This window comes from Periplaneta americana, chromosome 5 (assembly GCF_040183065.1).
Source record: "Periplaneta americana isolate PAMFEO1 chromosome 5, P.americana_PAMFEO1_priV1, whole genome shotgun sequence".
In the NCBI taxonomy this organism is placed as follows: domain Eukaryota; kingdom Metazoa; phylum Arthropoda; class Insecta; order Blattodea; family Blattidae; genus Periplaneta; species Periplaneta americana.
Window position 1 is genome coordinate 117,842,229 of NC_091121.1, and position 121,896 is coordinate 117,964,124.

The window sequence follows — 121,896 nt, forward strand, 5'->3', positions numbered from 1 at the left end:
GAAGCCACACTATGCCACTGTTGAGTACACATTACCGTGGTATACTGGAACTGTTCCCTTAATTTTCTAGGTTGTCGGAGTGATTTTACAAAGCGCTATGAAATGGCATTCCTATACAGAGTGTTTAAAAAATACGGGGCATAATTTCAGGTATGTATTTCCCACATGTAGACAATCAAAATAGTTCATTACAACATGTGTCCGGAAATGCTTCATTTCCGAGTTATGGCCTTCACAACATTGAAATTCACCGGAACGTTTTTCTTTCCTCAGGTCGTTGTCATTACAGAAGATGTTCAAAATGTCCACCTCCTGCTTGAATACAGACCTCACATCGATGTCTCATTGACCTGCGAACACGATCCCAAAATCCAGGAGTATTGCGTATGTCCTCAAAACATGCCACAATTCGATTCCGAAGGGATTCCAAATCAAGCACCGGAGACGAATAAACCAATGATTTTAAATGGCCCCACAAGTAGAAATCGAGAGGGTTCAGATAAGGTGAGCGTGGAGGCCAAGCAATTGGGCCACCTCTACCTATCCATCGATCAGGAAACCTTTGATCCAAGTACCGGCGAGCAGTACGACTGAAGTGTACAGGAGCGCCATCATGCAAGAAGTGAATGTGTTGACGATTGATCAGTGGAGTGTCTTCTAAAACATGAGGTATGGTGTTTTCCAGGAAGTTTGTGTACGCCTGCCCTGTAAGTCTGTTTACAAGTGCATGGGGTCCAACTAATCGATCACCAATGATACCGCCCCACATGTTGAGGGAGAACAGCACCTGGTGATGAGATGGAACAGTTGCACGTGGGTTTTCATATGCCCATACATGCTGATTGTGGAAATTTGTTATGCCATCTCGTGTGAACTGTGCTTCATCTGTGAATAATACTAAGGCAGGAAAGTTCGGATTTACACCACACTGCTGCAAGAACCACTGACAAAACCTAACTCGTGCAGGGTAATCTGCTGGTGACAGGGCCTGTACACGTTGCAAATTATAAGGATACAATTGATACTCTTTCAACAGTCTCCAGACAGTCGTATGAGGAACATTGACTTGCAACGCTACCCTTCGTGTGCTGATAGAAGGAGTCATGTTCACAGCCTCCAGAATCTCTTCCTGTACTTCTGGAGTTGTAGATCTTGGTCGTCCCCTTCCCAAACCAGGAGAGTTAAATTTTCCATACTCGCACAGACGGTAATGGAGACGTACAAATGTCTTCCGATCTGGACGTTGTCACTGTGGGTACCTCTCCTGGTACAAACGATGAGCCAGCGCAGCATTGCCGTCCGCCTTATCGTACATGAAGTGTATCTCTGCCAGCTCTTGATTTGATTACATGTCACACAGTGTAACGCCTACACAACACTGAATGTAACCTTCGCCTCGGAATGAACTGTCAGAGTGCCCTCTTAATGTCTCCTTTGACGGCAACGACCTGCAGAAAGAAAAACGTTCCGGTGAATTTCAATGTTGTGAAGGCCATAACTCGGAAATAAAGCATTTCCGGACACATGTTGTAATGAACTATTTTGATTGTCTACATGTGGGAAATACATACCTGAAATTATGCCCCGTATTTTTTAAACACCCTGTATTTATCACTTCTTCTCTCTGAAGCATGTCCTCTTCATGGTTGGTTTTCCTGCATATGCAACATGATTTCATGTCTTTGTTATTTATTTTATACTTATTAGCTTTCCAAGCTGGTAGGTAACCAGGGTTCGAATCTTGGTAGGTCCAACTGGAATCTGTAGTTGACAAAGACGGTGTTTTGTGACAGATTTTTGTGGGGTACCTACTGCCGTTTTCATCTACAATGTTTACCAATTATGCCACAGAAACGTAGGAATATTTCATCCGACACATTTCCAAATGTAACGCTATGCCACATGCAGGTTCAATCAGTGATGTACTGGCCCAAAAAATATTCCATGACATTAGTCATTATTAATATTTTTGTTAAAATTTTAAAAAGAATAAGCTATCATGATTTTAATAATAACAAAGAGTAGATGTATGAATGCCAAGAGACATAGAGCTCTCAAGGATTGCAAGAAGTGGCTGCACACTTGAAAAGAACATTATTACCTATTTTGACTCATCACTATAGCACAGTCTACTACAGTGAAACCTGTTCAAGGCGTAAGTGACATGGTCCTAATTTTTTTTCTGTTGTGGACAGGTTTCCGTGTTATTCAGGTGTGAAGTTAAAATGGAATATTTTATCATTTGCATAAATGGAAAACAAAATGGCATGCCGCAAATTGTAGGAATTACAAAATATTCCGTTTAACACTACTGACATTAAATCAGCTTCCTGTCACTTATTCAATTGGTGAATGATCTTGATGAAAATCTCATTTCGTGTATAAATTCTATCGTAACTCACTCATTAAAAAACTGTAAAGTTTATTAATTACACTAAATTTAATATCTAACACTATAATATAATACTGTACTGTATATCACAGCACATTATTTAATTGGACTAAGAGCCTGGAAGCCTTGAATTCTGGATTATTTAATTTCTTTGCCAGTTCAAGGGTATTCTTTGCAGAATAGGTCCAGAAATTTGCGTGATCTTTGAAAGGGCAAGAACAATCCACTCCCACAACAGTTCATTTATTTCTATGTAACCAGTTGTTTTCTCTTTCTTTTTATGTCACCATTATTGACCGCAAGCCACTCACTCATGATATGGCCTTTATTTTTGAAAGTGTTAAGTTACATCTGAGTTTTCCATTCATAAATTTCAACATTATTTTCCATACTCGTCATTTCTCATTTTCCTCGATAACTTTTACTTCATCAATTAATGATAATGCAACATTTTTACGCAACTTTTTTTATCACGAAATCGCTAATACACTTGCGTTCTACCCAGCTACGACAGTATACAGGGGTGAAGCATTGAACATCTTTGAAGGGACTCGTCTGCCTAGTCAATAGGGTAATAAAATTCATGCCACCAGGCCAACACATCCTCGCACCCTCAAAAATTTTACAAAGAAAACTTGTTTTTATTTTAGTGACCTATTAGTATTTCGTACATTACTTGAAAGCACATACTGTTTCAAAATATAGTTTACATTAAAGTAGTATGTCCAAAATATTATTTCCGTTTTGAACAGTAGCAGACAGTTTCCGTTTCCGTGTTGGACAGTTTCCATTTTATTCAGGAAAAATTACACATAACACATATGAATTTCGCCAGGACCAATAAATTGTTCCGAAATAGACAGGATTCCGGATTATTCAGGTTCCGATTTGAACAGGTTTCACTGTATATACAGTCACGAAGCTTGAGTTTTGAGGGTGCTAGAAACAATAGACTGTGACGGTACTATTTTGCATTGCCTGCAATGAGGCGATATTAGCGATCTTAGTGGTGAGCAACTATCTAATGTTTGCATATTTACTACATATTGAGCTTCGTGACTGTATATACTAGACTGTGACTATAGTCTGTGCATTTGAAACTGGCGGCTCAAGGTCAAGCACTTGCCACGCATGCTTACCTCCACTCCTGGACCGTTCTCCTCAAGAAAAGTCAGCTGGACCAGTGGCGTGGAATATTAGAGGGGAAGGGGGAACCAGAGCTTAGGAGAATGGGTACAGTGTGGAGAAATGCACAGATATAGTCAGAATAGTAATATTAAAACTGTCTTGAGCATGTTGAAGTTGGTTCAGAGTACTGACATAAAAGCACAAGTAACTGACACCTGCATACAGCTACCTTCCGAATGACTCAGACTTTGGTGCCACAGAGAATAAAAAGGAATAAATCTGGAAACATTTGCCAAAAAACTGGTATTATGTCATGCGTAGTAGCAAATCAAAGAATCCACTTTTGTTTACTAAAATGAAGCATTGTTATTATTTTCTGTAATATGTTAGTATTTTGTTCTTTCACGTTTTGTTAAATTTCACTGCTTGTGTACTTTGTGACCTGGAAGAGTGTAAGAGAAGGCCCTATGGTCTTAACTCTGCCAGAATGAATGAATGAATGAATGAATGAATGAATGAATGAATGAATGAATGAATGAATGAATGAATGAATGAATGAATGAATGAATGAATGAATGAATGAATAAATAAATAAATAAATAAATAAATAAATAAATAAATAAATAAATAAATAAAGGGCTTGGGGCAACATAGTGTTAAGCCACACTCAAATTTTACAGGAAAACAATTCTTAAGGATTTAAGATTTAAGAATCGTTTTCCTTTAAAATTTAAGTGTAGCTTATAAGTGTGTTGCCCCAAGCCCTTCAAATAAATTAATTAAAAAGCATGAAGAATTTTACTTTATCAACAAAACTTCTGGAAGATGCTGTTATGAACAGGATGGTGCAGAAGTCAATTGGCTCGAAATGTGTTGGATTCGACTTGAATGACAGAAACCTTATGTAATCCAGTATAAGACATAATTTTCGGATGAATTCACATTCTTCAAATTAAACATGAAGAAAACTACATGTGGTTGGCCACCAGCATTCAACACTATAGAGCAGAATGCTCTATACACAAATGTTCACCCCCATCACCAGTGCAAAGAAGCTTGCCTGATGAGTTTGCTAAAGTATATTCCTTCAGTGAATTATAACTATTACAAGAAACTAGTTGTGATGTATGAAGTGAACAATGGACATTAATCTGACTGCAATAACATTTTTTACAGTGACGATGTTTAAAACTAGCATGTTACAAGACATTAGTGTGTTTAAAATAAATAAAAATTGTGATTAGATTATTATTATTATTATTATTATTATTATTATTATTATTATTATTACTGTTGGCCTCAGTAGCGTAGTTGGTATAGCACTGGCCTTCTATGCTCGAGGTTGCGGATTCCATCCCAGCTCAGGTCGATGGCATTTAAGTGTATTTAAATGCAACAGACTCATGTCAGTAGATTTACTGGCATGTAAAAGAACTCCTGCAGGACAAAATTCCGGCACACCGGTGACGCTGATATAATCTCTGCAGTTTCGAGCATCGTTAAATAAACAATAATTTTATTATTTTTATTATTATTATTATTATTATTATTATTATTATTATTATTATTATTATTATTACTCGTATTAATATTATTACACAATTCTTATAAAATTTTTCTAATTGTGACAAACTGTTATTATCTTGGAACATTACAAAAAATATTTTCAGTTACCAAATTACTGACTGCAACAAAATTCATTTTCAATTTTGATATCTCAGGAAAAAATTTTCCAAAGTTGTATGAAGAATTGATATCAATACCACTAAATATAAAACGTCTGGGCTGACCACTGAAATATTATTCTCCAAACTTTCAATAAACCTAAATTTTCTGCATACAGTTAATTTTGCACTTTATTTTCTCAGTTTCATAAACTATGGAGTTAGGTGGTTTGGCTTCTTCTTCTTCTTCTTCTTCTTCTTCTTCTTCTTCTTCTTCTTCTTCTTCTTCTTCTTCTTCTTCTTCAGTAAGGTGTACACTGCTGCTAAAATACTTAGGCACGAATGGCCTATTGTGCACCCCATAAACTGCAAATCAACCCAGGAGAATGTAGTGGGTAACCAATTTCGTGATGCTGCTGGGTTTTATTCCCTGAAATTCTTCACGAGACAACATGTGTTTTTCGAGGTATCAATGCCTGATGTGACTTGTATATGTAGATGCTTATTCACATGGCAGTGCCCAGTCAGAAGTTTGGTTACCCATCTTAAGCTTCTCCTTTCCAGAGCTAAGATTCGTCCAGTTAAGTTAGGTATTGGTTCTCCAATGGAATGGAACTTGTACTGCAGTATATTCATCAATATCATGACAACTAGCTTCACCATGTCAAGTGTATGCCTAGAACAAGGATTCTTCGAGCGATCTTGAACTACAGACCAACAGGGAAAAGATCATTGGGTCGTCCTGTGAAGAGAACTTTCGTAAAGCGGAACAGCCCTTCTAGGACTATCACCTGTTCAGAAGATAATGATGATTGGTTCTCCAATAAGGAGTTTGGCACAACTCATGGCTGGTGTAGATCTCCAGGCTCCTAGTGAACCCTTCATCAGAGCATGTTTGAGTATACAATTAGCTTCTGAATGGCACACAATTAATACTGCTTCAAATGGTTTGTCAAATTCAAATGCTTGTATTATTTAGTCAGACATCAGCTTCGACATCTGCCTTCCCTTTTACATCCTGTAGGATCTTAAGGTGGCCCAGTGTATCACCTGGTCTGAAATTAATTATCCCATCCAGCCTAAGTGTACATGACAGACTTGACTTGCAGATGCAGGAGGAACAAGTTCATCATTGTCTCCATTGCTGCTGTGGACAGGTGTGCATGACACCTGTAGTGTGTAAACATGCAAGCCATTGTATTTTCTGTAATATAACTTGTACTGCTTTCCAGGCTGGTACAGGTGACAATGGATCTGACCATCATCAGATAGGACCAGTATGTCATTTTCAGCTGAGTGATTGAAGTACAGTTATTCAAAATAATTAATCCTATTTCAAATAACTATATTAAGTTTACAAATGCAAAGCTATTAGTGATACATCAACTAAGGGAAACACTACCCAAGTTTTGTCTCATCTTTTAAATGCCCTATGCAAATTCTCATAGTTATACAAGGACAATATTCTAAATTTCTCTCATACTTGCTGCAGCATGTCCACTATCACCGACTTCACAGCTAACAGAATACAACTCAACCAGAAGATGTCAACAATGAGAAGAATCAAATTTATGGTCCAACTGTTCCTTATTATTTTACATATGTATAAGTTACAAACTATTGAAATTATTGGGTTGTTAGTGGGTGCAGAGGCACGATTACAAAAAAATTTATTAATTTCTGCAAAGAGTTCATTCTTGAATCCTCTTTGGCCAAGACTGTTTCTTTGATAGCTCTAAAATATTCAATCTATCTTCTGAGAAATCACATATATAAAGTAAATTAATAACACAATAATAATAATAATAATAATAATAATAATAATAATAATAATAATAATAATAATAATATTTCTCACGAAAACATTTTCATAAAATTGTACGTATTTACTAATACTTGTATATTTGGTATACTTTGTCCTTCAGGACAACCCCTATTTTAGGGGAATTAATTAATATCGAACTCATCTAAGGTTATGGACAATGATGACATATACACAGAATCCCTAAAATAACAAAACACATAGTATAAGACCTAAGGGACCACTGCAGCTAATTCAACTGCAAAGAAGAACTTCGTTGAACAAATGGTGAATAATGAGATGGGTTCCAGCTTGCTGAAAATGTAGTAAAAGAACCTTCGTTCAATTGGGAAAATAGTTCTGCACCATATCCAGATTAGAATGACAAAGTTTCCATAAAAACTCAAAGATCATAAATCTTTTTCCAGATGTCATTAACTTTAGGCGAGTTGTTTCATGTTAGAGTGTTGCATGTGAGTTTCCCATGCCCACATGTAAAAGTTCCATTATTCATCTTTCCACTTAATAAAAGTTGATTTATTACTCAATACCATACAGGAGCAAACTCGTTCTTCTTAGCTTCCTGCTTGAGACAACAGAAGTTTCATTGCTTTAATTTGTCTCCTGGCCTTACAGCATAAAAAAATGCAACCTGTATGACTTCATAATCAAGTACCATCTCAAAACATGCCAAGAGTCATACGAGAATTTCCAGCTTTTCTGACTGCCATGATTGGTTAATTTCGAGCTACACTAAAAATTCTTTCTGATTCTTTGCACAATGTTCTCAGATATATGCAGTCATCCTATGTTATTGATTTTACACAAATAATATTCGTCTTCTCACATGTCAATACCACTGACATGCTCTACGTATGTGGTGGATCAAATATATAATGTCGATGAAACCTGCACTGTGACTACAAATTCACACCTCGAAAACAGCAACAAACAAAAAGTCTTCTGTTATGTGCTGTCAATTTCTCACAAACCTGTTTGTCGCAGGTGCACAGATTGTGAAGCCATTTTATGATGACCTTCTACAACTCAAGAGATTTTTTCTTCATTAGGTTGGTATATGCCAAGTTAATACATGGTTAAGTAATATGGAAATATTCCCATTTTGAATTTCAATTAATCATTTTGAATAACTGGGTGGCCACGTTGGTTTACATACAAACAATAGGTGCAGTGAAGCATCAAGTGAAATTCTTCTTCAATATCTACTGCATACAATGCTCTAGGCAGAGAGATCAAACTCTCCTGGACAGAAACATCAGTTCCTAACGCACTGGTTTTCTGGTAATTCTTTTATGCATGTAATATATCTGTATGTGTGTGAGAAAAAAACACGCATGCACACACACACACAAAAATATAACTTAGAGAAAAAGTCTGCCACCTTTTCGTACTATTACAATATACCTGTTATTAAGGAAACAGAATGACAGTAAGCACTTGCTTTGCTATTTTGTAAATGTTTCGGGGTTAACACAATTATTACAACTTTTTCCTGTAAGATTCAAGTTTTAATACCTCTGTCTTTATTGAAAATTAGATTCATATTCACACTAATCATCTTACTTGAAAGAATACACTCATTAAACTCCTGAAGTGTCAATGTAACCTATATTAAATTTAAGATAAAGATCATAAATCATGATCATTTATACCTCCATATTTAAATGAAAATGCTTACGAATTAATTACAAAGGTAGAAGAGGAATGTCATATGATACTCTCTGAACACAATACTCTTCACAATCTTAAAATAGCACCAGAAATAGTTAAGAACAACAGTAATATACACTGATCTCAATTATATTAAACCAGTTGCAGAAAATACATTTACTGTAAAGTATGTAAGCATGTATATGATGCAAATTAAACTAAAGTAAAGTAAAGTAAAGTAAAGTAAACCAAGCACTCTTTTGGACTGATAAAACGTACAACTCATTACATGAGAGAACGATCAAATGACCTCTGTTCTTAAATGTAGGCACCTCATTCGTTGATAGCCATAATGTTCTGAATAATGAATATGGAATGCAATAAAAATATTTGTCCTAAAATAGCTAGAACCCTAATAGTCAGTTACAACTTACACATATCTATTCGTAAATTTTAAGGTCATGTTTGGAACAAAAATATGGCCTCTAATGATGTCAGATTTGACATAAAAACTCCTTGGGCTGATGACAATTGCAAGAATTCTTGAGGTGTGAACATATGTAAAGCGAAATTAATTATTCTGATAGACGAGTATGAGGGCCAGTAGTGTCGAATTTTGCCTGCAACCATCTTATTCAGTGATAGGAGACTCTTACACATCACAAACGTAAGACAGATCTCTCCCAGTAAGCTTACATCTCTTCCTGTATCACTCTTGATCAAACTCGAATTGTGAACTCTGTATCTTATGGTAAGCATAATCATTCTAATATAAAAAATAACTACAAAGCTTATTAATTTCATTCCTGTGAAAATGTGACAGGTGCACGAATCGATAAGAAACATCATATACAAAAGTGAGAAACAATGGTGGAATACTCCAAGTCATCTTTCGAATATTATTACTGTAAAACCCTAAAATCTCATATGTAAAAGTGGCAAGGTAGTGATTTTATTAAATCCACTCAACAAGTAATTGTTAATTTTATCACTCAGTATTCCAATAACAGCTTTTCTCTTTATTTTGTACAGTAAAATCCCTTATATCCGGCACCCAAGTAACCAGCAATATCAAAACAACTGCACTTTTGGCTAGACCAAAAAAAAAAAAAGTCATTCATGCAAAATGGAAGAGTCGAAGATGTGAGTGGTTCTTGTGGATCGCACATGCCACATATTGTTTACTCTTTACATTTTTCACACCTGAAAACATAGACAGAAAATCCCGTTATGTCCCTGGAGATCGGTAAGCTGTCACTTGGGCCTAGCAAACAATTTGCAGAGACAATATCTTTAAATTTACCACTTCAACTCGCCCATTTAACCCATTAATGCCCAGCGTGTGATTAAAAATACGGGGTAAAAATATTTTTTCATTCATTTCCCTTTGACTTCAAGTTAACAATTTTTTTAATGTAGGCAGTATATGGATGTGGTTTAAGATTCAGGCATTGTTGAATGCTCTGTGATCTTTTCTCTTGTTGGTATGAGGTTTAGAGTTTGGATCTTAAATAACAGAAAACATTGATTGGAATAAAGGTACTTATTTTCAATATAAATTATATCATGAATTATGAAACTAGTGCTAATATTACTTTTTATGTATTCGTGAACAATTCAGGCCATTTGGTGTACTTGTATCTTTGTATAGAAGCATAGCAATTTCGGTTTCTAAATATGGTATGATATATCATACGCTGAGCAGTAACGATATCATTTTCTGTATATTCTGTTAGATGAATTCTCCTTGGAGCATGTGTGAAATGTACGGCAAAAAACCTACAAACTATAAGCCTAGAGCGGAGGTATTCAAAAGTAGAGTTTTAATTCCAACCCCTGGAAAGAGGTGAAAGGGATATACTACGGAATACTGACGTATTATCCCTTCCGCGCAGGGTGAGTGAGTAGGCTACTCGAGACAGTGGTGGCATTTAGCTTACTGTTGTTCATTACTCACACAATTCGAGAAACTGTAAAATACGCCGTAATGAAAGATTATCCATATATCACAGGATCTATGGAAGATATGTATCCATACCTTGGCATTTTACTTTTGTCCGGATATCTCTAATTGCCTTCGCGAAGAATGTACTGAGACACTCGTCCTATAGCCATAACATTCTAGTTGCAAACTGTATCACCAGAAACAAATTTGAAACAATTCATCATTTCCTTCATTTCAGTCACAATAACATAATTGACAAGAATAATAAAATATAGGCCTACAAACTTAGGCCCCTCTTCAATCGTCTAAATGAAATGTTCCGGAACATGGTTGACATTGTTCCAAATTCATATTCAGTTGACGAAGCAATGGAACCATATTTTTGTCATAGTATCAAGAAATTCATACGATGAAAAACAATCAGATTTGGGTATAAGCCTTCGTGCTTGACGACGCCTGCAGGGTACCCTATAAAGTTCGAACCGTATACAGGGAGAGTCGAACGAGCACCAGGGTTGACTCTAGGAAATGGTATTACATAGATGCTTTGTGTTGGATTGCTACCTGATGACAGTAAACTGTTTATAGACAATTATTTCACTTCTTTTGGGTTATTGTAAAAATTTTCAGCAGTAAATATCACGTGCTTTGAAATTATAACAGCTGATGGAATTGAAAAGACGCCTGCAAAGGATCTGAAAAAAAATCCGTTAGAGGTACTTGCCATCCCATCAAAGACACATCTAGTAATCTGATGATGGAATGGCAATGCTCAGGTCACTATAGCAACAAATGCAGCAACACTAGATGTAGTTTCTTTCGGCTCATGCTCATAGTGGAGAACTAAGGATAAGAGAAAAATCATTGTTCAACAACCGGAAGTTATAAAATGTATAATGCATGTATGGGTGGTGTGGATTTGTTTAGCAAATTGAGAGGACTCTATCGACTTCGACTATGGTCCAAGAAATGGTACTGGCCACTTATCAGATTTTATATCAACAGATCAATAGTCAGCTTGTAGATGCTATACAGACAATATTAGAAGGCAATATCTTTGCTGGAATTCACAAGACAAATTGTAAAGTCATTGCATACAACACCACTAATGGGCATTTCTAAGACTGTAACACCTAAAGGAAGAAACCAAGTTCTCAATTAAACACGTTATTATAGACTTGATCACCTAGTTGTCTGGTAAAGCACTCGGCGCAGATGTGCTTACCGTGGGAAATGTGCTAAATTTTGCAAATCTAGTCTTGAATAATTTCATGCGAAAAATTGTTCCGGGGCCGGGTATCGATCCCGGGACCTCTGGTTGAACGTACCAGCGCTCTTTTCAACTGAGCTACCCGTCAAATGTAATGTTGATCTTCATCTTGATACTTGTTTTCTAAAATATCATATAAAATGAAGAAAACCGAAGAAAATGTTGTTGAAGTATCTAAAATAATAATTAAAGTGATTAGACATGGATATATTGCTCAAATATTAGTTCTAAATTCCGTTCTTACATTGTAGGGGCCTATTAAGTATTTGTATGAAACTGATACTGTAACTGCCCAGCGTATGTTATATCATACAGGTCATATCTAATATACCGGAAGAGAAAAAATTGTAATTTTTGTGTATTTGTACTCAGTAAGGTGTAACAATTATAATATTATAAAATTATATAATTGTGAATTCCTTTTTTTTATCTGGGCATTAATGGGTTAAAGGGGTGTTGAACGAGTCTAAATAGGAAAGTGTGAAATTCTCTGTTCCTACAATGCATAAAAGTCTCATTCAAGTGATAGATAGTATATACAAACAAGCAGACATTAGTGATATGTTAAAGAGGTTCAAATTATCAAGTGCTACTTCATCTTCACAGTTGCAATGTTGGCTACACTGCTCTTCATGTCACATGGCCGCTATTTAAAACTGGCATAAGGTTACGAAAAGTAATATGCGTTACAAGAGCGCTATGTTGACGTTTTCATGTTCGAGGAAAAGATTGAAAAAGTGAAACGTAGTTGAGTTAATTATTTTTTACGCTATTATGTATTACTATATTACAATAATTATGAACTGATGACTGTACATTACCATATTCAATACTAAAAATAAACATTGTATGTATTTCAAAACTTTATTTTTAAATATCTATATGAAAATTACTAAATTTCAACATGGAAAAAAATGTTTGTGCAGTACAGTGTGTCTTTACATAACCTATAAATATATTTTTCAATTATCCGACAAACTCAGCTATCCGGCACTGGCTTAGTCCCATAGTTGCTGGATACGAGGAATTCTACTGTAGTAATTCTAATTGGTTATACAGTGAGTTAAAAAAAGTATTCCAAGTTTTGAGAGAAGATAGTATGCACCAAAAGAAGAACAAAAAAATCTAACAAACATGAGTCCTAAAACTCATACCTTATGAGCTATAAGCACTTGTTCAACATCGCTATACAAGGTGCTCAATCTGATGTCCATTCATAGTAATGCATTCTTCTGCCCTACGATTTAAGGAATCACACACTCTTTGAAACACTCCTGGTTGGTCTCAGATGTGCTGTCAGGCATTGATGACGAGCTCCTGTAGTGCTTGTACATTATCGATGGGAGTTGCATACACCAAAGCCTTCAAGTGTCCCCACAACCAAAAATCCAAGGGTTAAGTCAAGGGAACGAGCAGGCCAAAGTACTGGACCCCCTTGACCAATCCATGGCCCATTAAATGTCTGTGTGTTAGATGTTCTCGGACACTTCAGTGAAAATGGGCTAGTGCTCCATCATGCTTGAACCACATCTCTATTCTTTGAAGGTATGGCACTTCCTCCAGCAAGACAGGCAATTCGCCTGCTATGAAATAATGATAAATTGCACTGTTCAATCTGTTTGGTAGTATGTAGGATCCTATTAGTCTATCACCAATAATTCCTGTCCATACATTAATTGAAAATCGATGCTGATGCCTTGGTTCTTCATTTGCGAGAGAATTTTCATCAGCCCGCACATGTTTATTATGGAAATTAACAATCCCATCTCTCGTGAAACTAGCTTCATCTGTAAACATCTTTGCTGTGAAAAGTGGATCTTCAGCACATCTTTGTAAGAGCCATCGGCAGAACTCCAATCTGGCTAAAGGACTTGGACTCACTGAATATGGTAGGGGTATAGCAACTGTTTATGAAGGACTGCCCGGATGACTAACACCTACAGCTGTTGCAATTCTCTGTCCACTTGTTTCAGAATCTTCTTCCACTCGCTGCAATACTCGCTCCTTCATATTGAGTGTACAAATGGTGTGAGGTATCATCATTTCATAGCAAACGAATTGCTGTCTTGCTGGAGGAAGGCTAGAGATGTGGTTCATGTGTGAGGGACATCCCAAAAGTAAGTTTACAAGACATATTTTTTAATATTCATATCTTATTTTGCATATAAACCACTGCACATTGTGCTGTATGCTCAACACTTTATTTTTCGACATAGTCTCCATGGCGATTAAGGCATTTGTCTGTTAGACGAGCTTATCGATGCCACTCTCATAAAATGTGGTGTCCTTTGTGTCGAGCCAGCGTTTCACTGTTGTTTTGATGTCTTCATCACTTTGGAATCTGTGCCCTCCAAGATGTTCTTTCAAGGCCGGGAAGAGATGATAATTACGGTACTTGGTGCGAGATCAGGGCTGTATGGTGGATGTTCCAAAGTCTCCCACCGAAAATGTCGCAACAGTTCTTGAGTGGCATTGGCAGTGTGTGGCCGAGCATTATCGTTGAAGAGTAGCACATACTTTGAGAGCAGTCCAGGACGTTTAAGTCTAATGGCAGCTCATAAATGTTCCGTGTACATTTAATGGCAGCTCGTAAATGTTCTGATGTTGCACCATATACAGCTGCATTTATTGTTGCTCCCTTCTCCAAGAAATTGACTAGCAACACAACTTTCTGATCCCAGACAGACATTTAATTGGTGATTCATTGGTCGGAGAGGTCCAGTACATTGGCCTGCTTGTTCCCCTGAACTTAATCCCTTGGATTTTTGGTTGTGAGGACACTTGAAGATTGGTGTATGCAACTCCCATCAATGATGTACAAGCACTACAGGAACTCGTCATCAATGACTGCCAGCACATCCGAGACCAACAAGGAATGTTTCAAAGAGTGCATGATTCCCTAAGACGTAGGGCAGAAGGATGCATTACTATGAATGGTCATCACATTGAGCACTTCCTATAGTAATGGTGAACAAATACTCATAGCTTGTAAAGTATGAGTTTTAGGACTCATGTTTGTTATACTTTCTTGTTCTTGTTTTGGTGCATACTATCTCTTCTCAAAATATGGAACACTTTTTTGTAACACCCTGTATTTGCTATAGAACATTTTCTTTACACAATGCACATATGTTTGTGTGCTGAGACAATCATGTGATATCAACATGGCAGAGAATTACACATGTCTTGATAAAGTTTACATGAAGATTGAACTAAAATTAAATCTTAACTACAATAATCATATGTCAATTCATCTTTACAATATAATTTATTACATATAAAGATATGTTTCAGCAGAGCCTACACCAATTCTACAATCCTCAGTAAGGTTTACTTCGTACAGTTTACTCTCAACAATGTTTTGTGTAAAAGACTACTATATAAAACAAATAACTCAAATATATCTACAGAGGTGGGCAAAATACTTACATCCCAGCATTTTAAATACAAATATAAAATATTTAAAAACAATTCAAAACAATACATATTTTGCATTTCAGTAGGCCTAATCAAAATATAGTTCTGTATTTCAAATACTCGATAAGATGTATCAAGATATAGTTATGAACACTTACAGTAGTTTCAGAGCTCAAATATTTCCATTATAACTTATTAACAGAAATTTCACAACATTATTCAATGGTCATCAAACAATATTGTGATTTAGATGTTTCATGTTTGAAATAGTGAAAACTACCATCATGATTTATATTTTTTTTATAAATATTGTCAATTAAAACTATGAATTAGATATATATTACTATGGTACAATTTATGCAGTAATCTAGAACAGATAAAATAAAATGTTTGAAGTTCCTATGAGACAATATTGATTTTTATACAGTTACTGAAAATCTATTATCATAAAAGGTATACCCACTGGGGGGAGGGGGGGGGGGAAATGAGTAAAATATTTTTTTGCTAATAAGTTTCTTAATGTTTAATCTAAACAGAGTGCCTCGACATTCTTCCTTTTTCTAATTAGCAATTGAATTATCCTAAACCTGACATTACCATTCCCTTTCAAAAGCCAATTTCTCAAAAAAGTTAATCAGATACAGGTCCTCTTCCTGCAAAAGAGAACACTCTTTCTACAGGCGCAGAGGAACACAAACTTGTATTATACTTAATAAAGGCGTGTTTCACTATGGATAATTGTCTAGAGTTTGGTTAGGGTTTTCCCTTTGTCATTAAGGAATTGTATGAGCTCACAATCCACAGTAGATATTTTTTTTTTCTTCAACGTCTGTTGTACTTGTGGTTGAGCTGAAACTGAAAACATGGAAATTGCTTTTGTCTTCATCATCAAAACTGATCAAAGGTGCACCACAGCGAACTGAAAGCTGATTTTACACATATTATATTCTGTATCCAACTTTTGTAGACAAAGTGAGAAACTTTAAATTGCACAGAGGGAGGAAAAAAGGATTTATTTTAAATACAAAATACATCAATTTTACGAAAGAAATATGAAATACTTTCGAAACTCCTTTTAAATTACAAAATACAAATGTATTTCAAATATTTATTTTAAATACACGTATTTCATATACTTCCCAGCCCTACATACAATAAATAAATAAATAAATATATATATATTACATTTATTTTCTTAGTCATTGAAAGTACTGTATATCATTACACTTAACTCTCTTTACACTTGCCTAAAGCCAAAGTCTCTGTCAAAAGATAGAGTAACCATAATTCCAATCTTACATTTCCCAAATGTTTTATATCATATCAGTTGTTTGGTTCACAAAGAATTATTCCACCTTGCAGTGCCCGCTAAGTATATCCGTTGTGCCATGGAGTCACTTTAAATCCACGATTTCCAGTTATCTCAAGCATTCCACTTAGCCAACTCTATTTATAACATTTTCTTTTTTGTCATTCTGTGACCTTTTTCTATGCTCTTCACAATACAGTGAAACATCTCTTACACAGACACTAGAGGGGAATTATTTTTTGTCTGTTATGGAGAAGTGTCCGTACTGCAGAGGGAAAGTACGTATATGTATTGAAAATTGAAATCTATGTCTTTACAGTGCTGTATTACAGTATTTAAAAAAATAGTGAATTTTTTCTGCCATCTATTTTTATTAATTTAGAACATTATTGTATTTATTGAAAGCTTAATATAGCTAGATAAATTATTATTAATCATACTGTACAGTACAATAACCTGTGATATTTTCTTCCACACCCATCTTGCATTTTTATTGGCTGCTTACAAAAAATTTATTTTATATTTGTTTGCACGTATCACTACACAAAACACTTTCTGAGTGTTATTTTAGTTTAGACATCAAATTAAATGTTGCAGTCTTTTTTAGACAAATAAAAGTGTTCTAATGTCTGTAATGCATGCATTGCTCCTATATAATTTGTCATTTCAGAGTCTTCCTTCTTTTCTTCCACAATCATCTCCATTTTCTCATCATCGTCAGAGTTTTTTTCTTCCAAATACTTTATCATCATCTTGACATCAATGTCTTCACTCTCTGTTGTCTACATCACCATAATCGCCTGCCTTACTTCGGACATTCTGCAGACTGCAGCTGTTGTACAATGTCATGGTCATTTGTTGTTTCAACTTGAACATTCGTATATTATCACCAAATAAAAATCCAGCTTTCTGGAAGCAGTTCATAATTGATTGAGATTGTACATCAACCCATGCTGCATCAAACCAAGAAATTGCCTGTAGGACATCAATTTGTTTGGCTAGAGAGTTTGCTATTTTCTCTACTTCCAAATTTTCAAGCAAGTGCTTAACCCTGGAAAGGATACATAAACTTCACATTCAGTAATGGATTCATGGGGTATTCGGTTACTCCAAAAGAAATGTTAAGATGCATGATTGTCAGAAAGCAATATATTTTATTTTGACAATTTATTTGTTGACATCAGTTTACAGTTATGTTTCCTTGCACATATGGCACACATCCAATTGATGATCTTACATACAGGCCTATTACATTTGAAACACACAATTTTTGTTTTTCTGCCTTTTGCTCTTAGGCAGAGGTGATATCTGGCACTCCTGTTGATTTTTTTCGGCAGTTCTGGCTCATTCTGATCTTCTTCAGTGTGTAATATTCCTTGGATATTTGAGCGAAAATCTGTAGGCAAGGTTAGAGTAAGAAATAATACATAGTTTTATACAGGGGTAAATAATGACCTCAATATACCTGATTCTCAGTAGAACTACGATGAAATCATATGATACCACCAGCAACAATCTCAGCACAACCTAAAATGAGTATCAGATTTGCCAACATTAAGAAGCAAAAACAGTATAAAAATAAAAAATTGTACTGGGTAATAGATTACCTCTGTAACTATTCCATTGTCTGTATTTAATTTTGAAGTTCTTGGAAACACCTTGGTCAAGAGCTGCGAAACTGATGTCACATTCAGAGAGAAGCATACTAGCTTCACATTTTTCAATTCCAGATCTGGATGTGATGCTGCATTATCCAAGGAGAGCAGGACTTTTCTCTTTTCTCGAACCATTTTTTTATTCAGCTTACTCAGCCATTCAACCATTATAGTTCATGCCTTATTATTGAACTCCCATTCCACTGGCAATTCATTCATCAAATTAAGGCCTTTCAAACACCTAAGTTTAGCTGCTTTTTCTATCACAAAAGGGTTTTCTTTTACACCCATCACACTGGAGCAGAGAAGAATAGTAAGTCTTTCTTTAGAGATTTTTCCGCCAGCACAGGTCTCTTCTTTTAGGCACATTTTTCCTCGGGTAGAACTCGAAAAAATAAGCCAGCTTCGTCTGCATTTAAAATATTTTCCGGACTGTAGCCTGCTATAATTGACGACAATTTATCATTCCAATCATTCACTGTATTCATATCTACATCTCCAGATCCACCACAAACGGCCTTTGGAGCTGTCTAAATTTTTCCAGCCAACCACTAGAAGCTTTGAACTCGTTGAAATCTACTTCTTTGGCCACTCTAAAGTTTTGATTTGTATCATGTATCCTGACACTGGAATTTTCTTGCTGTGTACTCTGCAGAACTATTCAAAGACACAGTTGTCTACTTGTGCACCTTTGGTGTCACTTGACAAAGACCGACACTGATTATCATTGTCATTTTAGCCATGTTTTCATTAATTCTTCTTTCTTCTTTAAAATATCGGCAGCATGATTTTTTCCAATTCCAAAATGACCCACTATTTTACGAATGTCATATTTTTCTTTCTGCAAATATTCCAAAACTCCTACTTTTTCTTTCATTTTCAAAGTCTTTTGTGGCATAGTTAATGCTCCTCCAATAATAACGCACTTTTAAACACAGACTCACACCACACTGCAGATTCAGTCAAACTGTAACTGTAGAGATTTCCCTTTCTCATTCACAATAAGGATGAGAAATGTTAACAGTACCTTATTTACGCAACAAAATAAGATCTCCAAGCTATGCCCATTTTCTCTTTTCATTTTAAGAGTCATAAAATGATTAGAGAGAGAGAGAGAGAGAGAGAGAAATACACGGAGCTATGGTCTAAACCAGGCCTGCAGAACTCGCAAGTAGAGGAACTATGACGTCAGGCTCACTCCACTTCTATTGGGGATGATCGACTTCCACCACGAGAATGAATGTTGATGCAGCCGAGCGTAACTAGACCGCTGTGACCGCACAGGTAGAAAAGGTGGGTGGGGTAAGAAAGGGGAGGAAAGAAGTCGCTCTCAGGAGCTACAGTTCTGCAGGTCTGATCTAAACTGTTCCTGTTGAAACATAATGAAACACCCTCATCTCAAACAGCCTTCAGAGATAAGATACTGTCTGCCCTTTCTTTTTAATACTGCACATTATAGTGCAGAAGTGCCAAAAAGTGGTTGCAGACTTTTTTTTTCCATTGAATTTTCCACTTAATTAAAGGAAATGTCCGTAACTGGGAGGTAAATTTACATCCAGGGGAAACGAAATCAGTGTCTGTGTCTGTTCAACAGTGTGTCCATTTTACAGAACTAGTTTTATATGGTATTCCATATCCTAGTTGACGAGGATTATATATCACTGTCCATTAACAGAGATGTCTGAAACCAGAGGTTTCACTCTATTCAGATTGTTTGTTGTAACTGTAATTTTGCGTGTATCCTATCACTCAGTACTACCGGTATTTTATTTAATAGAAATATTTCTACCCATCTTCTGATGTTCTCAGATTTTATGTATATATATGCAGTTTCCTTAAAGCTCAAAATCGAATTATTAATTTTATTAATCCGAAATTCTAACTATTTATGGAAATCTGAGAGTACAAGAGAAATGCCAAACTAATGCTAGTGTTGCATAGTATACAATAAAATTCCGATATAAATTACAAAATGTTTTCCCCAAGATACGTTGTTAAAACGCTACAGTTCAATCATATCAGTTCACTTAAATCTTCAAGATCGTATTCATGTTCCTCCAACAATTTTAGACATATATTCCAATAGAATATGAACAAAGTATCGAAGATGATGTACTCAAAGAAGATGTCTATGAAGTTTTCGTGTGTAATGGTATGACATTACTTTGTGTTCCTAAATTAACATTTTTCAATAGAACATCATTCCTAAAAGCTTTCTTATTATTACTGTACTGTAACTTTACTTAATGTTACTTTACATTGAGATGAATGTCTGTGTAAGTTGCAATATAGGCAATGACATTTTTTATCTTCATTGTTGCATACACACTTTTAACACTAACATAATCACTGATTAACTCTACAACTTCTATACTGTGTTAACATTAGAAAATTACCCGGTTGACTAGTTTCGAAGTGGTATTCTTCATTGTTCAATGAATACCACAACTAGTCAGCCAGATAATTTTCTAATGTTAACAAAGTAAAGAAGTTATAAAGTTAATCAGTGACATTTTTTAACGACAGCAGATGTCTCTCCTGTATAATAAAATATTATCAGTTCAAAATTAAGTTTGAATAATAAATTACCGGTAATCATTTACCAACTATACTTATTGTAAGCATATAAAGAGTTCTTCCAGTGTGTGATGATAAAGTAATATACAAATCCATTTGAAGAGCAACTAGATTCTGATATCATGAAATGTTTAGTATACAAGGCTAATAGAATGCTACTGAAATAATTAAAAATGTAGACACATTAACAGGAATTCAATTGAAAAGTAAATGAAATTTTATGTATAAGCAGTACGAATATAGTTTGGAGGATAAAACATTTATTTAACAAATATTCAAAAATATTCCAAACAAGTATGAATTTTTCGTAAGGAAGTTCTATTATAATACAGTACCGGTACTAGATATCTTAAGATATGGTCACATGTCGCTACTTTTGCAGCGATGCAATACAAAAAACTGTGCAACTCTCGTACTGCGACATGTGAATAACAGTGCAACCCGAAAAGTAGCGGCTGTTGAACTTGCTGCCCGCTACTTTTTCATGCTGCACGCAGCTTAAAAGTAGCGACTTGTGAACAGGGTTCTCAGGGATGCAGCCACAGCATTTTTGATATCGGTTTTGTTGAAACTTTAGGAGTGGTCGCGACCAGTGTTGCCACCCAAATGTACCAATGATGCTTTTATTGTTTGGATATATTTTAATGTTAGATATGATGAAAATAAATGATTTGTAACAGTTACTAAATGTACAACACAGTCAGAGTATATTTGCTGATGATGTAATTCATTTTTTGTAATTTTCCGTAGCACAGTTTCAAACAGGAGGGTTGCCAACATTGATTATGTGAATATGCTGTTGGTTATCATTTAAGTATATAGGCGCTTTTTAATAGCTTTATAGTAAAAATAATGCCAATTTCTGAATACTAGTTAGGACAGAAAACCAAATAATAGATAAGTAAGCTATCGCATGAGTTTCATAATCCAAAACTCTAATGTGAACATAACCACAAAATGTATACTGAAAAGTCAACATGGAGATGGAAAGCTGCAGCTAGACTGTGGCTGCAAAAGTAGCGCCTTGTGTGTAAACAGACTCGCAACCTCCAGTTGCAACTTTGCAGCACTTGGGTTGCGCAGCACGAAAAGTAGCATGCAGAGCACTACTTTTGGCTTACGTGTGAACACGACATGCAACTTTTGCAGCTGCAGTACAAAAGTTGCACAGCAAAACTAGTGACATGTGACCGTACCTTTATACTGTAGCCAATAAATGTAATTATTTCTTTCAACAATACAGGTTAGTTGGATTTAGTTTTCAACTTCAAAACAATAATTCATTATATTTAAGTGGTGGCATAATAGCTTTAATTATTTTCAGGTCGAAAGTACTTGGTGTTTGACAATCTTAACAGTACTATAATATTTGTAGAAAAAGATACTCGATTCAATATCTACAAATCTATAAAAATATCACTTCTGGCAAATGAAAGTAAGGTACTATCTAAGTATTATAAATGTGAATAGGAATGATCATATAATAGGGGGTGAGATATATTCGAAGAACAGCCAGTTATTCATATGTGAATTACAAAAAAGAATTATATTTCAAAATTGTGCAAAATGAATATTATGAATAATAACAGACTTTCAAAACAACTTGTAATAACTGAGAAATTTAGAATAACTGAAAAAGCAATTAACTGTGATCTTCAAAGACCAAATGGCCTGAGAAGTACAAAAATGATAACGATCATGATATAATGTTACAAGGATGATGTAGTAGACTTACATTACTGATACTTGGGACACAAGAAAAATAAAGTCGATTCTTTATAGCATGATCATAATCAAATCGCAATCAATCATCATCAGTAAGAGTACCATTAATACAAAATTCCTATTTAATGACTGATATTTCTGTATGTGTATAGATATCAATATAGTGGAACCTCATTGCATCATTCTATTGTCGTTTTCCCGTCTTTTTCGTCTGCTTTCTTTTCTAGTCCCGGAAATAGTGCCATATAAATAACACTATTTCTTTACAGCTCCATATTTTCCCACTACAGCACAGACGCCTATCTCTGCAGTGATAAGAGCCTCTGTTCACTGTTTATGTTCAGTATATGTTCATATGATTAAGCATGTACAGGAGGGATATTTTTATAGGATTATTAAAGAGCAACACAAGTGTCGGCATTGTTTTCATGTGATAAATTATTTAGACTTAAAAATTGTGAATCAGTACAACAGTATGGGATAACGGAAGTCACCTTACTTGTAAACAGAGTATTAATTTCATGAGAATGGATCTGTGGTAATCCATCTCTGCATTCTGAATATATAACGAAGCTCGGTTCATGATTTTAATATAGGTACTGTACTTCACTTGTAGAGAAAGAAGATTTCTTGGTGCAAAAGTATTGGAGTGCAAGAAGGCTAATGGCTTTGTTGCCAAATGTCTAGGCATTGGATATGCACACTTCTGTCCAAATTATCAGCAATGATCAACATCTCGTAAGGAATTTCTAGGGTGTACATCAATACTAGCCAACAGGAGAATATGCATGACTTGTATGATAGTGTGAGAGATGGTAAAATTCGACTCTTCTGTTTGCCTCAGGATTGTGCTTATCTAGAATTAAAGCATAATATGTGCACGAAACAAGTCAATCTCCGACTTTTTCGGCAAGAAATAGTGTACACAGTATTCTAATAAAGGTGCATTCAGTGTAACTAATAATCATTCAGTTGTTCATTTTATACCGTATTTAAGCATATAATAGACTCTCCTTATCGCAAATTTGCGACTTCGACAGATATTGTGAATGATCAATACGGTTCGATAATATATAGGGTAGACAATTTAAGTTGATACTGTACAATATCTCCAAAGCTAAGCGTTGTAGAGAGGAATGTCTTGAATAAAAGTTGCTTTATATTATGGGGGAAAGTAAATGCCATTTGTAGTGTTTTATTTGGAGAATGTTTGGATGGTCATTTGAGGGTCAAGGTATGTTTTTTTAAATGGGAACCAACATTTTTTATTTTGTTTCCTTATTCCTCATCACATAATAAACAGCTTTCGTAAAACCATTTTCTAATACATAGTTCTTTCACTGGTGTAAACAATTAAATATTTATGAAAGGTAAGTACACAGAGTATCACCACTGTACGGGTATTGTACAGTATTATTTCATAAGCATTAAAGGTTCAAAATGATGCCCTTCTACCTCAATGCATTTTCCAACTCTATGAATGAACGATTTATGTGTATGTAAAAGCATGTCTCTTCCAATACGGGCACAAGCATTTCATATGTGCGGCTTCATGTTGTCCGAAGTCATTGGTATGTCACAATACACTTTTTCTTTAAGGTAACCCATAAGAAAAAGTCTGGTGATGTAAGGTCATTAGATCGAGCTGGCCAATTGATGGGACCTGCGCATCCTATCCAACGATCATGGTAATTGTTATTTAAAACATCCCTAGCAGTATGTGCATAGTGAGCAGGGCTTCTGTCGTGCTGATATCACATTTACGACCTGGTTTTTAATGGTACATCTTCCAACAATAACGGCAACTCCTCTGTTAAAAAGTTTCTGTACATTGCACCTGTTAAGGTGCCATCAATGAAGTACGGTCCAATTATCTTATCACCCAAAATTCCACACCACACATTAATAGACCAGGGTCTCTGATGCTCCACTTCTCGTAACCAACGTGGATTTTTCCGAGCCCAATAGTGCACATTATGTCGATTTACTTCACCATAATTTGTGAATGTACATTTGTCACTAAACAATACTAACTGAAAAATGTTATTTATTATTCCGCAGTCTGTCTTGTGCCCACCTACAGAACATTAGTCTATTCACAAAATCATCACCATGTAGTTGTTGATGTAATGACACATGGTAGGGATGGAATTTATGTCTTTTCAATATTCTGAGGACACTGCTTTTGGACATTCCCGCATTGGTAGCTAATTCGCGAGAACTTACATGGGGGTCGTAATTCACTGCAGCTACTAGCACTGCAACTTCCCTATCTTCGTCCGTAGCAATACTTCTGCACCTCCATTTCTTTGGCTGGACTGCCTTCTCGGAGAATTGTTTTATCACACGATAAAATCAAGCTCTTGATGGAAATCTTCTATATGCGTACACAAGAATAGTCTGTTTCACATCTCTCCTAGATTCCCCATAAATGAGAACCATTTCCACTTTTTCTTGTTAAGAAAGTTGGTCCAGTTCAACCCACAGAAAACTGAGTACGCTTCAAATGTTAAACGACTTGCATGGAACTGATGGTTGTTACTAGGTAATCGCTAATTGTAGGTATGTACTACCAGTGGATCCACCTGGACTCGAAGGCAGCTGCAAGTACACTAATGACAGATACAAGGAAACCGTCCTACCATGGAAAGTAAACAAAACAATGGACACAATGTCTCATTGCCTCCTTGCCTATTGTTATGCTAGACTGTTTAGAATGGATCCAACCATTCACTGCGCTCTTTGTACACAGCCATTCATAATTTTTGTTGTTATTTATATTGGTGTAAGAACAATTGCAAAGTGCTTTATACAAAAGTTGTTTATTTTTTATGAGGAATGAGAAAATAACACGAAAAATGTAGGTTCCCATTTAAAAAAATTAAATTGACCCTAAAATGACCATCACAACGTCCTCCAAATAAAACACGACAAATGGCATTTACTTTCCCCCATAATTTCAAGCAACTTTTATTCAAGACATATTTTTGTACAACGCTTACTTTTAAAGATATTGTACTGTATCAACTATATATATATATATATATATATATATATATATATAGTCCACACCTGTAGAGTAACGGTTAGCGCGTCTAGCTGCGAAACCAAGTGGCCCGGGTTCGATTCCTGGTCGGAGCAAGTTACCTGGTTGAGGTTTTTTCTGGGATTTTCCCTCAACCCAATATGAGCAAATGCTGGGTAACTTTCAGTGTTGGACCTTGGACTCATTTCACCGGCATTATCACCTTCATCTCATTCAGACGCTAAATAACCTAAGATGTTGATAAAGTGTCTTAAAATAACCTTATTTATATATATATATATATATATATATATATATTAATAAAGCCATCAGCATAGCTCAGTTGGCTGAGGTGCATGCCTGCCAATTCAGAATTGCGCTCGGGCATGGATTCAATTTCTGCTTGGACCAAGTATCTGGTTGGGAGGAGGGGTTTCCGAGGTTTTCCCCAACCATAAGGCAAATGTCGGGTAATGTATGGCGAATCCTCGGCCTCATCTCGCCAAATACCGTCTTGCTCTCATCCATCTCATCGACGCTAAATAATCCAATAGTTGATACAGCATCGTTAAATAACCAACTACAAAAAAACAGTAGGAAACTTAGTCATTTTTCCTGCAAGACAGACAAGCGTGCACATACAGCTAGCAATTCAAGTGGCAGATAAGTAACACTAATGGAAAAGTTAGCTGTTGCTGTTATACGTTATGGTGATGATACAGAAGCAGATTTATTACAAGAATGAGGGTTTCGAGAGGACCTTACTGCTTAACTGCAAATTGTAGCAACAACAAGGGATGAAACCCAGAATTTAATTTTTTCACTTTCTCCAGAAAAATTCATACATTTAGTGTAGACCTACTGACTTATACTTGGCATGTGTTCTTAACGTGGTCAAGTTTAATTTGTATGTTAAATTCTGTTGTAATGATTTCAGATATAAAAAAGGGTAATAAATAGTTGATTAGAGGCCAAACTAAAAAAAAAATAGATACAAAATATTTGAGTAAAAATTGCAGTCTTTGCATGGAACACTTAGAGAACAGCCAGTTTCTGGATTCCAATAAGAATGCATTAATTAAAACTGCAATAACCGAGTGAGGTGGCTCAAATGGTAATGTATTCAGGAAGTTTTGGGTTCAAACTCTGTAGTTGGCCAATCTGATTGGTTTTTCATGGTTTTCCTCAGTCACAAATGCAAATGCTGGATTGAAAATTTACATATCATGATTCATCACCACCTTAATCACCAATATCATAAACATTAAAACAAAATCTAAAATCAGTTGGGCCTTCATGAACATAAGTCATCTATAACACATGACAATAGAAACAGAATCTCAATAATACTCAACAGCCTACAGGTACTGTACACCCAAAGATCCTATACACACAATATGATGATAGTTGGTGAAGAGTGTATAAATCAATGCTTATAAAAATAACTGCTGTACTGATGGTATTATTGAAAGGCTGTATTTCCTGTTTCTGCATTCTGTACAGATTCCCAAACGTTTCTGTTAAAAAATTTTCTTCCTAATGACCAAATTTGCTAAAACTAATCTTCTCTGAACTTATTTTCCCAACAATGCTTTCTAATAAGCTTAGTTTACAATTTTTTTCTTTCATAAATTTTATTTCCTAATACAGGGCTCCTACAAAAGGCCTTTCCGGTTTTGAACACATGTAATTTACGTTCTATGAATCTGAGGTGCATGAAAATAGTACCAATGGAAAGAGAAACTCAAAAAGTTTAGTTCCTTACCTTAAAGATGTTCAGTGTGTCCCTCCTTGGTAACATGGCACACATCAAGCCTATAGTCAAGTTCCACGTAGGTATGAGGATTTTCTGATCCCCACATTCTGAGGTTATGTCTGTTAACCTTACCAGAAAGATGAAAAGTGGCTACTTCACAAAACACCACGGAGCAAATAAATTCATCATGATTTTCAATTAAAGGCTGTATACTTATGCAGAAATTTCTTCGTAGCACTTTGTGCTCTGGTTTTAGAGCTTGCAGCAACTGTAGTCGGTATGGATGAAATCGCAACTGCTCGTGAAGAATCTTACCTTAAAATCAGTGTATCATTTATGGATTGTAGGCCAAATGCATGGATCTGCACCAAACTTTGTTCAGTAATGCTGTTGAACATTAATAATCAACTGGTTCACATGAAAATCAAGCTTTTTTGTCCTCTCTAGCAGCCATTTCGCCTCAACAATGAACAAATTTGTTTATATGTGCTTTTATGAGGCAGTGTCACCAACTAGGAAAACAATGTTGCCACAACTAAACTTTTTGAATTTCTTTTTCCATTGGTGATATTTTCATGCATCTCGGATTCATAGAACGTAAATTACATGTGTTTGAAACCGGAAAGGTCTTTTGTAGGAGTCCTGTATTATGTTGTTAAAGATATAAATTCATGTTTAAAATTATAGTGTTAGATTAAAACAAAATTGAATGGAGGTAGATAATTATCCTGTCTTCCTCTTTATAAATTGTGTCTTGTGTGGAATCATACTGATTCCAAATATCACATGGATAGCGAGGTGGCAACATCCTTCATCCCCTCCACCCAATGATATATATGTCTCCTTAAAATAGGTAAAGACCCCGATTAATTTGTTTATATAATCTCGGAGTTTTTCGAAAGATGTTGGGACATCTGGTATTGAGACAAATGCCAATGCTAAAAGCATGTAAGTTGATATCTTAAAATATATGCCTGCTTTGTTGTTGTAATCTTGCTGAAATCCTTCTGACTGAATTCTCTGTCCCAAATGGAGTAGGCAACATGATATTTGTGATTCAGGCAGCATGTTTCTTCAACTGTTTATAATTGCTTTTTCAAATCATATACTATTCTTGTCGAAAAGGTAATCTCGATACCAAGCTCACATGCTCTAGCCAAGACTTGTCGCAGAACTTCACTGTATTGTGCTTCTTCTTTGGAAGTATGAAATTTATGAATGGGAGTCTTACTGGAGTCTTTGAGATTACATCCACCCCAACTCACAATATCTATGATCATAAATACTCGAGTGAAGATGTTCGGACAAACCTTCAAGTTTCCATCAGGAAACCATGTTGCACTTTTCGTAAGAAGTTCTAGGTTCTGCCTTGATCCAAAAAGCAGAATCCTGTCTTCTACTCCTCTTTCATAATACGCATCATATAGAAGGAACATCTCTCCATTCAGCATCCTTTGGTACCTATCCAGTAATTCCTCCAGATCCAAGTGACATACGATTCCCAGGTTGTTCTCTGCATCCTTCCAATCTCAAAGTTTTCTTCAAATTTTCTCTGTCAGGAAGAAGGGCTAGAACTCTGGATAGTATTCAATCTGCAATATCTGTGCAGGAGCCATTTCTGACTGATTTTGCACCACACGTTTCAAATTCCTCTTTATTTTCTCTGTAGCAGACTTCTCTCAGTGAGGTGGGTGTAAAAGGAGACTGATTGGGACTTTTGAGAATATTCATCAATTTATATATATATATATATATATATATATCTTCACATTTCCCAATTGAAGAATTGAATACTAGGCTTTTAGGAGTTCTTAAGAATCCTAAACTTGTACTTGTCTTTAAAATTCCAAAGTTCTCAGAAGTCGTTAAAACTGTGAATTATAGGTTTTATCAATTGGTAACATCACAGTATAGATGTTTACCCATTTTGTGTTGATCTCTGAATTGATTTTATGGTATATTAATGATATTTTTATTCTACTGATGTATCATTTTCTTCTTTTTAATAATAACTTTTCAATGAATAATTTTGGAGTTAATAAACTTATAATAATAGGGCTTGCAGTAATATAATTATAAGTTAGGTGACATTTGAAGTTAGTGCCAGTTCTCAAGTAAAATTTCGTACTTTCCATATTCTTCCTTTCTTTAAATTTATTAAAACTGAAGATGTTAGACATGTAATAATGTGCATCTTCCTTTTATTTAATATTACATATTTTGTGATGTGTTTATTTATTTTCACAAGTTAATAGAATTGGTGAGCATATAGTTACAGTTATTTATCACCAGAGGCACTAGTGATGCTCAGTAACAGGTTGTCAGAACACTATTAACACACACTTTCCTTACTGTATTAATACTGTGCTTGCTTTTTTGCACGCACACACACACACATAATCAAAATAAAGCAAAGATAGCATGCAGCATAACTTAAAATGCAAACAAAAATAAAACATTACGAAGCATGTCCAGTATGATTTTACATTATTTAAGATAACTGTTAAAATTTAAATGGATCAATTATATGGGTATTTCTCCCTTAAATGTTGTAGGGAACAATGGGATGCATCCATAATGCTGTGGTGTCTATTATATGTATTGTAAATTTTATTAGTAACAACAATGTAATTTATTGGTCACAACAATAATTCCTTTCTACAATTCGCCTTAAACGCTCTCGTCAACAATTGGATTTTCACTCAACACAATATTCGTTATAAAACTCCACCGACGACAATGACAATTTACTTGGACTAGTACGAACAACAATGAACTGTTAATCTTAACTAATATTTACAAAGCACTATTTACAAATCAGAACTATCAGTTCTCAGTTCACAGTTCTTCTAGCTCAGTCACTCGAGTTCACTGTACTCTAACTCAGGTCCCTCCAACTGCGGTCCACTGCACTCGAACTCAGGTCCCTCCATCTGCGGTCCACTGCACTCGAACTCAGGCCTTCGGATGCTGACGCAGATGCGGACGCACACTCGAGTCGAACTCCGGCACACAAGTCTGGCTTCCTTGCTCTGGCTTACTCACTGACTGAATAACTGAAAACTACTGTCGTTCCTTCGCGTCCTTAATTTATAACCACAGCGACGTAGCCTCGAAAGTTCCACGCGTCTCTAGAGATGGCACTCCAGAAAAATCCAGAGCCCTCTCCTCTCTACCAGCACCAGATGCACGCGCACTCTCTCTCCACTCTCTCGCCGCGTTGGCCCTTTCCCCTCTCTGCCGCGCGCCATCCCAAAGTGCTCCGCGCGAGCTTCTCTCTTGCGGGACGCTGGTCGTGAGTTCGAATCTCACGTCGCTGTCACAGTATAAATACGGTAATTTTTAATGGTTTCCCAGTATTACTATTTTCCTATAATTATCACTTTTTTCCCATTCTCCTAAAAACGATGGGTAGAGGTTTTTCCCTGTATTTAGTACAGTATTTAAAAAGTCCAAATATATTCTATACTTCTCATGATGTAAAAGCAAAATAAATATCAAGAAGTGAACTTCAAAGCTCTAATCAATAACATTTTTTATATTTCTCCTACACCATTTTGATTCAATTGTATATCAAAAATATTTGAGCTTTTACTATGCATATGCGCTTATGTGTGTATGAGTCTGAGTTGAAGTAAAAGCAGTTTGTGAATAATTTTATTCTGTGAGTACAGTCAATTTCCAAAGGAGCTTAATTTGTTAAAAAAATAATAAACAAAAATAGAAAAAAAATATTTTCTGCTTATGTGCTATACTGTATTAACATTTTGCAGTCCAATTAAATAACATAGTAAGTGATATCCAATGGCACTGAACTGCAAACGTTTGTGTGATCTTTCTTGTAAGTTACAAAGAATAAAACAACTATCATACACAAATAGTATATAGTATAGTACTGATAGCTGTTAATTTGTTGAGGAAACAAACCTCTTATAGTCAATGCACAATATTTTACATATTCCTACTGTTTCCCAGCATAGCACAAGTATCTATCTCTTATTTCAAGAAATATTCTCAGTTCCAAATTAGATAATAATACATATTTAAAATGTACAAACACAATTTAAAATCAGATGCCCATTTTTACACAACTTATTCAGTTATATAAGAGAGCTTTGAATACATGAAATGATATCGGAAGGAAAAAAAATTATTATCCTCTCAATATAATATTCTATGAGATCTTTCATTACTTTAAGAGGAATAGAAATCTCATGTGTTCAGGCAGTTCAAGATTGCTCGTTGATCGAACTTGAAATTAAGCCATGATGGAGCACTGAAATGCAGGAAGTCAGGATGATTCTTTTCATGGTATGTTCCATTACTTCCAGAAGAACTACTGGCAGAATGATGCTGGTATCGACTCCTTGGTTTCTCCTCTTCTCCTGAAAGTAAACAATATACAGACACCATACAACTATAATTAAGTTACATGCTAAGGGTTAGACACTCATATTCTGTAACATAAAGTGATGAAGCCAGGAGAGATGAAGAGGAACTCATAAAATTATTCTAGGTTGAATCAACACCGAAAATTTTGAAATTAAGCAATTTAGGAGGAATCACGTAATTTACAGTCAGGGTCACAATGCTGATCTGCAAAAAGCAACTATCATACACACTTGATACTATGCCTTCAAGGTGAACTCATGTTTAATTTAAGACCTGCACTATTTGTGTGTTAGACATGACTAAATACTCTGTGATAGAAATCAAATAACTAACTTCTTCCTAAGACAGTGGCAGCAGGGGGAAGGTTTATAAAATTTGTGTCCTGGCTAGCATCGATTTTAGGCTCTACCATTATTATTATTAACAAATATTTTAGAAAGGATTAATGAATTCAATTATCTTGGTTTCAAGCTTTCCTTTCTACCTCATCTAGATATCTCACAAAAAAATTTTAAATTCAATAAATCTGCAGGCATTATCAACAGTATAATGAAACCTTCTTTAGTCCAGAAACATACCCGCAACAAAGGCGGAGAGAGAATTGTTTCCTTGGGGAGGGGGGGGGGCAAAGCAAAACCATAGAATCCCCATATAACGGGGTTATGGGGAGATCACTTACCTCCTCCCCCCGTTATAGCTTGACCATGGTATAGTATAATATATCAGAATATGATCATTTAATAAAGGTATTTTCAGGGGGCATGTTTGTTACAGTGTTACATCCATATCCACGATGTTTCAGACCGAATTGTACAGGGCTTGAACTGTAGATCTACTACAAATTATAATATGACATGATTTAAAACAATCCCTCTCTTTTTCTCTCTCGTACAGAATAGCTTAATTAATTTATATTACATGCCTAAGAAAAATATGTGTAGACAAGGTCAGACAAGCCAAGAATAAATAAAGAGACTGTATGATCAAAAAATTCGTCAATGCATATACTGTACATCAATAAAACTATGTAACAGTGCTAACAGAAACTTTTTTATATTAAGCTTTCCTGAAGATATCATATGAAATGTGAACTCTAATTATTTTATTTAATCTCGTCTTTAAGTTTACACATTATACTGGGATCACTTTTCTTTTTTCTACATTGATGTGCAGTATTATTCATATTTCTCCAAGTGGTGGCCTGAATACCTGCAGACTTCTAACACATGAGTACAGGCTGATACAAAAGAAACATTACAGTCTTTCCATTCTTCAAATGAGGTATAGAAATTCTTATACATTCAGAAATTTAAAATAAATATTATAGTCAGACACATGATCTGAAGATATTAATTCGTCAATTTAAGCAGAGAAACTTAATCATAAACAAAAGCAAAAAGGATCTTTTGAATTCAATGTTTTCTAATGTTAATAAAATAAGAGTTCAGACAAGTTTGGGGGGGCAGTGCCCCACATAACTCCGCCTATGCTTAGCAAGACCTGTCCTTTGTTACAGCAGCAAAGCTTGGACCTTACGAAAAAGCGATGAAAATAGAATTACTCCCAGTGAGATGACGTTTATGCGCCGAACAGCAGGATACACTAAATGGGATCATAAAAGAAATGAAGACATCCTACAAGAACTGGGAATGGAGCCTGTACTGCAGTATATTCATCAATATCAAGACAACTGGTTTCACCATGTCAAGCGTATGTCTAAACAAGGATTCCTTGAGCTATCTTGAAGTACAGACCAACAGGGAAAAGATCACTGGGTCGTCTTGTGAAGAGATGGCACGAAAACTTTGTAGACCGGAACAATCCTTCTAGGACTATCACTTGTTAGGAAGATGATGATGATTAACAAACTTCTGTATTATAATGATACTTCACTCCCAATAATTGCACAGATAAATTGCTCTGTATAAATACTACTTGTAAACTATAAAATACAGACACATCTCGTTAAAAATAAGGCACTGAGCTTCAATAAAATGATACATTTTCACCTGCGAGAAAGCTCAACTGAGAGATAATTTGTTAGGAAGCACTTTTCATCATTGTCACTATATTTTATTTTGAAGCTTCAGCTAATATGATACAGACTCAATAACAAATAGCCTACACACATTTCCTGAAAATGTTACCTGAAGATAACAGTCAGTTGCTGTCATAACTAAGCAGGGTCTCTACTGATTTCCAATGGATCAAATTCATGACTTTTCCATTACCTCTTTAGTTAAATTCATGTGTATGGGCACAATGACAAGCGTTTTTTTTTAAATGAACTCCTATCTGAAAGCCAGTTGAGATGAAAGCTGGATGTAACTTTTATGTCACTAAAATCTTGTCAACATGAATAATGTAATTATGTATGACTTGCCGCTCATCAAATTGTGTTTAAAGAAATTAAAACATTCAACTCTTATCTAGAATGGGGGAGGTGGCTATTTTTAGATATATTTATCATTACATCTATTAAGATACAAATTCTTTTAACATAGTAATATTGTAAACACAAGTTTCATTAAGGCAATATAAAAACTATGAAAGTACAAAATTTATGAAAAATGTTAAATTTCACAGTAAAAGACTCAGTGCTTAACTATCTTAGTTAAACTTGAAATCTCAACATCTATAACTTCAGCTTCTTTTTTTGCCTCTTCTATAGGCTTTCTTTCTTATCTTTGAGTTTTTTTTTAATTAGGAACATGTATTATATATCTTTCACGTATTAAATATTACAGTACCCGGTTAACTAATTTCAGCTTGTTATGGGCCATCCTCAGAACTGGTTGATGCTGGTCTTGGCGCTTTTTGTTTGTTTTTCCTGTGGCAGTGTGTTTGTGTAGTGTAATGTGGAGTCAAAGAGTGTGTGTGTTCTGAGACTGAATTGTGTGTTGAGAATTTCATTTGGATGTATTTTTGTGTGTCTATATATTTCGTATTGTACGTATGTATTTATTCACACTGCAATGGGTATATACCCGGTGGCAGTGGTAACTAATTACACTCAATAATGACAATAATAAACTTGTTAATTAAAAATACACTTAATAATAATACCAATAATTAATACTAACAATAATTTATAATAATAATAATAATAATAATAATAATAATAATAATAATAATAATAATAATAATAATAATAATAATAGGGAATATCCTAAATTGAATGAAGCACTATCACTTAAAATAACATTTAAAATAAATCTAATTTGTATCTTAAATCTGAGTTCAAACTAAAACTCACGAGTATGATATGTTCATATCTGCACGAGTACCTTTCCACATTACACTCATTTCGCTGTCAACTCACTCACTGCACTGGAACTACGACACATTTCACTGATTCTATCCTGATTTCAGTAACACTTCAAAAACATTTCACTGTTCAAATACTTTGCGCTGCCACTATAAACTATAAAGCTTTCCTGACAGGAACACGTTTCACTGACACAACACACTTCACTGACACAACATAATTCTTCATTGATACAACACTTCAATAACAAAATATCATTTACATCCTTTACATACTGTGTATAATTATCGTCTATTAGTAAAGTCCTTAAGCCTATTTTTAAATACTTTTTGGTTGTTGGTAAAGCCTTTAGTAAGTCTGCAGGTAAAGCATTCCAGTCCCTGATAGTACGATTGAGAAAAGAAAACTTTCCAGTGTCCGTCCTCTGTCTTCTTTCCCTCAATTTATATGAGTGGTTGTTCCTTGAAGAGTAATTTGGCGGTTGCAACCTATTTTTTATTTCTCTCCAGGCAGGCTCACCTCTGTATGTTTTGAACAGTGCGCATAATCGAATTCGCGTTCTCCTGTCCGTGAGTGTGTCCCATTTTAATGGTGAATTTTTCCGACAACACTTGAGAGCCCGTTTTTGAATCTTTTCCAGTGTCTTAATATGTTCTAATCTGTAAGGATCCCAACATGCAGCACCATATTCCATTACTGGATGTACTAGTGATTTATATGCAATCTCTTTGGATTTATCAGACCCTTTTCTTAGCACCCTCATCACAAAGTGTAACGCTCTCCATGCTTTTCCCGTTGTGTCTGTAACGTGTTCACCCCAGCCGAGATCGCTGCTAAATGTTATTCCGAGGTATTTACATTTGTTAACTTCCGGAATGGTTTCACCCCCTAACGTATACGATGCGACTATTTTATTTCTTTTCCTTGTAAAGCTGATGGCTTTGCTCTTTAGAGAATTTATTTTCATTTTGTTGGCTATTGCCCAATCGTTTATTCTATTTAGGTCAGTCTGAAGAAGAGTAGTATCTTCATAACTTTTTATTTCCCTGTATACCATACAATCATCCGCGAATAAGCGAACCCTAGACAAGATATTAACTGGCAGATCATTTATTGTTCTAGTGTGTTTAGTTTCTGGGTTTTTGGTTGAATATGTAGAATTTCCATGTTTGTGTTTATGTCTCTATAGGTGTGGTCAGCATTTGTGATGTGTTCTGCATATGTGGAAGTGTTTTGTAGGTTTGTTATGGCTGTGATGTGTTCTTTGTAATGTGTTTGAAATGATCTATCTGTCTGTCCTATGTAGAAGTTGTTGCAGGTGTTGCATATGAGTTTGTATACACCTGTGTGGCAGGACTTCAGAAGTTTCTTCACATGCTTACCTCACAATAAGATTGAGTGACCTCACGATAACACAAAGAAAATAAATCACATAGATCTTTCAATTCCTGTTCGCTATAGATCACAGACTCCACAGCAATAACATCTGGGCAACATTCAGGAAAAACTACTTTCACTACGTTATTTCTAAGTACTTTGTGTTATCTGTCATGCACTGACCTGTCAAGTTTGTGATTATACTCACATAAAACTGTCTTTTATTTATTTCTATTGTGTTTTTCCTAATCCCAAATATGGTACTTTCAAGGGGACTCCTATGAATTGATACATCACAAAATGATTTGTTGTTGCAACATTTTTCATTGCATTGAATAGTGCACAGAAAGTTCTAAGTGATGATTTATATAGTGTCGCGTCATTGTTGTCAAACCTGCTCTTTTTCACAGCATAACTCAAGCTCCATGCATACATAATCTAATTAGAATTTTCTGCAGGACTTTTTAAAATTTAGACAGTGCTTTTCCAGACACTTCAGAAATGAGGTCCCTATGTGGCTGAATCGATACATGATGACACGATGTTTGCAATTTTAGTTGAACATCATCCAAATCTGTACTCTGCACACTTATGAAAGCACAAAAGGAACAAGGTGATTCTGAAAATACACTTGTAGAGTTCACCTTGGGGAATGCAGTGAGGGTGAAGCCCTTAAAGAAAGTATGAAGACTCACCTAGTTAATACTGCTTCATCCATGATTTTAAACATGTGAGTACATTCATATGCTCCGAATTAATTGCCACTCTACGTTTAATAACAATGTTTCCTGTATCACTAAACATGCAAAAACTTTTTCTGTCATTCACTTCTTCACGATCGATCAATTTAAATACAAATGTTTCACCGAGTTTATCTCTCAAATTCTCATATGACATAGTGGAGTTTACACTTTTCACAAACCACAGGAAACTGATTTTTTTCCTTATCAAACTAAACACACAACCTTCATATACAAACTCAGTACAGAAACTGCAACTGCGGTACAGCGGTCGAAACAGAAGACTGGCCCCTATTGTAATCGAATTACCAGATTTTACAAAGAGAAGAAGATAATTACGCTCTCACTTGCACACAGTGTAGACATGGCTATTTTATAAGGGATGAGGGGACGAATCCCAGCAAAGTAGGTATTTCATATGCTAGGAAGATGAGCTGACAACAAGGTGGAAGTTTTCTTGGAAAATCATAAAACTTAATAAGGGTTTTGCATTGTGTTTCAACTTTCAATAAAGGTAGACTAGGTCACTGTCCTCATATCTCCATCTCTTTCTGAAGTGTTTGTGCAAAGATTTTCCCTACACTGCCTGGGTTACAGTTAGAAAATAACAGTACTATTGTGCTTTTAAGTAAGCAATTTCCGAGAGAGAAATATTGTCGGAATTTTTAGTATGAGTTGGTATTAACAAAATAATAATTAATATCAACTACAACCGATCAATTTTAATCGATTCGATTATTCAATTAAATATTTTTCATTGACTAATCTTACAACAGAAACTGATCGATTAATTGATTAAATCCCACAACACTAGTTATTAGTTAAAATGTCATTATAACTTTGCCATTTTTATCATGTGTTGTACAAACTACTTATAATAGGAAAATTTCATAAAGATACTTGAGTAATAGTCAAAATGACATTGTAATGTCTTTCATAAGTGTGCATAATTATTTAACATCGTGTATAGACCTAGAAACAAAATTTGGGCCACCTGAATTTTCCAAGTTTCTGTTATAACCAGACATCGGATTTTTAGGCACTAAAATTGCAGTTTTAGGTGCCAAAAAAAAAAAAAGCTCAAAATTGAATAAATTGGGTTATATTTTAGTAAAACTAAGAATTTTAGGCACGTATGATCAAGGCTCCAAACCTATTTATTTCACTGAAATTATACACTAAAATACACAAAACATGGCACAAAAAATATTTAAGAAATGGAGGCAAACAACTGCTGTACATTAAATAAACACAGCAGCACAAATTTAATATACTGAAAAAAATTAAATAATTATTACATTTTTTAAGTTATTGAAATTCAGTTCCATGCTCATTCTTTTTCATAATTATCTGCATAGTACATCACTAGAATTTTTTCTAAATTCTCCACAGTTAATCTTTGCCTTTTGTCAGTGACAATCATTTTGAAAGCAGAAAAAGATGTGAAACGAGCAAATTTTAAATTAGCTACTGTAGAAACATAAATACCTACTGGAACAATTACATTTTCTCCCAATATTACTCTTGACACTTTTTCCAACAACGAAAATCCTACATTCTTATTTAGTACACTGTTCCACTTACTTTTAACTTTTTTCCCATTTTCACCCAAATCACAATATATGTTCACCTGGGCATTCTTTACTATTGCTATTTGGCTACAAAGAGATTGTTTTTTACGTTCTAATTGTTGTATGAATGAAAAGTTTGATATTATGTAGGCAATATCTTTTATCACTGATGGGTCATACAAACACGCTTTCACTGCTTTCACACACACTGCAGTATCGGATTCAGGTAATTCTTCAATAATTGTGACCACTTCTTTAAAATATTTAGAATAATACACCACTGACTGAATCCATGTTCCCCATTGTGTTGTACAGGCTGAGGTGGGAGTGAACTATCTGGCATTTCTCTCTGAATATTGAAATCCTGGATGGGGGCTTTACAAAAACATTTCTTCATATTGGAAATGAACGAATTGACAAGAGGGAGTTTGTTCCTGATTGTTTTAGAAACTCTGTGAAGAATATGAGCTAAACAGGTTACATGAATGATGTTAGGACAAAAAGATTTAAGAAGTGAAGCTGCAGCAACCATGTATGAGGCAGCATCAATACAAAACAACAGAACTTTAGACTCATCTATACTGCCACAGTATAACGACTGTAGGTCTTTGTTTACAAAATAAGCAATGGTTTGGCTATTCAATTTCGAAAGTTCCTTAACACATACTGTACAAGGTGCGGAATGGAAGGTTCATCAGAGTTAAGTTTCCCTACTACCATACTTGCTACATGTATACTATTCATAGAGTCTGAGGTTTCATCTATAGAGATCTATATGTAAGAATCACCTATATCCTCCCAAATGGATGCTAACGTTTCATTGTACATTCTGTCTAAATAATTCTTTCTTAGAGGAATTTCAGAGGGGATATTTTGTTTGCAGTACCGGTAATTTTGTAAAAACTCTCTTAAAACTGATTTTCAGTTGCATTCCATGGAATACTGGCAGCAACAAACGCTCTGGTTAAGTCTGCATAGAAATTGCTCCTGAAGTTGGATGAAGTAGGCTGTGTCAGTAGAGTTTGTTTCATTTGATTTTTCTGCTGAGCTTTTGCCTTATGTCCCTCTCCTTGCACATGCTGCCTCAGGTGACACTTCTTTTCATGCAAAATCTAAAAAAGTGTTGAAGTTAACTGAATTAAAATCCTAAATGTTGTATTGCCGTATTTCTATCACAAACTGCGATTACTTGATTCGAACAACCCATAAATACTTCAACTATAGAAATTTAAAAGTTTAAAATATAGTTGTCTTTAAAAAAATTTCACCTCAGCATCCCACTCAATGTATAAATATTATAATAGGTCTCAGGCGCGGCTCCTTAAGGTTGTAGCAAGTTTGCGCTACACCTAAAAAAATTTACGGATATTTTGATTTAAAATACAAGTTAAATTATTGTGGTCTAAGTACACGATTGGTATGATCAACTGTAGTACGTTTCTCATCCGACTATAATCGTTTGTAGGAGCCTCATCGTTGACTTGCCAAAGTAAACGACCGTACTTCTTATGGAGACTGGCTTGATCTTGGGTATCTCTTCAGGGCGAGGGGATGAGAGGGGTGTTGTTCAGTGTGGATTTTAAGTGGTTGATAAACGAACAGGAAGGTAAAGGAGCTTTGAAAATGGAAACAGATGGTAGTAGCTGATGAGTGACAATGAATGAGTCAGAGACAGAACATGCCCACCCTGCGACTGCAGTTAGGCGCGAAAACAAGTTTTTCTTTAGGGTAGAAGGTGAGCTTATATTTTATTGATGTTTTTGCTTTCTGTTTCACTTCAGTTACTTAAGTCGAGTTGAGTGAGAGCACATGGTGGCACGTAAGAAGTTATTTTAATAAATTGTGTTGTTTGTGTTATTCTACTATATTAACCAGACTCTAGTTAAGATGAATACAATTAAATTTTTAATAGAACATTCATTTTCATCACGCAGCTTAGATGAGAAGTGTGAGACTAAGCGTCTTGTTAGATCGACTCCGAACATTGAAATTTCGCAGTGCGTGAAAACCAAAACCAGGTCGTTTAACAGAAAATTCCATTCTGACGCATACGAGAAGTTTCAGTTGGTTATGTGGCTGTGAAATAAGAAAATCTTTGTCCTGTTTTCCTTGTGTTTTGTTCGGAGGAGGGTAGGAAAACACCTTTCAGCCTCTGAAGTCGTCATAGGGATTGTTAGTAAAATTTCTAGTAATTCTGTACACTCGCCGAAAGTTGAACATGAATTGTTGTCTATGAAAAATTCCATTAGAGACACACAGCCTGAAATGTTTCTGAACTCGACAGTGTCATAAATAACTGAAAGTTCAGTGCGAATATTCCTTTCATTTATCAACGGATACGCTCTAATGACACTACGAAGAGACTCTTCTGGGAAAACATTATGGAAATAAATAGGTGAGTTTTTGCAAATTTTTACGACTGTAGCATTATAAGCCTAATATTTTGTAGTAAGAAAGTAAATGAACAAAATTTTGAAGCACCAGCCGCCACTGGGTCTACTCATTAAAATATATTTCAACTATATTATTCATAATAACAAAACACTAACAGATAGTAGAGATATAGCAAACGCATTTAATAAACACTACTCAAACTCTCACAGATTACATCCCAATATCAAAAAAACTGACAAATTTATCAAAAGAGAATTACATAAAAATAATAAAAACAATATTACTAGTACAAAACCTGAAATATTTAATCAAAATTTTACTTCCAAAGAATTAACTCTAGCTATACAAAATTTAAAAACCAAGAAATCTCCTGGCCCCGACAACATTCATTCCGAATTTTTTAAACATCTGGGGGAAAAAGCCAAGTCTGTACTTTTATCCATTTTCAATTTATCATGGAACACCTCAATTCCTGCAGCTTGGAAAAAAGCAATCATTGTACCAATTAAAAAAAAAAAGGGAAACCTGCTCATGATGTTAATAGTTATCGACCAATAGCACTATTAAGCATGATAACAAAAACCATGGAGTCCATGATCTCCAACAGGTTAACTTGGTATTTAGAATCCCAAAATCTTTTATCACCAAGACAAGCCGGTTTTCGACAACTACACTCTACCAATGAACAAGTCATACGCCTCGGCCAAGAAATAAAAGACAGTTTTAACAAGAAAGAAGATACCTTGGCAATATTTATTGACTTTCAGTTAGCATATGACTCTGTTTGGAGAAATAAATTATTACTAAAACTCCAGAAATTAGGTATCTCCAGCAATATGTTCAGATGGATATCAGAATTCCTTAGTCAGAGATTCATTGCCACTAAATTCAATAACTCACTTTCTAGTTACAGACAAACATATCAAGGTCTACCTCAGGGCACTGTCCTCAGCACAACTTTATTCATTATTTATATAAATGACTTACCCTCCCTATTAGAGGAATCAAACATGAAAACAGCACTATTTGCAGATGATATAGTTTTGTGGACTTCCGGATCTTACAGACATAGAGACAAAATTCAAAATTCTGCTCTTAAAGCTCTAAATCAACTACATGACACTCAATTTAAGCAAAAGTAACTACCAAATATTTTCACTCTGTAAAAAAGAAAGAGAATTCAATATCCAATACAATGGCCAACACCTTCCTAGGACTTATGAATCCAAATATCTTGGAGTTATTTTCGATAGTAAGTTAACATGGAGCAACCATTTGAAATACATTTCTGAAAAAGCTCGTAAAAGATTCTCCCTTCTAAAAAGACTAGCAGGAAAGAAATGGGGATGCTCTAGGAATACTTTGAACACTACATACAAAATGTTTATATAGCCAGTGCTGACATACTTCGGAGAAATTTTAATTACTTCACCTTTCATAAACGACATAGAATATGTTCAAAACCAAGCTCTCAGACTCATTACTGGTGGAATCAAAACAACGCCAATAGATTCTATGAGATTCCTCACTAATATTAACAGCATCAAAATGACAATAGAAGAAAAAGCACTGATTCATTATGAAAAACTTATCAGATTACCAGGAAACAACTGGCATTCATACAGTCCTCTCTGTAGATTGAAAACTCAAAAAAGTTTCATATCCATTGTTCAAGAATTGAAACAGAAAATCAATATCCCGAATTTAAAAGAAAACTTACAAATTAAACCAAACCCTTTAACTCTTTTGAATATAGAATATAATCTAAATTTAACAGAAGAAATAGTGAAATCAGAAGTAAACATTGAAATACTAAAACAACTGTCTTTAGAGACAATTAATATTAGGTACCCTCCACAAAACTGGCTTCATTTATACACTGACGGATCCTTGATCTCCAGAGAACAAGGTGCCGGTGCAGGTGTTACGTGCTGTCTCTTCTCACTTTATAGATCTCTTGGATATGGAACAACAAGTTTTGATGGTGAAATCATTGCAATAAGTGAATGTCTCAGGAATCTTCTATGCCACATCAATAAATTTAGGAATGCAGTTATATTGTCAGACTCAAAAGCAGCTATTCTATCAATCGTCTCTAAGCACACACCTTCATCTCAAACAGCAGAAATAACTAAAATGCTCTCTCAATTAATATCACTCAATAAAAGAATTGTATTCCAATGGATACCATCCCATTGTGGAATCCTGGGAAACGAGAATGTGGATACTTTAGCAAAGAAGGGCAGCACTGCTACTTACAGACCTGTTACTAAATCTACGTATTACTCTGTGAAGAGATTTATTAAATCTACATACTTAGACTTCAACAAACAAGATTTGATAACTCAATCCCAAGGGAAAAAATGGAACTCTCTGCATCAAAATCCACAGTTAATTCCCGATTTACCACGAAAATCGTCTGTAGCTGCATTTAGATTGGCAACGGGCCATGATTGTTTGGCCAAACACCTGCATAGAATTGGAATATATCAGTCCCCTAACTGTCCATTGTGCAACTCAAACCAAGAAATGGATTCGGAACACCTCAAAATCCGTGCTTCAGTGGCTGGTCATGATAATATCTTTGAAAAATATTGGAGTGCAAGAGGTCAAATGACTTTATTGTCAAACGCCTGGCATTAGAAAACAACAACAACATATTTCAACTATTGTTACATATCAGCTGTTTGCTACAAATCTCGCAGAATATTATTTTTCCATCGAAAGTGAATTGTGAAAATTCTGTTAGCCATTGGCGGATCAGGATAGTTTGCACTTTTATCTTTCGACATTAAGCTGCACAGGATAACGTCCTACCGCTTAAAACTTCTCAACACAAATAAGGAGAGGTGAAATAATGAAACTCTACATTGAGTTAGACATTTTAAGCCGAATAGTAACAAATTAGACTCTAACAATCATTTAAGGGCACTATCAAACTCTATGAATAGCTTTCAATTTTCATGAAACGAAGTAATCATTATTTTTCCATTTCTTCTAAAGGAACAAAATAGGCATTTGCCTTAAAATCCGATGTCTGGTTATAACATTTATGTGCAGTATGTTATAAATGGAACTTGGAAAATTCAGATGGCCCAAATTTTGTTTCTGGGTCTGCACATAAGTAATTTGTTATAAGAGAAATTCTTGTTTTGCTTTCTAAGAAATTGTTTTTCAAGTACCAGCATTTCAATTACCAAATTTTCATATTTTTGTACGAATCTAAAAATTAAAATCGTATTAAATTTAATAAAAAGGGAAATTTATCAGGGTGGTACATTTAATATTAAATCAACAAGTTGGAACGTATGTTATGCATGATATGAAAATGTTATTAATATACAGTCTAAATTGTAAGGCTGCAACACTCAATGTAATTTGAGATTCAATCAGAAGCTACAATCGAAAGTGTGCCAGAAAACTGTTTCATCATCAGCACAATAAGGTGGTGCAATTTATGTGGCCACTACTGTGTGTGTGTGTGTGTGTGTGTGTGTGTGTGTGTGTGTGTGTGTGTGTGTGTGTGTGTGTGCGCGCGCGCGCGCACGCGTGCGTGCATACGCAATTAAGTTACTTACCAACAAACAATTGCCTCTTGAAACTTGGCTTGTAAGTACGGCCATTCTCCTGGCGACGTATGTTTCTTGGAGGAGATGAATTGGACAATTTCTGTTGGCGCATTGACTGAAAATCTTGTACTTCTGCCTGCATGTCAAAGTAATTATTACTCTCAAGCAATGTCTCTCTTGATTGTATTTAAAACTACAAGTCTCTCGTAAAAAGTTTGTTTATATGAACTCTGTCAGTTGAGAGTAACACTCGTAAGTCATTAATGTGGCCTTTAAAAAATAATCATCAATATAGCAACAAAATCTATACAATATTTATAGTTTGTTTTATTTTCCAATGCCTTCAGTTATGGTCAATAAAGGCTCTTCTACGATTCTAGTAGTTTTAACAGAATACAATACAACTTTTGAAGTGGCAGCGTATTATGTAAGGTAGAATTAATTACTCTTAGTGACTGAATGATAGGGAGAAAGACCAGCAGAGGAATTCATGTTTAAATAGCTTCCACTTTTAGATACTAAAGAGCACCATTCCGCATTAACCAGAGTTAAGTAGTTTAATGTTATAAGGTTCTTTCATGTCATAAACTTACAAGGGAATCCACAGTGTTCCTGACATCAATTTTGCTGAACATTCATGAGGTCAATCTACATAGATAAAAAAACAATATCTATCCGAAAATCCTGTTTAATAAGCCCTAGTTTTCGAGATTTTAGCTTTTGAATTCCTTTATAGGACTTATAAGCTACAAAATAGGGAGATTAAAGGAGCAGTCCACGATAAAATTAAGTTGGCTTTAATCAAACACGTTTTTCAATCTAAATAGAATGTAATTTTCCGCATGTCAATGCGTGGCATGGTTCTTGAGTTACTGACTCCGCACAAATACTTATGACGTCACAGCCACTGAACTGGTGTGATTGCGTAGTAGACCGAGAACATCGGCAAGTGCAGTGCAGCGCTTTGTATTAAAATAAATAATTTTCTCTCGCTGTAGTAAACGTGAATAGAATTTCGGACTTAGTTATGATTGTGTGAAGTCATGTTTTGCTTTTCATTTAATCATAAAACCAGCACATACCAATGTTGTGGTTTTATGTAGATGTATTTTCTTTTATATGAACGATTTTGAACTACAGTAGACTAAACAGAATAAATTGTATCGTAAAACAGTTTAAAATGCCGTGGTGTTGTGATTTTTCGTGTTCAGAGGGAACAACAAAAACAGAACATGAAGAAGGGGTATCATTTCATGTATTTCCGAACAGAGAAAAGTTACTGCAAAGATTTAAAACATGGGTGAAGAAAATCAACAGAAAAGGTTTTACACTATCGAAAACTACTGTTGTGTTCCAGTCATTTCCGTGAAACTGATTTTGAAGAATCATCTTTACTAAAAAGACGTTTAATGAAAGACAACAGAACTCCTATGAAAATTAAGAAAACTTCTGTCCCTTTCCTATTTTTGAAAGGAGAATCTCCCCAAGACAGTTCTGATCTATGCGCTCCTCTGCTTATAAATGAAAGAAGGTTGTCGAAGAAGTAACAGCAAGTTGCAGTGATGCACCTATAGCTGAAAATATTGACGTGTGTGTAGTTCTCGATGAGGCTGAAAATTCACAGGAATCTAATATAAACAAAGCTGTGCAGTGTGAGATAGGGTGCGAGACGCTAAGAAATGTGTGTGGTGAATCAGATGTGGGGGAGCAGAAACTGACTTAGAGACATATTTTCAAATAGAAGAAGAAACTTCAAATTCTAATTCATCAGGTTCCGAGGATGCTACACATGAAACAGAAAGTAAATAGGGAGTCAAAATGTGTTTTTTTTTATTCTGGTCAGCGTTACAAATTTTGTTTTTCTTCTGTAATATTTGTCATTCCTCTTTTACAAATATTTGGTAGAAACAATAGGACCATTGCTGAAAGTTAATGCAGTGTGCCAGAATGCCCGTAATTGGGAGTGGAAGTCCTAACAGAGGTGAAGCATAGCAGTGAGTTCTGCGTTATACTTGTGCGATATAAGATACAAATTGTTTGAAAAATTTTCAAAAACTTTACAACTATGTTTCATCGGCAAGACAACATTTTATAAAATAATTTCAAAATTCGTAGAACCAACAGTCAGATGTACTTATTTTCAGATTCATGAACAACTTATCAATTTCCTAAAAGATAAAAATGTGCGAATTGCGGTTATGGCCAATTTGACTCACCTAGTTACAGTGCAAAATATATGACTTACAGTGTAATAGACCTCGATTCAGATAAGATTATAGACTTCGTAGTTCTGCAAAAAGGTCTAATTGTAGGCGAAGCAGCATGCGAAAAAATTCTAGATCGCCTAAAAGAAAAAATGAACATTACATTCCTTCAATCGGGCCGCCATAGAGGAATTAGGAAATTGATAAGGACCAAATATGAATGGATGGGCTACCAATTTGACATTTGGCACATGGCAAAAAGCTTAAAGCCGCCGCACAAATGTGGAAAGAGAGCATCATAAATCACCATGTGGTCTTGTGCTACATGTGAAGGTGATTCTGACGACTTAGAAGACAGATTCATTTCTGTATTAAATCATGTTTGTAATATACACGATTGGGGAGAAACAGAGATATAATAAAAAATGTGCACACATTCACCCATACAATAGTGAGAGGGAATGGATCGAACCTGGATCCAGCGATTACAATGCTATGAAAAAAGTTGTATGTAACCCTGCCCTTTTAAAAGACCTAAATCAGACTAATCAATTTTGTCACACCAGCAAATTTGAATCATACCATAACGAGAGATTGCTTTACACTCCTAAGAGAAAACACTTTCCATATGGTGGAATGGTAACAAGAACTATGATTGCAATAATGGACCATAGTTACAACGTGAAAAGAGATGTAACTGGCTCCAGACTCCAGTACTCTAAAGCCATTAAACGATGGGTGGAAGACAAAACATACAGCTGGAAGAAAAATGCGTGGAGAGAAGATACTAAACAGAAAAATGTCTTGGAAGTAGTTCTGGTTAAAAAACTGCCGCAATTCGATGATCCACATGTTTTAGAGGTTCCCCAAACATAGCTTCGTGCCTAAACTGTGTGACTCAACAACTATGACGCAATAGAATAATATAAACTATGTACTAATTTATTGTTGACGTGAGATAAACACGTATTTGCAGTCCATTCATAACGAATATTTCATGTTTCACATACATTCACTCACTCAGTGAAGGCGTTGACTTAGGTTATAATGGATCGACATATTAAACCTTTTCAGTTTGAACCCTTACCAGACCCAAGTTGTTCTAATCACTATGAGTACGAAATTCAAAATGGGTAAGTTATTATTATTATTATTATTATTATTATTATTACAGTATATGCATGTGATAGGTCCTAAGTGTGTTAATAATAACTGACTGTAACATATGAATATATATTTACTCGTTCTACGCTGTATGTCAAACGGAACTACAATGCAGTCTTATGAAGCGATCAGTGGTTATGACGTCAGAGCTTGCAGTAAGACCTTTAATATTTCGCAAACTAAAAGGCGTAGAGCGATGCGACAAACACCGTTAATCCAAGGATTACTTTGCTAAACATCCTATAATATAATCGAAATATGGAATTTTATCGCGGACTGCTCCTTTAAGCTTGAAGTGGTCCTGTAGTATAGGGATAAGGTCCGGACTATACCCAGGACGTTGCAACCTTGTACTTGACAGTTGTTATTTGCATTGGGAACCCTTTCAATGAAAAAGTTGAAGAATGCTGTGTGATAGCCTTCTGAACCAATCAAAACGTAGTATTTTCTATCAGCTGCTCATGTTGCTATGCAGGGCTCAGTGTGTTGTCGCTTTGCTACATGCTGTGTTACATGGTATTAATACCACGTGCATAACTTGAGTGTTAGTGTTACAAAGTTATAAATCATTTTTAGTGCTGATGTGAAATGTCGCAAAAAAGACGCTCAGAAAATGGTAACTCACATAGTGAAAATCGTTTCTGTAAAAGGCAGGCACCAAAATTGGTTCGAATGATTCATCAAATTTTACGAGCAAGAGAAGGAATTTGTCTATATGTGTGCGCATCCCTCATTTCCTGCAGATAATGTAATGCAGCGGATATAAAAAACTTTAGTACTAAGAAAACGGTAATAAAGAGTGGAAGTACATAATAATTACAACTTGAATTAACGGAGCAGGATACCAAACTCTGTGTAAGTTTAGTCAGCTATTGTATAGTGAATGGTCATTGTGGCAACATTGCATCTTTCGCTACCAAAAATATGCAAAACTGTCAGGTGCAAGATTACAACAGCCTGGGTATAGTAATCATACGTTTATGGTTCAGTATATCTAGCACCAATATGTTCTTACTTTAGTCTTCAATTACATCTCATTCTTTTCTTTCAGTTACAAGATTACTCTAGAAGAATGAATTTCAAAACCATTCAGAACAATCTATTCTAGCAGTTCTGTATAAATAAGAGACAGATGCTAAGGACTACTAGTTCTAGTTTATTTGATTTTTTAAATTTCTCTTTAGCATTCACTTTTAAGTAAAATCACGAAGCTTTGTACATTTGAGCTTCAGTAGAGGAGTGAGGGAATAATGCACCACATAACCATGAGTGATTTTACTGAAATCACCAAGAAAATTTTATATAGTTTTTCTTTCAAGTGGAAAGAGAATGCTGAACATCAATGCGAATATTCACAGCTAATTTGGCCAGTGTTTATTGCAAAATCTCACTCAAAACTTTTCTACAAAATAAGACGCAATAAAAATCCATTCCTTCATTCATGATTAGGTTTCTGTTTCGCATTTCAATGATATGGTCAAATATGCATTGGCCTACACCAAACCTTATTCAAGAAAGAACTATTTTTCAAAATGTACATGAATTTTATTTCTCTGACAGGCATTTGGTGAGTGGAATCTGTCCTTGAAGGATGCAGGAGTACATGCCCTCCCTAACATTTCTTTTTGTTCATGGTGCTTTTATATTACTATTATTATCATTTTATAGGACAGTTATTTCTTAGCAAAAAAAAATTCCATAGAATCGTCCCATTTATGTAAAGTGCAAGGAACAGTTTAGTGGCGGAAGCATAAGTGTTAATTCTTTTGTGAACAAGCATTGTCTTTTAAAATATCTTATTCAGGGTGATTCACGAAGATTTTGCAGTACTCTAGAATTTCATTTCTGATATCACTGCGATGAAATAAGTTCATATAAATATATGTCATATTTAAAAAATTGAGTGAGTTACACCCCCCTTGAATGTTAAACATAAACGTGGAAATGATGAAGATTTAAGCATTTAAATTATCTACGAAAATGGTACTGGGTGTATAACTTCATTAAAGAACATTCACGTTATTACTCATCTGAAAATTAAAAGATTCCCACCTTCTGCAGTTATACATGTAGTCTCTTGTGTGTGAACTATGCACGCCGCATTCCCTACCTTCCATTGTTCACCACATATTTCCTCAAATGCTAGGTAGATATGTTGTACCAACTCTTCTCGCATGTTAACTCTCTCACTGAGGTATACATAATGTCTTTAAACCATATGTCATTTAAAAAATCCATCACATTCCATCAGTGGCAGCTCGCAACCTCAAAAGTTGGTGAAGCTCTTTTATTAAGGGACATGATGTACGACTTACCTAGTTTTTGTAGTGATGAAAGAGTTTTTGTAGATTAAGTTGATTCATCTGTCTCTACGGATGGAGAATTTGTCAATGATGTCGTCATGAAATGGCTGCTTCTCAATCAGATCATGTAGCACGTTCTTGTGAATGGAGATGCGTGCCAATGATGTTAATCACCCTTGTACCATTAAATTGCGAAGATTTGTCTTTATGCAATTGAGTGCACAAAAAAACATAAAAACTTCACTCCACTGCAACGCTTGTTGACTAATGTCACAATAAGGGGAAAAAGCCTATAGGTTTCTTCAATACGTCTTTGTCTTCTCTTACGAGTTTTAGTGCTTGTATCAGGAGAAATGTTCTGGTACTCTTGATCTGCATAGAGAAGCTCTAGTTCTGTTTTCAAACGACTTACTTTGAACAAATTTGGGAAAGTCTTTTGTAGAGTGGCAAAAGAGCATTAGAAGGAAAAATATTAGAATACTGAAGAAATTTTAAAGTACTGGCAAAAGAGCAAAACTGAAGCTGTTCAATATCTTGATATCTAGTGTTAACTTGCATAAATATGACATCAAGTATTTCAAAAATTATTGTTTGTACTTCTGAAGAAGTTCACCTTCTGACAGCTTAACATATTTCCGCCCTGAAAATTAACCCCTTTCTTTAGCCTCTTCAAAAAACTGACAAAAACTTAATCTGTTTTCACAAAATCCATCCAAGTTCCATGCCGATTTTTTTATTCCAACTAACAAACAGGGCCAACAAAACAATTTTTCCAAATAAGAACTACTGCACAGCCACTGATATTCACTGTACCACGCACTTTTAAAATATTTGGTGTAAGATCTTGCACCTTTCGTTTTCAACTTTTTTTTGCCGATATATTAATAACAAGTGTTGGTTTCCCCGCTAACAATTTTTTTTTATTTTAGTCGGTTATGTAACGACACTGTATCAACTACGAGGTTATTTAGCATCGAAGAGATTGGTGATAGCGAGATGAGGCCGAGGATTCGCCACAGATTACCTGAGTTTCACCTTACAGTTGGGGAAAACCTCGAAAAAACCTAACCAGGTAATCAGCCCAAGTGGGGATCGAACCCACGCCCGAGCGCAACTTCAGACCGGGAGGCAAGCGCCACGCCGGTGGTTTTCCCGCTAACAATACATCTCTTTTGATCACCTTCAGTTCATCGCGAAAATGTTGTCTGTAACATGCTACACACTATATCGTTTATAGGATACATTCCTCGTTGTTAATAAAAATATTTGAGGCACCACTTTTAAAAATAATTATAAAACTATCACTAAAAATAAATAACTGCTTAGTTAACTTAATCTTCTAATACAGTATATCGTTTTAGCAACAAGACATAACACACTCACTCTATTCACACGTCTCACAAACTTAAATTAACAAGTACAAAGAAGTGTGAACACTGTGAAAGACAAGGAATTTTATCTCATTGTATTCGCGTGCCGTTATTTTCCTTTCAAAAGACCCAAGCCAGGAAGCTATAAGGTAGTTGCAGCTACAAGAGAAATGTTTCGTCAGTGATTCAAGTACCCTCGCAGACAGGCTCTATAGAAATCTTACAGGGGTTCATTGCCATGGTTACCCTAAACAAATCCGCTCTATCTCTGGAAGAGGGATATAGCTGCAATTGTCACCCTTCCCCACTCTGCGGCAAGACTATGGGACTGGTGTTCCATAATGCAGAATAACTAAGTGCAGAACATATCACAACGCAGAACATAAAAGACAAAATTGAAGTGAAATAAAATAAAATATTTAAATACTTGTAAATAAGTGAAGTCGCGCTTAGTAAACAGGTGAAGTGCCACTTCACGAGCTTCACCCGAAAAACCGCCCCTGCATTCCATAAAAAGTGAGGGTGCACGCATGATGCCAGAAATACACTTGTCCTCATGTATGCAATGGCATTTTTTCTAATAATGAAAAACTGCAAGTAAGACGACCCTTGAAAATGTATGGACCAATTAAATTATTGTTCAACATGACACTACATATTGCAACTGGAGCAGTGCTGGAAATTACATACCACAATCTCGTAGGGATTTTCCTCCAACCAAACATGTGAATTATGCATACTGAAAATTCCATTGTGGGTAAATTGAGCTTTGTCACTAAACAAAATGAACTGATGCAACAAGATCACTGTTTATCCATGCACAAAACTGCATTCATCTAGCATAGTCCTATGTCTGAAGATTTTGAGCTTGCTGTAAATGATAGAGGTGCATTTCCTCATCATTCAATGTTCCTCATATCCTACTTTGAGGAACACCCAGTCATATGAATATGCTCCTGGTACTCGTATGTGAAGAATATTTTCGTGTTCTCTTTCATTCTCGATAACTGCATGCTTATATGCCATTGCAGCACTGGGGACTGAACCAGTATCCCGCAATGACTGAAACATGTGAACGAAAAAAATCACATCACAGATTTCTACGATCTGGAAGTCTTCTTCGATATTTGTCCACAGCATTCGCAGCACGCTCGTCACAAAAGCCATAGGTACACATAAATCATATCTATGTACTCGGCATTGGCATTCTTGCTAACACACATGCTCTGAATGAGAGAAGACTCACTAAGATGATCTCGCTTTGTGTTACCAGCATTGCATTACCTCTAATCCTGATCATGATGTCACAAGACTCTGTGTCGCTGCTATCAGCTGTAATGTACATAGCTTCCAAGGGAAGTTCACAAGAACTGTTATGGAAGAAAGAACCCTAATTTTAGCCAAAATTACTCAAAATTGGATACATGTATATATGTACTTTTTCCTTCACAATGACATTGGGAATCAGATTCTAGAGTATCGCATAATCTTCATGAATCGCCCTGTATGTTATAGTTTTGTGAACTTCTAATCTGTTTCTGTGATTTATTTTGACATGAAAAATTTTTTTGTTACTACCTAGAGGACTCAAACTGAAGTAGATTGTAGAGAAAGCTGCTAAGTAGCCCTCATCGTAGTTTGGGTTTGATTTATTGCAAAGTGTGAGTTCTGTGAACAAAACAATCTTTTTTAGTACCAAAAGTAAACATGTCGTTCATTGATATATGTTTTCTAACACAAAACAAGATTGTATTTGTTACTATCCATCATGTACAGTGTGTTCCCTATCATCTGGTGAGTAATAACATATTTTAATTTCCATGATTTATTCGAATCTCTAGTTTTGGGAGCCATATTTGTTTAAACGTGCATCCTCATGTACCTTTGAACACAGAACATCTTCCAAGGTGCACGATACTATCGGTTTTAGTCTTTCTTTTATTGTAAGATCATGTCAAGAAGTAAGTCTGGAGTTAAGAGGCCCCCAATTGATCCGGATGCCTTGAAGAAAGCTGTTGAAGCAATTCTTGCTCCTCTAGGAAATATAATCTAAATCAGAGAAGTCTGCTCTGGTTTATGATGGCAAATACATTTTACATATGATTGTCAGTTCTTACAACTATATTCCCACCTATATCCCATGTGTTTCAACTTACAAGAGGGTATGTTCCAAGGTACATGAACCTGTTGTACCTTTGAACATATTACATTTTATTTTTTCCAGCCTTAATAGATGTGTCGAATAGGAAAATACATACAGGAAGCTGTAAAAGAATCTTCAATAATTATTTAAAGCATTTTTTTAATGAAAAAAATATATCATTTATCAAAATTAAAAAAAATAAAATGTGAAAAATGTTTAAAGGTACAACAGTCTCCCCTATTAACATATGGTGCTGAGATTTCAACATTGTCGAAATCTGACGAGGAAACTTGGCATATTTGAAAGAAGGATCCTGAGGCATATTTTTGGGCCAGTAGCAGAAAATGGGGTCTGGAGAAGGAAATATAATCATGAATTATATAACTTACATAATGAACCAGACACTGTTAGATGTATAAAGATCAGAAGGCTGGAGTGGGCAGGACATGTACTTTGTGCCAATGACAGAATGATAAAGAGGATATTTAATGCAGTGCCAGGAGGGACCAGGAAAGTTGGAAGACCTAAGTTAAGATGGGAAGAAGGAGTGAGAGAGGATGTAAAGATAATTGTAATTAAGAATTGGAGGAGCTCAGCACTATATAGGGAATCAATCAATCTTCTTAATGTATCCAGGTGTTTGCTGACAACATAAAGTTCACTATAGTTCACTGTAGTCTTTTCAGTTCTTGTTTTTCATGAGAAATGAAGGGTATTTTGATCGGTGTTCATTATAGATGCCTGTTGCTAGTAACCAGAATTAGGGTGTAGTCAATATATACTACAGAGGTGTGTCTTCTGCAACTGGTACTGATGATTTTAATTTACTTCTTTTATGGTTTATGGAGGGATAGTATAGAAGAATGTGTTCCAGATCATCATGATTATTACACCACAGACAAGTAGGAGTATCAGAAAGGTGAAATCGGTGTAGGTACAATTGTGTGACAATGTGACCTGTTCTGGCTCTTGTTAAAAATGTTTGAACGTTACTTTACTTTATTGGGTTATTTTACGACGCTGTATCAACATCTAGGTTATTTAGCGTCTGAATGAAATGAAGGTGATAATGCCGGTGAAATGAGTCCGGGGTCCAGCACCGAAAGTTACACAGCATTTGCTCGTATTGGGTTGAGGGAAAACCCCGGAAAAAACCTCAACCAGATAACTTGCCCCGACTGGGATTCGAACCCGGGCCACCTGATTTCGCGGCCAGACACGCTGACCGTTACTCCACAGGTGTGGACTGTTTGAACGTGTCTGGGCAAGTTTTTGTACATTTCCAGATCATTTCCTTTGTCAGAAGAGAGCCAATTGTTGATCTATAGGTTTATAAAATGAGATTTTACTGAAGCAAAGGCACTGGGTAGAGATATCACTTGAAGAGGTCTTGGTTGCAAATATGTTGCCTGTTTTGCAATATTATCGACTTTCTCGTTTCCAGGTATAGCTCGCACAAGGAACGATTACCGAAAAGCAATGGTGGCATTGCTGTCTGTTTTGACGTGTGTATGTAGGTACGTCGAGGGGGGGGGGGCGAGAGGTGCAGGCCGATGGAAGTACTGTCTCTTCCAAGAAGATGAACAAATGAGGATGTCGCTGTGGAAATAAAGAATATAGCAAGAGAAAAACTCTAAGCTAATTAAACGCGCAACATATGTTTACGAATGAAATAATACCGTGCAATACAAGACACGTATTCACATGCAATGAAACAAACTAAAGTTGTAATGTAACTATCACAACACAAGACTGATTCTATCGATGTCATTTCTCTTCCGACTGTACTCTTGAATATCATTCAAGCTATTTCGTGACCTTTCCTTGTACCCACTCCTCCTTATCGCATTGTTTGATTCGCATTCCTTCATCAGTATTCCCTGCTTGTGAGACCTATATGAATGAATGAATGAATGAATGAATGAATGAATGAATGAATGAATGAATGAATAAATAAATAATAAATAGGGAAGAATGGGGAAAACTTCTTCAGAAGGCCATGACCCACAGAGGGCTGTCGTGCCAATGAAGATGATGATGATCAGCAATGTAAGTAATATGAATGAAATTAAAAATATTATTGGTAAACAACTGACTGTCTAAGTCAGATCTATTCACCTCACATAATAATAATAATAATAATAATAATAATAATAATAAAACAGAACCTGAAATACACAATTTTAACCGTAATATTTATCATAAATGTGACTAGATACAATATGTAGTTTGGTGATCGCAATGCATTCTTTTGTTTTCCATGTACGTTATTTTGTCTTCGTGATGTATGGATCTAAAACACTTACTGTGAATGACAAAATCAAGAAGCATGTGGCATGCAAACTACATCTGCAGAATAAAATAAACTTGGCCATGTTAGACCAAGTATGTAGACAACAACTGGACAATGCTTATAGGTCGTCAATTTAAAAATGCCATGAACAAGTGGATAAAAGTAGATACATTCTGTCTAGATTAATAGACTATATAAAAGTTTGTGGAATGCACAAACTAGCTTCGAGGGGCCACAATGAACATAAAGACAGTAAAAATCAAAGAACTGTTCACAGATTAGTGGAATATGTGGCTTCCTTGGATATGACTATTATAAAGAGACACATACAAAGCTCGAACGTTTTCAAAGGTACATCTAAAACAAAACTGTTTTCAGAACATAGGAGGGGTGATAATAGGAGGAAAAAGAATAAAGTGCATAAGATTTGCTGATGATATGGTGTTCTTGGCAGAAGAAGAGACGATATGCTAGTGGAGCTAAATGACAACTGTGAGCAGTATGGGATGAAGATAAATGCAAACAAGACGAAAACTGTAGTCATACAAAGAAAGTTAACATGCGAATACTAAATGAGGCAGTAGAGCAAGTAAACAGCTTCAAATACTTGGGGTGTACTATAAGCAGTAACATGAGCTGCTGCCAGGAAGTCAAAAGGAGGAAGCTTTTAATAGAAAATGAAAGCATCTTCTGCGGATCTCTGGAAAAAGAACTAAGGAAAAGACTAGTCAAGTACTTTGTGTGGAGTGTGGAACTGTATCCAGCAGAAACATGGACATTATGACGAAGTGAAGAGGAATGACTAAAAGCATTTGAAATGTGGATATGGAAAAGGATGGAGCATGTGAAATGGACAGACGGAATAAGAAATGAAGCTGTGTTTGAAAGATTGGGTAAAGAAACAATGATGCTGAAATTGATAAGAGAAAAAAATTGGTTGGGTCACTGGCTGAGAAGAAACTGTCTAATGACGAATGCACTGGAAGGAATGGCGAACGGGAGAAGAGTTTGAGGCAGAAGAAGATATCAGATGATAGACGACATTAAGATACGTAAATCATATGCGAAGACTAAGAGGAAGGCATAAAATACGAAACATTGGAGAATGCTGGGTTTGCAGTGAGAGTTCTTCCATTTGGCAAAACACTATGTATTGTATTGTATTCTATCTAAAACAATTCAGAACGACATTTCAGAAGCCATTTTTTAAGGTGACCTGAACTCATATCTCGAAACAAACTACACAAACAAATTACCTATCAATTCAAGTTGACGAAACTAGTGATGTAGTTTGTATTATTCAGATAGACTAATTTTTCGATACCAGATTGAGGGCGATATTTATGAACACTTTTGGGGTTTCCTTAAAGTTGAAAACAAAATATTGCAGATGAAATTAGTGATCGTATAATGACAGAACCAGAAAATTGACTGATTAGTCACTCAACTTGACCACCTCAGATTTTTATGAAACTTTCAAGGAGCATTCTCCCCAAAGGTCAAAACTGAAAAAATATATTTTTTTTTGAAAAAAATTGTATCATGTTAGGTTTTGATGTAATTCATTTTTAAAATCTGCAAAAAAAAAAAAAAAAAAAGTTTAGGAATTTCACGAGCTTCAATTTGACTATGATTGATAAAATAAAAATATAATTGAAGAGATCAAAAAACTTTTTTCAAAACATTTTTGAGATGGAACATGGAAATTTTACTTGAGCAAATAATGAGATAGATTTGGAAGTAAATCCCGAAAAAACAAAGTATATGATTATGTCTCATGACCAGAACATAGTACGAAATGGAAATATAAAAACTGGAAATTTATCCTTTGAAAAGGTGCAAATATTCAAATATCTTGGACCGACAGTAGCAAATACAAATGGCACTCGTGAGGAAATTAAACACAGAATAAATGAAGAGTAGAAATAGCAAAGGTTCTAAGTGCCATTGTTTGGCATTTTCTTTTTCTGACTCATTGTATTCCATTCACCATCACCAATAAACAGTGGAAGATCCAGGAGCCAAAGATCTTTAGAAATAATTCGAACATTCACCCTAAAATGGCGAATATTCTAACTCCGGATGCTTTTCCAGTGTTCCATATGCCTCGCAGGTATTACTGGTTCCAAACTTTCTCCACAGCAACATGTTTTATAGTATACAACGGAATTATTACAATTTAGGCATACATGTTGCAGATTCGGACAATAGTAGTATGCTCCAATAATTGCACAGGCAAAAAACAGAATCGTGTAATTATATTTCTTACATGTTTTTTTGGTACATTATGGCCACTTTTATGAGATTATACAGAAGATTATTGTGAGTGGTTACTGCTTTATGAGTTGTAACCGTGATTTTCATGTAATTGAGAAGAGAATGAGAGTCTGCAAGTTATACATTCCCAGAGATTTGCATCACGTTGTGAGAACTGTTCGACTTTTTAAACTTTTCAAGGTTGTGGAGATGGAAGCACATGCTTTCTTTGACTTGAAATATGCCACAGACGCCATGATTAGTACCACAAAATGTGAGATTTCGGAACTGAGCATGATTCGTGTATCCAGAGAGTTCTCTGGTAGCTTTGTACCAAGAAAACATTTAGTAATCTAAAGGAATGGAAGGTAATAAACATTATGAAGAAAGGAAAACACCCATCAATGTACGAGAAACTTCTGTCCACATTCTCTCAAAATCAATGCTACCCAGTGCAAAAGAGCAGATTTCCTTAACCATTTTTACCAGATTATGCAAAGGTGTTTTATGAAGAACTTCACAGACATTTAAGCATCTCAACACAATCATGAGCTACATTGATATTTTATACTACCACCCTTTTTTATTTGGATGTTGTAATGCTTCTTTAAAAATGTGGCACTTGGAACACTCTAATTTACTGTGTTATACATGAAAATAAATATAAATTATTCATACATTATGTTTACGTTTAAGATGGATAAATATTCTTTACAACTACGTAATTAGTTTGAAAAAATAAACATAACAACAGAACTAGAAAAGTTTTTTACTGTTTCCTGTAAAATTTTCTAAATGGCACATAGACCCTTTGCCATTTTCACTCTTCAAATATGGAACATGTCTGCTATTATTCAGTTGAGAAGCTTTTGTCATCCAGTCTGCTTTAAAAAAATTGAAAGTTAGGATTTATAAAACAGTTATATTACCAGTTGTTCTGTATGGTTATGAAACTTAGACTTTCACTTTGAGAGAGGAACAAGGGTTAAGGGTGTTCGAGAATATGCTTAGGAAAATAGTTGGGGCAAAGAAGGATGAAGTTACAGGACAATGGAGAAAGTTACACAATGCAGAATTGCATGCACTATATTCTGCACCTGACATAATTAGGAACATTAAATCCCGAAATGCATAATGATTGTTAGTTGAAAGACCTGAGGAGAAAAAGACCTTTGGAAAGGCCGAGACGTATATGGGAGGATAATATTAAAATGGATTTGAGGAAGATGGGATATGAAGCTAGGGATTGGATTAATTTTGCTCAGGATAGGGATCGATGGTGGGTTTATGTGAGGGTGGCAATAAACCTCTGGGTTCTTTAAAAGCCTAAGTAAGTAAATTATCATCACCAAGATAGGCCTAACCTGATATTACAAGCTACAAACCATCTGTGAGGAATATTAGAGCGCAAAAGAAAGAATGAAGGGCTTCATTGCTATTTTTTTTTTCATGTTGCAGAGGGGGGGAAAAAAAGCAATGAAGCCCTTCATTCTTTTGTGCTCTAATATTCCTCACAGATAGTTTTATTGTGAAGGGTTGATCCATTTTTCTTTTAGTCTATTAAGTAAGATCAGAGAAGTGTTCTCGGAACCATAAATCTGGAAAATACCAGTCTAGCACCTTACTCATTAGTCAGTATGGAAGATCAAAATATAGAAAATTAGGCCCATTTAATAGAATTTCCGGATGGGTATTGTTTTTCCTTTAATATAGGTTGACCACATGAAAGTTCAACAAATTCAGTGTCCATAACATTGTGTACTTCCCTGTTAGTGTTACATGGAGCCTCCCTTCCAGCTTCACTTACTACCTGGAGTAAGCCATACTTTGGATGTTTGCCTATCCCCCATAAATATTGTTGTCTTCATGATAGAGAGGTGAGCATAGTAACTTGCTTTTTTTTTTTTTTTTTTTTGTATGACAACATTAATAAAGTAATAAATATTAAATTTGTAATAATGTGTAGTTTGATATCATGGTCTATGTAGAAAGGGGTTGCTATAACAACAAATATGTATTTAAATATTCTTGCACGACAAATCATTCCATAATAGGTTTGTTTCTAGACCAGTTTTAGACAGTTTGCAACTGTCATGAGCATGACACATCGACTTTTCTGCTTGTAAATTCCAAATGTGCATGTCCATGACAGTTGCAAACTATCAGAAACTGTTGCAGACACAAACCTAATATTAACTTTATGGCACAAGTTAAGCCACCATAATAGAAGTCATGACATTTTAGTTGGCATGGTAATATTTTACGGCACTGGTACAATAATGTGGCATATTATGAACGATTTTCACTAACGATGAAGCCTGTTTATAATGCTGGTGTACAACAAATATCTTTTCTGAGTTAACATGACAGATACAGTAGAATGCAAAATATGCCAAAATGATCACAAAAACTTAACCACATCAAATGTGACTCATTAGCAGATTAAAGAGCAACAGTAGTAAAAAGCAACTATTATGATATTAGTAATATTCAACACTGGATTTTCATACAAAGAAGAATCAAATGAAGTTCTTACTTGAATAGCCTGAGCAAACTGTTGTTGTTGTTTCTTATTTTTAGGAAGATTTGTTTCAACATCACCCATTGATTTGTGTCTATGTCTTCTTGTCCCTTGTGCTCCTTTTTGTTGTTTATCAAAAATCCACCTCTTTAATCGTCTGAAAAGTTACACATGAAAAGTTTTAGTAAGAATTGAAGCTCATTATGAATCATTCTCTGTAAGTATTAATATACAATGACACCTCTAATAAGTATATTCTGAAAACAGAAAGAAATCTACAATTTGGAACAGAAATAGAGCTTTCTTCATATAGAAATCCTAATTTTAAATCCTTTCTTTGTCCGCTTTCCTCTCACATAGCCATAACATAATTAAAGGAAAATATTTTTAAACTATCCAAAAGTACTACAATGCATAATTATCAATACAATAACACTATTAAAAACTGTAATAATCATGACAAAACTTTTTAAACAAAGCAGACACAAAAAAGAAGGCAATTAAGTTTCATATATTTGACATTTCAGATATAAAAGTAAAAAGAAAGTAATCAGAAGTTCAGATAGCATAGTTTTTATAGACTGCATATTATCTCCCACAACACTGTTAGCAAGTGAAGTAGTCTACATTGTCTACCACTATGGCTCAATGAATAGTGCGTGCATTTCCCAACCAAGCATTCTGTGCTTAGATTCCCAAGATGGGCGGAGATTTATCTCCATTCCACGGAACTGGGTGTTTGTTCTTTGTCTTGCACATATCCAGTGACATCTCTGTGGTGACCCTGCTTTGTGTTGACTACACAGTCAAGGAGACCTGCCATGACAAGAGTTTAGTGTTGGTTCACAGAAAGATCAAAACATCTAGAAAAAGTGTCTCACGAAAAAAATGGAGGGCAGTTTGTATATATACCACGTAATTAGCTGAAACATGTTCATATTGGACAAAAGTGGCTGATACAGGACATTGTACAGTACCTACTGTTTACCCACAGTATGTTAAATTATTGAATGACTGATCTGAAGAGAGGATAAAAAGGACCAAAGCACCTTAACCACAATAGCATTTGCACATTCCTTGTAACCAATCTATCATATTCAACGAATTCATTTCCAGATTCTCTGTAAGTTTCAGAACTTTCCTTATAAAATCAAGACACCCACTTCTTGAGGAATCATTCTCCTCAGAGAGAAAGATGAACAATAACAAAATTAGTAATGTTAAATATATGGAGTGCTACCCGAAAGTTCCCGAAATTCATAAGTGGCACACGACCGGGCACTAGTATGACAAAATGCCGCTAGGTGACTTCATACATCTCTTGTGAGTCAGTGTGATAAGCGGCTTCATTCTTAGTGGACGCATTTAGTATTTGTGAGCTCATTCTTAGTGGACGCATTTAGTATTTGTGAGCACTTTTCCATTATTACATGTTGCTTACATTGCAATTTCACAATGACAGATTTGAGGGAGCAGCGCGTCTGCGTAAAGTTCATACTCGGGAAAATTTCTGCATAAACACAACAAATGTTAAAGCAAGCATTTGAAGATGATGCTCTAGGCCACATCCAAACCTACGACTGTTTCAAGCATTTTAAAAATGGCCAAACATCAGTTGATGATGATGATCGTTCTGAACAGCCATCAACTGGCATTACACAAGAAAATGTAGCTGCTGTTCGGGCTGTGATCGTGCAAGATCGCAGGCAGACCATCTGTGACATTGTTGGACTACCGCATGGCATGTGTCAGAGGATTTTGTCTGATGAATTCAACGTGAGGAGGATTGTGACAAAGTTAGTTCAGTGTCTACTGAGTGCTGAGCAGAGACAGGATTGCCTGGAAGTCTGCAGGGATCTTCAGAATCAGCTTCATAATGACCCAGACTTCCTTTCCAAGTTTGTCACAGGTGATGAAAGTTGGATTTATGGCTAAGGCCCCAAAACCAAACAGCAGTCTTCTCAATGGAAAAGTCATCTTTGTCCCGCTCCAAAAAAGCCCGTCAAGTGAAGAGCAATGTGAAGTCCATGCTCGTGTGTTTTTTCGACATTGAAGGGATTATTCACAAGGAGTTTGTCCCTCCTGCTACGACAGTCAATGCAGTGTTCTATTGTGACATCTTGAGGTTGTTGAGAGAGAACGTGAGGAGGAAACATACGGAAATGTGGTGTATGGGCAATTGGTTTCTCCATCACGACAATGCAAGACTGCATACAACTTTCATCCTGCAAGATTTTCTGAGGAAAAACAAAATGACAACCGTTTCTCATCTACTATATTCGCCAGATTCAGCCCCATGCAACTTCTTTTTGTTCCCCCAGATGAAGATCAACTTGAAAGGTCGAAGATTTCAGACAGCTAGGGAAATTCAAGCAAAATCGCAAGAGGCGCTGAACAAGCTCTCAAAAAATGACTTCCAGATGGCAGTCAATACTTGACAGAACCACTGGGAGTGGTGTATACACTCACAAGGGGACTATTTTGAAGATGATGGTGGTGCATACGGTTCAGGTATGGTGTAATTCCATTTATTGAGGCATTTTGGAAACTTTTGGGTAGCACCTCGTATAATACAATTAATGTATAGGATCTATTACAAACCTATTTTGATATACAGTGCTAAGACATGGGGCGAACAAAGATAATTATTTCAATGGAAGACAGGAAGTAAGTCGTACACTTAGCAATAAAAAGAGAGATTACTTGAAGGAAAAAGTGAATGAGGTAGAAAAAAATAGTAAGAATAAAAACATGGACATAAAGGAATTTAAGAAAGAATATCAAGCGCGAGTAAACGTGACCAAGGATGAGAATGGTGGCTTGCTTGCGAACTCTCGTTCCATCCTAAACAGATGGAAAAACTATTTTGGGCAACTACTAATAATGTACATATTATGCCAAATAGAAATGATCGGGACGAAATTCAAATACAAACTGCTGAGCCATTTATACCCGGACCCACACTTTCTGAAGTCGAAACTGCGATAGAAAAGCTGAAAAAGTACAAGTCTCCAGGTATCAAACAAATTCCAGCAGAATTAATACAAGAGGATGAAAGCGCATTAACTAGCGAAATTTATAAGCTTGTTCCGAAATTTATAAGCTTGTCCCATATGGGAAAAGGAAATTGTACCAGAAGGAGTCCATAACTGTCCATAACTACTAACTGTAGTAACTTTTGTTAACATCGTACAAAATTTTCTCCAATACTCTTTTAAGGAGATTAATTCCATATGTAGATGAAATTACTGGGGATTATCAGTGTTGTTTTAGGAGTAATAGGTTGACTATTGATTATATTTTTTTGTATTTGACAGATATTGGAGAAAAAATGGAAGTATAGGAGCACAGTACATCAGTTATTCATAGACTTCAAAAAGACATATGACTAGGTTAAGACAGAAGTTTTATATAATATTCTTCTTGAATTTGGTATTCCCAAGAAACTAGTCTGATTAATTAAAATGTGTCTCAGTGAAACATACAGCAAAGTTCGTATAGGCCAGTTTCTGTCAGATGCTTTCTTTAATTCACTATGGACTAAAGCAAGGAGATGCACTATCACCTTTACTTTTTAACTTTGCTCTAGAATATGCCATTAGGAAAGTCCACAATAACAGAGAGAGTCTGGAATTGAACATCCTACATCAGCTGCCTGTTTATACAGATGACGTGAATATGTTAGGAGCAAATGCACAAACTATTAGGGAAAACACGGGAATTTTACTTGAAGCAAGTAAAGGAATAGGTTTGGAAGTAAATTTCGAAAAGACAAAGTATATAATTATGTCTCGTGACCAGAACATAGTAAAAATGGAAATAGAAAAATTGGAAATTTATCATTTGAAAAGGTGAAAAGATTAAGGGCCTGTACTACGACTCTCGGATAAAGTTCTAGTTTAAACTTATCTGGCAGATGGCATATTTATCAGGAAGTTGGGTTGTAATTGCGTACGACTTTTCGTTATGTGCAATCTGGAGGCTAAACTTCCAGATTAGCAGATAGGCGTTATCCGGAGGTTGGAACTCGGTGTTGAAATCAAGATAGCTGCACGTCGTACAGCTGGTGATTTGAAGGATCAATTTAATTTTGATACTGATTCTGATGATAAGTTCTGGAGCAGATGCTTCGTTATATCAGAACAGCAAAACGAATTACGCTGCGTCCAAATAATTTTGAAGAGTGGGATGACGAGAAATTTTTGAGACGGTTTCGAATAACGAAACCTACTACATGAAATCAATGATCAACTGAAACAAGACACAGATCGTAAGTACACAGTTAATAATAAGTTACACTATTTCGGTAGGTATTACATCAATATTTTGTATATAATAACACTATAATAATTATTTTGAAGTACAGTAATCTGTAATAGGCGTACAGTAGAAGTGAGGTTAGAATGTTGCTTCATGCAGGTGTTCTGTTGCACTTACAAGGTATTAAGATGATTGATATAATAATATAGGGCAACCTACAAATAATAACAGTTTCAAAATACTTTTATATAAAAAATAATAACAGTATATAATATATCAATATCCTTTATATGGTAAACTATCATTTCTTCACAATTGCGTTACCACTTTAAGACACAAATGTATTCACATATTTGGCTTCTAGTCAAGTCATATGTACCATAAACGAAAGAAAAATTGAGTGCCAACACCAATTTCCCAAATAAAGGTGGAAAGTTGCTGTGAAAGTGGAGTGCGGTGGAGAGGTACGGGTAGGCGGGATCGCTCTATCGAGATAGAAGGGGTAGGCGGCAGGGAAGGGCAGCACATTCATTTCATTACTGTGTTTCCTTACTAATTAAAGGGAAAAGACAAGTTTTCGTATGATCGAGTTAGTGACAGTTACGTTAGTATGATTTGCATATATTTACAATTGTCTAAAAAAAAAATGTCAAAACTACATCCAAACCTCTCTCTTCCAGGCTATCCTGTAGGGAGTCCTTGCCTTCTTTTGGTAACGCTATTGTAAAGATTTACCGGTAAAGGTGTAACCAAATCTCATTGTTTATACATTTTTCCAGAAATAATGCCTTACCTTCACTGGACCAACTACTACTGGTATTGAGATACTATGCCACTGGGAGAACATTGACAACAGTAGGAGATTTTTGTGGGGTCCACAAAGTTACAGCAGGAACTGTTGTCAATCGAGCTAGTGCTGCACTTGCTGCTTGGTTTAATTGAAGTGATGACTTTTAATGCTTCATTGGGAGTAGTTTTATTTGCTCCAATAATTATGCAAGGCTTGTTTTTTTTTTCCAAGGGATTCTGTCTCTCTTTTTGATGCTGTTACGAATACTTCTGAATAGTATTTTAATACAGGTTTTATGTATATATTATAGATCTTGATTAAAGTTTTCCTAGAACTGTTTCATTTTGTGTCTGCTAGTTGTTTAGTCAACTCTCCGAAGATAGATTGGAATACCAATAAGGTATCACTCATGAGACAACTGTCAGGAGATAATGTGGTAGGGTGGCAAGTTCCCTTCTCCTTCCTTGCATATATCGCTCACCAGTAGGAGTAGGCCTAACATATTTCACTAATCAGACTTAAGATATGCTTGCTATATATTATTATTTAACAAACTGTAACAGTTTATTGAATTTTAGACGTGACAGTTTTTCTTCATTTCCTGAAAGTTTTGGAATTGGCATTTATGTTTTGCAAGGGAGCTGTTTCATTCACGCTAGGCCTAGTGATTCATGTATGCAAACATATTCATATCATTACTTTTTAAATATATTTTATTGCTTGGATCCCTCACAGTGATCTCTTAACAGGCTAAGATGATTCAAACACAAAGGTTTGATAAATACATTTTAAAAATTATGACCAGATACTGAGCACGTGTAGGCTATTTAAAACAATAAAAATGCACTGTATCTGCAATTCAAATTTATTTTACATAAGCAAAATATGGTAAAACAATATTTTTCAAGAGGCACATTAATTGAAGCGTCGGCTGGAACAACGTTATAAGTTATATTTGGTAAAATTTACAGGAGCTGCAAAAATGTGTATGCGTACAACTTTGTTCTTATGAGGGTAGCAAACTTTTGAGTGGACAAATTTCACGTACTGCATTGATGGACAGTTGCAAGCCAAGGAGTATAGCAAGGTAACATGACATACATTATTACACGGAAACACACCGAATGAAAATTTTGTAACTTACAACGTTGTTCCAGCTGACGCTTCAATTGTATTCAAGTACTCTGTGAATATGTACTTAAAACAAGAGAGATGCACTATAGCTGCAATTAAATTTAAAATTTATTTATTTATTTTGTGTGAACAAAACACGACATTTTTCAGGAGACACAATAAGCATAATTTATTACATCCACTGTCTTATATATGCTATGGTACATGTCATATTTACAAATTAATAATATACAGGCTAATACATAAGAGTACATAGTAACTGTAATTAAACACAACACAAATACATATGCAAATACACAAAACTTGGAAAACTGTGGCAGAGCCAACTTCAGCTATAAGCCCCATTTGTTAGAGATCTGCACGGGCCATAATTCTTAGGCCCGGCCCATCTTGGTCTGATCTGAACCAGACCCGTACCCAACCAGAAACCTTAGATTAGCTTATAATTATCACCTGACTCGAACCTAATCCTGAAGACTAGCAGATAAAGCAGAGGCCAGAGACCACAGGGATCAAGAACAGCTGCAAGAGATTATCACTCCATTAGAAGGATGAGCAGAAGTAATCTCCCAGTCATCCAGGTCAAACAAATCTGGTCAACAAAATTAAACATATTTTTTGTTAAAACATAAAGATTATTGTAGCATTTACTTTCTGCCACTAATTGAAAATGTCCTTGTAGATGGACCACCCATTAAAGAGGAGGAAAAAGTAATGTAAAAACTCCAAATGTTACTTTTGATATTCCAAATCCCATCTCCTTCCAAACATGAGGGAACATGACTTAGTTTTATTTCAAATCATTCTTTGTTATAATGTTAGCATCCAACTTTCAACTAATGTATTTTTTAAAGAAATCACTGTACTGAAGTTCATGCATTTCTAACATCTCAAGTATAATTAAGTCAACATTAAACTTACAGTTCACAGATGAAGCAAGATTTTTCAATGTGGCTAATGCATTCCTCAGAGGCTTGCTTTTTCTTTCTTTCTTTTTTTTTTTAAGCATCCTTGGGGTGTAACTCGATCAGCTATTATCCCATTATCAGCTGAAATATTTAAGAGAGAGATATATGCTTATATTCAGACCTTTCTGGGTTTAGCCTACACTACCTACACTGAATAAACCAGTAATTTCACTTAAAACTTACTTTCATTACACTGTGTAGACACCCGTACAGTGGAAGATCTTCATCTGCTGCACCAGCTGACTCTGTAATATTTTAAGAGTGGAATTAATTCTTAAGATATTTAATTCTGGAGAAAGATTATGTTTTATCATAAATGTGTGGACACTTCAAAGTCAGCAGCTGTAACAGTATTGTATTTTCTAACATGCTATTAATCCAAACTCATTTTTAACAACTGCTGAAGCTGCAATAAAAAAGAGAGAAAAAAAACCAAGCAAATAGTTCTATTGTAAATAGAGTGTAGTCAGTTTCTGTTTTACCTTATGAAAAGATATTTTTCAGTTTTTCTGTACACAAGAAATCATTCACAAGTTTCAAAGTGAGAATCCTCACGGTAAAATTGAAATACACCTTAACATAATGTGGCATAATCTGATTACAAACCCATTACAGAGAAATCTCAAAATAAATTCTTCAGTTTAGTGTACTCTCTATTTTTAGGCCTACATTTATAAATTTCAAATTCCCATTCAAATCCCACATAATATACACATAATACAATGATGTTTAGTTTTTATGACATCCATTTCTTGTGACCATTTCATCATTATGTACAATTTATATTTTAACTTTTTTTTTTTTTTAACTTTTGCATCTAATTTATCTACTGCTTGCTGCAGATTTCATATAGTATGTATGTTAGTTTTATTTTCAACATGTTGGCTGAAAATGTGTTTACATGTTACAGCTATTTCAGATTGGAAAAGTAAGCATCATGTGTAGAATGTGAAAGAACGTTTTGTAGTATAAATCAAATTACCTGGAGATATTGTTGGGATGTCCAGTTTCACTTCAAAAACTAAAGAATTGCACTGTGAACCTGAATGGTACTGTAAATAAAAAAGAAATAATAGTATTATAATGTAATACCGACATTAAATTAAATTTGTATAACAATTTTCAAGAATCTAATATTTTTTTTTATCTCTGAAGCTCATCATCTCTTCTTCTGACTCTTAATTCCTTACACACTAACCTCATTCGTGTTATTAGCTGCACTGGTATCAGTGGAACTTGGTTTAGTTACTACTTCGGCTGTAACAAAAGTAAGTAAATAAATAAATAAATAAATAAATAAATAAATAAATAAATAAATAAATAAATAAAAAGAATTCAAACTTGTGTTATACAATTTCCTCTGCTTATTATTTAATAATTGTATAACTTAACATATAAGTGAACTTATGCATTGAATATGAATCAAAATCACTGAGAAATCACTCAATTGATAGGAGAATTAAATCACTTACCTTGGCTAAATTTGGATTTGATTTTGTTCAGTTGGAGGGGCTCCAATTGTTTGTAGCCTGCATTGTCTCTCTGCAGCAGCAATTTTCTTTGTGTTCTTTTCCAAGAATTCAAATTTGCTTCTCAGCTGTTTTCAGGTCCTTGTATTTGTGCTGATGTTACTATATTCTTCCCATGCTTCATTCTATATTACTAAAAAGGAAGTAAAACTAGGTTAATTCCATATGCAACCTACAACATTAGAAAATATACTGTATTTCTCTGTTTCCTTTATCTAAGTTTCTATACCTAAATAAGCAAAAGCTTTTAATGGACGATTGTCAGTACAATATCAAACATATGACTATACTGTACATAGAAACTTTGGACAAAACTTAATATCTGCTGTTTCTGTGTTATTTTACGAGGTGTTGAATGTGCATTACAGTGAGTGATTATAGTCTAACTGGTAGCAGCAACAGATATTGCATTTTAGTGGAAACGTCTCTCCACCTCATGCTGTTCTTTTAAAAAATAATGTTAGGCCCTATCTGTGATCGAATGGTATTATAGGCCTAATACAAAATATCCGCCCATTTACTAACAGTAAAATACGTAGGCCTAACATACTGAAATATTGGTAATTTGCTAGGAATAGTGTACCTTGCTGTACTAATGTTGGTTAGAAATCCCAGGCCAAAGACATCATTCATTATTATCAATATCAGTGAACTTTTCTTTTTAAACGAGTTATTGTGCCTTCGACCCATGATTTGAAGCCGTGAAGTATACTATTTCTAAAAAAAAATACCGAAATAGGCCCTATTCACTAATAATCTAGGCTATACAACAAACTGAAAGCACACTTAATATTAATTACAATACAAAAATAATTGCCACCTACACTTCTTGTGCAGTTACACATGAATAAAACAATGATTATGGAGAAAAACACACTTTTGCTGGAACCCGCACCCGTCCTCTTTAGGCCTACTAATTAAAACCAAAATACTATCATATGGTAGGAATTATTAGGCCCGGTTGCAGAAACACCGATCCATGGCCCGGTTGCAGAAACGCAAATCAAATCAGTCCCTGATCGCCAATCAGTTGATGTCTGATTTATTTGATTGTTCTTTGCGTTGCACAAACGTGAATCTCCAATCAACTTGTCTCAATTTACTAATTGCTGATTTGAGAAAGAAATACATTTGACAACAGCGCTATTTAGCAACCACAGCCGATTTGATGCTCTTTAAAAGTAGGGAAACGAATGCATCAAGTGGGCGGTGACTAGGAAAACAAGTGAATGTTCAAGTGAATGTTTTGCTGTTTTGTTGCTTTTTATAGAAAGGAAACAGGCGGATTCTATTTGTATATAGACTACAATATAGTGAAAAAAAATGAAGCAAACCCAAAAAAAAAAAAAAAAAAAAAAAAAAACGTGAGGGGGCTTCTGTTGTGGGATTTGCTAGGAGAGTCGACAAGAAATTGGAATATGCATAACCTCCATAACCCAAAATAATTCCATTTCCCATCTCTCTGTTTACAAATGGAGCTCGTAACCCACTCATTAAAAATACAGTATTGTGTTGTCATGTGTAGAACCCTGCCAACGGGCTACAACATTCCAGAATTGCAGTGATGGTGTAGACTACATATTGCCTGTATATTCACAGAAAATAAACCTTTTCTACTTCGATAAAGTTCGGCATCATTTCAACCAGGTGATTGGACGGGGATGTGAGCAGTCTATACAACCAATATTAGGCTACTCTTGAAAATCCTGACATGGCTGAAAATTCTCTCTGGATTTCAAATCGTTCCCTGTTTGAAGTTTGGGGATTTATGAGACCCTGCCATAACAAAGCAATTTCATACGTAACATTCCTAACTACTCGGCAAATAGTTGATTTGTGGACCCTAACAAGATAACCCAAGACCGCCTGAAAAATTACAACAGCATAAAATCTCAGCATTATTAGAACTTGGTTCATTGGAGAAAGTGGAAGGTTTCGATTTGTCTGTCTGCATATATTTGTTTCAATTTTTGAAAATAACAAAACACACGAATCCTTACTTAACCTAAATCAATTCATGTCTATCACGAAAACGCCTTCTTCTTAATAATATTTTTTTCATTCTAAAATTTCTTCATCAGAAGAATCCATTATGTCGAAAACAATATTGTTACAATGTAACTATTTACTATATACATTACAGTAACTGCATTATGAACAGAACAACATAAATAGCCTACTTGATCGATGATCAGTGACTTAACCAGCAAAAATCTGTTGATCAAATCTGATGGAAGACTGATGGAAGACTGATTGTTCTTTCTGCAACAGAAATAGAACTGATGGTCAATCAAACCCTCCTTGATTGCCAATCATATTTTGATCGGTGTTTCTGCAACCGGGCCCATCAGTTCTATTTCTGTTGCAGAAAGAACAATCAGTGTTTGATCGGAGATCAGTCTTCCATCAGATTTGATCAACAGATTTTTGCTGGTTAAGTCACTGATCATCGATCAAGTAGGCTATTTATGTTGTTCTGTTCATAATGCAGTTACTGTAATGTATATAGTAAATAGTTACATCGTAACAATATTGTTTTCGACATAATGGATTCTTCTGATGAAGAAATTTTAGAATGAAAAAAATATTATTAAGAAGAAGGCGTTTTCGTGATAGACATGAATTGATTTAGGTTAAGTAAGGATTCGTGTGTTTTGTTATTTTCAAAAATTGAAACAAATATATGCAGACAGACAAATCGAAACCTTCCACTTTCTCCAATGAACCAAGTTCTAATAATGCTGAGATTTTATGCTGTTGTAATTTTTCAGGCGGTCTTGGGTTATCTTGTTAGGGTCCACAAATCAACTATTTGCCGAGTAGTTAGGAATGTTACGTATGAAATTGCTTTGTTATGGCAGGGTCTCATAAATCCCCAAACTTCAAACAGGGAACGATTTGAAATCCAGAGAGAATTTTCAGCCATGTCAGGATTTTCAAGAGTAGCCTAATATTGGTTGTATAGACTGCTCACATCCCCGTCCAATCACCTGGTTGAAATGATGCCGAACTTTATCGAAGTAGAAAAGGTTTGTTTTCTGTGAATATACAGGCAATATGTAGTCTACACCATCACTGCAATTCTGGAATGTTGTAGCCCGTTGGCAGGGTTCTACACATGACAACACAATACTGTATTTTTAATGAGTGGGTTACGAGCTCCATTTGTAAACAGAGAGATGGGAAATGGAATTATTTTGGGTTATGGAGGTTATGCATATTCCAATTTCTTGTCGACTCTCCTAGCAAATCCCACAACAGAAGCCCCCTCACGTTTTTTTTTTTTTTTTTTTTTTTTTTTTGGGTTTGCTTCATTTTTTTTCACTATATTGTAGTCTATATACAAATAGAATCCGCCTGTTTCCTTTCTACAAAAAGCAACAAAACAGCAAAACATTCACTTGAACATTCACTTGTTTTCCTAGTCACCGCCCACTTGATGCATTCGTTTCCCTACTTTTAAAGAGCATCAAATTGGCTGTGGTTGCTAAATAGCGCTGTTGTCAAATGTATTTCTTTCTCAAATCAGCAATTAGTAAATTGAGACAAGTTGATTGGAGATTCACGTTTGTGCAACGCAAAGAACAATCAAATAAATCAGACATCAACTGATTGGCGATCAGGGACTGATTTGATTTGCGTTTCTGCAACCGGGCCTTAGTATTCGAAAAGAAACATAACCTTTAAAATCTTACCTTTTGCTTCCATGTAAAGTTTCTTCATACAGTATGTGTAATTTTCTGTTCTTCACTCTGTTATTTTCTTGGCAGGAGCTTCTGTATTATAATAAATAATAACAACAATGCTTACAATAAAACCTCAAAATAAATAGTACCATATAAACACGGAACATAAACATGAAATACGTGGGGAAAGGCATACCAACGCAATAAATTTCACTACATTTTCAGTAACTTCATTACCAACGTAATAAAAATGTTACTATATCTTCCGGATAACAATCCTGCAGTTAAAATCCGTTGGTAGTACAGAACAAAATATTTAACTTCCAGATTGCTAAGCTGGAGTATACGAATCTGGAGCTTTAACAGGAGATCGTAGTACAGGCCCTAAAATGTCTTGGAGCAACAGTAACAAATATAAATGACACTTGGGAGGAAATTAAACACAGAAGAAATGCCTGTTACTATTTGGTTGAGAAGCTTTTGTCATCCAGAAATGCATATGGATTGTTTGCTGGAAGGCTGGGGGGAAAAAGACCTTCGGAGAGGCTGAGATGTAGATGAGAGGATAATATTAAAATGGATTTCAGGGAAGCAGGTTATGATAGTAGGGACTGGATTAATCTTGCTCAGGATAGGGACTGATGGCAGCTTATGTAAGGGCGACAATGAACCTCCTGATTCTCTAAAAACCATTTGTAGGTAAAGACATGGACTTTCACAAAAATACAAATTACTGCTGTAGACTTACGGCTGCAGGGATGAGACTTCTCAGAGGAATCATGAGTAAGACAAGAATAGATAAAAATAAAAAATTAAAAAGTAGTATTCAACCAGAATGATATTTTCTATTCGCATATGCCATTCTACGATCAATCCCATTTGTAGTTGTAGTTTTAATGCCAGGCGTTTGACAATAAGGTCATTTGACCTCTTGCACTCCAATATTTTTCAAAGATATTATCATGGTCAGCCATTGAAGCACAGATTTTGAGATGTTCTGAATCCATTTTTTGGTTAAATGGCAAGTTGTAGCCATTTAAGTGAACACCATATTTTAACGTTTTGGTGGAATGTCTGGAGGACCACACCTGCTGTTGGTCGAAGGGTCCACAGGACCTAGTTGGGAGATCTTGTTGATCACCAGCTTTTCCTCCTTAAGCCATTGGATGACGATTTTAGTGCCATAGCAAGTCAGCATTAGAAACAGAAAAGTAGAAAGGGTAGGAGCGAAGTGAAATGAACCCCTAGACTTCAAATGCTCTAATACTGTTGGGGTCGAAGAAAGTAAGAGTTCAGTCAGAGGACTGGATAGGAAAGGGTAAAGAGGGAATTAGATATTGAATAGAGGAAAATTATACCAAATTCAGTCATTAACTCATCAAGCTAACCAGTGCTAATTGATGAGTAGCCCCTCCCTTTAGTTTAGCTTGTAAAATTATGCTTACTAACAGCTGCACCACAGGAAGGTAGGGATGGGACATTGGGTATTTGTCCAGGTTGGTTCCTTAAAGCCTTCAATGGGAAGGATTAATGGCTCTCCCGTCTGTATTCGACAGATATCCTTTTGCAGCCGGGAGTTATACATTTACAAACATCTTTAGAAGAACAATGATTGAGATGGGATGGAGTAGTAGACGAAACGTTTGGTTGTAACACCGACAGACCACGGCCCTCTAGCCCGGAAAATAAGTATCCTATCAACGCCGGCCGTGAAAGCCTACATTCCAAGATTAATGATTGAGATGGTTTGTTCATGTGAAAAGGATAGAGGAAATTGGAGAAACTAGACCAGGGGTCGTCAGCACAGAGCACGCTGGGGCTAGCCTCTCTTACCCCCAGAAAACGCTGTGCACTATAGTGCTCTCGTAGCTGCTAGCGGGTATGCTCTCTATCTCTCCCTGTTGCACAACAGTGCACACGGAACGCCACCGCGTACCCATTGCACATTTCAGCGAGTGCTGATGACCACTGAACTAGGCCATCGAAAGACAATAGGAGCTGGAAGAAGAATACAGTGAGATATATTATGGGGGGAAGAGAGAGATCATAAGAGCTGTGAAGCTCGTTCAGAATTACAGATGAGGCTAGTTTGTAATACTATCTAAATACGAATGCTGCAGTGCTTATTAATAGGAACAGCTTTCAATACAGAACTACTCGTAAAGTACTATTCAAAAATCAATAATTGTTTATTATCAATTTCACTGCATCAAGACATGGTCAACAAAGATTTTCCTTCTCAATTCTACACATTAGTTTGGCAGTGCTGATATCCACTTCTGTAGGGAGGGCCTGTGTGGTGACATTCACTATCTTAGTATTAGGACAATGTCCAAGATAATGATTGGCAGAACTGAATTTTGATGTGGATGAGAAATCACCAGTAAATTTTCCCAGAAGTCCTATCCATCAGGGACAGTTGACAAATACCAAGATCAAATTATGACCATAGTTAACAATTCGATCAATGGGGAACACAAGATTTAATGTAACTACAGAACATTTTTTTACATTCTGTGCAGGTATTCAGTGACAACTTATAATTCCACAGCACACAACATTCAGTTAATGTATCATGAGAAACTTGCTAGTTGAGATGATTTACAGCATGTGTGCCTGGTCTCCAAGGTGAAACACACTGACCTTTACAATGCAGCTCATTCACTGTATAGAGAGTAAGACTTACTTCCAAGAGTGCAAAGACAATTTGTAAAAAATTTCCTGATGTTCAGGTTCTGCATAGAAACAATATAACAATTTCATTAAAAAATTTATGGAAATCGGTTCTGTAGTAGATAGAAGTACCAAGAACAAATCGTGTGTACTTATTGAGAAAAAAACTCGATGAAATAGGCGAAAGATTAGAACATACTCCACAGAAATCTTTGCATAGGCTTGCACAAGAAACAGGTGTTTCTAAAACCACAGCATTCAGAGCATCACAAAACAGGAACCAGGTGTGTGAATGCCAATTTTCTTAAAAGATGTTAAGAATGTGTGACAGTAAAAGGACATTATTTCCAACACTTCTTATAATCAAGATAAATTCAACGATAGGACAATTTAATGGCTACTATTGCTATTTTGCAGAATTGAGTAACATAAGCCATTTCAACTCCAGAGTAGATCAGGGTTCACTAGTCTCATGATGGCAAGTGTTTGGCCAAGTTGTGCGCTTGCCAAGCCCACAAAGAAGGCTGTAGACTGTACATATATAACTTCGGAAACAAATGTACAGAATGTAACAAAATTCGGGTATTTCTCTGTAAGAGTGTACTGTGATATAATAAAACTTTTTTTTGTATCGTGATTCACTGTTTAGTGCCATCTATCACTTCAGCTACAACACCTTGGTCCAATGCAGCTCATTACTCTCTGCTCCCTGGGATTTCAGTAGCTTTCTCAGATCGATGTCATCTCTATGCAAGTCACGATACCACATCCTGCTACATCTTAAACTGACCTGAAGATCACATTACTCTAGGCATGGAGATTCACTATTTGGTGGCATCTATCAATTCAGTTGCACATCATACAGGTCCGACAAGATAAACTTTCAAAGCCCTTTTGTTCCCCTGGAACTTATACAGCTCCCTCAGATAGATGCCATCTGTATGCAATCACAGTATTACATCTGCTGCATCTCCAGTTGACAAACTATTGAAAGATGATATATGAAGTTATAATTGATGAAGGTGAAATGAGTCTGAAATCCAACACCAGAAGTTATTCAGCAATTCTGCTTTAATTGGTTGAGGAGGAAAACCTCGGAAAAAGCTCCAATCAGGTAATTTGTCTCAACCAGAATTGAACCCAGTTCTGCTCCTTTCACTGTTTGACATGCTAACTGTAACTCCACGGTGATGGAAAACCCTACCACTACAAAAATATAAATACAGTCTTCAATCTTTCAAAGTTTTCTTTTTAAACCAAGAAGTGATTCTGGAACTATGGTTGACAAGAAAAGCAATGTAGACATGAGACCAGCAGTTGGATGGTTGTCCTTGGCCCTCTATGGGCTGTTGCACCCAGGAATATTTATTATTATTTTATTCAATGTAGAGACAGTTTAATATCTGAAACAAGGTAACCTAATCTATGTGTGAGTGCTATGCGACATATAATTCAGAAGCAAGAAGCTGACTTTATAGCAGTCAAACCTAAATGCTACAACAGAAGAAATTACATATCTTGAATGAACAAATTTCTGAACGAATCAAAAAGCATTATCTTATGTTGTCCCTTTCTTACTACATATAAAAAAACAGATTGTTACACAGAAGACATACTTTATAACAGAAAATTACACCTGCCAGTATTAGAATGAGATCCAATCAGTGCTGTACTTACAGTGATTCCATGGTATGGAAATTGGGCAAAAGAGTGAGAACTATGTATATTGAAATAGCCCAAGCTACTGGATCACAAAATGCAACTCCCGGAACGAAGCGCAAAGTTATAAAATGTTATTTTATGGTTTCGAATAGTGTGCAATCAGAAGAATATATATGTAAGGAATTCTATGACGTTGAGAACAAATCCAACTCTACGCGAAAATAACAGCTGGCAATTTTATCAGATGACATTTTCCAAGACCGTTAGTCATAATCAATGATTCCCGGACTTTCTGTCACAGGTAAAAAGTACCATGGACTTCTTGTCACAGGGATATTATGTCACATCGGAATTAATGTCATAAGGAGAAGAATGTCACATGGCTGCTTTGTCATGGGAGTTTGATGTCACAGCAGAATTTATGTCCTTTGTGCAGCATTGTTATATGGCGTATATCACTTTATTGAAATTTGTTTATGCCCGAGGTTGCGGGTTCGATCCCGAGCCAGGTTGATGGCATTTAAGTGTGCTTAAATGCGACAGGCTCATGTCAGTAGATTTACTGGCATGTGAAAGAACTCCTGTGGGACAAAATTCCGGCACACCAGCGACGCTGATATAACCTTGGCAGTTGCGAGCGTCATTAATAAAACATAACATTAACATTAAAATTTGTAAACAAACAGGTAAATCTATTGCGAGTATTAAATATTTTACAAAATATGTCACTTTATTGAAATTTGTAAAGAAACAGGCAAATCTATTATGAGTATTAGATATTTTACAAAATATTACTATATGTTACTTTACTGAAATTTGTAAATAAACAGGTAAATCTATTGCTAGTGTTAGATATTTTATAAAATATTCCTGAGACAGTTCAAAATGCACCTGCAAAATTGTGCCCAAGTGTTCGCAGGTATTGTAAGAGCCTGTTTTCATCTCGAGATTCCCGATACCTTGGAACAACTCTTTCAAGCCGCTTGTCAAGGTCAGAGTACTTACTTACTCTCTCTCTCTCTCTCTTTTTTTTGTTTTGTTTTGTGGTGAGTGTCCACTTTCCAGTCTTTCAATACCGCGACATATCTCTACAGCTTCATTTTGTGATGTTCAATTAGATGATAGATTGAAGGATGATCATTGCCCACCATTTTGTTAATGTGTTGGTTGTACACGGCAAATTTACAAGAATTCTATCATGACAATTCCATGTTTTCGAAGGGAACACTAGTGTTCTTCACCCTCTACCATATCTTCTTCCAAGAACATAATTTGTTTCCAAATAGTCCAAAATTATCTACAGATTTTCATCAAATCTTCTTTCATCAAAGCAAAAACTTCAAAAATATTGTTTACTCGAACAAAGGGAAGAGATAGTATAGAATGGAATTGTGCACGAAGTTTGACATTTTCCTCTTTCATATACAGGGCCACTATACTTTCCATCTGTATCCTACACCACAGACTCTGTGCATAGTGGAAAAAGCAACCAGCAATTTCAGTGTTGTGGAAAACTTCTTCCACAGCTGATATGGGTGCGAGCTCATAATCGGTTGATATACAGTCAGGTTGCAGATTTCTCCGAAATCGGTTCAAAACTTCTTGTTTAAGGACGCCAAATATTTCCTCGTATGTTCTTTTGCCATATTTCTTTTAAAGTATAAATACAATGGGGTAGAAAACATATTGACAATATATAGAACATATACTGGTAATCTAAATATTATGACATAATATCCATGCGACATAATTTTTACTGTGACATAAGCCTACTCTACCTGTGACAATATTAATATTATGATACAGTATAATGTCCACGTGACATTTTAATACACTGTGATGGAAAGTTCGCGGTACATTCTGCTTGTGACAAAAAGTCAGGACATGAAAATCAATTCCTGCAATTGATAATAATGACCATAAGAAAAAAATAAAGGAATTGAACAGTTCCATATATTTCAGAAGGCTGTGCAGCAATCTTCGTTACACCACATGGAAAGAAGTGCTGATGATGGCATTGGTACAGTTGTCAAGTATCATGTGTGGAATCTGGTGCGATCCAGTAGAGTTACTTTACAAAATTCAGAAGCTTTTGCAGCAACTTGTTTCAATCTGAATGTTAATGATATACATATTCCAGTAGAAATGATATTGTCAGCTAAACCTGAACTGGAAGGATCTGAAAAGATGTTAAGACTGTGAAGAATGTTCCAGGAATAAGGAAATCTCAATGATCGTGCAAAATGTTATACTTGAATCACAGTATAGAATACAGAACATGTACTTCACGCTGTTGTGTTTTATTTGATATTCATGTATATATATAACTCATGTATCCAATATTTTCATGACTACTGCCTGCAGAATTGAATTTAAACTTTATTTATACCAAATTGTTAAGTTATTTCAATAAATAAATAATGACTTCACTTTATTAACACTATAGATTTTTGTTGTTGTGTTACTTCACTGACTAGTTTCAATATTGTTTACAACATCCTCTGAATCCTAGTGGGTTCGAGCGCTATCTTCTGGTTTCTTGTTGTGGTGGGGTGTGCAGGAGGAAAATTGGGCAATGTTGCCAACTTCATTTCGAATAAGCCGCACACCCATATTTTTTAATTGTATATTTCGTGAAAAAAAAAAGTGAGCGGGATATTCGAGAAAATACAGTACCTTCAAACGACTCACAGGACTGAAATGGGACAGCTCAGCTGACATTAATAGAAATTATGATGAAAACTATACAAAGCCTATTATACCGGATTTTAGTAGCAAAGAAATCACAACTGCATCAAACAAAGAACTAAACAAACTATAAACAGCACAGGAAAGAACACTCAGATTAGTAACAAAAGTCACATTAAAATGACAGTAACAGAAGAGATACAATTGTAACTAGAAACAAACCTATTGACATAGAATATCACACTGCTACAATACTTAGCTACAAATTAGCATCATTAAACAGTATGCTCAAAGATCTAACAAGGGAAACTTTTCATTGTCCCCCTTTTCCAGATTTTAACAAATGATAGCTTATTTTATTGCTCTGGGAGATCTGAATCAGAATATAAAATCAAAACATCCCGAAATTGTGATTAAAAGGGCTTAAATAAAGTTACAAGAATCATGAAACAGTTGTATGTGAATATGTAATGGACATGAAATGGCTTTGAAGGACAATGAGTTAGCTCAAAGGATAGCGTGTTTAGTTGTTAAGTAGGAGACCTGTGTCCAAATCGAATACACATTTTGGCATTTTTTCCTTATAATAATGTTTTATTTTCTTGTGTAATGTTTTTGTTAGTTTTCATTATTTGTAATCTAATGGCAAAAAAAAAAAAAAAAAAAAACCAAAACAAAAAAAAAACAAAACAAAACAAAAAAAAAAAAAAGAACAGATATTACTCTAAACCAGTGGTCGTCAGCACTCGCTGAAATGGGTATTGGGTAAAGAGAGTAGGGAAAGCCCTGCACGTCCATGCATGCATCAAGGGAGGGAGAGGGAGGAATCTGGCCTTAGCTGATGCAGACGATCAGTGGAGACTAGAGTACTAAGTACAGTACTAGACACTTGTGGGTGGTTTGTGTACGTACATGATGGTAGAAAGTTCAAATAGTAATTTACGTAGATATTTCACCCCTACATTGTTTAACCCTTAATGGGAGGAGGCATTTTTTTTACAGAGTTTTAAATTGTAGCAAGATATTTAATTTGCAGTAAGATACTCAATGTGATAGATAAAAATATAACCTGCAGCGTCACTATGACAACTGTCATGCTAATGAATACGACAAATTAAAGATGACGAAAAAATCGAAATGGTGGAATAGTTAAAAACACCAATATAAGACAGGTATTATTATTATTATTATTATTATTATTATTATTATTATTATTATTATTATTCCGATACTGATGTGCAGTTAGTCAGAGAACGTTTCCCTAGGCCTGCAGAATACTGCATCGGACATCATGTCTTGGACAAGACAGTTTCGTCTCGGACCGTCTGACACTGGACAAGACTGTTTGGGTCTTTCTAGAACTGTCGACAGTTTCGAACAGAGTTTCGCCACGACGTACGTAGTTTGTTTTCCATACATTGTTATTCTCAATTGCGACCTGATAACAACAGACGACAAAATTGTAGCAATGATCGATTATTTTATGCGTTTAAAAGAAGAAAATCACATAAATAGAAGTTTAAGTACATAAATTTCTTTCAAAACTTCTTTCCGTACTTTATATATTAGATTTCTCCTAATGATATTTTTTTTTCAATGTAAAACAAAAAGTGGGGGTTCTTGCATGCACATAACAAGTCTATCCATTTTTAATTCAATTGGAAAATGGTTGCAAATACAATAAAATTATATTACCCATGCTGGACGTACAGCAAATCACGTGAATGAGTGAGTAAACAGCACATTTCACAAATGCGAAGACTGAAATGTGCGATCTTGTCAGCTAGTGGACGAAACTTCAGGTGACATTACAGGTCGATATCGTGTGGTTGACCGGGAAGAATTTCCATGCAGTATGCTGCCGGCCTTGCTCACATTAGCGTTCTTGAGGATTTTTTAGTACTTTGTGTTATTCACAAGAAGACGTTCATGAAGATGATGTCAGTGTTCGAGTTAGTTACAAAACTGCTCTGCATATTGGAAGAAAACTCTGACCATTCACAGATGGTGATTTGTTGGAAGAATGTATAATAAATGCTGCTGAAGAACTCAGTCCTGAGCAGCTACCTACCATTAGAATAATATGTTGTCATAGAATTTAGTCCGGAGAAATTATTTCCTCACATTCCAGTGAAATATCAGGATTTATGACTTGTCTCCTCCTTTGATTCGACTCCACAATTTCAGAGGTGACTTTTTTAAATTGTTGAAATTAAAACACAAATCGTGAGTAGGCTATTTATTAACTATGTAAAATATGCTTACTTAAATACGCATGTGAACATTGGGTGCTTCATTACACTATTAGTACTATTGAATTCCAGAGTTACGTAATTTATGGTATGAACGGAAAGCCGCCACTGAAATATTACTTAACCGTCCGCTCCCATAAATGCACTAGAGGACTAGCAGGTAAGAGACAGCAGCACAAGCATGCACTCCGCTGACTACGCCTGCTCTAAACTAATAAAATAAAAGTATTTCTTACTTATTTTCTTGCAAACAAAACAGCTTAACTCTGCACTAGTTTGCAGAAATCACGAGCTATATTTATCGGATTCATCTAGCAACCAAAAAGTCTCCAATTCCACATCTAATGCACCTTGCGTAATGTAAACAAACTGAAAAATTATGTAGATGCACAGCAAGAACCTTCTTGTTCGTTCAGCTAGAACTAAATGACGAGGGATCTGTTTATTTCTATCTATTTCAGAAGTCTTGCCCTCTATATGTTTTTGTTTTAAAATAAAAAAAAGTAACTGGGATCGAACCCAGAACATTTACTTGAAAGGCGTCACTAACTGGTTGAGCTACACGAATGATGGCATAATTAAGAAGTATTGCAGTATAGCCATTGGCATGTAGTGACTTTTAACTAGGAGTTACGCCCTTTAGAAGCAACTTAGGCATATTTTTAAGGTTGTTTCTTTTTCTCGTTTTCATGAGCTCCGAAATGAGTTATGTTCCATTAAAGTGTGAAAAGGGTGTGGTGAAAAGTTTCCCTTGTAAGAAAAACCTCAAACCGTAAGTACCTTCAGACATCTTATGGATGAAATACAGTAATCTGCCTTATCCACGGAATAATCTGAAGAATTTTATAGCAAATCTAAAATTTAGTCGTACCCTATATTCAAAGACTGTGGTAATATAGTATCAATTACCAACACTATCCTTAGTGGAATTATTCTCACTATTAGCCTCTCACTATCCTGATACGTGCTGCAGTAGCATATTTACAGAATTTGTTGCTGTCTGCAGTTTCACATATCAGTAGTAGATTTCATGTATCCCTTGCAGATACGGGGAATTACTGCAATATAAAAAAAGAGGGGGACCAAAAACAACAAATCATTCAACCTCCAGAAAAACATTTGTCACCAATTAACTCAGTAGACCATCACAATACAGAATGCCACTTAACACTAAATATGCCTATAAACATGGAAAAACAGCTAGGAAGCTCAGTGGTAGAGCAACTGGCTACAGATTGGAAGGTTCAGGGTTCAATGGTGGGGATGGAATTTTTGTCATTGCCAAAAATTCCATAAAGACTCTGAGGTCCACTCGTCTCCTAGAAAATTGAGTATCGGGTCGTTCCAAGGGATAAAAGGCAGTTAGAGCGTGATGCCATTCACACCACTTCATTCCAGTACTGTGATCATGAAACAAAGGAGCTATACCACCATACCACCCAAGCACCATCATCACATGTAAAGGGGACTTTTATCTTTATGAACATACAATATGAAATGAATAATGAATTAAAACAAATAGCTTCAGCTACAATTAATGAAAGACATCCTGAATCAGACTGATGGAGGATATATACAAGAAAATCAAACGCAACATACAGTAAACCTCTGTTAACCGAAATGACCCAATTCTAGACAAGCAAACTTTCGGATAATAAATTTAGACCGGTAATCTTTTTTGTTTCTTGAAAGCAAACTTTTATCCACCACCGGTTTGCTAGGCCTGATGTAGCTTCACTGGAGTCCCTTTAGCTCACTCGTTCAGGTTTCTTGTTAGGCCTTCTCAACTACCTTGGAGGTACCAGGGACAAAGTCCCAGGGACAAGGTACCAAGGACAAAGTCCCAGGTGTGCATCACCCCAACAAGCATTACCTTACTAGAGCTAGCCATCTCCCATGACGTTGATGCGGGTCCTTAAAAATTAACATTGAAAAATAGTAGTTATGAAAATATCAAGAACACAGGATGAAGACTGAAATATTAAGTTAGCAGGCACAAATATGAAAAAGGTAGAAAAGTTTAATTATTTGGGAATAGAAATTACTTCAAGTGGAAAAATACAGCATGAAATTAGCAAAAGAATACAGAAAAGTTCAAATGTATACAATTTAATAAAACAAAGATTTAGTTTGGAATAAAGCTGTACCCATGAAGAGCAAAATGGCAATGTATAAAACATATTTCAAGCCAGTTTTGACATGTGCTTCAGAAACCTGGACATATGCCAAAAGAGATCTGAGTAGAATTCAAGTCTCAGAGATGAAAACCCTGTGAGGTATTGCACAGAAGACATGAAGAGAAAGGATACGAAATGACAATGTGGGAAACAGTGAAGGTTGAAAAATTAACAACACAATTAGAAAATACGAGATTACAATGGTTTGGGCACCTTAACAGAATGGAAAAGAAAAGGCTGCGAAAGAGAATATTAAATTTAAAAGTGAAAGGAAGACAACCAATGGGAAGACCACGCGAAAGATGGATAGATCAAATTCAGATTAACTTACAAGAACGTGTATATAAGTGGCATGAAATAAACAGAAAAAAAGCTTGGGAAGTCAGAGACGAATGGAGGCATATTTGGAATCGAGCTTCCAAAAGGAGGACACAATAAAAGGATGATGATTATGATTCTTTTTAGAGTTATAAGGTTAGAAACTATACACGAAGACATGCATTAAAAAAAGTTGATACAATGCATACTGAGGTACAGTATTACCAAATACAAATATTAAAATTCTTCACTATTTCTTTAAGAAAAAATATACACCGATTTCACCTTTCTGATAATCCTACTTGTCTGTGGTGTAATAATCATGATGAAGATCTGGAACACATTCTTCCATACTGTCCATCCATAAACCATAAAAGAAGTAAATTAAAATCATCAGTATCAGTTGCAGAAGATACAGCTTTGCAGTATATATTGACTACACCCCAACTCTGGCTACTAGCTACAGGCATCTGTATAATGAACACTGATCAAAATACCCCTCATTTCTCATGAAAAACAAAAACTGAATAGATTATAGGACTATAGTGGACTTTATGTTGTCAATAAACAGCTAGATACATTAAGAAGATTGACTGATTTAAGAAAAAGTATAAAATTCTCTTTCACCTTTTTGTTCGCAATCATTTTCTGACAGCAATTTCACACCTGCTTAGTACTAAGCGTGTATTTAGCTGGCTCTCATAAACAACAAGACGTGTTGTTGCCTTCGTAAGCATTTCTTTGACCTGCTTACTGACAATTACTTGTCTTAGGAACTGCTTTCACTTTGCCCTTGTTCATGAAGTGTTGAAATTAAAAATAAATATAATGAGTGCACTGTACATCGCAAATAAATTTTGTATTTCATAAATACAGTATATAGTATAAATTAATTAAAGTCCTTTATAAAAATTCAGTTAGGCCTGCACAACTTACACATAGCGGTTGATAGAGGTTCAGTTAATGGAGGTTTTACTGTAATGTAACATAATGCTGGAGCAAAAATATTTTGCAGGTGATAAAAGAGCCTTCATTAGAGAAATAAAAAAATATATATAACACTAACAAGTACTTCACAATTTCAATAAAACTGTAAGAAGAAACAGCATACTGAAGGATGCACTGCACAGTGATCCCAAACTCGGAAAACTCCACCAAAATTCATTTTTTAAACTTTTTTACTGGCAATTTTTACTTACAGCACTTGATTAACAACACAATGGACCATCTAAATTCGAACTAAAATATTTCTAATTTAATAAATAAGCCGGTAGAAACAGCTAGAATTTGAATGTTTTAAAAATCAAATTTGTACGCTAATGAAAACAATTCTTTTTTCCAACATTTATCACATGTAGTTTAATTCCTAATGCATTTTAATGTCAAGAACGACCTATCTATAACACAAATAAATAGTAAATATGTAAATAAAGACTTTATTTAATTATTACATATTCAACAAAAAAATAATGTGACGAAATAAATTCTTGCCAAGCTACAAAAAATTTGCATCTGACAGTAGCAATGAGCTTATGCTCCAAAGAGAGCTTACAGTGTGTTGAATGTGATAAAATGAAAAACTATCGCAGGCAAGTGCAGTTGTGTACATGATGCCTGCATTAGCACACAAAAGTTATTATTTGATAAACTTGAAAAGTGCCACAGAAAACATTAAGCATTTTCATTAAATTATGTAAGTTGCTTGAATGAGTTTTGAGGTTTTTCATTGTCAGTAGTAGAATCATAGTGGAATCTTCAGGTTAAGGAGAGATTAAACGAGGATGCAGTAAATTGACTTTTGGTGAAAGCAGTGATAGAGATAAATTACCAAAAACAGAAACAATGCATCAAGAAAAAAGTGTGTGACTGAGTAACTTTTTGCTACAGAAACAAAAACAAAACTTAGAGAAGAAGAGAAGTAGGTAGCTTCTAAAATAATAAGTGAAGTTGTCTCAGCAACCCCTTCAAGAACTAGAAAAATCCAGCGGCCTTGCATTGAATCTAAATTGCATGAAGAAATGAAGAAGCTGTAGCATTAATTGTTGAGGCTAGTTTAAGTGAAAACAACATAAGTTAATCCAGAAAGAAACTAAAGGAAGAAAATGCTGATTTGTACCCTCCTATCATCAGGTATTAGTAGCTGAAGAACATTGTTACCCACCAAAAGCATCAATAATTATTTTCGATGGAACATTTGTAGAAGTGAAACTGCAGGAATTGTTGGACCATATAGCAACACGTCTAGTAAAATTATAGAATATTGTAATAGGACCATAAGATACAATGAATCCAGATGGTTTATGTTAGTGTCAAAGTGGGGATAAGATGGCAGTAGTGGGCCATCGTCATGTAAACAAAGTTTAGTAACCCAACTTATAATGACAATCACGTCTTTATAACATGTGTAGTGCCAGCTCACTTATTTTACCAAATTGATAAGCCATCTCCTATTGTAATTATATGGTAAAATCCCCAATTCCTCATCCCCTTGCTACAACAGAACCATCAGAATCCAGCAGATAAAAGAATCGTCCAAGCTTTCCATACAAGAGAAAATCTACATTGAAGAGCAGATCTCTCGTAACACCACAGACATTGGCATAAATGATGGTGTTAACATTAAAGTAAAACACATTCTGGTTATGACAGTGATAGACGGGAAAGTATACAGTGCAATCACAAACACTCACACTCAACACAATCAAGTTATATTTGCACAGCTATGACGAAGCTAATGAAAAACTTAGAAGAAGTTACTAAAAGACCCATTGACGTAAACACACTCCAATTGGATTTATTAACACTTCATGTGCAGATAAGATTGCTGGAATGTGTTCTCCATTTGTCTTATCACATTTGTGTAAAAAAAAAGACAGGTGCTACTAACAATGGCAACATTGCAAGGCGATTTTTCTCAGACACTTCATTTGCTGCTGCTGTCACTGGTGTTGAAAAGATGCTGTGAAATGCTTTGGTGTCATTTGATCACTATTTATTGTGGATACAGCATAAATGAATCAACTTTCAATGAGTATGTCTTAACTGCTACAAAACTTTTTGTAGAAAAATATCATTGGTATTATGTGTCCTCATATGTACATATGATTCTTTTTCATGGGGCCTCTGACATTTCTGCTGCACTTCTCCCGATTAGAGAGATGTCAGAAGAGGGTCAAGAGGCCAGAAATAAGGATATTAAATTCTTTCGTGAAAGCTATTCAAGAAAAATCTCAAGGGTTGTTACAAACGAAAACATTTTTTAAGACTGATGTTGACTTCTGATCCAATCATCACATCACTTGAAAACTGCCAAGAAAATCTGAAAAATCTCTTCCATCTGATGCAGTTCACCTTCTTAAAGAGTCGCTATTTGAGATGGATGTCCCTAGATTTTTCTTCCAGAACTGACAATAAAGCTACTTCGAAGATGAAAACAGTGACGTGGAATGAGTTTTAAGGCATTCTAATATATTTAATAACATTATTTGTATTAAAATATTTATTTTAATAGAGATAAACTATTACTAAACTTTAAATTTCCAGCTTGAGCTTGGGTGCAGGTTCGATCCCTGCTTGGGTCTTTCCCAACCGTAAGGTGAATGGCAGGTAATCTATGGTGAATCCTCAGCCTCATCTCGCCAAATACCATCTCACTATCACCCATCTCATCGATCCTAAATAACCTCGTAGTTGATACAGCGTCGTTAAATAACCAACTAAAAAAAAAAAACAAGTAATTCTTGCTTAATAAGCTCTAAATATGTTGAAATAGTCAGTTATAATATTATATGCATGAATTTATAAAAAATATTTACTAAAGGAATTTTACTCTTTCAGATCACTGTGCACTGGTAGGAATGGTGAGCAGAGAAAAATGTTTGAGACAGAGAAAGATATCAGATGTTGGATAACATTAAGGTATATATAGAGTGTAAGCAGAGATGAAGGGGAAGGAGGAATAGGAGGAAGATCGGAGAACGCTGGGTCTGCCCTTGGGCAGAAAACTATGAATGATTGGATGAATACATATTTTGTTTGGTACAGAAAGCCATTATTTTAGTTTTATCAGTACTTAGTTTAATGAGAAAATAAAACTATTACTGCTTCTACTGTTTCCTAATAAAACGACATAAAAACTCTTCTCTATGTCCAAAAAAACATGGATGTAATAAAAAACAATAAAGCATTCTAGACATCTATCCTAAAAGAAAGCATAACATTTATGTTTCATTCTGTAAATGACAAGATGCAACTCACTTCATAAATGGCACAACCATAAAGAATGCATTTGGTCCAACACCATATTTAGCCTTTGGAGTCATATCCTTCTTATTCGAAGGGAGATCAGCAATTGTGAACCATTCAATGCTCTTAATCTCATTACGTGTTCGAGGCTGGAACTTCGTGTCATGCTGAATCCCAGTTATGATATACAGACGTACAACTTGTTCATTAATTGTTGATTCAATATATTCATTCTTGTCAATCATCTTGCTGATATCAAAACCGGTCTCCTCCAATACCTGTACAAGTAATCATACAAGAACAAAATATTACAAGGTGGTTATAATTAAGCAGCTGAAAGAATAGCTCTGACATCTGACAGCTACTGTGAAGGCTAGGAAAGAGAAAGTTACAATATTTGATCTGCCCAGCACATTACACATTTCTTTTATGTTACTGTGGCAACAGCATTGTCACAGTGCTACATAACATGAGAGTGTAGTAGTAGTAGTAGTTTTATTTTGCCTGGCAGAGTTAAAGCCATAAGACCTTCTCTTTCACTCAACCAGGTTTCAATAATATACTTGAAATACTTATGTAATAGATTACAAAACAACACAAACGAAGATACCTTAGAGATTACATAAAATATAGTAGAAAATTACAAATAGTAAAGATCAGTTACATACTATAAGGAGAATATAAAATTAAATAGAAAATTACATATAATCAAAATCAGTTACATAACATAAGGGGAATATATACAATTTATAAGACATAAATTGTTCGAGATAAATTCGATGATTAATTCACTTGAGATATAATACATAGTTGATATACTAATAGGAGAATACATGTGAGTTACAAGACATAAAAAGTTGAATAGCAAAATCGTACTAAATAGCATACAGAAACAAATGATTAAGTAATATATCAAGATAATAAAAAAGGAGGAAAAAAAAAAGGAAGAGAGAGAAGAAAAAAATAATAACTTGGTCATTTAAGACTATTTAGAAACTTCCACAAGAATCTAGTTCTGTTCAATAAAAACATTTCTAAGTACAGTGTATTTAAAAGATTTTAGACTCCGACTCCTGATTTCCTGATAAAGAGTATGTTCTAGTAACATAGTTAACCTTCTATTAATCGCACATGGATCTCTCTTATTTTGTTTAATATTTTACTAATGGGTGGTCCTATGTTCTCATCTATTTAGGATATCTTACAACACATCTTTGTTAAAGTTATGCTGAAGTGGCAACCTGATCACTCTAGTAATAACTTCACACGTGTGACTGACGACATTTGATGTGTCATTTGGGAAATACAGATCCCATGCGACAAGTCAAGATATAGATGTGCCACTGCAAAGACGATTGTTCAGTTTATTTACGTCACATTAGATTGGTCTTTCTTGTTTGATGCAACTGCAGTTTTACTGTATGTTTTTTTGTTACTTATTGAATAAGAGTAGAGACAATAAGACATTCATAAATCAGAGAATTTGAAGGAAGTGCGTCTTATTTTTGAAGATGATGCCTTACCGGTACATGTTGATGACAACTTCCAATAAACTGATGACTGAGTCTGATTCTGAAGATAAAGTTGAATCACGAACTGTAGATTTAGATGTAGGTAATGAAGTTGTATTATTAATACTTACTTACAAATGGCTTTTAAGGAACCCGCAGGTTCATTGCCGCCCTCACATAAGCCCACCATTGGTCCCTATCCTGTGCAAGATTAAACCAGTCTCTATCATCATATCCCACCTCCCTCAAATCCATTTTAACATTAGCCTCCCATCTACGTCTCGGCCTCCCCAAAGGTTTCTTTTCCTCCAGTCTCCCAACTAACACTCTATATGCATTTTTGGATTTGTCCATACATGCTACTATTTATGTATATCCTTATGGGGGAATGTTGTACTTTTGAGAATTAAATTTTTTGATGTGGCAAAGTTGACTAACCTAATATTTCATTGCCATTTCTAGTTAAGTGTAGGCTCTCTTTTCCAATAGTTGATTTAAAAATATCCTCCTGTCCCACTTTAGCACTGGAATCCTCCAATAAAATTTTCATGTGATATCTAGATAATTGATCAAAACTATGTTCTAATTCCTTACAGACGCTAACCTTTATATGGTCGTCTTTCTCTTCTGTAGTGGCGTGAACATTTATAACTACGATATCGCACCATCTAACCTTAAGTACTAAATATGATAAACTGTCACTGATAAATTCGACCTTTTTTACTGTTGATTTTATTCTTTTATGAACAAAGAATCCTGTTCCTAATTGGTGATTATTGTTTCCTTCCTCATATTACAAGTAATCTCCTATTTGTGATATGCCATTCCCATCTAACCTAACCTCTTTTACTCCCACGAAGTCTGTTTTATATCTAGCTAGTTCTTTTGCTACTAAAGTTACCCCTCCTGTTCTATAAAGACAATTATGTTCCAAGTACCAAACCTCATAAACTTATTCCTTCGCTGTGGTCGTGCCAGAGGATCAGTCTCATTCCGAGTCTTATTGTATGGATCCGTAACAAGCTGTTTTTTACGGTAATGGGTTGTTAGCCCTTCGCCCAACCCCCAAGCTAGAGGACCATCCCTTATCGGCTGTCTATGACTGCTTATTCAATATATTGGCAGCTATCTGGAGGCCGTCTCTTCTATCCGCAACCTGAGGACACGCCATGCCGTGGTGATAGGGACCCATAATACACGATGTACTATTATTATTGTTATTGTTATTATTATTATTATTACTTACTTACTTACAAATGGCTTTTAAGGAACCCGAAGGTTCATTGCCGCCCTCACATAAGCCCGCCATCGGTCCCTATCCTGTGCAAGATTAATCCAGTCTCTATCATCATATCCCACCTCCCTCAAATCCATTTTAATATTATCCTCCCATCTACGTCTCGGCCTCCCCAAAGGTCTTATTATTATTATAGTGATGATTCTACTGACAGTTTCAAGATTTTTTATTCGTAGGTAAAGACAGAATGAAATAATAGAAATCACTATGAAAATCAACAGACACGAACCTTATAATATTTTGACAAAACTACCTGGTGTAATACAGACTGCTAAGAACGCGTTTATAAGTTTGTAAGTTTGGTCCAGTGCTGGGGTGTTATCCCAGAAAGTCGACCTGCACATTATCAGGTAAGTTTTGTCACCCCTATCATTTCTAAACTACATGACCTATTCCATTGAAGTAAACAGTGCCCGATTGACAGACAAAGGATCAACATATCTTACATGATCTTGATTTAGAGAGGGTGGCGTCATCTGTGATACACGGAAGGAGGGAAATTGAGGCACAAAGAATTGGTGGGTCGTGTGGCAGCTGAAGCAGTGTAACAGGTGAATGTGAAACGATAGAACATCAGCAGTGGTGTCAAACGATTCGTAACGAACCAGGCTACACACAAAATTGAGCAATAATCAGCAGTCAACAAGTTAAATTATAAAAATTGGTGAGTGAATCTGAGTGAAGAGAGAAAATTCACAATGTCGAGGCATATGCAGTACAAATGAGAGCAAGTGTATAAGCAGCGAATATCTTACATTGAACATCTCATTCTGAGAGACGTTTTCATGCATAAAACTTGCAGCTGTCTCTTTGATACAGTCTATTCTGATTTTTTGTTAGTGCAAATATATTTGATTTGAAAGTGAAAATACTAATACTTTCATAGACACTCTAATATACAAATTTATTTGTGAAAGATACCAGACTGACAGATGTAAATGAAATGACAGCATTTTTTTTGGATTTATTGTACCTTGCAGGAATATCCACTGTGAACACCAGAACATTCGCGACACCTGAACAACATATGAATTTGGTGCCAATATTTTTACAGTGACAATGTCTGAAAAAAAATCCCAATTCCTGGTAAAATATATTGATTTTGACAATGAAGCCCTAAGGCAAAAGCGTCACAAAAAAAAAAAAGATAAAATTCCTGCTGTGACAGAAATATTCACAATTTTTATGAACAAATATAACTTTTTTTTTTATACTAATAGTGGATCCTTGACTGTTCATCGCACCCATGTGATGAGTTGTGTAGACCAATTTACCAAAAGAGTCGTTGCCCAGGTGCACCATAGGTGGCCGGTCTACTCTGCATCCGCGATGAGATAATGATGGAGATTTATTAGGATGCCACAGGAGAACTAGAGCTCCTGGAGGAAAGCCCTATGTTATCTGGACCACAGGCGTGCCCAACACACACAACTATCAGTAACACACATTATTCTCTCAGTTAAAATGTTACTGTCAGAAAACAGCTACCAGCATTTCACGCCATTGTGGTTTTCACCTGTATATCATCAAAACCAATCAAATACCGTACAGTTTCAAAATCTTTAGTGAATTTTGCCAATGAACATGCAAAAATACTTTTCGAAAGATATCTTCTCATGGACAATGCAGAAGAAAGAAATATCAGTGCCTCTGATTTATTGTCAAGTTCATTCACTGTTACTATTGTGTACTCTTTATATGGGAAATATTATATATTATATTGTGTTTATTTCTTATTTAAAGTCTAATTTGGAAGAAAATACATTTTGTCATGCTTCTCCTGTACACATGTAATATTCACAATAACATATTTCCTCTAAATAAAAATATATTACCAACATGATAAGAAACAATAGCATGAGTCTGACAAACTCATCGCGACTAATGGCATTCTGCAAACTGGAGTGCCTAAAGTAAGGTTAAGAGTACAGAAGTCATTCTAGGAGATTCACATTACACATGTTCATTTTGAAAAGCTTATTTGGTTTAAGTACAAAGGTGATGATGGAAACTTAAAATAAAATAAAATAAATCAATGCATGGAAAAGGTACCTATAACTAAACAAATAATGAAAAAAGTAAACCCTTAATTATTTAATGTTTTTATATATGTGATGTGATTTAATATTGTTTTAAAACTTACATTTCCTTGTGTACAACTGTGCTTCCTAACATTTCAAAACAGCAATTACAAAATTAAAATCATTACCAAGAACTTTATTCGGTGTCAAGCACATTTCATTTTGTCAATGATCATCATTATACTTAAAACAATGTAGTAAGCTATGTCACAGTCACAGAAACATGACATGTAACACACACTCATGGAAGATAAGCAACTTAAAAAGTATCTGTTTTACAGACAGCAGTGGCCAATCTTCAATCAGGTGTCAGTTCTTCATCATGTGACACTCTTATAGATGAATCTCAATGTTGAACATATTCTTTATTCTATACAACCTATTTCCATCTTGTACAGATCATTCCTCCTCCCATTACCACTGAAGAGATTTCTTAACCCAGATGTTCCTGACGTCCTTCCAGAAGGACGGAATGCATGGCTTAAGAAATAATGACGTAATAATTAATATTAGGCTCCAAATGTTACTATTGTTAGTCACGCGCCTTTTGAATGTCCATTGTTGACGACTGCACAGCAGCTGCAAGTTAACCGTCAGTTGTGAGCGAGAAATTTAGACCTGAATGTTGGACTTCAGCAGCGATGGATGATTTGACTGACCTTGTTATAAATGGGTAATTATATTTACTGTAATTAACGGATTATTTTTTTTAAATTTATGGTGCAATATCTCAAAGTTTAGGGCTTTCAATACACTTATGTTATATTTGCATGAACATACATTCATGATTAGTAATAACGTTATATTTTTTAGCGTCCTTCTGGAAGGACGTCAGGATAATATGGTATTTTCTTTGTGTTTCCAGGAGAAAAAATTACACTGCATGAACTTCTGGAAATCATGGACAGTAGTGAAACTATTTCAAACAGTGGTGTAGATGTCGCACTTTTGCCACCTCTAAATGAAAATGATTTGACTGATGAGGATTCGGGTGCAGAAGACAACCCATGTATAGATAATTTACCTGCAAGACAGCTGAATGCCGATGTGTTTGTAACTGACATGGCTATCAACAATGTATGTGAGGAATCATATGACATAGGATTGCCCTCTGAACTGTTACTTGGTCCATCTCCGCTATTTAGTAAGAATTTAGAAGGACAAGATCTACAACACCCTCTACAGCCCTGGAGACAAACAAAGGAGACATTACTGGGACAAAGGCTACCAAGAAAAAAGATAGAGGGGAACCTGTAAAAGCTGGCTCAACACTCCCAAGCACCAGTTCTACAATGGCCCCTCCAACTCTGCACAAACAAGGAAGGTATTACTGGGACACAGGCTGCCGAGAGAGAAACTACAGAGGAACCTGAAAATGAAGACTCAACTCTTCCAAGCACGGAATGGCCTCTAATGTGTGAAGTACCACTCAAACCCGGTAGAAGTCCATTAGAATACTTCACACAATTTTTCAATGAAGAAATTCTAAACATGATGGACAGTCAGCGCATCTGGCTGCGAAACCAGGTGGCCCGGGTTCGAATCCCGGTCGGGGTAAGTTACCTGGTTGAGGTTTTTTCCGGGGTTTTCCCTCAACCCAATACGAGCAAATGCTGGGTAACTTTCGGTGCTGGACCCCGGACTCATTTCACCGGCATTATCATCTTCATTTCATTCAGACGCTAAATAACCTAGATGTCGTAAAATAACCCAATAAAATAAAAATAAAAATAAACATGATGGTCACTTATACCAATCAGTACGCGGCAAAGAGGAACAGAGTAGGAGACTGCTCTGAAAATGAAATGATGGTGTTTCTAGCTGTACTCCTGCTTAGTGGTTATGTAGCAGTTCCCAGAAGAAGAATGTATTGGCAAGGGGAACAAGACAGTCACAATGAACTTGTGTCAAATGCAATATCGAGAGACAGATTCGACTTCATCATGATGAACTGGCATGTGTGTGATAACGATGACCTAGGGAAATTTTTCCTCTGAGACATGTTGAGCGCTTTTCAAGAGAGAAGAAACTAGGGATAGCTGTGCCTCAACCTCGTCTTTTTGAGTCATACAACACTCATATGGGAGGCATTGATCGCGGGGACCAGAACGTGTCTCTCTATCGGACGTCAATCAGAGAGAAGAAATGGTACTTCCCAATCATTGCTCATCTCATAGATATCGCTGAACAGAACACCTGGCTTTTGTACAGGCGTAATGAAGAGAATATAGATCATCTGTCTTTTCAGAGACGAGTTTCTACAGCTATTCTGGAATCAAACAAATAGGTTCTCACCAGCAAAGGTAGGCCTTCCAAGGTATCGAAAATTGAATCCTGGTATGATGGATGGGACCACTACGTTTCAGATATGTCAGTGGACATTCATATGCATAAGAAGAAGCAACTGAAATGCAGGATATACCAGAAAAAAGCAACCACAATGTGCCTCAAGTGTGATCTGCCCCTTCATGTCAGCTGTTTTGTGTCTTTTCACATCAAGTGAAATGATTGCTGAAAGAACATTATTTACTGGATTAGTAAAAAAACATGGTCACTGGATTAGTGATAAGCATGAATGACTGGATATCCACAGCTAATTCATGCTATACTTTGCGATATTTACTTACGTCTGCATGTTCTCAATTGTTTTGTGATATTCCAACATATTATCATTCCTAAATAAATACCAATAAATGTAATTGTGCGCAATGATATCTATAGTTTTAACATAATTAGGCCCCTGAATGTTATTTTTAGTATTTCTCATGTTTTTGGAGGACCATGAGTATAATCTTCTGGTACGCACTGCTGAAATTCGCTTGTCTATTACGAACAATCATTCTTCACATTTCTTATGAAATTGTAGTCATATTATCGTGATGTCCTTCCAGAAGGACGCACTTTTCTGCAAAACCTAGGAAGGTTATTACTTAAAAAAACATACTTGTCCATTACTAAGGATCACTATGAACAATATACACACTATCTTTCGAAATTTCAAAGAAAAAAATAATTCAGGAACATCTGGGTTAAGCAATTTATTATTTTTTATCACTTCATGTGCCAATATCCCACGATGCCATTCAGAGAAGTATCTCTGACTGCAGCATCTGTCACTTCATTATCAGAACTCCTACCACTGCTTCGAATCCACACCACTCCAACCTCAGAACCCGTTACAAGTAAATACAAAAACATTTGGGTCCTTATGACAAATAGATCACCGAAATAATAGGAAGCAGAGACACTAAAATGGCATGTAGAGAATCTAAGTAAATGAATCTACCCAGGATTGTCTACAGCAGCGGTTCCCAAAGTGGGTAGGGGGGGGGCGTCCTGTAAGGAGCTGAGGAAGGTCACGAGATGATTTACAAAAAAAACCAAAATGACTTATTAACATACACTTATTCTGCATTTAAAACATAAACAACAATGAACATTTTTTTCTTTTTTACTAATGGTGGGTACTTGACTGTCTGTCATTCACCCATATGAAGCCAGTGATATGGACCAATTAACCGACAGAGTCATTACCCAGGTTGCGCCATAGAAGGCTGGTCTACGCTACACCCGCAGCAAGAGGAGATGAAGATGGAAATTTGTGGGGATACCACAAGGGAAATGGAGCTCCCAAAGAAAACCCTTGTGTTACCTGAACCACAAGTTTGCCCAACGGTATAAATTGGGAGTACACTGGGGATCGAACCCAGGTCCACAAGATTATAAACTCAGAAGTCTAGCCTCTAGAACACTGTGGTGGCTTCCTTGAACATAAAAATATAAAATCTTTCAACAGTTATAAAGTAAAAAAGCGTGTGCAGACGCATGCACTAAGATTTATGAATTCCTGTAACAAAATATAATGGTCACAAATTTACACTTTGGGACAAAAGTAACGTGAGTTACTAGCATTTCTTAAAAATGATTTTCTTTTATTCCTCTTTTTGTTATCCATAGTTCAAAGAAATGACTATATTATATTAAACAGTAATACTGATAAAAATGGAAACATGTAATGCTTTTACTTTCAGAGAGATCTTTGCTTGGAATGTATTTTTTTTTTGTAACATGAGTTACAATAACTACACACATCAAAATAAGTTTTGTGCGAGATCGTGCGTATTTGCTTGGTTTCCGCACAAAACCAATCTGCGGTAAGTTTAAAATTCCACATTCAGTATTACCAACGTAACACACATAACAATTTCCCTCTTCTTACCGCTTAAGTGACATATTGATTTTACTGCTTTAGGTTTTTAACATATTATTTTTAGAGACGTTCAATATAGTAATAATTATAAATTGGAAACTTACCACTGCAATTTCACCTAAATTGCACTGTTAATTATTGTTTTTAAATATTTGCAAAAATTAAGTAAACTCTACAACTCCACTAAAGTTACTGCATTCGTGATGCATGTAACATTAAGGAAGCCGTTTGTTTTAAGTTCACATTTATAGACTGGGGGAAAAAAAAGACACGTATATCATGGCCTGCTGGAGTATAATGAACACAGAAAACATTTTAAAGCAACAATGTTGAAGATAGATATTTTTGTTTTGTAAATTTGCCGTCATTGAACAGGAACCAAGATGGAGATTTCATTGCAACTAATTAGAAATTCCTCTTTCAGGTATGTAATAAACAATCTTCGCACAAAATAATGTATGATACATGAGTGGTATGTTTTCTTTCAATTCTCGGAAATTAAAAAAGCTCAACTACGTTTCGCTTTTTCAAACTTTTCCTCGAACATGAAAACTTCAGCATACCACTCTTGTAACGCATATTACTATTGCACCACTAGAATTTTCTATTAAGGCTTTGGTCAAAGATAATATTATAGGGATATATCAGTAGTAAGACCTTTGCTAAAACAAATCAGCTCCAGTAATTCAACTGTTTCAGCATTATACGCTGTTATTGCGTAGTTTATTGCTTAGCTACAAACTGTAGACCTACAGGCAAATTAAATTTTCTTAGAATATAATGGTGTCAAGCAGATTATTTTTCGAAATGGCATTGAATAGGGCAATATGGGAGCCTATTTCTCCTTTTAAAAGGCACAGAATTGTTATCATGAGTCAACAATGTCTAAGTATGAAAGAACTTGCTCTTGAAGTCGGAAGATCCCATAGTGACGATCTGACATGTAAAAGGTTTCAAGAAACTGGAAATGTTGAGGATAGGCCACGAAGGAGACATCCAAGGTCAACTAGAGCTCACGAAGACTGCTATCTCATGTTGATGGTTCATAGGAATCCACTGCAGAATGCAACAAAACTTTACCAACGGCTTTCAGATGCTACTAGAAGGCGCATTTGTACACAGACAATAAGAAACTGTCTTCATCATGCAAATCTGTGCTCAAGACGTCCTTGGATGACATTGAAGATGACTCCTGCACAATGGCATACGAGGTACAGTACTAATAGGCAAGAAATCATAGCGGATGGTATAAATATGGTTTATTTAACAATGCTTGCTACTGCAGAGGTTATATCAGCATTGCCAGTGTGCCGGGATTTTGTCCTGCAGGAGTTCTTTTACATACCAGTAGATCTACTGACATGAGTCTGTCGCATTTAAACACACTTAAATGCCATCGACTTCAGCCGGGATCGAACCTGCAACCTCTAGAAGGCCAGCGCTATACCAACTACACTATTGAGGGCAACTAGCGGATGGTCTTTAGATGATTGGCTCCAGGTACTGTTTCCTGATGAAATGTGGATCTGTTTATCACCTGATTGTCGTCGTCAATGTGTGTGGAGAGAATCTGGTCAAGCAGCTCATCTTCAACATGTAGTTCGTGTCCCATATGGGGGTGGTATCTGTTATGGTCAAAAGACAGTACTTGTGTCTGCCAATGGAAATATGACTATATGGCTGGAGTCCAGTATAGAGGATCCATCCTGGAACCCATTGTTGAACCCTTCCGCCAACAGTATGATGATAACTTCATTGTACAAGATGATAATGCCCGAGCATGCTGAAGTCATTTTGTAGAAGAATACATTAGCGAAGTTGGCATTATGAGGTTGGAGTGGTCTGTGAACTCAGAAGACATGAATCCTATTGAACATGCCTGGGATCACCTAAAATCTGCAGTAAGGCATCACAGAAACCCTCCAGGCACCCTGGCAGAACTCAGAGATGCATCCATTCAAGAATGGGATAGACTGAACCAACAATTCAATGATGATCTTATTAACAGTATGCCAAGAAGGATAAGGGCTTGCTGCAATGCAAGCAATATTAAGGGCTTGCCGTAATGCAGTAGAGAATGTAACACAATATTGAATAATTAACTCCAGTGTTGATAAATACATAGTCATTTAGTTTTGTTCATGGATTGTTGTTTTCAATAAATATCCTCTTGAAATAATATGCCAAAGGCTGTATTTTAATTTCTGTATTCCAAATTTATGGTAGGACTTCAATTGCTAATATAACTAGGCATATATGTGTATTTCACCAATAAATCACAAATAAATTAATTATATTCCTGATTACTGGTTACTGCCATAAAGAATGTTCCTAAATGCAATAAATAAGCCAAAAAAGTTTCTTTGTTCCTTGTTTTAGTATATCTAATAAGTTCATACATGTGTCTGAATGTAATGTCAGTTTCTGTGGAATGTTCCTGCCAAACAATAACTATTATCACGACTAATACACTTCTACTACATCATACTACTTTTGACCAATAAAACAGTATGGAATGATGTATTTCAACCTATCACGACTGCTTATCCTACAATTTTTATCACCTCCGTAGCATTTGTTTGTTTTTATCATCTCCCTAGCATTTGTTTCTTTCTTTGCCAACATTATACTTGCAATAATTATACCTTTTAAAATGATTCATGTTTATTTCATCATTCTTAATTAAAACTGTTCTATCATTTATCTTGTTTATATTATTTTGGTTATGTTATAGCTTCTGCTTTATGAGATTATGGATAGTCACATATAAGAGATTGTTTAATATACAACTGAATGGAAGTGGAAGAAGTGAAATGCAACTATTTTAATAAAAATGAAACTGAATCAACAAAGCCTTCTTGACTAGTAATCGTCCATAGAGTTCAATGACGATTATGTAGTTGACACAACTGGTAACAAGAGAACAGCTAATCATAACACACTACCAGTACTACCATCTATAGTCCCGACGCTGTTATTTCCGGTGTGACTCCGCCTCTTTGCTTACGTCTTAGAAAGTGAAAGCTCTATAAAGTCTAGGTAGGTAGTATCATTCGCCATTTTTGTTCTTACGTTGCCAAGTTACCATACGAGGAATCTATTTGCAACACCGTTAAACATTATCATGTCGTAACTCCTATGATAATAAATCAAACGCAATGTAATTCAGCAAATAATTGAGCGGCAAATAATGTCTTCGTGTGCTTTCTGCGAACGCCAACTGAAGAGCTAAAATGGCAGGTGATTATATTAAGTATTTATCGAGCATTAAGAAATGAATCAGCGAATCACAAGACGCACACGTTTAAATGCAGCCAACCTGCAATGTGAGTGGCTGCCGGAAATTAGAGTGACGGGACTATAGCAGACTATTTTTAATGATGAGATGGTACAATAATACATTTTAAAGCAGTTTAGTACATACTTTAGTAAGTCAATTGATATTTTATTGTATTAGAGTCCTTTATTTCTTCTAATCTTTATATACTTTCTTCTACTCATGTAATAGTCAGCTAAATCCCACTCGAGTTTTGATTTTCTCTAGATAAATCAAAACCTCTAGTGAGATTACGGTAGATAAAAAAATTATACTGAATCCCAAAAAGGCTTTTTTTTAAGTTAAAGAACTTCAAAAGAAATATGATTTAGAACTTACAAATAATTTACTCCCACTTTTAAATCATCCAATATCACATTTTACAATTAGAGTTGAATTTGAATTACACAACACAAAATATCCCATATAAACGAGATGCAAACCCAACTGTATTAATAGCAATAGCTTTGGAAACTATTCAAACAAGATACTCTGAACTAGAATGGATTCATATTTACACAGATGGACCACTTATAGATAAAAATGGAAATGCAGGTGCTGGAATTTACAGTAAATTGTTCAGTTTTTATATATCTCTTGGAAAGTGGAACATACACTTTGATTGTGAAGTGGAAGCAATAGGGACAGCTCTTAGACAATTCCAGTCACATAAAATTTTTTAACAAGGTGGTGATTTTGAGCGACTCCAAACCAACGCTACAAGTAATTACATTAATTGAACCTACAAATTAATTAAATTCAGAATACTATTAAAATTCTTCAAAATCTTACTTACAAATCAAATAAAAAAAATCAATGGATACCTTTCCATTGTGAAATTAAAGTAAACGAGATAGCAGACTCCTTGGCAAAGAAAGGAACAAAAATTAAACAGAGTTCCCTAACAAATGTTCCCTTTCATAATGTAAAATTATGGATCAACTATATATTCCAGGCAAAATTCAAAGAAGAACTTCACGATAACAGTAAAGATAAACCCTGAAACGTTTTATTAAAAGACTAGAATCTTCCCAAATTTACCAAAAAATAAATCAGTTGCAATCTTTCGACTAACAACTGGCCATGACTGTCTGATTGCTCATTTACATAGGATAAACATAGGTCTATATCTATCATTCCAGTGTACTATTTGTGAGGATCCAAACTCTGCAATGAATAAAAATTATCTAATGAGGTGCACAGCAATTAAAAAGATAGAGGCTAACATATCAACCCAACTTGCAACATACTACTGGGACGCTCACAAGAAAATTAAGTAAATTCAAGTCTTGAGCATTGGCCAACAACAACATGAAGTGCATATACGCTATATGCCATTTCGTGATTAGAATGTATTTTGACCGTTTCTACAATAGCAAATAAACACTAATAAATTCAACAGCAAATAACAAACCTCGAAACTTCCACTATCCCTTTCTTTTCACTTGGCAAGTGACAATAAAGAGTAGATTTACTTTTTTAAAAGGCCAACTTATTTAATAAACATGATCCACTAACATAGATCTAAACCACGTGGAATAAAAAGTACTGTAATTAAAAAACAAAGATAAATAGGCTATACAGGCTGAATCGTAAGTAATGTCATTAATTTAAGGGGGGTTATTGTTTGAGATATTTCAAATAAAATAGTTAAAAACAATTTTGCTCGTTTTTGCTTCCTTTTCAAGATAAAAACTGTTTTATATGAAACATTTCATAGCGTGTTTTGAAAAAGCCATTGATTTGATTTCCATTTAAAAGATAACATTCAATATTCTGAGAGGCGGTAATATTCTTCAAAACAAGAAAAGAAGTCTAATAAACACAGGTGAAAGGTAAAGGTATCCCCCTAATATGCCATGAAGGCACTTGGGGGGCATGGAGGTGGAGCCCCATGCTTCCCATGACCTCGGCACTAGAATGAGGTGGTGTAGTCGGCACCACGCTGACTGCCTTTTACCCCTGGGAAAGACCCGGTTCTCAATTTTATAGGAGATTGAGTGAACCTCTGGGCTGTTCTGAAAATTTGGCAACGAGAAAAAATCCTGTCACCACCTGGGATCGAACCCCGGACCTTTCAGTCAATAAACATAGGTCCTAAAATTAAATTTTTTACGAAACAAGGGTTTTTAAATTAGTATAGTAACAACAGCACATCTACTAAAGTGAGCTTTTTGCTTGTTTCTTATTCAGTATACAATATCACATTGGAAATGCAGAAAACAAAAGGGTAACAAGGTGTGAGTAACCTAAGATGTGTTACAATGGAAGTAAATCAAATTGAGCATCTCCTATGATGTTGATGAACAAGTACTCGTATCTCAGAAGATATTAATTTTAGGACCCATGTTTATCAGACTTTGTTTTCTTGTTTTGATGAATACTACCACCTCTCAAAGTACTGAATGCTTTTGTTTTATAATACCCTGCATAATACATAATAAGCATATTAATTCAATTTACAAGCATAAACAATTCATCAGTTGAGTAGAAGGTATGAACATTGAAAAATTTTTCTAATTCTCTTCTAAACTTTTCTCTTGGCCTTTCAAACCTTTAAGGTAACTGGGCAGTGTATTGAAGACCATAATATATGAAGACGAACTCTTTGTTTTTTCTTATAACAGCTGAGACTAACATGTAGTAGATTGAGATCTGATTTGCGTCTTGTATTGAAATTATGATGGTTTTCATTACGGTAGTAATAAATGTATCTTGCTTTTTAACAAATAACACAAGTCTTAATTCAATACTCTGTTTCGATTATCTGCAACAGAGCTGATTTTAGTAGGTGTGCAAATTTAATATACAATTTTAAAATAATTATTAATAATTTAATTTATACGAATTTTACAAAGAAAAAACATGAACTAATATGTGCTAATTTGATATCAATTTCATAAATCATATCATTTCCCATCTATAGCACCATCCCGCTTATAATGCTTTAAGACCATAATCCCTTGACAAGCATATTAAAGGGGTTATACTGTATCTCTTAAGTGAACTCTTACCAGATTATGAATTAGATATTCAAAATAAAAATGAATGATGCTGATGGTCCTGAGCTCTTCAATGAGCTGATAATATTCAGAACTTAGAGCAATGGCAACGATGGCATTTCAGAAACTGATCCATTAAAAAACTTGACCTACATTACACAAAATAATTTGACGTCATAATTTCCTAATCTGTTTATAGCTTTGATAACTTTTCTCACATTACCTGTGAGTGTAGCAACAGGTGAAAGGAGTTTTTCAAAACTTAGAGTTATTAAAACATATTTAAGAACAACAATAACTCAAGAAAGGTTTAATGATTTAGGATTGTAAGCTATAGAAAATGAGTGTGTGAAAAATTAGACTTATTAGATGTTATTGATGAACTGCCAAATAAGAAAGCAAGAAGAGCACTGTTCTAATGTACTGACTAAAGGCTGGTTCACAATAAACCGGGAACAGAAACGAGAACGGAAATATTGTTAAAATAAATGTATTTAAATTTGAGCATTCACAATTAACTTTCATGTTCCCAATCCCAGGCAAGTTCTCGTTAATTGTGAATGTTCACATTTAAATACATTTATTTGAACAATATTTCCGTTCTCGTTGTCGTTTCCATTCTAGTTTTATTGTGAACCAACCTTAACAACTGCTTTTGTTTGATACATTTTTTACATTTTCTATGTTTATAAACTTCAAATAAATACTATATGTAAAAATTTTTATGGATTTTTCTTTGTCAATTACAAATTATAGGCTTCCATGGGTTGGGTTAAGCCAGTGGTCATCAGCACAGTGCACCCTCGGGCTAGCATCTCTTATCCACGGATAAGACATTGCCCTATCGTGCATCTATGGCTGCTGGCTGGATATGCTTTTACCTCTCCCTTCTGTACGAGGGTGCATATTTCGATGTACTGCTTAGCTGTTACCCATTTCAGTGAGTGCTGACAACCACTGGGTTAAGCTGTGAATGTACTCGTGATGTACATTGTTTAGAGTGGCCAATTATCTCTAGCAAGCAAGCGTCTAAAAACCCAGAACTGTCCCTGATCTACTATATGCAATATGGCAGCTTATGGTATCAAATATATTATTATTAATGGAGGTGGAGGTGATGGTGGTGATAGCAACTATGACCATGATAATAAATGCATGAACCATATTCCTCTACTTCTTACCTTTTCAGGTGATTCTTTCTCAACACTCAGTTAGAAAAGATATTTGAGATGGCCAATAGTATTTTAAAGAATTTTAGGAGTGCCTACCTTCATACTTCATAAAGTTCTACAAATATGTACGTATATCTGCATTCTATATATAAGTAAGTAATGTAAAAGTAAAATTACCTCCCTTGCTGCACAATGTATTGGATCTTCTTCCTCATTAACTTTCCCCTTAGGAAAACCCCACGATGATTTAGCCCAGTAGCTCTGGACTAGAAGAACTTGTGAAAGATCTTCATTGAGTAGTATGGCACCGTAAGTTGGTACAGACTGTTTATATTCCTTCCATTGATCCAATATTGCATCAAGATTATTTGAATGTGGAATCAAAAATGGTATATGCTACGAGTTAAAATCAGAATTAGTGAATATTCCAATTTAAGTGGGAATATGCAAAGAAAAATTAAACAAAATGAATTCAAAACATACCTGAAACATGTGAGCAGTAAATTCTTTCATACCACATGGTTTAAGTTTGTTTTCTACTTTTTCATCTGCACAATAAAAATCAAGATAATACCAATGTGCAAGTTCAATCTGAAAACAAATTCTCACCAAATCTTTTCTCTCTTCTACAGGAACATTAATGATGAAGCGGCTGTAAAAGGGAAAATATTTTTAAATATTTCAAAATAAGAACAATGTTAATGAAATATGAAAGGATGAACAGAAGCACAGGCCTACCTTCCAAGATCATTTAGAATCTCTAAGGGAATTGAATGTTCTGTCGTGACCTCCATTGGAATGACTATGCAGACCCTGCAAAACAGAAAACAAATCAAGTTACATCTAGTTACGACAGGATACAGTATATATTTATGAAGAAAAAAACTTTTAATTGAAAATGGTAAATAGTAAATAACAGCAATCTTAAGTTTTATGGATGAATTGTATGTCTTGAACACCTACACAGGAGTATTAATGATAGCAACTATCTTATACCTACCACTGAATTAATTTCTGTATGAATTTCTTCAATTAATGGTTTTCTAGCTTCTATTATTATTTATTTACTTGGTTATTTAACGACGCTGTATCAACTACAAGGTTATTTAGCGTCGATGGAATTGGGTGATAGTGAGATGATACTTGGCGAGATGGGGCCGAGGATTCGCCAAAGATTACCTGACATTTGCCCTAAGATTGGAGAAAACCTCGGAAAAAACCCAATCAGGTAATCAGACCAAGCGGGAATCGAACCCGCACCCGAGCGCAACTTCTAGCTTCTAAACACTAACATTTTAATTAAATAAATTAACCTACAGAGCCATAATTTTATCTGAGCTCACTTACAGAGGTGCTTGCTGACACTCCCAATTATTCTAGTCACACTCACAGCACACCATGCTTCTCGACTATGAGTACTTTATCATGTTTGTAGCTGACTTACATACAGTACTTTAGTGCTACCTGTTCATGGGCAGGCACACCCTGCTTGGCTGTTAATTCAGATGGCAATGTCTGGTCCAGTTGCCCATCTTAACAATGAATATCAGAGGAGAAAAATTCGCTCCGGCACCGGGGATCGAACCCGGGTCCTTGGTTCTATGTACCAAGCGCTCTCACCATTGAACTATTCTGAAGTCCAATCCACAGCACTGGATAGAACTCCCCTCCTTCAGTGTTTTTCCCTTTGTAGCCTAACTCCAAGTTGAGCATGCATGTTGACATTTTATTAAGTCAACTGCCATTATACAAGGAGCGCACTCAGTTGAGTGACTTGATGGCCGGGATTCCACAGTAATGTGCACAGTAATCTGTACAGAAATATGCACTGTTGTTCGAAGAATTTACTAAAGATAATTTTTTTGGTCCTACAGAATATGTCTGTTATGGAAACAATTAATATTAGAGGAGAAAAATTCGCTCTGGCGCCAAGGGTCAAACCCGGGTCCTTGGTTCTACGTACCATGCGCTATCACAGGCCATCAAGGACAACAAAGTAAGCTACCACAGACCACATCATCAAGGACTGGAAATGGCATTGGATCAGACACACACTGAGGAAGGCTGAGAGCAATGTCACCAGAAGAGCTTTAGATTGGAATCCAGACAGAAATTGATGCAGAGGCAGGTTGAGAACAACTCGGAGGCGCACAGTCGAGAGAGAAGGAAAGTAATGGTCCCAAATAAAACCGCTGGCCAAGAACAGAGTGTGATGGAAGAAGTTTAATAGCTGCCCTATGAAAATAAGAAGAAGAGTGTTTTGGTTGCTTAGGAATGTGAGATAAAATGGAGGAAGACATTGTCGCTGTACCTGCAAAATCAGCTACATTCATTTAAACAGATTTTTCAGGAGAAAACATAATAAAAAATATAACTTATCACTTTCAATTTCCTTGATTTCAAAGGTAATTTCGGTATAATTTAATAATTTTTCATGTAATTACTGAAATTATATCGAAAGAATCTTTGAAAATCAAGAAATTGAAAGTGATAATGTTCTTTTCTTTACCTGAAAAATCTGTTTAAATGCACATAGCAGATTTTTGAGGTACAACAATGATATATTTTGTCCACAGGCCTACACTGTACACTGCCAGCTCAAACTACAGATACTGAAATTTTTAAAGCAATAAATGAAGCGATTGAAAGTAAAGGGCTCGAGTGGAAAAAACGATGTAGGCCTCTGTACTAAAGAGACTGCTTGTAAGACTGGGATCCAAAAAGTTGCCTCCTGACTTTAACAAAGATCTTTCATAGGCAATTACAACTGTCATCTACATTCAGAACACTGCTTTGAATACTCGACTACTGGCAGTATTCTGTGATGAACATCCACACTGGACTCAGTCATCTGGATTAGCATGGTATAACAATCCTCTCTGGTCTTATCTTTTGTCCTGATGATGGAACCTGCATGTAGTTCTGAAACATTGGAAATGTCAAATTCCAGGACATGGTGGATTACGAAAAAGTCTAATTCTAATCACAGTCACCACGAAAGCCTAAAAACTTATATAACTTGAAACCATTTTCAAGACATTAAGCATTTCCTAGTTTTGGATAAAAGTCAAAGCAGAATACCTGAGGCTTCATGAAAAAGCTATTAAATTACTTCTTTGCTTTTCAACCACCTGCCTGTGTGAAACTCCTTTCTCAGCAATGACTTTACTAAAAACGAAGCAAAGAACCCGGCTCAAATTTAAAAACTGTTTACATGTAAGTTTGATCAAACTTGATTGTGTAAGCATTGTGGTGGTCCGTCAGAGTTTTAAGGTTATAGAGGATGTGCTGTGTTTATATGGGTATGTTTGTCATATTCATTTGAGATTATGGAAATAACTTGTTCGGATAGTTTTAACTGGTGTGAAGGATGTACAGTATTGTAACTTTGTGTGCACTTGTAGGGATTCAGACACTCTATGAAATTTTCTGATACTTCATGGTGTGTTGTCAGAGCATTATGCTTAAAGAAACTATGGGAATATTGGGACTGTGAATTGGTCTGAAAATAAGTTTAGGTGTAGGAAGAATGAAATTGTTAATAAGAAGCAGAAACAGTGTGGTTTATCATGTAAGGGAGACTGTTGTACCTTTACCATAGCGTACCTTTGAACATTTTTTGTTTTTTAATTTTTGCTGCTACCTAGAGGACAAGAAGACATACTAGTATAGTAGATATTCGAACCTTCAGGGGGGCAGACTGTAATTCCGACCATTATTTGGTAATTGGAGAACTAAGAGAAAGATTATCAGTAGCCAAGCGAGTAGAGCAACAAGTTAATATTAGAAGATTGAATATTCCGAAATTAAAGGACGAGGAAACTAAGCAACATTATCAGGTTGAAATTTCAAATAGGTTTGCCCGTATTAGCAAGTTCCTTAGAAGTTTAGGAAGAGTTAGATGTTAATAGTGTGTGGGAAAATATCCGAGATAATATCAAAATTGCAGCTGAACAGAGCATAGGTTATTATGAAACTAAGAAAAAGAAACTGTGGTTTGATGAAGATTGATGCATGGTAATTAGTAGAAAGAAGGAAACAGGCAAAACTGAAATTCTTACAGGATCCAGCTGAGGCGAATAGAGATAACTTAATTATTTCAATAAAAAATGGGAAGCAAATCGTAAAACTTAGGAATAAAAAGAGAGATTACTTGAAGGAAGAACTGAATGAGGTAGAAACAATAGTAAAAATAAAAACATAAGAAGTTTATATAAGGCTATAAAGGAATTCAAGAATGGATATCAGGCAAGGGTAAACGTGATCAAGGATGAGAATGGTGACTTGCCTGCAGACTCTCATTCAATCCTGAACAGATGGAAAAACTATTTCGGGCAACTACTAAATATACATAGGCCAAGTAGAAATGATCAGGACGAAACTGAAATACAAACTGCTGAGCCATTTATAACCGAACCCACACTTTCTGAAGTTGAAACTGCGATAGAAAATCTGAAAAATTATGTCTCCAGGTATTGATCAAATTCCAGCAGAATTAATACAAGAGGGTGGAAGCGCATTATCTAACGAAATTTATAAGGTTGTACTTGCTATTTGCGAAAAGGAAATTGTATCAGAACAATGGAAGAAGTCCATAATCGTACCTATCTTTAAAAAGGGGGACAAGACTAACTGTAGTGTGCTGTTTTATTTCGGCACGTCTTTCTTTTCCTTTCTATTTCTTTTACATTTTTCTATCTTTATACTTTTCTCTGTTAGTTTTAATTATTCTAACTCTTCATAGATGGCTTGTAGTTTTTCCCTTTCTGAGCTAGTTCTTCTTACTTCTCGTAGATGGCTTCTTTCCTCTCACCTTCCTGTTTTCCGGTAGTCTATGGTGTTCTTTCTTGTAATCTGTGATGGGTTGAAAACAAGGGCCTAGCCTATGGCTGGCGAGTGATTGGTTGATTCCCTGGGGAGAATTTAGTATTTTTCATTACGTTATCCGATTAGTTAAGATAGAGACGCCGTTTAGTATTTCGCCTGTGAAGCCAGTTATTCGTGTGGCGTCAGTACGCTAGAGGGATGGCTTGGAGGTAGAACGTGTGTTGCGAAGGACATGAGCTCCTATGTAGGCCAGGGATCGAAATGGGTTCGGTAAGTCTACTAGTAGTTGCGTAGTCCATGTTGTGGGAACCTGCGAATGTATTGCAGAAGATATTCGTGTGGAGTTTAGTACACTAGAGGGATGGCTTGGAGGTAGAACATGTGTTGTGAAGGGCACGAGCTCCTATGTAGGCCAGGGATCGAATTGGGTTCGATAAGTCTACTAGTAGCTGCGTAGTCCAACGTGTTGTGGGAACCTGCAAGTGTATCACAGAAGATATTCGTGTGGAGTTTAGCGGAGAGTTTTGTGATGTACTAATTATCTTGAACTGCATTCATTTTTCCGTCTGACTAGCGTGCAATCAACTCTGGTTAAATACTGGTCGGTATTTTTATTTCAGGTTATTGTTTCTCTAGCTGTGATATAACTAAAAGTCTACCACAAACTACAAGGAGTTCAGTGAGTTGGTTTTGGTTTACGTTTTACTTAGTTATTGCAGCAGAACGAATTTGATGAGTATGAAATTCACAATGAAGGCACCCATTGTTATGTGACGTTTGAGGGGTGACCAATTTGAGTGTAACGGCTATGTGTGTGCTGAATGTTGGTTATGTCAAGGTTGTATGACAAGATGGATGCCAGCAAGGGGGAGTACCTACCTATGTAAGGTAATTAGCTGGATTTGATTAACATTACTCTGTGAAGAAGATATTTTCTGTGCTACGAATTTATTTTGTTGTTTATTCTAAATAAATGGTTGTGTTTAACATAGGGAGTGTGTGTTGTTACTTAACTACCTCGACACGTAGATTACCATCCTGATCATAACGTTTCATGGCAGGGTTATTTGGTATTATTAAGATATTTATCTTTTATTTCATTAACAAAGAAGATCAACCAGACCCAGCGATGGTGCAGTGGTAGCAGAGCGTGGTTGGTGCCGCGCACCCCGCCCTTCCTTAAACAGAGAATCGTGGGCGCGGAGAAAGTCTTCTTGGGCGCCACAAAACCCAACTTTAAACAGGGAACTGACACGGCGGCTACAAATCCCCTGGTAACCCCTGGCTTCGGTTCCCGATAACTTTTAGCAGTATAACAAGTTATATCCTTTCCCAACTCGCAAGTTATCCTATCCTGTTCCTCCCGAAAACGTTCCAAACTGACTCCGGGATATGGATCGTAGTTTAGAGACTTTGTAACTCCTGAAAACGGCAAGGGAACTTCACTCAACTCCGGAAGTACAATCGGAGAACCACTCAGTTCCGGCTGACCAACGCGAACCCGATCTTTCCCCAAGGAACTCGAATCTACTTCCTGACTTTCCCCTTCATCCCTATGAGCAACAAGATCCACCGATGCCCCAACTGGAAGCAATTTGGGTGCCTTATATCGATTAGCAAAGTGGAATTTGACCTCCGAAGCATGTTTAAAATAAAATTCCTCCTGTGGGACGTCTACAATAAGCCCCGTCTCCACCATGAAATCAGCGCCAAAGATGGCGGGGTTAACCAAACCTTTGACAACCCAGAAACTAAATTCGCAAACTACCTGTCCAACCTTAACTTTCAAACTGACACGACCACTGACCGAAAGAGACTGGGAAGTAGCTGAGAACAACACCATGTTCCCGGGGATAATCTCCCATCCCTTCTTCCATGCTAATTCTAAACTAACCAAAGAAACGACACTGCCTGTGTCCAACAACACTTCCACTAACTCTCCACCTAACTGAGCCCTAGCAACGGAGCACTGACCGCGACGGGGGACACTTATCTCACGAGACACAACCCAAATGACTTCTTCATTCTTTCTCTGATTTTGCTCCACGTGACCCCGTAGATTACATTCACGGGCAAAATGCCCTGCTTTGTTACAAACAAAACACCTATTGCCCTGTCCCAAAACGACGGATCTAGTCCAGGTGGTTTCCGCCAGGGCACCACTATCTAGATTCCGCACACATAACGCGTCGAGCTGAAGGAAATTCTGCGGCCTGGTGGCGCTTAGGTACTGAGCCCTGACCTCGGGATCGCGTGCCCCTGACAATGCCGCATCCACTATTTGTCTTTCCATCAATCCAGTTACAAAAACCTTTTCGATGAGTTTTAACTCTTCCACGTATTCAAGTAGGGTCTCACTGTTACCTTGTTTACGGTAGAAATACTCCCCGAACAGAAGATGACGAGTCTTGTCAGGAATGAACTCGTTCAGGATACCCTTATGAAAATCTAGCAAGGTTTTTTCGTCTTCAATGGCCGCCAATATGCTGTTAGTTAACACTCCATTAGCAAAAGGGAAAATTAGATGTAATAGCGAGGCCTCATCCAAATGAAAAGCTCTACATATACCCTTAAGCTGCACTAACACCCTCAGAAAATGCATGACTACCTGTATACTACTAACGGAGAAAACCATCCCTTTCTTCAGAATGGATTCAAAAGGATTAGGCATGTTAGAAAAAATCAAGCTAAGGTAGTCCTTCTTCCTGTCGAGATTGGAAACTTTCACAGGGATTTGAGCTTCATTGGCCACCCCTGAACCCTGTTTCTGCTCTCTCGTGGTCTCCTGACCCGTGACCGAACTCTCCTGGCTCCTACTCTTTTTCAAATTCGTTAGTTCCATTTTCACTATCCCCAATCTCTGCATTTCCTTCTCGAACTTTTCCCTATCTACAACTTCCAACTTAAGCTCGAGTATATCTTTCAGTCGTAATTCCCAGTGAATCACCCTGTTCCATATTCTTCTAAAACGATCCTTCTGAAAATCGACCCTCAACTCCTCCAGAATTTCCGAAAAGGACTCCACGATTTCTACACATTTGAAAAGTTCACTAGCGATACAGTACTGGGGGTATTTCCGCGGAGTCTGCTGGGAAACGAACCCCGGTTCCCTAGCTTTGGCTAGGAGAGTAGTGACATCCGCGTTTGAGTCAACCTCTGCACCATGTGTTCTCAGCTCATATAGCAACTCATCTTTACGGAGGGCGTGCCACTCCACCATTCCAGCATCCATCTTGAAACACAAAAAACAACAAAACAGCACAAACCAAAGTACCTCGGCTTTGAGATTCCAAACGCCGATCATAACCACACTCTGCTACCACTGCACCATCGCTGGGTCTGGTTGATCTTCTTTGTTAATGAAATAAAAGATAAATATCTTAATAATACCAAATAACCCTGCCATGAAACGTTATGATCAGGATGGTAATCTACGTGTCGAGGTAGTTAAGTAACAACACACACTCCCTATGTTAAACACAACCATTTATTTAGAATAAACAACAAAATAAATTCGTAGCACAGAAAATATCTTCTTCACAGAGTAATGTTAATCAAATCCAGCTAATTACCTTACATAGGTAAGTACTCCCCCTTGCTGGCATCCATCTTGTCATACAACCTTGACATAACCAACACTCAGCACACACATAGCCGTTACACTCAAATTGGTCACCCCTCAAACGTCACATAACAATGGGTGCCTTCATTGTGAATTTCATACTCGTCAAATTCGTTCTGCTGCAATAACTAAGTAAAACGTAAACCAAAACCAACTCACTGAACTCCTTGTAGTTTGTGGTAGACTTTTAGTTATATCACAGCTAGAGAAACAATAACCTGAAATAAAAATACCGACCAGTATTTAACCAGAGTTGATTGCACGCTAGTCAGACGGAAAAATGAATGCAGTTCAAGATAATTAGTACATCACAAAACTCTCCGCTAAACTCCACACGAATATCTTCTGTGATACACTTGCAGGTTCCCACAACACGTTGGACTACGCAGCTACTAGTAGACTTATCGAACCCAATTCGATCCCTGGCCTACATAGGAGCCCGTGCCCTTCACAACACACGTTCTACCTCCAAGCCATCCCTCTAGTGTACTAAACTCCACACGAATATCTTCTGCAATACATTCGCAGGTTCCCACAACATGGACTACGCAACTACTAGTAGACTTACCAAACCCATTTCGATCCCTGGCCTACATAGGAGCTCATGTCCTTCGCAACACACGTTCTACCTCCAAGCCATCCCTCTAGCGTACTGACGCCACACGAATAACTGGCTTCACAGGCGAAATACTAAACGGCGTCTCTATCTTAACTAATCAGATAACGTAATGAAAAATACTAAATTCTCCCCAGGGAATCAACCAATCACTCGCCAGCCATAGGCTAGGCCCTTGTTTTCAACCCATCACAGATTACAAGAAAGAACACCATAGACTACCGGAAAACAGGAAGGTGAGAGGAAAGAAGCCATCTACGAGAAGTAAGAAGAACTAGCTCAGAAAGGGAAAAACTACAAGCCATCTATGAAGAGTTACAATAATTGAAACTAACAGAGAAAAGTATAAAGATAGAAAAATGTAAAAGAAATAGAAAGGAAAAGAAAGACGTGCCGAAATAAAACGGCACAGTAGTAACTTTCGAGGAATATCACTTTTGTTGATGTTGCACAAAATTTTGTCCAATATTCTTTTGAGAAGATTAACTCCATATGTAGATGAAATTATTGGGGATCATCAGTGTGGTTTTAGGCGTAATAGATCAACTATTGATCAGATATTTTGTATTCGACAGATAATGGAGAAAAAATGGGAGTATAAGGGTACAGTGCATCAGTTATTCATAGATTTCAAAAAGGTTAAGAGAGAAGTTTTATATGATATTCTTATTGAATTTGGTATTCCCAAGAAACTAGTTAGATTAATTAAAATGTGTCTTAGTGAAATGTACAGCAGAGTCTGTATAGGTCAGTTTCTGTAGATGCGTTTCCAATTCACTGTGGGCTAAAGCAAGCAGATGTACTATCACCTTTACTTTTTAACTTTGCTCTAGAGTATGTCATTAGGAAAGTCCAGGATAACAGAGAGGGTTTGGAATTGAACGGGTTACATCAGCTGCTTGTCTATGCAGATGACGTGAATATGTTAGGAGAAAATCCACAAACAACTAGGGAAAATACTGGAATTTTACTTGAAGCAAGTAAAGAGATCGGTTTGGAAGTAAATACCGAAAAAACAAAGTATATGAATATATCTCATGACGAGAATATTGTACGAAATGGAAATATAAAAATTGGAAATTTATCCTTTGAAGAGGTGGAAAAATTCAAATACCTGGAAGCAACAGTAGCAAATATAAATGATACTCGGGAGGAAATTAAACACACAATAAATATGGGAAATGGCTGTTATTACTCAGTTGAGAAGCTTTTATCATCCAGTCTGTTGTCAAAAAATCTGAAAGTTAGAATTTATAAAACAGTTATATTACCGGTTGTTCTTTATGGTTGTGAAACTTGGACTCTCACTTTGAGAGAGGAACATAGGTTAAGGATGTTTGAGAATAAGGTACTTAGGAAAATATTTGGGGCTAAGAGGGATGAAGTTACAGGAGAATGGAGAAAGTTACACAATACAGAACTGCACACATTGTATTCTTCACCTGACATAATTAGGAACATTAAATCCAGACGATTGAGATGGGCAGGGCATGTAGCATGTATGGGCGAATCCAGAAATGCATATAGAGCATTAGTTGGGAGGCCGGAGGGAAAAAGACCTTTGGGGAGGCCGAGAGGTAGATGGGAAGATAATATTAAAATGGATTTGAGAGAGGTGGGATATGATGATAGAGACTGGATTAATCTTGCTCAGGATAGGGACCAATGGCGGGCTTATGTGAGGGCAGCAATGAACTTCTGGGTTCCTTAAAAGCCAGTAATTAAGTAGTAAGTACCTAGAGGACTCAAACTGAAGTAGACTGCAGAGAAAGCCGCTAAGTAGCTCTGGTCATGCAAAGTGTGAGTTTTATGGGCAAAAGAATTTTTCTTAGTACCAAAAGTAAACATTTCGTTCAATGATATACATTTTCTAACACAAAACCAAATTCTATTTGTTACTATCTATCAAGTACAATGTGTTCCCTGTCATCTGGTAAGTAATAACATAGGTCTATTTTAATTTCCATGATTTATTCGAATGTCTAGTTTTGGGAGCCATATTTATTTAAACATGCATCCTCTTATGCTTTCGAACCCAAAACATCTTGTACCATGGAACATGTTCCAAGGTACATAATACTATCACTTTTTGTTTTTCTTTTATTTTAAGATCATGTCACGAAATAAGTCTGGAGTTAAGAGCTCCAACTAATCTGAATGCCTTGAAAGAAACCTGTTGAAGCAGTTATTGCTTCTTCAGGAAATAAAATCTCAATCAGAGAAACCTGCTCTGGTTTATGATTGCAAATACATTTTAAATATGATTGTCAGTTTTTACAGCTATATTTCCACCTATATTTCATGTGTTCCAACTTACAAGAGGGTATGTTCCAAGATACATGAACCTGTTGTACCTTTGAACACATTACATATCCCTTCATTTTATTTATTTATTTTTTTGTCCTTGATAGATTTGTAAAACAGGAAAATACATACAAGAAGTTGCAAAGGAATCTTAAATAATTATTTCAACCATTTTTTCATTTAAAAAATTTATTTCCCAAAATTAAAAAAAAAAAAAAATGAAATGTGAAAAGTGTTTAAAGGTATAACAGTCTCCCCTACTGTTATGAGAATATTTTTTTTCAAATAAAGTTTGTTTAATGTTATTATTTTGGTTATGCCACGATTCTCTCTCACAGCCATTCATTCAAAAGGAACTGTGTGTGTCCTTGGAGAGCAATATGGATTGGTTTTAATTTATTTATGAGGTGTACGTGGATTGGAAGTAGAACCATGAAATTGGGAAAAGTTGGTGTTACTGTGCACGTGAAGTGCACGAAGTCAAAGTAAACAAGACTAAATATGAGCAGGATCGTCGTACTAGGGGTTACTGGATTTTCAGAGGTGTGGAGAGTGGAAATAATATTTTTGTCGAATCTGTTGAAAGAAGATAATAAAGACATCTTTTGTCATTTATAAGAAGTAGGCCTTTATTTTGCTTGGTAAGAAGATGATTAGTGAATGTTGGAAGACATATGATTGCCTAGAGAATGAAGGCTTCCAACTTTTAACCCCTTACAGCATACTGGGACAGATATGGCACATACAGGTTTTATATTCATATAAGTTATAATATAAACATACAATATTTCAAACTGGATACTGGGACAGATCTTGCACACTGTCAAGAATTGGATTTGACCATATGTAACATCAGTTGAGAAAGAAAGAACTACTTGAGTTATTTGAATATAAAATCGGTGTGTGCAAGACAGTCCCATGCGGTAAGGGGTTAATTTGTAAATGACTCGCTAAAATTCTGGGATCCAGAGACTGGTGAACACACACAAAATATCAAGAGATTGTTGATTGTGGTGTGAAGTACCGTAATGGACAGAGGGCAGAACATCATAAAGTGGTCACTTGATGGAATTCCTATTTAAGTGGACATACCCTGGCCACAGAAACAGACTTCACCACCTCTATAAAGCAGTCAGGGTTTTGTATAGGCCTACCATAGCCCACTTATAAAGGTCAACTTTCAAATTTTACTGGTTAGGTTCTATAGTGTAGATTTGAATGTGATATTTTTTAATACAAATGGTCTATTGGCTGTGTATAAATTATATTGCTTTTCTTATGGATTTTCATGTCTTGTTGAGAGCAAGAGTGGCATGTGTCATACATTCGAACCTATGGTTTTCGACAAATTCTAAAAATTCCACAGTTTTCAGAAGATAAAAATATGCCGAAAATATGATTTTAAAAAATTTCGGAAAGTGTCCGTCTTTCCAAGATATTAAGTCTTACCCATTTTCTAAATAACTTAGGATAGAAAATGCGCGGTATCTATAGGCAAAATAAGTGTGTTTATCAAGACCGAACTGGTAAATTTTTCAAGTAAGAATGAATGAAGACGTCCTTCAACGAGGCTATAATGAAATATTAACGCAAAATTTTGACCTTGATGAGAATGATGCAGAATAATTTATTTACCTATTGGTTTTCATAAGTCAGGCAATATGAATGAAGGCCAATACTCTTCTGCATGTGTGTCATCGAAACCCAAAACAAATTCAGCAAGCAGGCACAAAATATTTTACAACTTTTTAAGACTGCTATTTGAAGACAACGAGGTTATCTTGTACAGTGATATCAATGGTGATCGAAGTGAAGTTTCAGAAATCTCAGCAATCACTGCTTAAATGAAACTGGAAAACCCAAAAATGCTAAAATTGAATTATGAATTCATTTATTTATGTTTATCAAATTTACGTAATGACACCAAGGTAATTTAATAAATTTGTTCCATAATATAGTTTATTATAATAGATGGACTAGCCTATATAAAATTATTATTATTAGGCTATTGCTAGTTTATCAATGAGAAATAAAAAAAACCTGTTAACTTGCATTTACTTGAAATAAAGCTGTTGTAAGTTATAACTTACTCCTATGCATTAAAGCAGGTGATGTTTGAATTCTGTCTCTCAACGAATTATTATCGATGAATTCTATAAATAGCAGGGAGGACAACATTTGCAAATGAAATGATACTAAACGTGAGAAATGTTACTATAAGTATGTAGTATTGTAAAAGGTTGGGTTGGGTTAGGTTAGATTAGGTGTGTATTATGTGCCAGGTTAGTATTGTGAGAGGTGAGGTTAGGCTAGATTAGGTATGTACTATGTAAGAGGTATTGACGACACTGAAAACCTCTTTATTCCCTCCCTCCAATTACGTCACATTCAGAAAATACTGCGGAGTTCATTCACGCACGCGATTTTGTTATATAAGGTAGGCTATCTATTTAGGGTGGGCTTACAGCTCTCCCAGTGTTCACATCCAATTTCCACTATTCCATACTATAAGTTCTACGCATTTTCAAAATATTTTAACAAATTTCTCTAGTGGGTGGTTCTTAAATAACCTTCACAAAAAAGTAACGACAAATTGTATTCAACAACTCACGTCCACGAACGTTTACTTTCCCAGCAGAATATTCCATACAGGGCGATACATCACAAAACCACTTGTCTTGTTTCTAAATTTCCGCAGTCAAAGTAAATAACTTGAACTTCCACATTAATGTCCACAACACACTTTCCTAGACAGCACTTCAATTCCAGGTTATTTACTGACGCTGTTGCCAACTCTCAGGTTGAGCTCCTGCCACGAGAAGTAGTAAGCGATGCAATTCGTTTTCATTCAGTAATCTTTACAGGCTGTAGAATATCTTTCAAATGTTCATATTCGTTTCATTATTGTCTATTCATACATAACTTTCTAGTTCTCCCCATCTGTTCAAACCTGAGAGGATAAAAGTATTTATGTTACAAAGTTCAAACAACAAAATATTGGCAATACTGTTCAAAACTTATAGATACGAAATTTCCCTCCCACTAAACACTTCGATTTTTCCCTAATGAATTAACAAACTTTCCTGTCCTCAGTCAAAATCTCTATTTATTTGTCTACGGTATTGACACAGTATAGAGAACATATGTTCCCTATACTGTGGTTTAGTATATACAGTTGCGAAGCTCAATACTTACTAAATATGCAAACATAGACAGTTCAAATATGCATCCCTAGATAGTTGCTAGCCACCAGGATCGCTACTATCGCCTCATCACAGACTCGTTCCCTAGCAGACGATAAAATGTATTGTACTTTTGACATCGTGCTCTTTTGAAAAATTAACACCTTCCTTCCACAATTGAAATACGAAATACATAAAGTTTATATATTATTTTCATAAAGTATATATTATATTTTATTAACTCATCTTCCTGAATCTTTCGGAAGGATAATTCTGACCTCTTTTTCTTTTCCTAAAGTCCCACATTATTACTCAAATTATTGAATTTGAGCCATTTACAGTTATTACAACCGATAACGAACATTTCACAGTTTACATAACTTTTCACAACAATGCGAAATACGGCACAATCAATGCCTTTTCGATCTAGACCAGGCCGTAATATATGTTCGGGTTTTCTATTTCAGTGTATGGAGCTCAGTGAATTATTATAACTTTATTGCGTATCATTGCTAAGTTTTATTTAGTGTAATGTGTCCATAAGTTCCCTTTACTTCTTGTTGCATAATATGTTGCGGAAATAATTACAAAACTGTGTTATTTTAATGTGAAGAGAATTTTACATGTTAACATAATCTTTTCGCATCAAGATTTTAAGTTTAGAATGGAAGCTATTTTCAAGTTTAATAAAAAAGAATTTATATTGTGATTTTAATATAGCACATCTACCTCCCTTGATAAAGACAGAAAATTTATCATACCACTCTTATGAAACTAGTGTACGTACGATTGTTACTTCGTCTCTTAGGTAGTAGATAAATACAATTATTCAATACTCAATTGTAGCATTAAAATACAGACAAATTGAATGTGCGGAGTATCATACATGACATTATGCTTAATTATAATGTATAATTGCGAATTTAAGAATATAAGATATAGTAAACATAACCTATAATATTTCCATATGACACTGGAAGGACGCACTAAACTCCACTCTCCCCGAATGGCCCAGAAGAGAAGCTGTTGCGGCATTCCTCGCCACAGTCGGTCATGACTGCCTGGCTAATCACCTCCACCGCCTGGGTGTATTATCCAGCCCCCACTGCATGCTCTGTGGATGTTCCGACACCATGGACTCAAACCACATTACCATTCTCGATTAAAATTTGACCATGGTTAAGTCGGCACTTGACCATCTTCAACGCCAATTTGCGGAGTATCAATCTCGATCAAAGTTAAACAAGCGAGTTGATGATGATCAAATTTGATCACGGGTGTGGGACCGATTATCTTGAATTGAACATGGTAAAGTCGAGAAAACCAAAATGGCGGCACGATTTGACGTACTTGATGGAATTGAAGATAAAATGATGTATCTTGAACACGCAAATCACTGCGGAAATAACAGAATTGGTGTTATTGTAGAAAGAATAAGTTTGTAGATGAATATTAAAAATGTTCTTTTTTCTCG

At 35.7% G+C, this 121,896-nt stretch overlaps 1 protein-coding gene and 1 long non-coding RNA gene across 4 annotated transcripts; both read right to left on the minus strand.

Moving 5' to 3' along the window:
• Window positions 1-8,506: 8,506 nt before the first annotated feature.
• DCP2 (decapping protein 2) lies at window positions 8,507-120,222 on the minus strand. Of its 3 annotated transcripts, none has more exons than XM_069826418.1 (8): window positions 119,852-120,222; window positions 106,610-106,684; window positions 106,355-106,523; window positions 106,049-106,267; window positions 89,295-89,560; window positions 60,916-61,057; window positions 44,656-44,782; window positions 8,507-31,720 (listed from the first exon to the last, which is right to left on the minus strand). In XM_069826418.1, the coding sequence occupies exons 2-8, from the start codon at window positions 106,663-106,665 to the stop codon at window positions 31,548-31,550; spliced, it is 1,152 nt and encodes a 383-aa protein (XP_069682519.1). In that variant the 5' UTR covers window positions 106,666-106,684; window positions 119,852-120,222; the 3' UTR covers window positions 8,507-31,547. The 3 variants fall into 3 exon arrangements, with proteins under 3 accessions (XP_069682519.1, XP_069682520.1, XP_069682521.1); XM_069826419.1 differs by lacking the exon at window positions 119,852-120,222 and adding an exon at window positions 119,331-119,356; XM_069826420.1 differs by lacking the exon at window positions 44,656-44,782 and having other exon boundaries at window positions 119,852-120,215.
• Window positions 66,855-71,815, minus strand: LOC138700095 (uncharacterized). Its single transcript, XR_011332194.1, has 5 exons — window positions 69,525-71,815; window positions 69,251-69,309; window positions 69,035-69,104; window positions 68,236-68,297; window positions 66,855-68,133 (listed from the first exon to the last, which is right to left on the minus strand). It is a non-coding gene; the product is annotated as an uncharacterized lncRNA (long non-coding RNA).
• Window positions 120,223-121,896: the final 1,674 nt, after the last annotated feature.

What these genes read in the sequence shown, in the direction of transcription:
- DCP2 (XM_069826418.1), bottom strand. Translation starts at nt 106,665, where the DNA reads ATGGAGGTCACGACAGAACATTCAATTCCCTTAGAGATTCTAAATGAT. An exon ending in ATGGTTGTGCCATTTATGAA is followed by an intron (nt 61,058 to 89,294) that starts GTGAGTTGCATC and finishes GTAACTTTTCAG; the next exon opens with ACGATTAAAGAGGTGGATTT. An exon ending in CAAGAGGCAATTGTTTGTTG is followed by an intron (nt 31,721 to 44,655) that starts GTAAGTAACTTA and finishes GTTTACTTTCAG; the next exon opens with GAGAAGAGGAGAAACCAAGG.